General features: G+C 41.3%; 4 protein-coding genes across 6 annotated transcripts; 1 reads left to right on the top strand and 3 right to left on the bottom strand.

Annotated features, from left to right (window-relative positions):
• Positions 1 to 221: 221 nt before the first annotated feature.
• On the bottom strand, positions 222 to 45,456 carry map3k22 (mitogen-activated protein kinase kinase kinase 22). The gene is made up of 18 exons (XM_061713215.1): positions 45,102 to 45,456; positions 32,923 to 33,006; positions 32,083 to 32,127; positions 23,065 to 23,171; positions 21,046 to 21,083; positions 15,689 to 15,788; positions 14,443 to 14,559; positions 13,611 to 13,725; positions 11,705 to 11,838; positions 10,494 to 10,567; positions 9,428 to 9,489; positions 7,944 to 8,015; positions 7,238 to 7,402; positions 5,427 to 5,575; positions 5,187 to 5,318; positions 4,166 to 4,295; positions 2,778 to 2,955; positions 222 to 2,298 (listed from the first exon to the last, which is right to left on the bottom strand). The coding sequence occupies exons 2-18, from the start codon at positions 32,939 to 32,941 to the stop codon at positions 2,070 to 2,072; spliced, it is 1,866 nt and encodes a 621-aa protein (XP_061569199.1). The 5' UTR covers positions 32,942 to 33,006; positions 45,102 to 45,456; the 3' UTR covers positions 222 to 2,069.
• Positions 45,457 to 51,165: 5,709 nt separating this feature from the next.
• dlec1 (DLEC1 cilia and flagella associated protein) lies at positions 51,166 to 63,731 on the bottom strand. Its single transcript, XM_061713557.1, is given in 36 exon segments — positions 51,166 to 51,269; positions 52,301 to 52,451; positions 52,532 to 52,670; positions 53,432 to 53,454; positions 53,539 to 53,740; positions 53,820 to 53,903; positions 54,065 to 54,159; positions 54,242 to 54,352; positions 54,786 to 54,923; positions 55,077 to 55,291; positions 55,396 to 55,466; positions 55,550 to 55,665; positions 55,764 to 55,915; positions 56,011 to 56,078; positions 56,157 to 56,342; positions 56,439 to 56,554; positions 56,658 to 56,774; positions 56,983 to 57,133; positions 57,305 to 57,321; positions 57,323 to 57,439; positions 57,547 to 57,708; positions 57,792 to 57,922; positions 58,018 to 58,118; positions 58,240 to 58,389; positions 58,537 to 58,615; positions 58,754 to 58,944; positions 59,241 to 59,403; positions 59,499 to 59,594; positions 59,730 to 59,808; positions 59,923 to 60,056; positions 60,135 to 60,302; positions 60,572 to 60,605; positions 60,607 to 60,663; positions 61,181 to 61,265; positions 63,393 to 63,522; positions 63,638 to 63,731. Coding segments are annotated over 36 exon segments (4,227 nt in total).
• A 4,525-nt stretch (positions 63,732 to 68,256) lies between these two features.
• plcd1a (phospholipase C, delta 1a) lies at positions 68,257 to 89,912 on the top strand. Of its 2 annotated transcripts, none has more exons than XM_061713856.1 (15): positions 68,257 to 68,472; positions 73,402 to 73,560; positions 80,167 to 80,395; positions 81,352 to 81,481; positions 81,589 to 81,817; positions 81,910 to 82,111; positions 84,010 to 84,154; positions 84,245 to 84,397; positions 85,753 to 85,902; positions 86,001 to 86,157; positions 86,233 to 86,349; positions 86,446 to 86,624; positions 86,876 to 87,011; positions 87,091 to 87,240; positions 88,495 to 89,912. In XM_061713856.1, exons 1-15 carry the CDS (start codon positions 68,442 to 68,444, stop codon positions 88,584 to 88,586), a joined length of 2,259 nt encoding a protein of 752 aa, XP_061569840.1. In that variant the 5' UTR covers positions 68,257 to 68,441; the 3' UTR covers positions 88,587 to 89,912. The 2 variants fall into 2 exon arrangements, with proteins under 2 accessions (XP_061569840.1, XP_061569839.1); XM_061713855.1 differs by lacking the exon at positions 68,257 to 68,472 and adding an exon at positions 69,193 to 69,388.
• Positions 89,534 to 104,447, bottom strand: vill (villin-like). Of its 2 annotated transcripts, XM_061713854.1 has the most exons (21): positions 104,249 to 104,447; positions 103,139 to 103,177; positions 100,472 to 100,552; positions 100,289 to 100,363; positions 99,990 to 100,189; positions 99,326 to 99,434; positions 98,942 to 99,052; positions 97,466 to 97,674; positions 97,312 to 97,390; positions 97,102 to 97,200; positions 96,762 to 96,915; positions 95,172 to 95,272; positions 94,889 to 95,026; positions 94,619 to 94,777; positions 94,243 to 94,422; positions 94,015 to 94,160; positions 92,396 to 92,540; positions 92,105 to 92,293; positions 91,790 to 91,858; positions 91,410 to 91,673; positions 89,534 to 90,027 (listed from the first exon to the last, which is right to left on the bottom strand). In XM_061713854.1, exons 3-21 carry the CDS (start codon positions 100,541 to 100,543, stop codon positions 89,914 to 89,916), a joined length of 2,613 nt encoding a protein of 870 aa, XP_061569838.1. In that variant the 5' UTR covers positions 100,544 to 100,552; positions 103,139 to 103,177; positions 104,249 to 104,447; the 3' UTR covers positions 89,534 to 89,913. The 2 variants fall into 2 exon arrangements, with proteins under 2 accessions (XP_061569838.1, XP_061569837.1); XM_061713853.1 differs by lacking the exon at positions 104,249 to 104,447 and having other exon boundaries at positions 103,139 to 103,322.
• Positions 104,448 to 108,253: the final 3,806 nt, after the last annotated feature.

The raw sequence follows: 108,253 nt of genomic DNA, 5'->3' as shown, positions 1-108,253 counted from the left end.
TGGGGTAAATAAGTGGTTTATATGTTTTCGGCTTGATTCTTTCTACATGCGTTTTATATCCTACGTAGCTTTCATGGACATGTAATAAAAATCATATAATTTCAGCTACGTGAGGTAAAATGTGAACAGTAGTTTGTGAATGAGCTGCATGCAGAACAGAAGTGATATTACCCTCCCCCCATCACATGACTACACAAAAACATGATACAATGAGACAGAAAAACAGTCTTAGACCTTTGATTTATTAAGTTAAATGTACAAAAGATCAATGACTTGATACATTTCATGTTTCAAGGCTTTGTCATTAAGACAAAACAAACTCTGCCCCAATCGAAAGCCTCCCAGTCTTTTCATACCGCCTGCCAGCTCTCAAAGAGACAGTCATACATACTCCTGTCCAAATCACAGTACAGTCTACTGTATAGTGTAGCTATTTCATCAAATAGATTTGTATATAATGTAAAAGAAATTTCATACAAAAGTGCAGAACAATATGTATTTACAGAATAATCTTTTTTTTTGTTTGTTTTCATATAAAAGAACTTCAACAAATCCTGGATGTGCTCTGTGCTGAACAGCCGCTTGCATCACCAGGGAGCTCTCCGCTTTGGCAGTGGACATTTGTGTTTCCAAGCAGACTTAGATAAGGCACTGACAGGGGTTAAAAAGATTTGATCGTTTCCTTAAGTGCCACCTTCTTACAGCAAGTCACCACACTTCCAACATCAAAATCCCCGTTAAAGTTTTAATCTCATATCCACTTTAAATACAGTATTCAACTCCACCTTGATGCTTTGAGACGACTTGTAAAATGCTTGCGCTTAAATGGGGGCTAAATGAAGGCATGGGGTAAGTCGATTCATAAACACAGAACAAAAACTTAAAAAAAAAAAAAAAAGATGCTTCATTCAATCTGTGTTTGAAGCAACACAATGATGTCAATGCATATGATTTGGTCGACGTACACTGCGGTGCACAAAGCTGCCATAACACAGAAAATTCTGCAAGTTTCTGAAGTGACAAAGTCAGATATGACTAATACTGCACGTTTACCATGAGACTTCTGTCTCTGTTATTTTTCTTTGGCCACTTGTATATGGATCAAGGCTCACTGCAGTGGAAAGACTGAATGACGGTTATCGGCTCCGACTGCAGTGTTAGTATTGCTCGAGAGACGTTTGCACGCTAATGCAAAAGTTTGGTTTTTCTTACACTGGAACAGAATTCTTACCATGAAGTTGTACACACACATACATATACATATACATATCTATATATATATATATATATATATATATATATATATATATATATATATAAAAATGCATCAAATAGAAAAATATCTCCGCATCTGATTATCTTGCATGTGTAAATGTTTCAATGCATGATATCAAAAGTGCAATGTTAACTACAATCCTTGTGAATGGGGCTGTGAGCGCTGTGAAAGCAGGGACAGGGCAAGGAGACATTCCTACTTACAAAGTCTTATTGTAAGGCGTTGATAAAAAATACATTTCTCAAAGGTGTTGAGACGACTTTGCGTGGGGCGTATAAAAATAGTTCTTCATTTAACTTCCGCCCCCAGCTTGTTGTTACTTACAGTACTATCAGACATGAACAACCTTACTGGTCCATGTCAGTGTGCTCTCGATCCGGAGACACGGCTTCTGTGGATGAAAATGAGCGGAAAGAGAGATCCAGAAAGCTTGAGTCATCACTTCTCTCGGGAGGTTTGAGAGACCGCGAAGTGCCTTCGTGTCATTGGGTTCCTGAGGGAACACACAGCGATTCCTCGGAGGACTCTGAGCGTCTGAGAGCAGTTTACCCGGCCTCCCGTGGTCTGGGTTTGAGCTAGTTGGCAATAGATGCAGGGGTCCCGACAAGGCAGACACTGGTGACTGATGACAAGGCAGTGAGCTGGAGCTATGCTGACCCCTGGAAACCAGGTGATGGGGAGGGAGGAGGGGGCCCTGGGGGACCGGGGCGGGCCGGAGAGGAGGGGAGGTGCCAGGACCACGGACCCATTGCAGACGGGGAAGGGGAGGAGAGGAGGGGGACGCCCGCGGGCCTCAGAAGATGCCCATGACAAACGGGTGGTTGAGCAGAACGTCTGCGGTGGGCCGCCACTTCTCCTCTACAAATACTTGCCGTAAGAAGTCTCTGCAGGCGTCAGACACCCCGTCTGGGAGCAGGGGCTTCGTAGGCTGGGTGGCAATCTTAAAAATGGCCGCCATGGCCTCGTACTCGGCCCAAGGAGGCTTCTGGGTCAGCATCTCAACAACAGTGCAGGCAACGCTCCTGAAGAGACACAGCACAGAGTTTAATGGTGTGATCATGAGTTTGTACGAGGTTTTAAAAAGTGCTACAATTGAGCCCAAACTCAAACTTTTTAAACTGTTTTTGTGATATTTTAAGTTGTAAAAAGTGGGAAAACCATATTTAAACATTATGCCCTTTAGAAAATTATTCATCCTTACCTAATCCCATTAAAACTAACTTTGTTTTATCTTTACTTAAATAAACTATTTAGAGTGTTTGTTTGTGTTTTTTAATATAATACGTTTTATTTTTAATGATTACTATGGCTTTATCAATTTAAACTTTACAGAATTTAGAAATGTTGCTTTTGCACTGGATCCCAAATGTTCAAGTTAGTTTTTTTTTTTCAAATCTGTACTGTGATTAAAAAGTATCACCAGTATTTACTTACACAGTTCCTTCCCTCACCGCAGCTTTAACAATAATCAGATGAAGTTCTTTCATTTGATGTTCCTTACCACACATCAGCTTTCCGGCCGTATCCCTCCCCGTTGATGACTTCCGGGCTCATCCAGTAGGGGGTGCCAGTGACGGACTTGATGCCTGTACCAGACATGCAGATGGTCTGGATACGTTTGCTGGCCCCAAAGTCTCCAAGCTTCACGTTTCCCGAGGAATCTCTCAGGATGTTAGCACCTAGAGGAACCCAGGAAAAAAAAAAAAGAGCTCTGAGTCATTCAAGAGTCTCCTGAGAGCCTTCAATACCTTTTTGAAGGTGTGCAGAAAGTTTGGAGGCTTAGTCAACGTCTAATTCAAAGTTCCCGTCCGGCACTCCGGCTAACTTTAGGAGGGATGTCAACTTTTCCAGTGTCTTGGGAAGTCTCGGGTGGTTGACGACAGTCAGACTGAGTTTAAAGCCAAAGCAGATCTCGCAACTATATTTACATAAACGCTACACTCCCTCGGCTGTACCAATACTAAAGTTTATCTTTCATTTTCTCTAGTTAGGAGAAAACGCCTGGTTGGCTTAAACGAGTCAGAAAGTCTAACACTGAATAAACTGCTCCATGTGAGACCGATCGAACACCCTCTCTCCTTCTTGCTTAGTTATTTTCCAGCATGTAGCTGCGTCCCCGTCTCCAGCCCATTTCCTTCAGGCATGCGGCTTGTTTGATCAGTGACTAATGTGCACCACTTGCCACTCATCCTCCACACCCACATCAGACTGCAAAGAGGAGACCCAGACAGTAAAACTGTACTATACAGAGCTCAGGTATTATTATTTATACAGCACGTAGGTGAGGGTGAGAGGCATTTGCATTATTTTGGCTCATTGAAAACTAATAATTTGTGAAAAGTGGAGTAATGTCATGGTTGTGATGTTAAGATTAAGTCAAAAAAACCACCGTAAAAAGGGTAGTCTTGTGTGGTGAGGTGAGCTCACACCATATATTACACATGCAGAGCCTTTTTAAGTGGAAAATCCCACCCACCCACACACACGCGCGCACTCTCACAGAGCGTGATGGTGTCCCGTGTGACCCGCTATCTGTTTTTCCCTAGCAGACGGTATATTTCCCTCTTTCTTGGCCAGGGCTTAACGACGCAGCGAATCCCAGCGCTGCGGGCAGCAAAGCTAAAGCCTTTCCGTCCGGTGTTGAGCATTTTTAGACTGGCCAATTTCACCAGCGTGAAGCCTAATATATCACAAAGGAGAGTTGAAAATAGCACATTTTTCCAGACTCGTTCCGAATAGCCGAGCGAGGAAAAATGAATGAATGTTTAGTTTTCTCAGCTGCTCCAACAGAGGCCTTGCAGAAACCTTCTCTTCAGTTTTTACTCTTTCATCGGTTAAAATCCAATTAAGAGCCTCCTCTGACCTTTGCTGATTTGCAGTTTGGTTTACCTTTGATGTCTCTGTGTACAATCATGTTGCTGTGCAGGTAGGAGACTCCCTGCAGGATCTGCCTGGTGTATCTTCTCGTCACCTTCTCTGTCAGGGCCCCGTAGGCTTTTAGCTGGTCCTTTATTGAGCCCTGGAGGGGACGGCACAAGAGAGGAACAGAGAACTTTACGGGAATGTGTGGATGTAAGCATGGAAAAAGTATCAACGGCTGTCCCATTCACAACCAAGACGCTGGAGCTGGAGTTATTTTTGGTGTCTGGAAAAGCGTGCTCCGAGCCAATTTCAAAGTACAGAAACCAAACATATAAACACGCGACGTGCTAAAAGAAGGGTCCAAACGGCCTCAATGTGCGGCGCTTCCTTTCATTTCCCGTTTTGAGTTCCTGCCAAGGAAGTCTCGGGAGCGAAGACCTGATCCAATAACACCTGTGACGTGTTTTTCAGGGAAAACAAAAAAACGGCCCCCTCTTCACCCTGAGCTGTCACCGAGACACCGTCTCAGCCGCCCCCCCCCCGCCGGCCCTCTCCCCCCCGGGCGGCTCAAGTGTTATCGGTCAGCCGCAGCGGGACCACGCGGTCACAAAAACTCTGGCTCCATCACCTCCTCTCGTACCTACGCCAGTTCCACGGAGACAAACATTTCCCATTTCCAGACAATGTGTGACTAAGACGCTCAGCGGTGCTTAGACTAAAGAAAAAAAAAAAGAAAAAAAAACCCAGAAAGATCAGGAAATATTAAAGACGGGCTCAGGGACTGGGTGCACAGGCGACAGTCACTCATTAAAGAGCTCATTTAGCGCAAACATTATCTCATAAAATGAGCTGTTCTGCTCACATTAACCACAGAGAAAATGTAGGCTGACAGCTGGTGACATTTTCCGATTGTTTTCTAGCAGATGTGGCAGCGGGGGTTTGGTATTGTTTAAAACATCTGTGCAACTAAGATTACAACCCGAAACAACATCAATTATCACAAATTAAATATTTCATAAACTCAAATATCATGTTGGAGAATACGCACTCCGGGCATGAACTCCACAAAGATGGTGAGTTTCCTCTGCTCCAGGTCCCGCAGACACCCGAAGTACTGGACAATCCTCTCATGTCGCAGGTTCTTCAGCAGCTGGATCTCGCACTCCAGAGCGTTCACTTCCTACGGACGGGGGAAAAAACGTGCCGTCTGTAGTCATGAAAATCACTTTGTCATCGTGTCAAAACACACATGCAGACGCGAGCTCTTCCTCCCCGGCACGTCTCTCACCTTGCTCGTTTCCTGGCAGTCGGGGTCAAAGGGCACCTGCTTGGCGGCGAGCTCGCAGCCGATGTCGGCGTCGTAGCAGAGGTAGACCTCCCCGAACGCCCCGCGGCCCAGGAGCTTCCCCTGCCGCCAGTTGACCGGCGCCCGCGGGGCTGCAGAAACACAATGTTGGACGATGAAAAACCCACCAGTAATTAATCTTCTTACTAATCCCCCCCCTTACCCCCGGCCCAAAGGACAGACAGCAACATTGTGATGAACTGATTCGCGTGTGTGCCAACGCCGAGGATAAAAGCTGCAACTCTCACACTAAACCTCACAAGCTGAGACGTCAACACGTAAAATAACTCCTACCGCAGACCTTCTCAGACTACGGGGAAACCCCAGATATCGCAGTCGGGCACTCAAACCCGCCGTCCGCCGACACAAAGTGGGGGAAAAAAAGAGAAGAAAAGAAAGAAAAGCAAACCTAGAAAGATCCTCTCCACAGCTCCCTCATCCTCTCAGACCCAGACGCTGAGACTTTGTTTTTGGATTTATCGGGGGCTTGTTTGTGGCCCGGCTCGACTGTTTGGTGGTGTGTGGGTGAGAGGAACACCAGAGACTCAGACGGCGGCCACAGACTGCTGAGCCGAGGAATTGGCAGCGTGACGGCGACGGTTTCTGGGCAAAACCAGTGTGCATCACCCCCCGAACGTGGACGGATGTTACCAGATGAGACGCGGACCGATCTGGATGACGAGAGCTGTGGCTTACAGAAACCCACGCTGCATCATTCCTACGCTCCCACTCTGTCTAACGAGGAATTATAATCTGTTCGACGGCAAAAAACCCTGCTGACGGATTCAACTTAATTCGTCTCCATCCATTTAGGCATCACACGTGTAAACCTCTTCTCACTTTTGTCAGAGGTGGACAGAGGTGTCAAGTAACGAAGTACAAATACTTCGTTACCTTACTTAAGTAGAAATTTTGGTTATCTATACTTCACTGGAGTAATTATTTTTCAGACGACTTTTTACTTTTACTCCTTACATTTTCACGCAATTATCTGTACTTTTTACTCCTTACATTTTAAAAACAGCCTCGTTACTCTATTTCATTTGGGCCTTTTAAAAAAAACTATCCAGTTAAATTGCTCCATCCGGATAGAGTGAATTTGGTTGTGGTTGTTTCAGATGTTCTTGTCCAGTTTTGTTCTTACATCCGTTCCCTCAGATTCCTGCAACTAAACTTGGATGTTCATTCCAATAAAGGTTAGGATAAATGATAACACGCCTCTGAAGTTTGACTTTTTGCACCATTACAATACTTATAGGCAACTAGTCATCATATCTCCTGCTCTCTGAAACACATGTTAATGCTCAATAGTACACATATATGCTTCTTTAATATATTTGCATTATACTAAGATGCATTCATTTTCAATGGCTTTTGTCCTTAATGGCTTTTTCCCCCTTACATTACTTTTACTTTTATACTTTTATACTTTTACTTGAGTAAAAAACTTGAGTTGATACTTCAACTTCTACAGGAGTATTTTTAATATTTTTTAGTATTTTAGTACTTAGTATTTTTTATTTCTAAACTCTAGTATCTATACTTCTACCTGAGTAATGAATATGAATACTTTTGACACCTCTGGAGGTGGAAGCCCCTCGCTGCAGAGAACACAAGCTATCAAACAAGATGATCCCTGCAGCAAAGCAATTCCTATTATTGGATGACCCCCCCCCCCCCCTCCCAAAAGAACAAGTTATATGATCAAACCAGGTGTCAGCAAGGGGAGTAAAAGTTTGCAGCGGTAAACTTACACTTGGTTGTACCACGCTGGCAGCTCTTGTCAGCGGTGCGGCCCAGAGAGCGCAGGTCGCTGTACTGCATCATACCGTCTCCGTTGTAACTGCGCGTACGGCTGGAGGGAACCAGCTGAAACAGGTTCTCCTGCGGCATGAAGCTGCGCGGAAGCGTCCTGCGACCTGAAAAAAAATGCACATTTGTGAACAAATTTAATTTTTTTTCCTGACATGAAGCACATAAGCCAAAAGCATCTTTGTCACGTTCAGCTGCTTCAATGCGGTGACTTTACAGAGGCCGGGCGTTCAGCGGCTCAGGCTCGAGGCCCGGCCGGGAGCCTCTCGCCACTCCGGCCCATTTCCCCTCAGACAGGAAGCAGGGCGCTGTGTTTTTATACGAGTTCAGGTTCACCGCAGGGAAGCGTAAATCACTGCTAGCCAAGGTTAGCCTCTGAGTAAGCAATTACTAGCAGCTGCCCGGGAGTGCAAGCCTGCACTTTATGTACCGAACGTACACGAGAAGTGCTAAATGTTTCAGGTGGAAGTGAAAGGAAGCATGGAAAGCTTTACCAATGTGAAGTGAAACCAGGCTGAGTGGATGGTAGCATGTGGTGGTGGTTTTGGGTGTGAGTGTGTGTGTCGTCCCGTGGACACAGAAGCATATCTGTTTAATCTGTGCAATAATGGTGTTGTTGTCTTTGCTCTAGCAAAGCTGGTTTCTTACGGTTTCCGTAATCCTTGCTGCGATTGGGCAACTGGAACTGGCGTGGGAAAGTCCCCCCTTTCCCATGGCGACCTGAAAAGGGAGCAACGAGGCAAAAGCTGTGTGTCAACAAAGAAATTATCTAAGCTTGAACAATTAGCCTCACATCAACACCTCTCAGCTCTCAGTCAAGAATAACAAATTGGCTTTAATTGTTCACAAATACACCGATGCCTGACGGTTTCACGTTTCAATGGATCAGGCCTGACAGAAAACTGCACCGCTTTCGCTCGTCTCCGCGTGTCAAGCCAATGCTGAGCTCAGCAGCGGCAGCAGGACGGAGCACGTCTCTCCACACATGGAGCAGATCTGTTGTATCGCCTCGCTGCAGCTGAGGCAGACGCTGAAAAACAGCCCGCTCGTTCTCGCTCAGCCCTCTGAAGGCAGCCGAGCAGCGACCGAAGGCGTGTGGGGAGCGCTGCTGACGCACGCGAGCGCCGACACTCGGCTCAAACGCCGAGCCGGAGAGAGGACCGGAGCCACTTGCAATTGAAAGCAGCTGTTCCGTCAGATGACTGCCTCCCCTCATGCTGTTTTTGTGGCTGTATCCCATGGAGACGGGAGATATTTTCTGTGTTTGGCAGCGGCGGATTGGAAAGGAAAAATCTACTCACAGGGAATGATAAACAAACAATGTGGCCCTCAGCAGGAAGGGGCCACACAGCTTTACATCTGGGGAGGGAAGCGCATGTGTGCATGTTTGTGTGCACAAAACGCGCGCAAGCCTAAGCCTTCCTGCAGCTATACGTGCAAAAAGAAAGTGCAGTATTCCCTTTTTAATTTACGGCAAAGAGGTGGGGGTGCGGGAGAATAAGAAAGGAGCATATTGAGAGAGCTGCTCCGCTCACAAGGGTTAGCGTGGCGTTATCTGTCATCCTGCTCTATTTGATCTGCGTTCTGAAGAGAAGGGAACAGAAGGAGACCCGGGGGACAAAGAAAAGACGAGGAGGGGACTTCAAGGGGCCAGAATTGATCATGAAAGGCAAAGTCTTTAAAAAAAAAAGAGAGGCAGATAAGATGGGCTGAGAGGGACAAAAGGTAAAAAAGGCTATGAATAAAAGGGCCCACGGAGGAGAGTGTGCGAATGATAGGACAGGAAGAGTTACGATACCATCAAATTCCCACTCAAACACAAGAAATACAACCAACACATTAACTATCCGCACCATAAGCCGTTTCTCATCTTAAGTACACACTCACAAATAAAACTGTCAAATAATATAATCTCCTTTTCTCATTAGTATTCTCAACGTGGTATTTATCCTGGAGAGATTTACTTTTTCTGTAAAAATGAATTTGTGGCTATAATTACAACAGGAAGAAAAAAAAAAACAGGTTTCTGGATAACGAACATCTCTCTTTGATGCTCATTATTATGTTTGCAGTGTTTTAGCAAGAGAATTAACTCAACAGCAAAGAAACTGGAGACATTTGTCTTCTCTTACCTTTGTATTCATAGTTGAGGTTCAGGTAATTATTGTCACGGTTGTTCTGTGAGAAAGGAGGGCTGAAATGACAAAAGAGAAGAGAGGAAGGAGGGAGGGAAGGGGGGGGGGGTGCAGGAGTTGTAAAATCATTTGCTATTTCAGTCAGCTATTCCCCTTATCTCCACCGCGGAGCCTGGCTCCGGCTGCTGGCCTTCACTCCAGAATGGGCTCCACTCTAAAAACACCTCAAATTGACTTTTGCATTCAAAGTACTTTCTCCGGCAGTCACGCTTGACGTTTAACGGCTGTATGCTGAATTTAAAAAAAAAAAAAAAAAAAAAATAGGACATGAGCTGGAAGCAGAAAACCTCGCTGTACCAGCACTGAGAATGTGGCGTTTGTGTTGCCGCATTAATGAACTAGAAGTGAAACTAAAACTAATCGTATGTCATGTGTGCATGTGCAACAACCCCCCCACCTCAAACCTCTCACTCTCCCTGGCAGCCAGTAGCCAGTCACGCCGACCCGCCAGAGAATGACGTCTCTGTTGACCGTAGGGCGGCGTGGGGCCACGAGACCCTGGATAAGGGGCACGCATGCCCGTTTGCGAGGAAAAGTTCCATGCATTCGTTTCCTGCCATTGTTCTGCAGCCCGGGGCCCTGATAAGCCTTGTGCAGGTAGAGCCGTTTCCTGCTCTCTCAACCTCACTCTTGCTCACTTTTATTTTCCCTTTGATTCAGATTCAGCCTTCTCTCTGGCCGGCCTCTCCGTTCGCACTCATGCTTCTCTCCCCCCCCTCGCCCAGCATGTTCTTGCTCACTCTGTCACATCTCCCACTCAGTCACCGTTCATGATAACAGAGGAATCCAGGCGTCCAGATAAGAGTCCGGTCGCTATGGCAACAGCAAAATGACCCGCTTCCTTTTCCACACGGTCATCCCAGGAAGGGCAACAGAGCCGTGCAAGCCTATAAGACTATTTGCAAACTTCACCGAGGTCCTCACATGTCTGAAAGTCGGCGCTGCTCTGCAGCAGCAAATACATACTGTTCACAGACGCAAACGCAAACCCACACGCTCTCACCTGTCCAGTGCTTGATCTATGGACTGACAGCTGCTCGACAGCGAGTTGTCTGCACTCCCAAAGGGATCCAGCATCTGACAGACACAAAAACACAAGGGGATCGAGGGTCAGGGAGCATGCAGTCACGTACAGTAGGGGTGAAATATCGAGCGGAGCAGGTGCAGAAATATCTGGACTCATGCCCAAAATCTTTACACAGAAACTATATTCTGTTTTATTTAAAAAAAAAACTATTCCAATAATGCATACAGTATAAAATATATATGATCAGAGTAAATACTGAAGAAGGCCTGATGTATCCGGTTTTATACGCATGAAAATGAGATGAGTTTAACAACTTCATCTATTCAAATCTAAAAGAATAAGTCGTTGTTGAAGAGAAGCACACTCCCAAGCTTTCTGCTCAAAACAAAATGCTATTATTTTGGGTCATTGGACAAAAAACCTTTAAATATAGTCAAATTAGAAGCTTCCCATGCCAATGTTTGGTATTCTTTCACAATAAATGAAACATTGACAGTCTCAGAATGCTGATAACCAATCAGTGAGGACTAATAATAATGACCTTCAATAAAAGACATTTAATCAAAGATGCTTTAGGTGTAACATTAAGAGGAAATAACACTGGTCAGTTTTGAGATTTTGGACTTTCAAGTATTGCATTGTGACTTTTTGATATGTTAATTTCTTATTTATGCATGAAATTTCAGAGCACCTGTAAAACGATATTATCATGCATCACCATCTAGAGTAGTTTCATAACTATTTCTCTCCACTGTCGTCTCGTGCTTGCTCAGTATGGAGCTTTGCATCAAAGTTAAGATTCAACACAAGATAATAGAGGAAATCTATATTATGGAAAAACTGACACATCGTTTAAGACTGCAAGAAACGCAGCTGGAGGACAAATGGCTAAAATGGACATTTTTCAAGACCTGGAACAGCGACAAAGTCTGTTGAAGGATCATTAGATACAGAGGATGAAACAGAGAACTAACAAATGACCAAGTAGGAATGCAACTCCCAACAGGACTTTAATTTGTTTTTTTGTTTTTCTTGTGTGGCTGTTTGGTTTTTGGATTGTGAAGTGATGTTTGCAAAATGTGAAAAATCAATAAAAAACAAAGATTCAACACAATCTTTTGGGTTCCTTGTACGGGTCGGGGCATCATACACATTTTGAGTTGTTGGTCATGTGAGCCGGCTCTTACATTGGGGTCCTGGGTCTCTGGGATGAACTCGCCCTCACTGTGGATGCTGGTGTAGGAGCCCTGACGGGCGATCTGCTGCTGCTCCTCGGGGACGCTGCCCGGAGGAGGGGACGTCCGGCCCGTGTGGAGGGAACCTGCCGTGCATGGGAAAGTGGTAAAGAAGGAGAAGAAGTAAAGCGAACAGAAAGTGGAAGAATAGAAAAGAAAATGGAGTGGTAAAAGTGAAGAAAGGAAAGATAATGAAGCGATGGAAACAGGGAGAAGGAGGAGAGAATAACGTCACTGTTATTCACGGGTACGGGCCCAACAGTGTTGGGACGGCGAGGAATGATTTGCTAAAGCGTACTGGAGCCACCTCTCACCTCAATTACCGTGACGAACGCTCCCCTGGCTGAGCTGCAGCCGAGGCTGAGCGCTCGTCCTTGTCACGGAGGAGAGACCTACTGAAACTACCGCTGGCCGAGCTCAAACAGATACAGAGAGAGTGCACCGGGGGCCAAACGCTACCCAGATGTAGAGGAGTATTCAAAACGCTGGTGTCACCAACGGTCACAAACACTAACAACTGTTTCTCACTCCATCCTCCGTGCAGCCGGCCTGCTGTCACATGTCCTTGAGGTACCGGGCTCACATCACGTCTTCACTCAGCCGTACACTGTGACGGTTCCCCTGTCACTTCTTATCTGCCACCACTCCTTCTGCTTCTGCTTCTGCTTCTGCTTCTGCCTCCTCCTCCCCTCCTCCTCCTCCTCCTCTCAGACATGACATGGCTCTGTCTACGAGGGGCACTTTCACATTTTGGGTAAAGGTTTTCGAGCAGAGAGACAGTTAAAAACATTCAAACTGCAATAAGCTTCCGTGTGGATCCTGAAACGTCCAATGTCTGCCAAAGCGTCTAGAGCAGGGGTCGGCAACCCGCGGCTCTAGAGCCGCATGCGGCTCTTTAGCGCCGCCCTAGTGGCTCCTGGAGCTTTTTCAAAAATGTTTGACCTTTTTTTTTCTTCCTTTTTTTCTTCATTTTTTCTTTTTTTTTCTTTTTTTCCTTTTTTCTTCTTTTTTTCCTTATTTCTCTTTTTTTCTTTTTTCTTTTGTTTCTTCTTTTTAATCTCGACATTTCGACTTTTTAACTTTTTTCTCGAAATTTTGACTTTTTTCTCAACATTTTGACTTTTTTCTTGACATTCCAGCTTTTTTCTCAACATTTTGACTTTTTTCTCGACATTTCGACTTTTTTCTTGACATTCCAGCTTTTTTCTCAACATTTTAACTTTTTTCTTGACATTTCGACTTTTTTCCCAAAATTTTGACTTTTTTCTCAACATTTCGACTTTTTTCTCAAGATTGTACTTCAAAATTAATCTTGACATTTCGCCTTTTTTCTCGACATTTCGACTTTTTTCTCGAAGTGCATAATGAAAAAAAAAATCTTCCCCAAGTTCTAACTAATATAGAAAAATGCAGCATGTGTTGTCTTCATTCTAAGGCTGATACAAGACTTTTCATTTTTCATTCATTGCGGCTCCAGACATATTCGTTTTTTGTGTTTTTGGTCCAATATGGCTCTTTCAACATTTTGGGTTGCCGACCCCTGGTCTAGAGAGTCACCTAGACGACGGAAGTACAGGATGAAGGTTTCCTCTTATTGCTTTCCCCCTCCCGTTCGCCTTTTGCGCGTCCTTCATTTACTCATGAACATTCATGTGACCAGCGGATGTCTCAGCTTTGACGTGACTCGGCAGGTAAACGAGAAATCCCGGCAGAGGCAGCGTTTTATTGTAATCCTTTTGATTTTTTTTGCCTCGTTTAAGGGACAAAGATTAGTAGAAATCTACATCTATCTTGATAAAGCTGTAGAGCTCATCCTAGTACCCCCCCCAAAACGTTTCCCGTCTGCGTTAAAGCTCACCTGTCGAGTGCTTGCGGACCCTCTCCGAGCTCTTGAGCAAAGAGCCCTTCAAGTCTCCTAGTGACCGGGACGACTTCATCTCACTTTGTTTGTCCCTGCTGTTCACCTGTAGGTACTGCAAAAGATACACACAGGAAGTCGGAGAAAGACTATTGTTAGGAAGTTGAACCAAAGATCCTCTATACACAAGATAGCGCATTGCCGTTACTGGCAATGGTATGGAATGGTATACACTTCCGGTCTCCTAAGTAGACGTGGCCGCCCCTCTCCCTACATCGTTTTGGAACATACAACACTAGATAGAGTACAACTTTCTTCCAAAAATACTTAAATAATAAAAATAACAGTATTATTAAGCAAAGAAGCAAGTTTTATTTTAGTTTTAAACTTAATTTTATCCGATGGGAAAACGATGAGAGCCAAATCTCGTGAGAGTGTGTTGCTCAGACAGAGACAGGTCTCAAACAAAGTTCATTTTCTCCTAATCTGTCGGTCTGAAAATTTCCATTTTGGTGTCAGAATGTTCAGAAGGTTTGTGGCTTTTGAAAAATGGGTCCCATATTTACTTAGGTTACTATGGGGCGAAGGAATTGGTAATAATCTGTGCTCACGTTCACTTTTCCCATAGGACTCAATAGACTCAGGACCTACTTCCGGTCTCCTAAGGGGGCGTGGCAGTCACGTGACACAGATACAGGAACTCGACCCTTAGTGGGCTGTCTCGTTTATTGAACGTCTCTGGTTGAACTCCCTTTTTATTTTGTTAACACTATTTCCATGGTTACAAGCGGTGTTGTGATTTGCATGCAAACACTGGTTGTTAGGGACTCACATGGTTGTTTTTGGGGGTCTTAAGCAGTATCCTGAGCAGCCCGTTGGTCACAGAACTGCAGCCCAGCGTCAACACCGCCTGATCCAGGTCCTCCTGGGTCTTTAGGGGCAGCACCAGCTGAAAGGACACAAACACATAAAAGTACGTGACCTTTCATGCTCCAGCGTCCCGTAATGATGGCCTGCAGGGTAACTTAACCGATGCAGAATCACTTCAAAGCAATGCAACGTATTGTCTTTTGATTGTTTAAAAAATATATTTTAAATAGGGCACAAAATGTTCAACTGTTGTTTCTGAGAGGGGAAATGTTGAACTTGCAGCCCCGTGATGCGTTCTTGTGCATCCACACGGCCATCAAGCTTGACATGTCCCGCTGATCGTCAGTGTGGCAGACTGGGCTCGCTCAGGCAGGATTACACATTAGTTTGACTGGGAGACGAGATACAGGCGCTCAGGCCCTCTCAGCGCTTACGGCTTCATGAACAGAGTCAGTCTGCTTACAGTGGCAGCTTCCCGTCATCCAATCCTGGATGAAACTGTACGATGAGTGAAAGTTTTGCTCTAACAAAATGCAAAAAAAAGTTTGCAAAGACAATGCTGCAATGTTGCTGCTACACTTTTCAATGTTCTTGATGACGTTTTTGTTGAAGAAGAGGACAGAGTTCTGTCTTTGTTTGCCAACAACGGCACACTGAAATCTCTCATTGAAAAAGGGAGGATCAAACACATGATCAGGAAAATTTGATTCATCTTGTTTGGAATTTATAAGTCAAATCCATAAAGTGTCTCGTGGGCATCATGGTGATAACGAGGACGAAGCAGCCGAAAAAGTCAGCTGGCCGTCGTCATTTCGCTAAGAGCACAAGGGCAGTAGAAAATCGATAGGAGACATTTGATTCAATTGGAAGCCAAAGATATAATATTTTATTATGGAAGCAAAAACAAAAATAGGCTAAAAGTTGTCAACTAAGTATGCAGATAAGGAAACACCACATTCCTGAGATTAAGTTTGCTAAATGTCGCTCATCTTTTATTCAATTTCAGATCGAATTCAAGAATTCAAATGATTGATCATTTATTTATTTACTTTTCACAATATATGACTAATGATAAAATAGAAATTCTATTGATATCTGTAATAACCTGCCTCTTGAATGTTTCTTCAGATGCCTTCATGTTCAATGTGTCACTGTAATTTGTGTTTCACTACAGGATGGATATATTTCTCTCCGTTCCAGCCTTTTACCTCTTTCTCCATAAAGAACATGTCCATCTGCTGGCCGAAGGCCTCGGTCACCTTCTGCAGCAGCTCCTTGATCTTCAGCGGCCTCTGAAATGGGATGATCCTAGAAAAGAGAGAGAGAGAGAAGGGCGCCGAGGTCAGAGATCAGAGCGAGAGGTTCACGTTGTGTCTGGCTGCAGCTCTAACTGCCTTCAGACGCAGCGGGGAAAGAAAAAAAGAAATCACATGCTATTTGCATTTCTAGCATTTGTTTGGATTGTCTCATTCTTCTGGCATTTTGTGAGTGCGTTTCTATGGCAACAAGAGGGAAAAATGCACGGGTCAGCTAGGTCAAGGAGAGGAGCGAGTCGAGCTAGCGGGATGCTAGAAGAAGATTTATCAATGAGAAAACAGAAGGCACAGGAGGGAGCCCGCTGATGTAGAGTATGTCAGTTTTTATCTACTGTAGGCCTCCGTGTACGACTGAGCGCTCACACTCCGTCTGTTTGAGTCCGAGCTTATCAGCTAGTGTTGCATGGACATGGACTTGTGTGTTGGTAAAACTCTAATGCCCAATCAGTGTGTGCATCGGCCACTGTTTCAACACCGCTGGGCCCCTCCACTAAGCCAGCACAAAGGCAGATGGGAAACTTCCTGAGAGGAAAGGGGAAAAAAAATAAAAAAATCTGGAGCGGCAGCAAAAGCAGCAGGATGTGTGTCTTTCCCTCCTCCTCTAAAGAGCGACAGAGTGACAGATACAGAGACGCAGAGATATTTACAGACTGTGAGAGAGAGAAAATAAAGGAAGATGGCTTGAGAAAATAAAGGAAGAGATTCTCCCCAGCGTTTCTTCTCCTCTTTTTTTTTCTTTAACAACCTCCCTCCACTCCGCTTTTGAAGAATCTGCAATCTCTTTATAGTATACCGATAAAAAGGGCTTGTTTTCATCCCATCACTTCCTCATCAGAGGATGGAGCTCTGCCTATCTTAATGACTGCTCATTGGTTCCCTCATTTGTAGGAGAGGATTCTGGGAAGAGGGAGGCCTGCAGATCAGAGGCGAGCAGCGACGCAGCTAAAGCGCTCTGTCTGTGTTTAGATTCACCGATGATGTGTGTGATAAAGAGCTGGAGGGATGTGGAGGAAGGGTGAAGGGGGGGGTGGGGGTGGCGGGAGGTTTACGAGGATGCTGCTCCAAAAGATTTGGCTTTCCTTCCTCTGCATGCAAGCAAGTATGTGGACAAACATCCAGTCACAGAAGAAGAAGGAAAAAAAACACCTAGATCTGCAGATTTCTAAGAATGTCTTTACCGTTTCTGGCCATTTGTCCTTCTCTTTTCATATAACATGAATTATGTTGCATTCTCTTTCCACTTTCTCTTGTGAACAAAATAACAATCATGCACACAAAACCAAAAAAAAAAAAAAAGAAAAAAGCTTTGGCTCTGTTCCTCAACTCTCTGGCAGGAGACGGAGAGGCAGGAGAAGCGAGACCCGCTGCAGCTCTCATTTCCTGTCTCAAACCTTCGCTGCTTTTCAATGACTAGAGACAACTTCCAGTTTTATTCCACTGTGGACAGATAACGCGATTACCCTGATTTAGGGAATCCTAATGCCCCAGTGCTCTGGACGCGGCTCGGACTTAATGTGTTGTTCATGCCGGGTCTGCGCCATCACAGAGGCTTGACAGAAAGCCAATAAGTATGAACAACGTTGTTTCAAGAATAAGAGGAAGTTTCGCTCATGAATTGTTTTTTTAATCTATGAATGCCTACACAAGCAGGCTCTTGAGATCTGGCCTGCTGAAAAAAACAACTACGTTATACTACAGCCCAAGCTGAAACAGCTTAAAGGAAGTTTGAAAAAAAAAAAAAAAGAAAAAGTTGTGCAAAAATTAGTATAATCCCTTACTCCTATTTTTTTTTGTGTGTGTGTGCAAGAACAGTTAGAGGTAATCTGTTTATAGCAGGTCTCAGTATCAGGCAAATACAACATCAGACAATGATGTGTATTTTTCCTATTATGCCATTATTTACTCAACAAAAACGAGGCCAAAAAGGGAGAAAAAAAAAAAAAAAAAAAATCACGTGGGCATTACGGAGTACCTCCATGAATCCAACAGCTTCTAGATCAACATTTAACAGTCATAGCTAGAAGAAGTTGTTCCTTGTTTGACGTCTCTTACGTTGTTGTGGAGGAATTTGAGCATTTTTTACAAGTTAACTTCAGTTCTTTGAGGATTTTGGACACCGACTTCAAGCAGCTCTGTAAAGGTCCCAGCGCAGCATGTTAGATGTACTGAGGTATGGACTTAGATTTTAAATATGAAGAAAAAAAACTTGATTCTTTTATCTTCAGCCATTCTGATGTAGATTTGCTGCTGTGTCTGGGATCATTGACAAATTTTGACCTGGCTTCAGCTGTTGGACAGGTGGCCTCAGGTGGCCTCAGACCGGCCTCTAAAACACTCATGGACTGGAAGATGCTCAGGTCCCGCGGCTTCAGAAACATGCTGTGTTTGGTTTTTGCCAAACATGGCGGTGGGGTTTATGGCCAAACAAGTCCATTCTGGTAATAAACCTGCTCAGTGAAGACTGCAGAGTTTGAGATGGAGCTCTTGGGTTTTTTTTTTGTATTTCTCTTGCACATTCTGCCCTGGGGGTTTATTTACTGACATATATCGTCCTGGGAAAACTGCCAACTGTCTTCAGTGCTTCTTTCTTCTGAATAAGTTTGCTCACTGTAGAACCTTAAAGTTCAAATTGCCTGGAAGAAGTTTAAAAACACTTGGCATTGTGTTAAGACTCACATAAATGCTCCAAATCAACTAGCTGGTAAAAACGTCTGCATTTATAGGGTGATCTTACGATCAAGGATTGATGATCAACAGCACCTGGCTGAAACTTATCCTTTATGTTCCTGTGGAATTAGTAAGGGGGTATTTTTTCTTCTTCTTTGTCTTAATTTGTTTTGCTAAATATATAAAAGCATGTTGAGTTATGTGTTGCATTACATCTGATGCTGTACTGCCTCTCTACAAAGCCACATTATGATCAAAAAACCTTTATTATGTTTTTGCACACGACTGATGTTTGCGAGTGCTGTTTGGAGATTACTTTTCACTGAGTTTTACTGGATTTTTAATTTGCTGGGTCAGTAAAAACAGCCAGGGTAGAAGTAGGAACTACAAAAGCAAACTATAAATGTTCTTTTATACAAGTTTGATGAAAGTGCTTCCACTCATTCTGATGATTATAAACTCTCTCATTAATAGCCAAAATGCTAGCAAACGTTGGCTTATATGACACATCCATTAGACAGGACACATCCTAAACATTCATCTGGAGTTGCATCTCTGCACACTTGATGAGCGTCCATCTCTTCTGCCATCAAACGATCGAATATAATCAGGACAGTTTTGCACATTGATTTGGAGCAGGGTGTGGGAGAATATGATATGATTATCTGGTGCTTTTCACTGAAAATTACTGCGTTTAAAGATAAGTAAAACCAAAAATGATGACTCATTTAACCAATAAAGTCAGAACTCATCATTTAACAAAAACAATGAACTGATGGATGGTAAAATGCTCCGTACAGCTGTTAGGACTGTCAATGCCAGGTGTCGATTTTTGTTAGGTTAATTTTTAAACCGGAGACTCACATACTTGTACTAACATTATCAATTGTTAACCTAGAGAAATATTTATTCTAAGTCCTTTAAATAAATATTGATCTGAAGCTGGTGCTACAGTATGATATTAATATTCAGCCAGAGAGCTGATAAGTGAAATCAAAGCAGCTGGAATAACAATATAACAAGGGAGGAATGAGTGCAAACTAAAAAAAGGAGCCATCTCCTCGAGTCTGTGAATGGTCTCTTCTAAAGTGAGCTGCCTTTTCCTTGAGTGTTGGGAGTAGAGCCCGTGAGAAAGAGAGGAGAGTCGTGAGACGAAGAAAACAGAGCGAGGCAGAAACACACAGGAACATGAAAAACTTGTCTTTCCCTCAGCAGTAGCCAATTAGGACTGTGAAGGAGTGGAGAGGCTCGGTGTGAAGCTGTTTTCTGATGGAGAAACATGCTGTTTCCACTCTTTTCTTGCTCCTCTGAGCCTGCGGCTTTCTAATCACCCAACCAATGCCAGTTTCTTTGGTCCGTAGTCTGGTGAATCAAGGCAATTATTCTCATAGGTTCTGGTCAGTTTCCCTTCAGCGTTTCACCACTTGTAACTGAAACGCGCTGCATCTCTCGCTCGCCGTCTTTGTTTGGAGTTAGGACTCTCTAGGTTGGAAAAAAAAGCTCTTCATTTGCTCTTTATCTAAAAAACTCTCTACTAAATATGTAGTGGGGTAATCGGGCTCCAAACTAACTGAAACTAATTCAACTTTTAACTTTTCTAACCTAAATTTTGGGCTCATGCAATTTGACTTATTGGTTGTAAAAGTGCATCATGCGTTCTTTGCAGAAAATGCAATTACCCTCGACTCTCTTTCAGATTTTCTGTTGATTCTGACTCACATGATGCTTTTACCTACAGGAAGTTGAATGTATCAGTACTGATATGACCCAATCACTGGTCAGAACAGACTGGCCCATCAATTGGCACATCTATCGATTGATTAAAACAGTTGCTTCAGTTGTAGTTAGTGTTACTTAAAAATCCTGACAGATTGACAACAATAATCTGAACTTTTTCAATAACTAACAATAACTTTAAAGTGCGAATAAAAAGCAGTTTGGCGCGTTAACTCGTCCCTGAACACGGATCTAAAACCCAGACCTGCAAGCCTCTCCACGTGTCCATACATGGGAGTAAAAGATCTCCAGAACCAGTCTCAACAAAAAGAAGCCGAGCACCAAATAAAGTCTCTTCCATTGAGAAGATATATTATTTATACGGCATGCTTCTCTTGTGAGAGGAAAAAAAAGAAAAAAGAAACACTCCAGTGTGTTAAACAAACTGCAAAGCACCTTGCAGGACCATCTCCAGGCAGAGTTTGAAGCTCGTGGTGTGAGAGGATGTGAGAGGATGAATGATGTGGCGGACGGGGAGAAAGCACCAGGAATCGCACAAGATGAAATATTAATTTGGGGTGTGCCTGGAGGACTGGACACTGAACGAAACGCTCCCTTTCTCCAGCCTTCTCTGCCCCCCCCCAGCCCCCCCACCCGTCACCCCTCTCTCTAAAAACACAAGGCCTCGGCTAAATGTCAAAGTCTGAATTTTCCCTCTCCTTATGCCACTCTGGCATGTAAGTGTGATTTCCTCCCTCAGACACAAAATCCCAGGCATGGCAAAGCATAACAAAAAAGATCCGAGGCAACAGAGTTGAGGCTCGGACAGAAGAGTTGAGAAAACAACACAGAGGTTTCCAACGTACCGTTTTTCTCTCTCATGCTCCAGCTTGACTCTTAAATCCTGTTGAGAGGAACAATAACAACAGAGGGGAGTTATGGAAGTGGAAAGTTAAAATGATTCATGGTTGTATGTGGGATTTGATAAGCTGGAGGAGCAACTTTAGTGACAAAAATCTTTGTAAACGCTACATGGTTTATATCGCTGTTAAACACAAAGATGACATTATCCTTCAAGCTGACTCCAAGCATGGCATGAAGCTATGTATTCTCTTCAAAGCCATTACCAAAGTGAGCAGGAATCTGGAGGAGCCTGTAAGTCTGCGAGAGGTCACTGTGATAAACTAACACTGTCATCATATCAGTGCAGCAGATTGGCTGAAAAGTAGGGGCTTTACCCCAGCTCACAGAGGAAAGCAGCGATCTGAGCGGAAACTCTCCCTGCTTTTTCACTGTTTGTTTATGCATCATCATAAACATCGCTGCTTTAGGAGGATTAGCCAATTATCATTCCACGGACGGGGAACAAATGCATGAGGAAACAACTTCTGAGAGTGACGCGAGGTGGTTGAGAGGAATTAATGTCTCTCAAGCACAGAGATTCCTCCACGAAGCAGAATCGTACGGTGTGCCAAATGTGATTTAATCAAGTTCGTTTTGTCCATGGCTTTACAATTTAACTTGCTGATTCTTTTCATCGGACAAGAATATTTAGGAAGTTGGTGACTCTGATGAAGGCGGAAATAATCGCCGAAAAAGGTCAGGTATCTAAAAACCTAAATATTATTGCCCCATGAAAAGAATCAATTGAGGTGCCAAATGTGTCTAAAATGTAAAAGCACGAGCGTTATCTTCACTTACTGGGTGCGTTTTGTAACTGGTAGTGAATGCAACTTCCTCTCACGCTGGTGGGAAGATTTTTAACACATCTGAATTAGAATAAGCTGCTTCCTGTCCCGTCGTCTCCAACACTGCAGCATAACCTTCGCCTGACTTTGGCCGCCCACAAACTGTTAGAACAGCGAAATGATCAAGAAGAAACTGGGGCTGCGGCGTTGTGTGCGAACCAAGAATGAGTGTTGTGGTTTCGCAGGACCAGGAAATGCACTGGAACTGAGAAGGATCCATGACGGCTTTAAATTGGAGACATATTTTAATACCGAGTTATGCTCCAAGCTTGCAGAGGGGCCGTAAAAGTTCACAGATTTCTTAAATCTGTGGTTACATTTTATTCACAGGTGACTATACAGGTGTGCATTTTGAAAGGAGATAAAGTTTCAAAATGACCCCAAAACTTCTTTAACTTCTTATTTTATGTACTTTATGGTAATGGTACCTCAGTTCTTATTTGATCTGTCAAAACAAGCCAATTAGAAAAGGTCAAAGTTATTATAGAGTGTTTAAAGGAATAAAAAGTTGAAAACAGTGCTTTACAATCAAATAAAAAATGTACTATTAAAAACACCAAGGCAATAAAAGAGGGTAAAATATAAAACGCAATAAATAGAATGAGATGAACAGTAAACTGAAAAACATTGCGACCCAATTCAAATGGTCTGGTTGGGTTTGGTACTGGTGTTGGTGGGAGAGTCTTGTTTTTAATACGTCTGCAGTCTGAGCAGAGCGGATTTTCCGCCGCATAGGCCGATTTTCAGAAAACCCGTCAAATAAAAACACAAATATGCACTTTTTTCTATTATGTGAAAAAAAAAATAATAATTTCTGGTTTATTGAAACAATGAGAGGGTTGCACCGAGGGGCGACATCCGGTTTGTGAGGCCGACTTTATCCTAGCAGTACCGAGAAGCTGCAGTTCCTTGGCTAACCACATGGGGCAGGCTCCTTAAGCCAGTCAATCTTTATTGTTTAAATGCCCAAATTTTAACTTTTAACTCCAGAAATGACTGGACGTGCAAGAAGTCCTTTATTTAAACATATGTTAACAAACACACAACCTTTTTTACGGACAATTTTTTGGAGAGTTTGCAAGTGATTCATATTAGCACCTGAATAAGACAGAAAAAGCACCAGGATGCCACGTTTACCTGTTTGTAGAGCAAAGTCCTGCTCTTGGGCTTGGGGCTGTTGTGCTGGTAGCAGCGGCCCAAGGCGGCCAAGTCCTTCATGATGGAGTTAAGCGCCTCCTCGTCGTCTGAATGAAGAACACAAACAAGCTCCGTGAATAAACAAACAAAGACCGAGACCTCTTAACAGACATAATGACTGTTAGCTCACTTAGCTGAGCACAGTCTGGTGCTAATATGAACTTAACTTGACATTTTGAGTGCTGTGGATGAGTTAGATTTTATCTTTTGTGACGTGGTTTTGTACTGGAGCTTGTTTTGGCTCCGACCAGGCAGTGAGGCAACACCTGGTTGGCCATTTCCTGTTCTACCATCTGTGGAGTTTCCACTAATGGAAATAATCCAGAGGACTCGCGCTCACCTAATAAGAACAATTTAGTCTTTGTGAAGGAAGAAAAAAAAAATTGACGTTTCTGTGCATTTTATACATTTTACATGCAGAGGAAACATGTCAGACACCAACTGAATTAAATCACTCTTCGCACATGATTTTTCGCTAAGAATTTGGACCTAAAAATGCTGACAACTCCCAAACTCTGCATTCTGCGTGCAAAAGCTGTGAAGGAGCAAAGATGTTTAATAATGCAAGAGGTGTATCTACTGCATGAGGGCTTGTCGCACGGAGCAATGTGGTTGCCTGGAGCTTGGTTATTAAGCACATCAATATTTCATCTCATATCACTGTAGATACTTCAGGAACAGAATTCAGACTAAAAAGAAAAGGAAAAAAAAAAGCCTTTCTTCCTTCAAATAGTGACTGATTCAGAATCAAAGTGACTGCAGGCTGAAATACAAGTGCAAGTCAATGACATTTCTTCACACATACCATGTTCTTTAATACCTTAAAACCCATTTTGCAGTCAGGTACAAAGAGATTTAAGTACATGTATTCTTAACTTCTCTACTCTCTGTGCACGGCGTTTCTACCACACACACAAACACACACTGGTGTGCGTAACATGTAAACATGTAAATCACGCAGATAAGCATGTCAGAAATTACCATATCAAGAGACCTTAATGGGACTAATTATCTGAGCACGGTGCTTACAATCTAAAGAAGGTTGTTGACCTCGGCCCCAGCTCCGCTCGCAGACTGAGCGATGAGTCTGTTCATAATAAAAACACACACACTCACACGCTTGTCACTGGGAATGCATGCCAGGTGTCTGCAACACAAAGCGCCTGCAGGAAATGCCACGGTCTTTAGAATAAAATAGACTGGTGTATGTGCGTCTGCGGGGAAGACCACTGGGAATGTCTGGAGCATAGTTGGCGTGACTGCAACACAGGGAGCAGACGGGGTTGGAGATGCCGTTTGATCTCGCTCCCACCGTACGGCCAGTTGTTTGCCGTCCATAGCCAAGACCCCCGGGTTCACCAAGAGGTTGCAGGACACATGCTCAGGAAGATCAGTTTACAGATCCCCCAACCTGATTTTTTACATACTTTAAAAACAAAAAATAAATAAATCTAACATCAGCGCTCTCCTTTGCTCAGACCTGTATACCTTACAGTGTAGAATTCATGGTCATCATCTTTGTCGAGACACCAGGAGGTTAGAGGTCACAAATGGATTAGAAATTGCCATTTAAATGATAACATATACTTTAAGTGTCATAAAAAATAGAACTTTTAAATGTGGACAATAAATAGTATGTTATAAGAGGCATTTTTAACAGTGTCATCTGTTCCTGTCGAGGCTTGAGATTTTCAATATTTCTCCACAAACAAAAGCAGCTCATAGGATCATTTACAGTAAATTACAAACAGCTATTTTTAATTCACAGGGCAAACCTTTTCGAACAGAATGCTGGCAGCTATAAATGCAACTCTTATACTGCATTAGATTGGCAGCAGAAATCCTAAAATGTTCTGCTAAGTGAAACTATGTACCTTAAGAGTTGTGTTGTGTATCTAGTGTCCCCAAGTGCCAACCTGAGACATGAATGTTATGACTCAGTCTCCAAAGGAAATACCTGGCTTATTTTTACAAAAGCTAAGCATTCTCTGAGTCATCCGACAGCTAAATTAGGACATTTTGGATCAGCAGGCTAGAAGAATATTAAATTATTTGAGGTGGATCTTTATCTCGGCAGGGGATTCTTGTGAATTTGGCCACAACTGTCGCTTAGCAAAGAAAAACATGAATAAATAACTCTGATGTAACTGGAGACATCTAAGCTGACTTGCTGTCCTTACAAAAAAAACATAATTTTATCCATCTACAGAGTGTCCTCGATATTTAGGTCTTGTTCTGACCTGGTATTAACATTTGTCCTGAATGATCCGAGTGGACAGGTCTAAGTGCATCTCTTTACACCTGGCGTTAACATGCGTCCACATGGGTCTTGAGTAAAAACTTGTGACCGGATCTGACTACCCTGCCCTACATGCAGTTGAGTAAGTGTGTAACTTTCTCTTTCCTATTTTTTTTATTTTTTTTTAACCTGTGGAAGGCAACAACGGACCAAACCGTGCAAAGTAACCCAGACAAAGAAGAACAACTCTGGTGTGTTTTTCTTTCACTTTTTATGGCTTCTGTTTGTTGTTTTCCTGCTTTAATGAGACGCTGTTGTCGTGAGTACATTGTTCCGCTGACATTGAACATGTCATTTATGTAAGCAGTCCTTCATGGCCGAATATCCATTGTGTTTACTTTACATTAAAAAAAAATACAAAAAGAATAAAATAAAAAAGTAGCCACACATGGCCCAGACCAGCTCCAGGTGTAAATTTGAACTCAAATGTATCCTGGTGTGTTCACACCTGCGCCTAACTTTATTGATTTGGGACTGGATTACTCAGGACGGATGTTAATACCAGGTATAAACAGGGCCTGAAAACTGGAAGTCTATTGGTATCATTAGCTACACTTGAAATGCAATCTTATAAGTGCATTGTGGATCTCTAACAGATGCCAGCAGTTATGGGCTAATGGGAGATATAGCAGGCGAAAAGGGAGACTTCATACATCACAAAATATGAACCTCAATTCTAGTTAGAAACAGCTTGCTATAATTAGCTAATTGAAGATAATTGTCTGAACTTTATTGACATTCTGCTTTCCACTAAAAGCTACAGTACATTCCTCTGGAAAACATCTCTGACCCGCTCTCTCTGCAACCACCAACTATCAACTGTACCCCACAAAGCTCTGGCAAGACCTGGCATCGTCATGTGTTCTTGGCTATCAAGAAACAAACTGAAAGCTGTAAAAACGTGTGCTCACACGTGTCTTCTCACTTATCTGCTCCGGATGCAAATAAACAGTTATCCTGTGTCGCAGTCGGCTCTCAGTGGAGCATCATAGAGGAATGAGGAGTCGCTAAAAACTCTCAATACATTCAAAGACCTCAACATTATTATTCTGTCGGTTATAAGAACAGAAATAATATGGCAAAAAAAGGAGCATACAAACGTGGTTTGTGATGTAGCACTTCAATGCTTCTGACTAAAGATGAACCAGTTACTGAAGAAAAACCTGAAAACCAATGACTTCTCACCATAAACAACAACTTTACTGCCTAAAATGGAAAACACTCTTCCCCGCTCGCTTGACCTCAGTTCAGTTTTGCCTGAATAGTGGGAAAGGGGCTCATAAGTTCTGCTATCTTAAACTCTGTTTTTTTCCCGTAAATAAACATGTGAATTAGATCATTTTCACATGTAATAACTGAGGTGGCTCCAAGTGCAAGAATGACGTTCTACTGTAATAAAGCATGAAACGTGAAAGGACGACACAGTGAACAAATCGGACAGATTTGGAGCCTCAATGCCAAACTGTTGTTCTTGGAATTAATACATCCTGTGACTTTTAACGCTGGATTTTCTTGCTTGTTTGGAGCACGTCAGGTCAGCATGTGGTCCTTTAATGTGGTCCAGGACACATTTGCACTCGCACTGTTGTAAGAATGTGGTTTGACAATCCCAGTAAAACAGCATGAGTGAAGAGCAGCTCTGCTCGGCTGAAAGGCCCACTCCCTTCACTCACAAAGAAGCTAAATAATGCAGAGTGGTAAGAAAAGCTACACCCACCGTATCAGAGCCCCCCCGGTGCAAATAGTGGAAACAGAGCGAGAGCAAGGGGGGACTGATATTCTGAGAATGATAAAATGATAATTCAGGAAAGAATTCTGGCTGTTTTTTTAAGTCAAAGCATTTCCTGTCATGTTTAGGACTTTTCTTTCTGCAGAAACTAAAAGTAATGTTCTTCAGGCTTGTTAAATATATAAGACGGATGAAAGAAAAGTAAAAAGGGACACGATCAAACCTACTTGTGTAAACAACACACATACCTCCACAGCCGAAAAAAGCGACAGTGTTCATTTGCGCGACCACACAGCAGTTAGATACTTGAAACTCGGTGTTGCAACTCACCGAGGAGGCCCGGCCGGTTATTATGAACGCCGTCAGTGAGTCACCGCTCGGCCAGGCCTGTCCTCGCCGAAGAGGAAGGAACTGAATCACTCTCTCTGTTCTCAATACGGAGATGGGCAACCCACGCTATTACTCCACATAAGGAAATTAATGGATTTTTGATTGACTCAGGGCACTGGGGGAAACAGTGGTTTGTTTTTTTCCACAGCAGAGCTCTGATTACTTGTTTAAAAGAAGAAAAGAAAAAAAACTAAAAAAGCAAGAAAAATTTTCCTTCCTTTTTTTAATTTCTTTTGAAAAAAAATAGCCTCTCAAGAGACGAGGACCACAAACGTTTAATCATTATTATTTTCATCTGTGACTCAGTCGTTTATTTTAGGTATAAAATCTGTCATCGGGGAAAAAAAAAAAAAAAAAAAGGCATTGTTGTTGAGTTGCAACTTTCAGCTCAAACTATTCTATAAAACCTACTTTAATATCAACACTGATTATTGGCCAGAAAGATAATTAATCCTGCAAAAAGTGATCAGACACAACATTAACTGATGCGTTTAGTTTCGGTTGTGTGTCTGCAGGTTTCGGAGCTGCCTCCAGACGAGCCTGCACACCCGCAGTCAAGGATACAAAACAAACAGAGCTCTGCACGTGTACATCTGTGTCTGTGTGTGTGTGCGTGTGTGTGTGTGTGTGGCTGGGCCCTGCTCTGTAGTGCACGGATAATAGCAGTGAGGGGAGAGCTTGGAGGGTTTGCTGGTAAAATGGGAGCAAGGGAGAGTGTGAGAAATGCGTGGTGGTGAACAGAGCTGGCCTAAAAATGAGCTATTACATCACTTCGGCCTGGTCCGCTGCCGCTGCCAGGCCCGGCCCAGGCCCAGGCTAACCAGCACCACAGTGGAAAGCCACCAGCAACCGGCTGACACACACCAGTGGTCCATCACTGCTAGAAGCGGCCTCAAAACAACGAAAAACAAAAAGAACCAAAAGCAAAAAATAGCATCAGAAAAAAGAGACACAATGTCAAAGTGGCCCAGAACTGTTTCTGGTATGTCCCCTGGTTCTGATACCTGCAGTCCATTTCCTGAGCTTCGCATTGTGTCTCCGGGTAAAGTGTGACCAACACAAGAAAAGGGGGAATTCCAGGAAGCTGGACACAGAGAGCAGCATTACACAATGGAGGCAGATTGCGGGGCCGTTGCATCATGATTCAACATCTTTTTCTTTTTTTTCTTGCAGGCTCAAGCTGTGAACTGCAAAAGTGGAAGTGGATGAAATGGAAGGCTAACCTCAATCCAAAGCAGATGACAACAACAGCAACTGTAACTGCAGCTCAAGCGAATCCAGAGCAGCTAGGATAATTGGAGCTGCAGGCAACGCAGTCCTGCCTCCAGAATCGCCCCGGCTCTAAGAGGACAGAGCTGAAAGCCCGCAGGCGAACAGCACGTAAGGACCAGCAGATCAACGAATGTGAGAGAGGCGGACTGCCTGAATGAAGACATTGAGGGGATTTCCTGATGCTGAGAGACGCATCATGGCAAAGGCATCCAGCGGGATCAGCAGCTGCAGCCAAATGTTTCCTCACTCTTCAGCGGCAGAGCGCTCCAATCTCTGACGCACGACACACAGAGCTGCACAGGCACCAGCCCTAATAAGTAATGTAAATGTAAATGTATGTTTCTGCAGGACCTGCTGTTTGTCGAAACCGCAGCGCAGCCCATTTCATACCCAGCGTCCAAACCCTCGGGGCTAATCTTTGACCGGGAGTAATAACGCTGATGTAATGCAGGGTATTGTAGGTGTGTTACAATAGTTGTGCAATTTATGTTTGCACAAGAAATGTGCTGAAAGTCTTGCCATTGGGGAATGTTTCCATTTAGCACCTGACAGCTGGCACATTTCTCGTGTTGGCCCGAAGCTGCTCAATAACACTGTAATGGAAAAGTTAAAAGCTCTGTGTTTATGGAAAATGTTTTCGCTGTGGTGAATTAGTTGTTATTTGCTTTTTCTGTGTGTGGGAGAGAGAGCTAATAATAATAACAATAATAATGACATTTGTATCTCTTGTAAAAGTGTATTTGTTGGAAAAAAGCTCCACTCAAAACAGAAAAACAACTTTCAAAATGTTGCTTCACTTTCTAATCCGTTAATGCAGAAACAGGAAAAACTCATTTTTGGTTAATTTTACAGAAACTTGAACATATATTGCATATGAGTTTCATTGCTTTAGTTTAACTTGACAATAAGCAGATTTAAATGTGCCTTAAAAGAGTGACCTAGATTCTTTCAAACCTCAGACAAACCAGATCCTTGTGTTTAATGTTTTTACACGTCATGAATCTGAGCTTTGAGCATCAGCTGATACCAAGTACGGAGACGATACCCGTCAGGCGCCGTGCTGGAGGTCCAGTTGTTCGTCATGAAGCTGAAGCCTGCACTTCTTTTATCTGCCACAGGCTCAGTCAAAGTCTCATTCGTGTCAGGGGAAGTGGTTTCCGACCTCGTAAACTCCACCACGACTGCTCATGCTGAAGAGTGTTGCTCATTGTACATTCACCAACACTTGTCCCGCCTCTGGAAACCGCAGCCCTGGTTAATGAACATTCCAGCGCAAAATAAGGCCGACACGACGCTTCAAGAGGAATGAAGACGAACTGGGATTCTGTTTGTAAAAAGCTACATGAGATCAGAAGGTGCATAAATACTGGTGGATCCTCACATCCTGAGATTCGCCATAATCTGGGAATATTTCCTTTGCCAGCACCAGAATCTGAACAACTGTAGCTGCAATGGGTGAAAGGTCATGAAGGCTCTCGAATCAGAAATGTATTCCAGCGCTCCGTACAACTCCCAACACCATTATTTGTAGCTACTGACATACTAGTTTTGGTTACGAACAATCACGCTTGTCAACGACTTCTCGTGGAACAAAGCTAAGGTCTGCTAACAGCTGCTGGATGATGTCACAGGCTAATAAGCAGGTTCATTAGATCGCTGCGCCGCGCTGACATCCTGCTTTGACCCAGCTCTGTGCAGGTGTTTGCTTCCCTCCTACGCTTTGTAGCCACATATACAGTTTATTATTTTATCATATGGAAAACACAAATGTCATTTATGAAGGTGATGGTAATTTTGGAATTTTCTATTTTGTTGCACAACCTGAAGCCGAAATCTGTACAAACAAATAATCTCTGATCGTCTGCATCTGCCGACATTAACTGTGCTGCATGAGATTGATTCACGCCTCGGCAACATCATCTTTCCAGGGATGTTCAACATCACTAACATCAGCCTCTCTGTGCTTTCAGATGAGCGTTTTGGGCCGTTATCCTGTCGGAGGACCTGTGACCTGCGACTGCGGCCGAGCTTTCTGACGCTGGGCTGCATGTTTTGCTTCACATGCCTTGATAGCCTTGAGAACAGATTCCAGCCCTAGATGAAGCTAAGCAGCTACAAAACTCAGTTTCACTGCAGGCATGGTGCTCTTTCCTAAGCTTCATTTTTCCATCTGAGAACATAGAGTTGATATAGCTTGCTAAAAAGCTCCAGTGTAGTCTCATCAGTCCCGGGGACGGTCTCCCAGGAACCCTGGGGCTTTTCAGCATGCATTTTAACACTCTCAAGTCTGCTGTTTTACTGTTTGTTTTTTAAAATAACGTACCATCTTCCATGGAGTCTGCTGTTCAAAAGGCGACTGATGTGGCCATCAGACAGTGACGCAAACTGACTTACGTACTAGCCTTCTGACCAACCTGGGGAGGCATTTCCTCTGAAAAACCATGCCCTGGGAGGTTGGCTTCAGACGTCACGGACTTCATAACTCCAAATAATGTCCTCCTTGGGGATGGTTAAAAACTTTAGCTTTCATATTCTTATCTAAAACGTTCTCTCTGTTGGTTCATGTTCAGACACTGAACTACACAGTGGCGGGTTTTCCTCCATTTAAAATGGGCCCATAAACATCTTAACACCCCTGCAGCACTAATCAAGGTTAAACAATTAGTCTGAAACCCAATGACATGATTTATGCTTTTTAAAGTTACCAACAAACCGGTCCAGATCCATCCAAGCTAGTTTATCAAGTCTTTGTAAAATAAACAATAATCCTTCCTTTCCATTCATTACATGTCAAAAAAAACAACAAGTCCCCACCTGGATTTAACCAAGCAAATAGGTGAGAGTCTCACATTGGATAATTACTGCATGGTTGATTTTGTTTCTATGGCAACGCCTTGTTTAGCCCAGCTGATGCAGTGAGTAGCTTATCGTTTCTTAAAAAAAACCATCCTAATCCTTACAGAACATCTGGGAATTGCTGAAACAGCTAAATGACTGTACTGTACATGCATTATTAAAAGTGAAAGGACAGTGGGGAACCATCGTTTTTGAGGAAGAAATGTGGTGAGAAATGAAATCTTGAAGGATCGTAAACTTTTGAAAAAACCTCCACACCTAAAAACTGCAAGAGCGCCTTCAGACTGCTTTAAGACATACTGGACTTAGCGCCGTCCAAACCCTAAACAGCAGCATCACAACGCCACAAAATCATAAAAAAAATAAATAAATGAAAAAAGTTAAATAACTTTCACATGTTTTGATAGTTTACCTTGTGCATTTCTGTTCTGTCCAGGTCCATTTTGGAGGCCATCATCTGCGGGATAAACAAAACGAAAAAAATCAAAAGTGGTTTTAGATCACAGTGGAAACAGGCCCAAAATAAGCAGCGTGTTATGAAGCATGGTTGGTTCGGTGTGGAAAGAATGGTTAAAAAGATATTGATCTGATATCTGGGGCTTTGTTTACGGAGCCCCGGGCCGAGACTGTCGGGCCGGCACAGGAGTGCACTGCAACGCAGGAGTGGATCTATTGTTTGGCAGGAATTGTAGGCTACGTGACTGTTTTCTGTTTTCCATAGATGCAAGGGTGCATGTGCATGTTGTTTTTTCATATTTGCATCTGAGTAGATATTCACAACCTACGGTAAAATGTCTCGCTGGGATATATGCTGCGCTGCAATAACTCTTTTCTCAGAAAGTTTTTTTTTTTTTTTTTTTTTTAAAGCCTTGTTTCAAGAAAGTTAGTCACATTTCCATCTTTTTTGCTGTTTTAAGAATTCTAGTCAAGAAAATATTTTTGAATTTTTTTTTGCTAGATGTAAGACTAAATTAAGGAATATTAGGCTTATTTCTAGAGGTTCTGTTTTTGCAGCGTAACAAAACCCACAAGTGTCAGAATGGGATTCAGTTTCAAATGATGTCAAAGGATATTTCCACAAATGAAAACATGCAAGATGATCCACATGAGGAGCCTTTTTATGCTTGTCCTTGCTCATACAATAATTATTTCTCTCTACATTGTTCTCGCAAGAGGAAGTGCGACAGGTGTGTGTGTGTGTGTTTCTGCAGGTTTCTGTATATACAGCTACATGCATTCAAACGCCACTCACCCATGTTTACTGTCATCATCAGGAAGTGGCCTTGTTGAACTTGAGCACAGGGCTCAACTTCTCTCTGAAAGCCAAGACTTCACCCTGAGAAAAACACACACACAAAAAAACAACAAGTTTTCAACATCCAGAACTGAGCCATTTTCCTTCAGCATGCAGCTCATAATATTTCTGTGAATGCACAAAAACAATGACTAAACAGGATGCAGGTGGTAGTATCAACACAAAGCTTTTATTTCCACATCGTGTGTACCCCCGCTCGTGGTATTTATTTAATCTTTCTTAAACCTGCTCTCCTGAGATTGGCATATCCTTTTTTTTTTTTAAATAACAAGGCAAGAGCTGCATTAGATGCCTATCAGACATGTAACTGATCCTATAAATGCCCTCATGCATCTTTAATGCAACTCTGAAAACTGCAAGACTGCACTAGTGGGAGAATTCCTCGTGTTTGATGATGGAGGAGTCACACGTCTTATAGATCCTTCACTCCAGCAGTGGAGCAGGTGCAGATGTTTGCTGTGCAGTCTGCTCCAGCAAGAAGCTACTGCTTTCTTTGTGCATTAACTTTGAGAGCAGCTCTGAAATCCCATAATAAAAGAAGCCTTTACCTCTCACATGAAAAAAAGAGACAATCTGACAAGAAAATGCAGCCGGCTGTACACGTCCTCCCTCAGTCCACGTGGACTCTTCCTAAAGATGCTTAAATTCTGTATTAGGCTACTAGTAAATATTTCTCAAACAAAAACTGTGGGGAAAATTTGTTTCTTCTTTGAATAAATTATTAGAAAAAGGGGAACAGGAACTAAAGAAAACAGCTGCGCTACTACCGTATGTGTGATACCGCGGTCGTGAGCTGGTATATTCCACAACGGCATCAAATGCTCATACAAGGCTCTCTGCAAGCCTCAGAAGGCCAAAAAAGGTTACACGTAGGCTGTAATTTGAGACGTGAGGTCATACAGTAAATGCTATAACATAATCTTATTTAAACTGCAGCTTAACCACCAAAAAAACTGCATCTCAAAGAGCAAATACGAACTTTGGAAGAGTGAAGCCGGGGTACTGAACAAAGTGTATGTTCATGTGCTCGTTGCAGACCAGTGGTCTGAGAAGGAGCTGAAAAAAGGCTGCTATAGCAATGTGTGTTGCTATGGCAGATTACATACAGTCCACGGTTGCTAAAGACACACACAGCTATTGTTGTGAGAAATACAGTCAAAGCATCAATGACAAGAGTCAAAGACGGATGTCGACACTGCAGTCTGACGCCTGGGCTCTGCTGCTATGACAATATTCTGTGATTCATTTCAACAGTGAAGTAAACACTCCTCCACATGATTAATCGCACAGTCCCATTCAAAGGCAGAGCACAGCAGTGACAAGCAGACGCAGAAAAGAGAGACAAAAAACAAACAAACCCAAAACAACATTTAAGAAACATTTTCTACTTCACCAAACACTAAAACATTTTACAACACATGGCATGAAATCAGATGTAGCAGTCGCTCACAAGACCCAACATTTCAGAAAACACGTCACACGGACAAAAGAAAAAAAGGAAAAAGGACAAAGGACAAACTTTCTTTTCATAAAAAGTTATTGTTTTTACTGATGTGTTGTTTTATGAAAACTGCTGAATGTTCATGTTGTTTTTGCTCGTGTTATATGAAATGTTGGTTTCTCTGTTTTGCAAAAGGAGACATCTTCTGCCCGTCTTCAAAAGTTGACTCAATTTCCTGAAGTCTTGATGAAATGTCTGTGACACTCCATCAAAAACGACATAGGTTCCTTTTCCCTCTGCGTTTAAAGCTCTCTTCATAGCGTAGACGGTATGAAACGAACTACGACAACCCTCCTGCCACGTCATCCGAGGATCTCCTGGAGAGAGCTTTCAAGGCCCGGTTTTTCTTTGTTCTGGGTGAGTTAATCTAAAACTGGACAAATGAGATGAACAAACCCGCCCACCTGACCTAAGACACCACAATCCATCCATTTCAGCGGAGCTCACGCTGAGCTACGATGCTGATTAATGTCACGTAGTAGTTAGACAGACTCAACGAGACTCCAACCCTCTTCTCTTCTCTGGAAATCAGCGCTATGGGTTTGGGCCACTCACTTCTGGGAAACGGCAAAATGCAGCAGGATGAGAAGTTAGTTTGAGTAAAAGATGGGGAGGCTGCGTAATTCTACTCCTACTCATGTTTTACCTGTGAAGTCATAGCAATCTGTAAATCTGAACGGCTTACAGAGTGACATATTTTCAGAGTCAGGCTGTGCATAACTAAGCGACAACATCCTGTTGTGTTTAAGTTTTTGATTCGTTAGTTACACTGTAACTTGCAACCCACGACTCCAGACAAAACACAACACAGCGAAAGAAGATGTAAAGGAAATAGTAGCATGAATAAGGATGAGGATGTATTTCAACACGTACTGCCACATTTGGCTATCTCCATGACACAACGCTGTGGACGGCAGCTCGTTTCTTCCTGAAGAATTCAGCGACTGATAAAGACACCGGCTTGTCCCAAGAGACAGAAATACTTTGGCTCTTCGTGCCAGCTGGAGAAGATTTCATAAAAGCAATGAGGACAGCCACTGGGAGGATTTCCAGCCTGAAGGGCAGAGTGGCAGGGTGCTGGAAGAGTTTAAAGGTGGGAGGACACAGTGTGAGTGCACACAAATCACAAACAGCGAGACGATTATAAAAACCAAAACTTAAAAGTATCCATATGGCAGAAATGATTCAACGTACTGTCTGAGAGCAGCGTTGAATAATGATGTGACTGTAATAAAGTAAATTATACACCTCATAAAAGGTAATATGGTCAGATAATGAAAGGGAAACATGATCGGTCACTGAAAAGCTCGGTATGAGGCCGTGCTTGTCGGCCGCTGCCATCGACTGCACATGAAAGAGATGAGGAACGGCCCAAGACAGGTGGTCCTCCAGCACCACACCAGTCCAGTCTGTTGTTTCCACACACACAAACGCACTCAGACACGAGCCTCCATCCTGTGCCAGGAAGTCACCAGATGGCCCATCTGCTTTGCCCCTCTGCGCAGCGTGACGCCGGGCTAGCGGTGCCTACTGATCGCCCGCCCAGTTCTCCACACACTCCTTGGCAAGCAGCAGGGCCCGCTTGTCGAAGATCAAATGCTAAATCGCCGCCCGCTCTTGTTGATCAGCAGCCACGCGTCCTCAGAGGAGACCGTCTGTCTGCGTAAAAAACTAACCTGCAAATGCTACGCGCATCCAGAAGTGCTTTAAACATAGGGCTGGGCGATATGGACCAAAAGTCATATCTCGATATTTTCTAGCTGAATGGCGATACTCGATATATAATCGATATTTTTTCTGTGACATAATTGGGGTTTCCCCCAAAGCATTATAGCATAGCATCTCTGTTAGCTTCATTTTAAAAAAACAGTCAGTTTTAATACAAAGCCTCGTGCCAAATGTCACACAGGTTCCTTTATTAACAGAGGTCTGCACAATATCAAAATGTATGAAACAAATGAAATAAAAATAAACTGCCTGCATATATAGAATAAAAATGCTTTTTGAATAAAACAAATATCCCTTTCCTGCATAACAATTCAATTAAAATACACTGTGCAATTAATACAATGTAGACAGTAACAGGCAGACTTTTCCACTGAGGTTGACAGTTGTGCAAATAACAAAACATTTGTGCAAATCTCAAATAAAACATTCAAATCAATTTGTCACAAAATAAGCTATAGCAAAATCATAAAAAAAAATTTAAAAAATTAAATCGATATAAACGATATTGTCTCGTGCCATATCGCATTTGAAAATGTATCGATATATATTAAAATCTCGATATATCGCCCAGCCCTATTTAAACACTGTGACGCACTTCCCCAAAACAGGCTTGCGTTACCCCGACGGAGACCTCTAACTTCTGTCACAACAAGAAATGACCAGCAGAAGTTGATTAAAAAGGAAAAAGAAAACTGAAAAGGTAAGCACGGGATGAGGTTTCAGACGTGTCAGACGAATCCGAGCCAAACCCCACACTGCTGTTTTATTTTTGTGGAAATGATTGAAAGGCGACGGCAGCCAAGACTTCCCAAGTCAGCGCATACATGCTGCTTACATCACTCGCTAACCGCGTAAACAATGACGCTGCTGCTGGTCTCTAAAGGAAACATGCCCCTATCGCACCGGAGAGGCGGCGGGTCTGCCCCGCAGCTGGCCCGACGCATGACCTCATGCCTGACATCACTCTCGCGGAGTCCCAGAGAAATCACCGTTTCAGGGCTCGAGCTGCGAGCGTTGTTGAGGGGTTCACCGGGTTTCCATTGAGGAGCGAATTGCCAAAAGCAGAGAGATCCACAGAGAACTGGAGCTCTTGCTGGGTGTTGGTCTGTGGAAGATATGCGGAGGATCTGAGGAGGCCCCTCGCAGGCCAAGAGCTCTGATTTTCATTGGAGCCAACTGTGGAAAATGTATGTTGACAGTTAACTTCTTCCCTGACGGCTTTAAAGGAGAACCTGCTTCTCATCACAGCACGACTGGCTCTGGCCCAGAGTTCAATGAGAAAATTAATAGCACTCATTTCTTTACAGTAAATATGAAACTCGAGTAAATTTAAATTAGTATGAAGATTAAAAAGATCTTCCAAAGGTCACATCGGTTTAATCTGCAAACTCCAGTTGTTTTACATTTATTTTTCTGAAGTTTTGTTTATGCACGCTGTAAAAATGATTTAACAAATCATCACTGCAAGCAGCAAGAATGACTATAAACCACACGGCTAATGCAGGTTTCAGGAGACTGCTAATGATTTCGTTTACTGGCTTCTGCTCTTATAAGATCTGGGGGGGGGGGGTCATTACAATGAACACACAAATCAATCCTGTTTGGCCGGCCTCGCATAAAGCATCACGGGCCTGACATCATCAACACCGGGTCCAGGAAGTGAGGGGGTGATTAGTGAGCCGGTGCTATTTAGGTGACTTCGTCTTTTTAAAAAGGTCAGCGGTGGGGCTGTCCTGTCCTCTGGACGCGAGTCAAGACTGCGCCGTGGTCACCCCACATGAGTCAGAGCTCTTAAGCCGGCTGATTCTGGGAAGTTGGACAATGCAGTCTGTCCTCTCGCTCACTAATAACGTCTGACGAGTTTCTATGTGCGATTGGAGAAGCGTTGGCGTTGTTAGGAGAGCGTGGGCTGGATAACGGCACTCCTTGCGGGGGCCCTCAAAACTTATTTATCTTAGCTTTGGCTCCCTTTGCGGTGTCTTAGAAAAGATATTGCTGAGAGGAGATCCAAGTTGCAAGATGTAATTCCTCCAGCACATCGCAGGGCTCCATCCTGTCGCTTGGTGTAATACTCATGCTTTATTCCAAATAAAAGGAGTCCACCGTCTGATGTGAAGCCATTATTTATACTTTTGTCCCTTTTGTCACAACTGTAAATAAGCAGTCTTGTGAGCGCATGAGCGGTTAAAGAGACCGCGGGGAAGACTGAGTATAAATAGATCTCTCTATGTGACGGAGCCCTTCAGAGATTCATTAAGGGCTTTAAAGCTTTTACCACATGAGAAGATGATTTTTGGTGTTTTAATGCAAAATCATCTCCAGGATTTACAGAAAAGAGTCTGACGGACAAAAAAAGAAAACATAAAGTAAACAGCAACACTTTGACAAAAATCTTTCTTGATGTGAGAGCAACCAGACTGATTCAAAGGGACGAAGACGGCTAAAATATATCAATGAAATCAATAAGAGGGCACAATCCATCTTATTTTGAGAAAAGAGATCTGTATCATGAAGGTCATTTCTACGTAATGTTAGCAGGACAATGTGGATCAAAATCTCTCAGGAAGGAAAAAAATATACAAATGTGCACATTTGCTTGGTTAGAAAAAAAATGGATTTGCATCTCAGTTGAACTATTGGCAACGAAGAATAGCTGGGCTGCCAGCCGGTTTGCCACTTTCATGTACACCAGACTGAGACGTCTCTGCCAGTACCAATGGACTGCCATCTCATTTGGTGCAGAAATGAATGAGGACAAACAACTCTACTCATCCTTTCATGACTTGAGCAATCTCTCCACGTGCCCCTAAACTAACTAGCTTGCTTTACAGAACTTGGAAACCTTTGATGGAAATTAACAACAATATATTTGCAATTAATGGGAACATATGGGAGTTACTGGGAATAAACCCGCTAAATCTTGTATAAATTGCAGGTTAGCCTTCCTCCATCACAGATATTTTCTACAAGCCAGCCCACAACATCAGGACGACTGAAGCCTCACTATTACCTCCAGGATTATACGCAGTCAAGTCAGTCTGGACATTATTACTAATACATCTGATGTCTATTATTAAATGAACTATTCATATTTATAATAATAATAATATTTCCCTTTTTTTTTCAATGCAAAGTACAGTACACCAAGTTCAGGGCTGCTGGGTGGCGTTGTGGTCGGAGCCAGCGGCCCCCTTACTGAGGCTTCAGTCCTCCTGCAGTGGCCGCAGGTTTGAGTCCCGACCTGCGGCCCTTTGCTGCATGTCCTTATCATTTTCTCTCTCTACCCCCTTCCTGTCTGTACACTTTGAATAAAGGCCATAAAATCCTTTTTAAAAAGTACACCAAGTTCAGACTTGTGTACTTGGTTCATACTGGGCCAGTTCAACTTGCCAGGGAGGACGAGTATCGAACTTTCAGCTTGGAAAGAGGGCGTACTTGACTGCTTCACAACTAAGTTAGCAGGCTAACACATATTCTAACACGTCTAGTTACAGTGAACCTTAAAAAAAAAACTAGCTCAGTTCAGAGTCCAGTTCATCCAACCTATTTCTATATTTGTACAGAACTAGTTGTAAACTGTTTCAACCAGTCCAGAATATTCTAGTTATTTAGCCAACTATCCTAAATAGCAGACACATTTGGACCTTGTTTTTTGTTTTTTTGGTTCTTGCTATTATTTCAATACAATGTATTTTTCCTGGTGAGAACTTTGAATAAGCCCATTTAGGGCTTCCTTTCTCACCTGCACATATTTTCATGCTTTTTATGTTCATTTAAACTTTTGTACCGTTTTTTTTATGTTGTGCAAATAAACAAATCAAATCAAACCTAATGGGCTATTTGGGCACTTATAGCTCAGTTACAGCACTGCTTCCCAGATGTGTCCCAAAGCTGATAAACTGAGCCAAACTCAGGTTTTGGGATGTGTTGAACAAGCTGGATGTGGCCCAAATTTCATAAGCTTTTTTTGAAACGGGTCATGTTAAGTGATCTGAGGGGCAGGCTTGGTATGAAGGCCCAAAGAAAATGATGGACTGGGACATGTCTGGTGGATACGTGGCCGAGTTCAGGCTGCCGCGCTCACCTCGAGGTAATGCCGTCAATCAAAGCCAATTGTGACCTAAAGAAAACTGCAGATATGATCCAAGTTTAGGCCAAACATTATTTGCCATCTTGAACAAATCTGTAAGTGGGGCGAGTCAAGATATCTGTATGAAGCCGAGATATGCAGAAGCATGCACTCTGGCCCCACAAAAATGAGAAATGCATATTCTTAGGTGAAGAGTAATTTACACTACTCTTACTGCCGCACCTCAACAGCAAACTGGAGAAGCACAATATCAAGCAAGACCTTTGTGTATGCACACATGTTTGCTTATAGATTTTCTATATTCACGTTTTTAAATTCGAAATTACAATACATTTCCAATTCATTACCTTAAATTCTCATTAATTCCCATGGAAAGTTTCCCAAAATAAATCTTCTGGCTTTTCCCAAAATCATCATGATTTCCCAAAATTGACTGAAAACATTTCTGAGCCATCCCCAACCCTGTTGTAGAGCCAATACAATATCTCATTATTCATCAAAGACCTGAAGGATACATCTATTTCAAAGCTAAACTAAGTTTTGAAGTAATGCCATCATCAGATCAATTGGTTTCTAACTGGTCCAACACTTTGGTTTGTGCCTAGAAAACAGTTGCCATCATCTTCAGATGGTCCCAGACAGCGAAAGGAACATGATCCAGGAGCATCATGTTGGCAGTCCATTAGACCAGTGTCCAGTTGTTAAAAGTTGGGTAAAGCAATAGTATCATGTAAGATATAAGGATGGGGTTCATCTTTCTCTTTCTATACCAATGTTACTCCAAGGAGGAGCAAAGTGGCATATTTAGAACCCAAATAGAGGATCTGGATACATTATCCTGACTTTACCCAGCCGGTCCGAACAGACTCCAGCGTAAGACGATCCCTCTCTGTGAAACCAACTGCTCTATTAGCTCAAAGATAAGCTGATCTGCCTGCAATCATCTTTAACCACACAACACTGGCTAAAAGTAGCCAAATGAAAATGATTCTCTTACTGCCCATAAGTCAAACCCCTCCCTGGATCACCAGGACCACATTCCCCAACCGAGAGGAATCTATGCTATCTGAAAAATAAGCTGTTTTTCCCATTACCAGGCGACGTCCTCTTACAAGCACATTCACTCATTGTGTTTCTCCACCCTAATGCAACCATGCTGAGACACGGCTCGTAGACTTAAACCTCTTTAATGAGACAAGAGCGTCAAAAACAGCTGAGGGTGAAGGAGAAGAAGCAAGAAACTCTTTTTAGCTGCTTATCCATGCAGACTGTCAAAAATCTGGGTATTTTTAACTCAACAGACTGAACAAGTGTGGCAATGAAAACTCAGATTTAGGCATTTAATGAATTAACGTCCCCTCAGTACTATAAATCTAACTACACATCTCGGCAACAAACCGTAAACTAACCTGGGTTCTTTTGTTATACATTCATAGAAAAAAAAACGCCAAAGCATGGCTTTGGCCTTTAATGGCTGTGTAAACACACTTGTGACCAAGTCCGGCCTGTATGTTGTCTATCCGGCTTTGCCTGCAGCCTCGGGCTCCACTTCTGCCGATGGCTTTGTCCTTGCGGTCAGACGGGCCATGCAGACAAAGCTCAATCGGGACAACTTCCTCTGAGCTTCTATGGCGACGGGGGCCGGGCCTGGCAGCACTTTCTCAGATAAAGAAAGGTGACCCACACATCCTCCAGCAGGGAGCACTTACACCCTTTCACTTCGCCTAAAATCCATCCTGTTGTAGGCTTATGTCATATTTGATGAAAGCTTTTCTTTTTTTACTTTGTGGGACTTTACATTTGTTGCAAGTTGATAAAATGTTATGCAAACAACAACAAATACCAGTAATCAAGCTATAAATAAGCTACACAGGAAAGTCTGGGGGGCTTTCCTGATTTGTTTACAAAAGAGCAGCTTATTTCTTACCAGATCACCAAAGCAACACGAGCGTGGATGAAGAAGTGCAGAGCGGATTGCCCCCCTGACTGCCTCTGCAATCCTCTGGTCCTCCGGCAACCAACAAAGAACCACTTTGTCCAACATTTCTAAGGGAATCAACAAACCAGTCGCCAATAAAGCAAACTGAGTCATTTTGACCAGATCAGAGGGCCCAGACTCCAGGCAGGTAGTTTGCTTGTGGTTTACTGGTTTGGCACACACCCACTTGTGAAGACGTCAATCATTATGAATGATTCTGTCTGAGCTATTTTTGGACAGAGACCAGTTCTCTGTTGAGTCTACCTTTGGTGGGAGTCATGTTGGTACCAATAACACTTCCTCACTTGAGATCTGAATGTGTACTTGGAAAAAAAGGGAACACATTTTTGTCCAAGTCTGGGTTTTAGTTTTGACAAAGCACTGGAAAAAAAATGTATCAAAAGGATTCAAGTAAAGTTTTAGGTGTGAATGAATAGGGGTGGGCAAAAATATTGATACGGCAATATATCGCGATACATAGTCACCCGATACGATATCGATATTCAATGTATGTATCGCGATATATTGCCATATCAATATTTTTGCCCACCCCTAGCTGCACTTTATTTTTGTTATTTCAATTTCAGTGTGGGTGAGACACTGCATTTTATTTTGAGTATTTTGTATCTAAGAATAATGCACACTGCACTTTTTATTGTGTTTCAGTGTGTTTTTTCATGCAAATATGTTGCATATTAAAATGGAAAGTTTGAATTACATTGTTTTGACTCAGTCTGTCCAATGAATTATCACTATCATCTGATGTACATATATACAACTTGGATTTTAAGATGTGTAATGCATTTTTAAATTTTTCGGTGAACTATGTAGAATATCGTGATATATCGTGATATATCGGGATATATCGCATAATCGGGATATCGCATATTGTATCGTATCGTGGCTCAAGTATCGTGATGCGTATCATATCGTGAGGTCCTTCCCAATACCCACCCCTAATAATGAAAATATTATGAAATCAGCTGCCTGATATGCAAATACAGAGGAAAAAGAAGCACAATGCTGACTTTTCAAAAATGCAACTAATGGTTAATTAGCTCCCCATCCAGCACATTCATGGAGGCCAAATGTGGATTAAATGTGGGCTAACTGGGTACAGAATGGGCTTGAAACAGGTAAATGCTATGGGTCTCTCATGGTTTTATTAATGAAACCCGGTTAGACTTCTTTCTCCCACCTAAAATGGTGCCAACGGTGTTAACCAGAGTCAAATTCCCTTTCTGACATGTTCTAACTTGGCCAATAAAGCTGATTCTAATTGCAAATGATTGTCTTTTAACCCCAGAGAACATTAGCTTTCTCTCCATATCATTCATTGTAACCTGTGACCAGAAGCTCGCCGGTCTGTGGGCATCTGGCTAGAGGTCAAGCGTCTGTGAGACGGGCGTATGATGGCAAAACCTCACGGTCCTCACAGAGCAGACAGCGTGAAGGAGCTGAGGTCATGATCCCTTTCATTATGACACTTAGTTCATGATCCGTAAAGAAGCCGGTAGTGAAACCTGACAGCAGGGCGTCAGAGACAGTTATCACTAAAGTAATCTGTTGGAGAGTAACAATGTGGCTGCCATGGGAGTCACCTGCAGCGTGTGGCACATTACCAGGTGCTTCCTTCACAGCAATACAGCCCACACTGATTTGGATGCATTCAAACTTTCCTGTTAGCCCACTTCTGCTCTCCTCTTGCAGATTGCTTTCTCCACTCATTAAAACAGACTTAATTACTCATTATATCTGTCCTTGGTGGCATCTATTGTGGGATCCAATCCTGGAATCAGCGCAGCTAGAGGTCCACCGACCACATCTGTGGGTGGATTCCACTTAACATATCATCTCTTGCTTTAAGGCTGTTTCTGAGAGGGAAGGCCTGCAAAAGTGCTGACAAACTTATCCACCAGTCCGCTGCTTCGGCTTCGGCTCCGTCTCGTGACTGCTTCCCATATTGATTTGATTAGCTGGAGAAGATGGACTGATTAAATTAATTTGGCACATTTTGCCAGAGATGTGCCACCTCAGGAATACGTGTGACGTGCTGCATCCTCGTGTTTTGTTTTTACTTTACAGTCTCAGCATGAGCCTGAAATCCTTTTTAAGAATGCAAGAATGGGATTAAATACAGACTGAGAAGATGATTGCAAAGGGGGAAAAAAAAATAAAAAATCGTGACATTTTTCACCATTTCTCCTTTTACAAAAATAATCAGCTTAATGGACCACTATGCATCAGAAAAGATTACCAGCAAGTAAAAAAAAAAAAAAATCAGCATAAATGCTTCCTTAATTCTTTTTGGCATTGTTAAAACAGCACTTTTCCTTAGAAAAAACTCTGAACTTTTATTCTACCATGAAATATTAACAAATCAACCCAATTCACAGCAAAAAAAAACAACAAAAAAGACTGTTGTTTGTAAAGGTTGATTGTAAGCTTGTGGAAATTCAAACACACCACAAAAACAATTGCATTGAAGTCCACTGGAGGCTGTCCAAGTAAAGGCTGATTTATGGTTCCGCGTTACACCAACGCAGACGTACGGCGTACGGTGCGCGTCGCCGCGTACCCTACGCCGTCGATTTAACGCAGCACCATAAATGAGGCTTAACAGTCACTACTTGCAAGGCCTGTCCACAAAATAAAGTCTGCTGTCAGTATGTACGCCGTACTGCACTTGCCTTTGTTTTGTGAGCACCTCTACCACAAAGTGATTACATATTTAACATTTACTTCAATCTTATCGGTTACAAGCATAAAACAACATAACTGAATCAGAGAAAGGTAAAAAAAAAAAAAAAAGAATATACCTTGTTGTCTCAGTGTGAGCATGGTCTGGTCGAGGCTGCAGGATTGCCGAAGTTGACCAGATTTTTCAAGCTGTATTTTTTTTGAATAGACTGAAAAAATCCCCAAAGATGCAGCGTTAAGTGTTCCCAAAACAGTCGGGTGAGATCCGGAAACTGCGCTCAGCGCTGAAGCGCAGAAACAAAAACAAATGTACACTTTGGCAGGAAGAGCTTCGCTTCTCAAAGGTGCATATAATCCATAAACTGGAGGTCGTTGCTCGAGGAGGAGACTCGACCTCGGCGGCCGGTTGGGATGCAGGATAAAGTTTGTCGGAGCTGCGCGTCGCTTGTCTCTACACACAGACTCCACGCAAGTGTGGATGACTTTCCCCCGGAGCAGCCCGCGACGTCAGCAGCGACGTCGGCACCAGGAAGCGGTGACGCTCTCCAGTGGTGTGTTACCATGGCAGCGGCGGCCAACTGGGGGGAATGCCGCCCTCTGGTGGACAATAGGGGTAAGCGCAACTGTGATGAGCGTCCTGTTTTAACCCTTGTGCTGTCTTTGGGTCAAAATGACCCAATTCTTCTATCCTTCTTTCCTCCTGCCGTGCTCTCTCCTTCCTTCTTCCTTTCCTCTTTTCCTCCTTTTTTACCCCTCCTTTCCTCCTTTTTCTTCCTACCTCCCTTTCGTTATTCGTTCCTTTATTACCTTCTTTGCTTTTCCTTCCTTCTTTCCTTATTTTCTCCATTCCTTCCTTCTTCCCTTCTTTCCCTTTCTCCCTTCTTTCCTTCCTTTCTCCCTTCCTTCCATCTTTTCTCCTTTCCTCACTCCCTTTCCTACTTCCTTCCTTCTTTCCTTCTTTTCTCCTCTCCCTTCTTTCCTTCCTTTCTCTCTTCTTTCCATCTTTTCTCCCTTACTTACTCCCTTTCCTACTTCCTTCCTTCTTTCCTTCTTTTCTCCTTTCTCCCTCCCTTCCATCTTCCCTCCCTTCCATCTTTTTTTCCCTTCCTTACACCCTTTCCTACTTCCTTCTTTCCTCCATTCCTTCCTTCTTCCCTCTCTTCTTTCTTTCCTTTTCTCCATTCCTTCCTCCCTCCCTTCTTTCCTTTTCTCCCTTCATTCCATCTTTTCTCCCTTCCTTACTCCCTTTCCTACTTCCTTCATTCTTTCCTTTTTTTCTCCTTTCTTCCTTACTTCCTTCTCCCTCCCTTCCATCTTTTCTCCCTTCCTTACTCCCTTTCCTACTTCCTTCCTTCATTCCTTCTTTTCTCCCTTCACCCTCCCTTGACCCAAAGACAGCACAAGGGTTAAAAGATTGAAACACACATTTTAAGATACTGAAATCTACGGAAGAGTATTAGGGCCATGCAAGAGAAAGAAAATTTGAGAGTGGAAGATTTTTTTTATTGTGCACTTCGAGAAAAAAGTCGAAATGTCGAGATTAATGTTGAAATACAATTTCGAGAAAAAAAAGTCGAAATTTCGTGAATAAAGTCGAAAAATTAAATAAAATTTTTCCTTTTTCCTCAACATTTCAACTTTATTCACGAAATTTTGACCTTTTTCTCAACATTTCGACTTTTTTCTCTCGACATTTCGACTTTTTTCTTGAAATTATACTTCAACATTAATCTCGACTTTTCGACTTTTTTCTCAACATTTCGACTTTTTTCTCAAAATTCTACTTCAACATTAATCTCGACTTTTCAACTTTTTTCTCAACATTTCGACTTTTTTCTCAAAATTCTACTTCAACATTAATCTCGACTTTTCAACTTTTTTCTCGACATTTCGACTTTTTTCTCGACATTTCGACTTTTTTCTCAAAGTACATAATGAAAAAAAATCTTCCATCCATCCATCCATTATCTATACCCGCTTTGTCCTTTTCAGGGTCACAGGGGTCTGCAGGAGCCTATCCCAGCTCATTTCAGGTGAGAGGCAGGGGTTACAAAAAAAATCTTCCTCCTCTAAAATATTATTTTTATTTTTCTCCTGCCTGGGCCTAGTACTCTTCCATAGAAATCACAGGTTTCTTATAATCTAATAAAAGTTGATTTCAGTCTTCACTGAAATGCTGCTTTGTTCTTTTAAAAAAGCAGCTTGACACCAAAAACTTCATCACTGCGAACTCATACTGTGACACAACACAATCACTGCTGGCACTGTTTGCTGTGAATTTCACACATCCATCCATCCATCCATCTTGGTTTATGTTTATATTTATTGTTCATATCTATTATATGAACAGTCTTTTCAAGAGGGTGATATTGACTACATATTATTATTATTATATTCTATTTTATTTCATTGTATTATTATTTTTATTTCTATTTCCCTTTTTAATTGACTTGTTACTGTTTAATTGTGTCTTGCTGCTTTTAATGTTGATGTAAAGCACTTTGAATTACCTTGTGTTAAAATTTGCTAAACAAATAAACTTGCCTTCCCTTATTTTTAATCCTTCATTAGATCCCACAGTCCCCACTTATGAAAACCCTGCCTGTTAAGTGTGTTAACTGCTGAGCTGACTGTTTAAGGTAATATCAAGGATTCATGGTCATACTTCACCTTCATTCTTCCATTCCCTTTCTACAATGTACAACCCGCCCCAGAGCATGACGCTCCCACCACCATGATTAACAGCTGGTGCAGTTTTCTTAAAAGAGCCATAATGTACGCCTCCTTGTTTTCTGACTTATCTACAGTGTTATGAGGATCAACTATTATCTTGAGTGACCAGAGACTCAAAAAATTGAGGTGTCCACATGTTACAACAGACCCTGTTCCCAGAATAGACCAGAAACAGGATTTGTGAAGTTTCATGTCTTATCTCGGTTCTGTCTTACGTAAGGCAGAGCAGATTTTGTGTGCGTGTGTGTGTTCCTATGGGAGTTCGACTGGGTTCCTCCTGTGACCCAATACCCTTGTTTTCCCAGAAGCGTCTCTTTGTAATCATCTGTTATTGTCAGTCTGAAGTAATCACAGTGTTTTGGAGTTTTGCTGGGTGCAGAGATCAACTGCAGAGGTGCCAAAGATTGATATAAATGGAGAAATTGGAATTGGAAATTAGAGAAATGTGTCCACACAGTCATCATTATTTTGCCACACACGTCTGGCCGTTGAGCCAAACAACATAATCTTTGTGTCATAAAACCATGAACGTTTGCTTCAGATTTTCTTGAGCTCTTTCAGCGTCCATGAGACCAATTGCAAACCCAAGTGGAGCATGAAAGTGTTGATTTTGGAGCAGCAACAGCACACCCTCACACCAGGTCTGTTTTGAAACTCTCTTGGCTCTGGACACCAGCCTGTAGGTCGTAGCGGGCCTCTTCCTGCGGGGTTCTGAACCTTCTCTACCAACATGCTCTGCAGTGATTGTGACGGTTTAGCTCTTCTTGTGTATTTATCTACGATTCAGCCTTCTCAGATCCCATCACTGTGTGCTGTATGCGTTTTGTTAAAACCACCAAGTGCTTTTAAACAGTTGTTGGAACATTCAGTACCTCTGAATCAAATCTGTGCAAGTTTATCTAAAACAATGGCGTCAGAAAATCAAATAATAATTCAAATTTATGCACTATGTCCATGTGAATGTGTTTATACTTAATGAGGATGTGTGTAGCAAATCTACTCTGTCCCAGGCTGAAAAAAGAGCAACAAGAAACCATTTTTACATAATTTATGTAACATTCATGCTCAGGTTGTTGATGGCTTGTAGACAGGCACATTAAGAGATATGACTGGACTCTAAAGTCGATTGACCGAAGAAATCCCCACATTTCCTCATTGTTTGATCTGTAATTCTCAACATTCAATTCGTGAGCTTAGTGAGAAACTACACTCACATCAAAAATGATTCACAATGGGTCTACAAATACAACTCGGAGCAACAGTTTCTCCTTTTTTCAGCAATCGGGACCGAGTGATCGGAATAACAAATGCTTCACTGAGCCTGGTCCCAGAATCACTCATTTAACATTAGTTCCACGCAGCACTGTGTTATTACGATCGGAAATGCCCTTGTTCTGTGCAGGACTGCTTCAGCGCAATGAATATCAATTGGACATTTGCATCCCTCTGTGGATTTGCGGTGCTTGCAGATATCTGTTCTGCTAAAAAATGCCAAAGATGAGCACCGCATGCAGCTCTCATGAACAATACCAGTCGCCGCTGCATGTGCGTGATGTAACCGTCAGTGGTTTCAGCAGTATAAGGCCGTCTTCAACATTCAGGTTTGAGGTCTAAAGAGAGAAACAGGATGTTTGTCTTGGGCCTTCGCAATGTGAAAATCAAAACCACATGATCCATGTTTGTCCCTCTCACTTTCTACAGAAAACTGGAAAAAGCCACATAAACACAAATAGTGACTAGTTATAGGATCACATTAATACATGCAAGCCAATATTTATATCGGTAGCATCTTCTAGTTCCACAAAATTAATTCTTGATGTCCATCCAGTTGATCTTGAGTGAGCTTTGTGGGCTCTGTGCAGTAGGAGGTACTGTACATGTTTTGTTCAATAAGTGTTTGCTTTCCTTCGAGTGATAGAATAAGCTGGTGTGATTACTACATGGTGGTTAGCATTTGCATATTTGAGCTTGTCCTTCTAGCTTGTTTTCTATCTTTATGCTCTGCTAAAAGAGTCTTCTTGTAAAATCCGTTCATCCTTCAGAGGCAAAGTGCAGCAGGTATTGACTTTTTAAAAATCGATGGGGCTTTTAGCGGGCTGGCAATCACTGAGAAATGATCTAAAAAATTGTTGGAAGTATTGCAAGGGATTTTTTTGTTTGTTTTGATTTCTCAAAGTTTAAAAGTTTTACAATAATGATGGATTTCCTTTCCTGGTACAAGTGTGACTGCCAGTTCAGAATCCCAGCAGAGAAGACTGCTTTGGGGCGAAACTCCTGACTGCTGTTCAGGTGACGACTCCTGAGTACGAAGCAAGGCAGCGATTCTGGTAAACAATTTGAGAACTGCAGTTAATTCCTTAGAGACTCATTCAAAAACAAAAATTTAAATCCACTAAATGATGTGTAGCAGATGGTATGTCTAAACACATTTTCCTCATTTCCATCTTATGTGGTTTTGCTTTCTGAAAGATGTCTCTCGGGTACATCACATGGTGTCCATGTGGAAAAATGTGGGTTACTGTTGTCCTTCGTTTCCTAGAATCATACTGACAAATATTGGGCAAAATATTCTCAGAAATAAAAACCAAAGATTAGGAGTGATTTACACAATGAGAGAAAGGAGAGTGGCCAGTTTTATAAAAAGGCTCTTCCTTTGTGCATCCAGCTGCTCCTCCTATCTTTCATTTTCTTCATTATACTTCCTCTTCTACTCTGATTTCTTTTGTACCCTTATCCTTGAACTCATTTCCCAATTTGTGCATTAGTGACTCCTTTCCTCACGTCTCCGTCCCTCCCAACAGAGACATGTTGAGGCAAAAGCAAACATAAAGAGAGGAGCCAAGGTGACGTGGATTGATCATATTCAGACGGTTTCTCTTCAAAGTCGTGTACACTGATTTCTAGATCAGGATACAATGTGGGATTTACATGTTGCACCCTTTAGACGCAGAGGAAGATGAAAAAAAACATGAATAAAAAGATGCATCGGTGTTCCTTTGCTTACAGCTCCTCCAGCGAGCCTCCTCTCTGACGAGTGCATTGTAGAAATTGAGACACCTTTCAAAATATTTTGGCTGGGATTGATTTCCAGGTCACAGGGGGGACGGGTCAGACGGGAGTGACAGGAGACAAGGAAGCAGAGACCAGATGAATTACATGAGCCTGTAGTGTTGCCAGGTTTTTATTCTTTTCTTTGAACCATTGAGCTTTTTATACACATAACAATTTCCCTCCATCTTATCAACTTATGGTTGACTACTGTCTGCATAAAAAACTCTGGCTTTTGGATTGAAGACATAAGCCAGGATTGAACTAAAATATTTGAAAACACTGGCTTGCTTATACAATAGCCGAAATTTGTTCCTATACTCAGACAATTTTATTAAATACTTTGGAAACCCTTTACCACTTTCTTATGAAATTACTATAAAACATGTGGTGACTGTGGCGTCACACGGACGTGTACAACTCATCCAAGGATCCTGTTCCCTGGAGCTGCAGAGTGACGGGAGTCTTCACCGACGGAGACGTGATGACCATGACGGCCTTGAACTCTGTCCTCGCGAACAAAACGAGAAAACACCTGAAACTGAAGTATTATTGACATATGTCAACTGGATGTATGTTTTCTGTCTTGTGCTTACGACTTCAGCAATGATAAATACCTGGGAGTGAAGCTGAGCTGTAGACTCTGGCTGCAGATGGTCGCATGGGGCTTGTTGGATTTGAGAAGCCCAAAATCAGGTGTAACTCTAAACTAGGAATGGGCGATATTTTACCGTTCACGATATCCCGTCAAAAAAATTCCCCACGGTAAGAATTTGTCATCTCGCAGTAAAAACGATAAATTCCCGTTGATGACGTTTTTGTGTAACAAACATGGCGGAAGGCGGATCTGAGAGCTCGTTGTTAAACGAGGCTCCAGCTCCAGCTCTGGAACTGGTTTGGATTTAAAAAGAGTGACGAGGAGCAAGCATCTATTATATGCGGAGTCTGCAAAAACACAGTGAGTGCAAAGGATGACAATACTGTTTCTTTATTTATCAGGTTGTATTTTTTTCTACTTTGTGATTTTATAAGCTGAGAAAACTTGAAGGACAATGGTACTTTTGCTGTTTGCACTGTTATCCCACTGTTTAAGCCATACAGTTTGAATAAATGTTGAACTTTCATTTGAGTCATTGCAGTTTTGTAGTACAGGTGTACTAATGTAATTGGTTTTTATTAATTCAATTTAATTGGTGTAGTTTAGTAGCATTTAGTATTCTTTTAGAGTAGTGTTTTGGGGGCTCCAAAGATGAAGTGGTGATAGATTTATAGTCAAAAAGGTGGAGTTGAATTGGTATTTTTTTTATCGTCATTTTTATCGTTATCGGGATAAATGCCAGTAATTATCGTGATACATTTTTTAGGCCATACCGCCCATCCCTACTCTAAACACATGCGATTCTCCTTCGCCAGACTCTAAAAGTGAGAGACCCAATTCAGGCCGACAAGCAAAACAACATGCAGAAAAGCAGAACTAATGCTTCTTGGCTATCAAGCTATGATTGATGGTTGTATGAATGGTTGCCTGCCGGGTTACTTATAAGTGACTTCCAGTAGACGTGGGCTCCTGCGATGTTTAGGTTCACGTCTTTAGTCTGTGTCTGCCCAACGTAGCAAAACCCGAAGCTGAGGGAGTCGGAGGACAGACTCAGTGTAGGGAGACACAGATGGGCTCGGAGAGGCACCGTCTGCACAGAGGAAATAGATTTTGTGAAATCATAGGCTACATTTTGCATTTACATATAAACCAAATATATTTGTGTCTGACCTGCTGGGTGTTGTTGCTGAAGGTGATCTGGAGGTTTTGTTCAAACCGAAGCTTCTTCTGACCACTTTCACTGTGGATCAGCATCACTGTGGGGAGGAGTTCCTCTCCTTGCTGATCCACAGTGTCCAGAAGTGGCAAGTAGGGCTGTTCGATTTTGCTCAAAAATAAAATCTAAATTTTTTTCTCTCAAAATCCGATTTTCGATTACGATTATTTTGTGAATTGACAAAAGGCAAAGAAATGATTTCAAATATGCTGTTTTTTTATTGAACATTTGCCCCATTGGGCATTAAGTGCAAACTTTGCTCTTATTAAACCAAAAATGAATGAATAAAGTGCAAAACTCTGTAAAATAAGTTGAAAAAAAGTTTTAAAAAATATAATAAAATATAAAGTTTTATCTCTGAAAACAAAATCAGCAAATCAGCACTTGCAAACATACAGTAAGTTATATTTCCAATTAAATAAAACAAGACATTTTCTAATTAAACTAAACTTGGTATTTGCATGCTAAATAATAATGCAACCCATGAAGGAGGTAGAGGTGTGTAATGTCAGTCATTACATTTGCTATTCACATTTGCAAGTTTTTTGCAAGGAACACGAGCCGGTCTACCGCATCTGGCTTGAGGGATGCCCGGTGGCATGTTACAACGCCCCCTCCTACACTAAAGAGCCTCTCCAATGGGGCACTTGTCGCAGGTATTGAGAGGTATTTCCATCAATCATTAATATGGTATCAATCATTAATATGTGTGCAGACAAGGTGTAAAAAAAAAAAAAAAAAAAAAAAAAAAAAGTGAAAAATCGATTTTACGAGTTTCACGTTTTAACATCGTTCTAATTACATAATCGCGATTACGATTTAAAATCGATTAATCGAACAGCCCTAGTGGCAAGGAACAGTGAAAGGCCACTTTCACCTGGAATTTGCAGAAAAGAAAAGTGTTTTTCTGTTAATAACAGCAAACATCCCTCAGATCAACAGTTGCCTCTCCTAATCTCACCCCGATGCATTCTTCAGGTTGCAGCACAAGAGGGTAACTGTCATCTGTGGGAGTGCTGCTGGAGATGCTGGTCTGAGCTCGAGACTGAGACTTGAAAACTGAAAATGGAGGCTGAGTCTCCAGTCTGAAGTGTAAGGGCATCTTCAAGGGGTTCTTAAGCTGAAATCTCTGTTTAACATCAAATTCGCAAACACCAACCTGCAGAATAAAACAACAAAATAACCAAAGACTGATTAAAACCCTGTCCTTACTTGAGATCAATACCTCGATGAATCCCCCACCTCTTTGTCAGATTCTTCAGTAAATCACCGGCAGAGGCGGTGAACTGCAGCACCCCGCCGTCCTCCTCCATCTGCACTAACAGCCTGCAGCAGCGGGGATCCACACGAGAAGATATGCAACTTAATCAGACCACCTCTAGGTTCCTTTTTGCATAACCTCAGCTTATTTTAATTTAGGAAACATAAATTGAGTTGGATGTGTGGAGGGTCTGTGGGACATAAATAGCAAGAACGTAATTGCTTACGCTGCAGGCCTAACGGCTGCCACTAGATCCAGTCGGATAGGCTCTAAATCCAAACCCTGTACCCTTCTAACTTTACCTGGGACATAAGCTCTAATCTGCAACACATAAATCAACATAGGCATAAATGACATGTGGTTTAATATTGAAATGTGCTGCTTTGCACGTGAAAAGACTTACCTGTGAGTCTAGGCTCATGAAACCCACACATGTGGACTCACAGGCCATCCCAGAGAGAGTCACGGGCGTGAAGGAGGCATGAAAGGTTGCAGTGCACTTCGCTGGAATCACCTTTTAATACAAACGGCAAAGATATACTTCACTTTTCTGATCAAGTAATGAAAGTGTTTAATCAGTGTAATATATCAAACATTACATTCAAAAGAACAATTAAAGCCTGTATGTTAAGGAAATATAACAAAAAATGTTGAGTTTGATTGACATACCCTTTGGCGGTGGTAATTTTATTTTAATGTTATTTTAATTTTATTTTATTTTAGTTGTTTTTATTCACTTAGTTGTTGTTTTTTTATTATTATTTGTAATTTATGTTATTTGTGAAAGGGGCAGATCAGATAAGATTCTTCTTCTTTCTGCTCCCTTTTCATTCACAAGTTAGGAACATTTGTATTTGTGTTTGTATTGAATTGTTTTGTTTTTTTGAATGAAATAAAGAATAAAATGAAAATGAAAATAATATAGGAGTGTGGTAATAATCCTTAACTATTTGTTGTGGTATGATGCAGTAAGGGTAATCTGAGGTTGCCCAGATGTGGTCTGATGTGGATGGAGCAGAAGGATGAAGGCAAGTCTTCTCTTCTGCCAAGTCACCCTCAGATATAACGTTCTCCTCTTCCACATCCTGAAATCGATATAGGAAAGCTTCGTTTGAGCGAGTGGGAGAATAAAATGTGCTTTTATGTGAGTCAGCTCTGGTATTCTAACTATTTCCCAGAGGCCATGTGATAAAAGACTTCTGTTAATATATCTGTGGGGTGATGCTTGATACACTCACAGTTTGGAGGGAAGTGCTTGCGCCCTCAGAGTCGGGTCTGTTAACCTCCTCCTCTGCTGATAGAATGTCTCCATCAAAAAGTCCTAAAGGCCTTCTCTGTATCTCATTCCCGTCGGCATGTTTAAGTGGGAAGTGGTCTCCACATGTCACCACAACATCCACCAGTTTACGGTCACTCTGATCTATGTTGTAAGTCCCCCAGTCCACACGGATATCTGTCGCACAATAAATGTACATACTCAGCCGGAAATAATTCTTATTTTACAAACAGGAAATGTGTGAGTCAAATAGAATTGCTCCAGTTTTAATAAAATCGTACCAAACATGGTGGAATTTTTGATGCAGAGAGCTCGAGAAACTGTGTCCCCTCCAGACAGGTGAGTGCCAAAGCTGCCAATGCAAACACGGACGTCAAACAACCATAATTAAAAATTCACAGAAACCTAACTTGACACAAGGAGTATGTAACAGACTATAGAGTTGGTCCCCGGTGCTGGTCGTCTGCCCGTGGTCATGTCATCTGGAAGTAGAGCGGACAGCCTTTTACAGTCATCTGCACAGGAATAAGGGCGGGTTCAAGTTCCCCAACCTGCAGCGGAAAAACACACACAATGACCCTGAAAATTCAGTAGCCCTGAAATACACTGTACATCAGCTCTGATATTATAGAACATAAGAAAAACACACTTTGCATTCGAGCTGATCTCTGTATTCCCCCCACATGTCTGTGTAGGCAGTCACGTCCACAGTTTGAGTCTGAAACGGTCCTAGCAGCCCTGAGTCTGGGTCCACATGGAAAGCAGCACCTTTTCCATGAGCGAGAAGACTGCTCACAAACTCTGATGAACCAAACAAATGATCAAAGCCACTGTAATCAATAGATCAGCGTTGCTTGAGCTAAAAACTCACACATTTATAAAAGGTAAAATCATACCTTCATGTGCTTTTGCTTCCTCTTTCTTAGCCTGCAAAGAGTGGAGTGGATTCTTGACACGCATGAATCTGGGATTAAGATGCAGTTTATGTTACGTTGCTATCAGGAAAAAAATAAGGTTGCACTCAGTAAACTGACTCCTTTACCTTTTCTGTGGTTGGCTATCAGTCTTGGAGGCATGGCAGGTGAAATACTCTGTCTCGATGGTAAAAGTCGCAGGGGTGGCAGTTTGATTGGTTATCAGCAGCTGCTTGGTCACAGCTTTCTTCAAAATAACATCTTCCCCAAAGTCAAGCACCAGTGCTGGAGGGCAAGGATCATCCAGTGGACGACTAGAAGGAAGGTAAAGACAATGTTCCAAAGGGAAGCACTTCTAGTCTGCCTGATTGATAAGTCAGTGGTTAGTTCTTAAGCCTGCTACCAGACACGGGGGAACCAAGTAGGTCACACTGAGTTTCTTGCTTGGGGAAGCTACGATAGCGAGAACAAGAGGTGAGTTCATTCCCTCCACCTCACAGAGAGCCGTCACCTCAGTCAGCTCCAGCTAAAAACACAGAGACAAGCAGGAGGATACAGTATCCATTATCAATAGAAAGCATCTCTCACACTTTAATATGTTTATGATCTTAACCGATACCGGCACTTACGTCTGCGTGAGAGGTGAAATTAACTAGAATATCTATGCTTGCATTAGGCCCTAAAATACCAGAGGAGGGGTCGAAAGTGGCTGTACACAGTGAAGCCTGTTTGCCCTGGAGCTGGCCCTGTTCAGTAAAAAAAAAAAAAAAACAAGGTTAGTTTTAGTCATTTCTACTTTGAAATGAAAAAGTGAGGTCCAATTTCTGCTGATTGTGCTAAACACTGATAAAGTAATGCACAAATTATAAATGACAAGCATCCATAATTGAGACACCGTCTTCTAGAGGATGTAATGGGATCGTTGAGTAAACCATTAAAAGTAATGTAACGTACCATCCAGCTGAAGTGTGACGGCAGCAGGGTCTGATTGAAAAGAGTCACGCCGGCTGTGGTGGGAACTCCAAGGTAAAGTTCAGAGAGGACAAGCCTGCAGTTTAACAGGCACGTCTGAGGAGAGTGAACATCTGCTCGCACCCTCAGGTGACTGGTAAAAACATCGAGGAAACAATTATCAACAGGAGAGAGTCACTGCCATCACAGCTGGTGGTCTGGGAACGACGTGCATCTGTGAATTATTCTACAAGCGCTTCAATAAAGAGGTAACAACCCTCTTTAGGAAAATAACCATGGGTTTTATGTTTCAGTGCATACTCACCATCCTTCTCCGTTCGTTCTCCACCGTCAGCTCCAGCTCAGTTTCAAACTGCTGGCAGGATCGTGGCCTGAAGAGCACATCCACACTGCAGGAAGCCGAAGGTGGCAGCGTAACTCTGCAGGGCTTCACTGTCATCTAAAGACCAGCACAGACGAGTGACATAAAGATGTAAAAAACACTAAAACAATAAAATGCTGCAAGCACAGCTCTCCCACGTGGGTTGGTGTGTTAGTGAGCAGCACCTGTGTGTCTTAGTGGTCTTGAAAACTATTGAGACTCTCCTCCAGCTTCCAGGTGGCCTTCAATGGGGTGGGATTGGTGAGGAGAAAGGTAGCGTGAGTCTCCTCCCCAAGTCTCTGCAGACCAAAGTCAATGCTGGGAACACTGATGGTCACTGTGGGACCCTTTTGAAGACATAATACTCAACAACACCAGAGCAATAACACGCATTGGTGAAGTTTGTTTTGACCACAAGGTTAAATCTTACTTTGAAAGAGACTTCTACAGGCAAAGTGATGGGCTTGTGGTGGTGTTGTATGTTGCAAATCAAGCTGGTCATAACCTTCTCTGGTTTCCCTCCAGTCACAACAAGCTTGAAATCAAAGCAGTTGTTCTCCTCTGGAGGCAATCAATCAAACAGTAAACAAAAAGAGGCAAAGCATTAAAAAAAACACTAAAATATGAACATAATACCCAATCGTTGTGGAACACACCTATTCTACCAGCAGATGGCTCTACTTCTATCACATGGCCACTCCTGTTGAGCGTCTCCCATTGAAACAAAATGAAGGTTTTACTATGATTCCACATCTGAGGACACAGATAAGACGAAAAACACTATTAATAACTCCAAAACAGGGACAATATGACTTCATAGAAAAGTAGTAAATATCCACTATGGAGACGTTGAAGTAAAAAGTGGCTTAAATAACCTTAAATAGCCTGCAAGTGTGGTGTGTATAAAGAAGTCTCCAGGGATTACAACAGCAAAGGGGTCCAGGAGGATCAGGTACGGCTCTGTACATCCCTGGACCTTTACTTCCATGGTGATGATGTCACTCACCTTGGGGCCAGGCTGAGAAACACTACATTTTCCACAAAAGTAGACACTATTTGGAGTTTCATTAGAGGAAAGTTATGTCACAGAGGCTTCAACCTTGTTCGTAAGCGATGACTTTTGATTTTACATATGCAACATGAACATTATCCAGCTCACATGAAAAGAAATGTACCTGTGCTCACTGGGCTCTGGGGGCAGCTGGGGGACATCCCTTACAACTAAGTGACAGACACAGTGGTAATCCTTCAACTGAAGAACACGGAAATGAACAGTCTTAATTTGTAGAAAAGCTTTTGAAAATTAAAATACATTTTAAAAAATACAACATTGTTCAAGCATATCAAGGACTAAAGTCCTGGTTCATGCTATTTTTTGTAAGTCTTCTTCTTCCTTCGGACAGAAACTGATGCAAAACTCTTGGTCCTGGCATGGAGCCAATACGCCTGTTAAGGGGCTGATCTGGAATACATCGTCTGTGGCCGGGGGGAACTGAACATGTGCGGACTTGGGGGTTTCCTCTGGAAGCAGATGATACAGATTGGGCTTCATTGTTCCCCATTTGAAAGGCATCTCCAAGTTGCTTCACCCCCAAGATGATAAGATAGAAGGAGAAACAGGCTTTTAATGTGGTATTTAAGGATCCCAGATGAAAAATTCTTTCTCTGCTGTTTTTTCTATTAAAGAACAGCAAATAGTTATGATCAGAACAGTTGCTTTGAGTATTGAAGGTAATCAGAATTTTATGCAAGAAAATTTCAACTGTGTAATTATTGCCATCAGTGGAGCTTGAATCCAGATGCTTTATTTTAGACTTAGATCTCCTGGCCAAAAATGAAAATTGATCATGTTATTCAAAGGTGGCTTATTGAGGCTTACATGTTGTTTCTGATGACAAGCGACTTGTGTTGCACAGAGTGAGGGTTGCATGGGCTGAAACGGACACAGTGCTCTGCAGTGTTGTCGGGCGCCTCTCCCAACACAGGAGGGTCCTTCTCCCCAGATAAGGAGACGAGCTCGAGTGCGATCACTTGACCTTCACCTGGGAGACACGCACACAGCATTCAAAGCGGTAGCACTTTTTATATGGTTTTATCAAAGAGAAAACACTGCTTATTGTCTACTGCGAAGAATCACCTTTAATGGAAACGTCTTGCACCTGGCAGTTGTCACAGACGACCTGATGGCTCTTTTCTGCAGTGGTGGGAAAGAAAACAACCTGCCAACACACACGTATAAATGTAAAACAGAGCCTGTATGTGATGTAAAAAACACAATAAAACAAGTTTAGGTATTGCAGAAACAAATTATGCTTCCATTAGAGTTTAAATTGAGAAGACTTACCGGTAACTTATTTGTACACATTAGCCTCGCCAGGCTGCAGCACGAACAGCGATGGAGCCACTGCAAAGGATGGCGGCTCAGTGAAGTATGTTCCAACTACAGACTATATGTGAAGAAAGGTAAAAAGAAAACTGTCATCACAACTGATTTGATTTCCGTTTTTAATTTCATTGAATGAATCTGTAAATTTTTGACAAAGGAGAAAGTGGATTTCTACTCTAAGATTTGAGACTGGCCACTGGCTCTTTGGGATGATGCAAAAAGTCCCAGTGCTGAGGCTGACATTTTGGCAAGAGAACTCAAACTTTTCTCCACCGACCAGGCAAAAAACACAGTCCAGGACTCTTGACACTGCAGTGGTTAAGGGGAGGTGTGTTATCAACAATGCATAAACAAAGTACAATAAAGAGAAGTAGATTTTTACAAGACTCACAGGTGAGTATAAGAGGGCTTCAATGGGTACCACAAGTACGCTCTCAGCCTGCGTCTCTACCTGTATAAAATCCTTGTAGTCACCCAGGCTGTCTGGAGTGAAACTGAGCGTGTACTTAACACTCATTCCTGCAGCAACAATGCCACCTTCACTGGGGAATCTCCCTGCCAACAGACACCATCAAGATAAGCTCCTAACAAATACAAGTCAGCTCAGCTTCTGTAAAGATCATTTCATGTTTGTTACAGCAGGTGGTGCTAGTGTTAACCATGACCAAAACTTAACTAAAAACAATGAATCATGTTCCAGAAAAATGTGACTTGATTTGTTGCGATGCATGCATTCCTTTTTGATCTGGTTACAAGATTTCCACACCTCTTTGGGTGTAACCATGCTTCTATATATAATCAAATAAGAGCCACAATGAACTCACCCAGGCCAACCGAGAAGAAAGGAGTGGTGGGGTGGGGGGGTGATTCTGACGTGGTGGCTTGAGGAAGTCATGTGTCTCAGCTCGAGTGTGGTCTGACAAAGCAGGATGTGTTACTATTGCATCATTTCATAGGAGTATTTCTTGTGTCAGGTTAGGCTATGTGTGTCACGGCTCAAAAGACAGAGAACCCAAATGCACAACACCAAACAGAATCAGAGCCCAAGAGGCTTTAATCGGGTCAAAGGCAGGCAGGGGTCAAACCGGGCAGACAGGCAGATCAGGCAAACAAATCCAAAGGGGCAGGCAAAAATCCAAGAACCGGGAATCAGGCAAGTCGCAAGTCGCAGGCAGGCACAGACAGAATGAGTGGCGCTGGAAAGCTAGGAAAGAACTCTAGACAATCTGGCAACTGGCATGAGGAACAGGGCCGGTAAATGAAGTGGAACTGATGATCATGGGAACCAGGTGTGGAGCTGGGCGGGGAAGCACAGGTGAAGGGAATGAGTGGATTTCTGGCTGATGAGGGTGGCAGGATCTGGAATGATAGGAGAGTCAGTTAAACAGTAAAAAAAACCTATCCTACACTGTGAAACCGTGACCGAGATAAACCTTATACAAATGCCCCACGTTGTAGTCAGTAAAAATCACCACTGGGGGATTTGGTGTGAAGACTGGGGCAGGATCATCAGTGGCCCTTTCAAGGGAGAGAAAAATAAAAAAAATGAAAACAAAAGCAACGCACTAGGAACAGGGGTTTCTGATCTAGTCAGATGACCATCTCCTGTCAGTGTTAGCGTTTCTCAGCTCTGAAAAAATGTATTTGAGAAGTCCAATCTTTCAAATGCAAGGTTACAGTTACTGTATAAAGGTAAATGCCAGGGTCTGATCAGGAGGGGTCCCAGTTTGTGACAGCAGTGAGATTGTCAAAATATATAAGAAAGGGCAACCAAAACTTTTTAAATTTGTCCTTATTACCCCTCAGAGTGAATTTGATCTTCTCCAATTTTAGGTGAAACATAATGTCTCTCACCCACCCGACATGTGCGGGAGGTTTTGAGCTCTTCCAGTTCAACAGTATTTGGCGTCGGGCCAGCAAAGTAGTAAAGGCCACCACATTATACATGTTTAATGGCCAGTCTCAGGTTTTACTCCAAATACAGCTATCAGAGGATGTGGATCAATTATCATATTGAAAACATCGCTCAAGGAGTTAAATATTGCAAGCCAGAATGTGCGAAGAGTGGGCCATGTCCACAACATGTGTATTACAGTTTTTCTCAGTCGCTTTGGTACATTTCTCAGATCATCCTCGACATTTGCCAAACAGTAAGTGCATTTCTCAAAACAGTTCGTACAAATAGCAAAACACCATGGATTACCTGCAAAAGCCAGTCTCTTGCTCAAAATCCTTAGTTCATCTCTCAAAATTAAATATCTGTGTCAATGAACGTGTCAGTGCATCAGAATCACAAGTGCTTGTGTCATTGTGTACGGATAAGACAGTCAAATTGCTTAGTCTTTATCTTCCTTAGTCTTATGGCATTGTTCTGTACAACCATGGTGCAAATAGCCTCCTCCTGTTCAGGTGTGAAAAGGGCCCTCTGCCACCCCTGTGAAGTTGTCTTGCAGTCCTATGTGGAAAAAATATAGTAATGCAAAACACAAAATTGAGTAAGATAAAATGTCACTGTACAGTATATAGTATACTTACTGTATATTGTAAAATGAAAGTAGAATACTGTCATATTGTATGAAGCATTACAGAAAGTATACAGTATTACAGTACAGTGCCTATTGTTAGATTACATACCTGTTCTGTCGACGAAAAGTCTGAATGATTGAGGACACAGTTGTTCTCCCAACATTTGGCTGCACCCTTTGACCAGCCTCGGCCATTGTAAGCCCATGATTGAGAACATGGTCTACAAGTGTAGCTCTTATCTCATCAGGAACGCGCATATGTCCTCGGCCTCTTCTGCCTCTTCCTCTGTTTTGCCTCCCAACTCCTCCGCCACGCAGCCTCACTCCTCTTCCTCTTCTTCTTCTCTCTGGCTGTTGACCCCGTCCAATTCCTTGTCCTTCCATTGTCAGACATTGTAACATTGTGTTGTGCTCCGGCTATACATGTATGTATACTTGCCAGCTGATAGTTCATGAGATGCACCTTTGAGCTATTTCAGAAAACTGGTTGATCATTGGTTGATCTAATGCTTGACATATTTCCCTTCATTACAGAAAGTCAAGATTCACATGGGATCAATTTACCAATTCAGGCCAGATTTAGAAACAAAGTCTAATGGAAATGTATAGAAATATGCTGACATATTATGACAACTTGTTCAACCATTTTGCATGTAAAGACTTATGCGATGAACTAATGCCTAAATGTTGTGGGGGGTGAGACTATTCAACAGAGACAGAGATAATACATTTTGATCAACATGACATAAACAACTGATAATGTAGGAAACAGCAGAAAATTGTACATTATCATTTGCATGGATGACAAATGCATTTGCAACTTGTTCAAAGAAATGAGAAACTGCTTTTCTGATGTGCACAAGTGACACAATGATGTGAAGATTGAACAAGTAGTTTTGAGAATTTCAAATTCTGATCTGAGAAATGTACCAAAGCGACTGAGAAAAACTGTAAAGTAGCTGGAGCATGCTTGCACCGATCACATGTGGGATCAATATTATATACTTTGGTATAGTGGATGCGAAGAACAATTTTAAATTGAGGCCATATCTGGAGCATGGAGAGGATGAGTGTACTTACTCTAAAACTGCTTTCCACAACTCATCAGAAAGAGGTGTACCAAGATCGTCCTCTCAGAGTTCTAATGTTGATGGTGGGCTGAGGATTTATATTAGTTAGAGTGTCATAGATCCTTGAGATGACACCTCTACGATTTAACCTTGTGGCCAGAAGAGTATCTAAGGGTGTCTCTAGGGGCAGTTCGGGAAAGGGATGGTAACCTTTTCGCACAAAGTCCCTGATTCGAAAAAAACGGAAGTGATACGTCCGGGGGAACACTAGCACTCAGAACCATTTTGATCTCACCTGTAAACTCTGAAAAGTCTAGTAGACTGTCCTCCATGCTCTGCTCCATCCTCTCATAGGACTGAGCTCTGGCCTGGTTTATCTTCTCCAGCATGGCAGCTTCTTTTATGGGTTGTTCACATTCAAAATTAGCCTGCTTTGTTGAAAACAAATTTAAATAAAATACAACTTTTGTTCTTATCTTTTTTTTAATCACTTTCACCAATCAATTCCCAGCCAACAGTTTAACTACCGTAGTGTTACCTGCTGGATCTCTTCAGCATGGCTGCTTCGTTCATTTGTCTTGACAAGTTTAGACACAGAGTGTTGGCAGTTAATGTCGTTTGTATTAATGTCCTGGTACAAATTGCTTGCAGACACATGACAAGTGTCCTGGAGTTCAAAGATGGGGAGAAAACACGTGATGGCAGGCAGCTGTTAGTCTGACGAAATGAAATGAAATGAAAATGTGCCATAAATCTTACCTCTGAAGACCCAACGCACACCTGTTGTTTCGTATCTGGTTCTTCCAGCATAACTGAATTTATTGTAGGTGAAATATCTATTTCTGACCGCCTTAATCTAGGTTAATTTAATGTAAAAGTTAACGTAATGATGTTGAGAATAGTGTGGCTGTCGGCCGTGTTTGCGGTTGCATAGCGACAGCTGAGGTTCTCTTCCCGGTGACGGTTGAAAATGTACTACAGACGTTTTAATTTTACACATATTCACAAAACATTCATTGTCTAATTATGTTGAATATGTCGTTCAAGGTTCTGAACCGGTATGTATGGACCACAAAATCCATCACAGCGGTGATAGGATTAAAACACAATATTTGTAAATATGTGTTTTGATGTCCATTTGATCAGTTCTGGCCGTGGAAAAAGTTGCTTGTGTCTAATATAGCCTACAGTATGAGCACACGTTAAAGTTTATTTTTCGCCACCAAGTTTAAAAAAAATATTATTATTATTAGGGCCAGAGCACTTACAGTGCGAAGGCCCTATTGTATCTGTAGGATTTTTTTATTTCTTTCTTTCTTCTTCTGACGAAAGGAGGGCTTTTTTGCCCCCTTAAACGTGCCCAAAAAGTCACCAAATTTTGCACGCAAGCCAGGCCTGGAGAAAATGTTGATATTTAATGGATTGCATTATTGGGCGTGGCAAAATGGCTCAACAGCGCCCCCTAGAAAACTTTGTGCCTCAAGCCCCACAATACGGTTTGACATACATGAACGAAAATCGGTACACACCTGTATCATGTCGCAACTTAAAGAAAAGTCTCTTGGCGCCATGGCCGAAACCGAACAGGAAGTCGGCCATTTTGAATTAATCGCGTAATTTTGGCGCAATTTATGGCATTCCTTCGGCAGTTAATACGGCCCGAACCGTAATGTGCACCCAGGTGTGTTATACATCAAAATATGTGTCTCCATCCTGCGACTACGCGCATTACTTTTGTCTTTCAAAAGTGTTACCGTGGCAACGCTAGACGCCAAAAAGAGCGCACCCCCTTCATCTGATTGGTCCATATTTGATAGTTCCCCAAAAGTCACCAAATTTGGCAGGCAAGCCAGGCCTGGCGATAAATTTGATATTTCATGGTTTGCATTAATGGGCGTGGCAAAATGGCTCAACAGCGCCCCCTAGAATACTTTTCTCTGCCATAACTTTTGAATGGTTTGACATAAAGAGTCGTGGGTGGTGTCATCTGACTCGGTATTGAGTCCTTGACCATAATTGGTGAAAATTAGCCCCACCCCTTCTTCTGATTGGTTGTCCCTATTTTCTGACTATAACTTTTGAATGTTTTGACATAGAGAGTCGTGGGTGGTGTCATCGGACTCTGTATTGAGTCCTTGAGCTTCATTGGCCTGAATTAGCCCCGCCCCTTCTTCTGATTGGTTGTCCCTATTTTCTGCTATAACTTTTGAATGTTTTGACATAGAGAGTCGTGGGTGGTGTCATCGGACTCGGTATTGAGTCCTTGACCTTCATTGGCCTGAATTAGCCCCGCCCCTTCCTCTGATTGGTTCTCCCTATTTTCGGTTATAACTTTTGAATGGTTTGACATTGGAAGTCGTGGGTGGTGTAATTTCTGATATGCTTATGGGGGGCGGTGGCCATGAGTGCGAGGGCCCGTTCATCGCTGCTTGCAGCTTTAATTATTATTATTATTGTAACAATAACAATGAATAATAATAATAACAATAATAATGAATAATAATAATAATAATAATGATAATATTAATAATAATACATTCAAGCTACGGTGTCATCACCAAATGTCTATCCTCATAGCATTTACACACCGTTTACAGACGGCTATTTATGCTGCTAAGACCAAGGTTTCTGACCAACTTTTTCATTCCTCTTCTTTTAGTTAATTAACTCCTATTAATGTTCCTATTCCTATTAATGATGCTGAAAAAATAATGGTCAAATCTAAATATTTCCTTAGCATCCACCCTTGTACTATCAAGAGCCATTGTCTTAGTTTTACGTAGAGTAAGTGGTTTATTATTTAAAATAGATGTGTATATTTACATAACACAGAATCACAAACAGGTCAGACTTGCCCATGTCTTTAAAAAAGGTTATATAGGCATAAAAGTCAGCAGCTGTTGTTGCAGAGGCCAAGACTCTAATGATATCCAAAGCAACATATTTGACTATGTTGATCAGCTCGTATGGTGTTCAAGTAGAAACTCTCAAGAGGGCTGTTGTTGAACTTACTTAATACCAGTTCATGGTTTGCCAGGCATTTCTCATAAGACCTTCAAATAAGTGAGTTAAAAAAAAAAAGAAACAAACCTCCAGGCACTGATAACATGGAGTAACAAAGAGGGATCTGTCAAAGCGCTTACAGGTACATATTTCAGATTTAGTCCATGAACCGGGGTCAGTATCTCCATAAATGCAGTACAGGTTATCACAAAGTGTCCTGCCACTCCTTTTTACATTCGTAAGACTGTACATTTGACAAGTAAACCTATATTTTATTCACAGTACACCGAAGAATACATATTAAATGCTAAAAGTAAATCATTGTACGATTTCAGCCCACTTTCAGCATTTAATATGTTTTCTTTGTGAATAAGATATACCGGTAGGTTTAATGGCAGCAACATATGCTCAAAATACAGGAAAGTAAGTGGTATCAAAAATAAACAACTGCAGAAACATCTGGTTACAAATGAGATTAAATAGCAACATGTAGGTGAAGACATTGAGTTTAAAATAAACATCTTAGACACAGTCTCTCAGATGTAAAGATGGCCATGAGTTCACTGTGAATCAAAATAATCATCGAAAGATTCAGAGGATCTGGAGAAATTTGCGCAGGCTAAAAAGAAAATATATTGGAGGTTCTGTTGACTCAGGAATGTTGAGCGGCTCAAATCCTAAATCAAACAAGAATGGCACAATTCCTTCCCCAAAACTCCAGCAACTGGTCTCCTCATTCTTTGGACTTATATGGACTGTAGTCGGATGAAGAGGAGATACACGGTGGTGAACATCTCCCCGCTTCAACTTTTCTGAGGTGTTTTACTGCCATCATATTCAAAATGACCTCCTTTTTTTTATTATTATTCAGTGTAGCTGCCTTAATACTGTCTACATACATACAAATATTTGGTAATATTTGGTTAAATAGCAATAGATAATAAATGACAGATGGTTACAATTTTTATTTGTTCATGAAAATCAAAATTCATAGCCAGAATGTACACATTGATGTATAATGTATATGTCCACATGAGCATGATTTCATGTTTGGTTGTAAATGCATTAAATGTAAGTATATTTTATATAAACAGATTTTTGTCAATGTTAAACTGTAATATTTGGCTTGTTGCTTAGCAACAGTGCCATGACCTTTGGAGACTGGTGTGGGAGGGGTGTGTAGGACTCTCACCTAAACCAGCTAGAAACACAAGAAGGAGCTGACGCACACAGTTTATGAAACTTCTCTTTTACTATATTTTGATTCTCTTTTTGGATTAATACTTCCTTAGTCTTCTGGTACTTTCTCAAGTGTGTAATTGAATCCTAATGAACTCTGTGGAGTCTTTTTCATGGACTAGAGGAATTGTTAAAAGAGTGTCAAGTTCACTCATTTACAAAGCTCAGTTTAAACTTTAAAAAAAGTTTTCCAATTTATATTGTGAATAAAATTTGGATTTCTGATTATATTATGAACAATGTCCCATTTTTGGGATCTGCAGACCTCTGTTATAACAAATAAGATGACTACACAGATGTTGTAATGCCTGATCATGGTACTGGGCTTGTGTTGTTGAGACTGGAACTGGCAATACTTGAATGAGACAACACCCTTCTCATATCTGAGTTGTCAAAGTTACATAAAGTCTTGAAATAAAAACAAAAAAATAGACACATAAAGTCAAACAATACCATCATTTGTATGTACAAGAGCTTCAATACAGCATTAATTGATCAGTTTTAACATTTACTTGGCTCAAGTGGTTATTTTTAGAATGTGTTGGCAAAAAAAAAAAAAAAAAATCCTTTCAAAGGTGTAACTTCCACCAACCGCAGGACGCTGACTAGGTGAAGGAAACACATCAACACAGTGGTATACTTGTCAAACCTGTGTTACTCTGGGTGTGGACTCAGTAGCAGCAGGGGTTGGGGCTGGTATTACGCTTGCACTCAGTGGTGTGACTCGAAGGGAGACACGAGGAAATCAGCCCCAAGCGGGAGAAAAGCAGGGAAGTTATTTGGGATAAATCCATCCACACATCTGTCAACATTGGAGAAGGAGAAACGCACTTAAACAGGAGCTCCTTGGTTTCAGGATGGAAGCAAATGGTTCAGCAGAGAGACATGGTGAGTGGTGGTTCAGATTTACGTCAGTAGCTACTTGAATAGAAAAACCTTTTTTTTGTAGCCACTTTCATTTGGACAATATGTAGGCTATATGGGATTAAACTGACTTTAAATAGGGCAGTTTGCAGTTGTCTCAAAAACGTGCTTTCTCAAATCTTCATCCGTATGATGTTTTATTGTTTACCTTTTCCATGAACGGAAAAATACCTTAAATGACTAAATGCAGTCGCGATACTGTTTTTGTGGATGCTGAAGCGCTCAACTTGTCCAAATCAAACTAAAACGCTTCAACATAGGCAAATTGAATTACTTGCATTTCCTCTTACGTCCACATGTCGGCGCCATTGTACAGATTTTGAGTTTCGTGCCCACTGAACATCATCTTGCTTGAATACTGATTTTAACAGTATTTGATCACATTAAGAGCAGCAACTGAGTTCAAGCGGAAAATAAAACAAATACTCGTTTTTAATTCGTTGATGACTTAAAAATCCTGCTCGGAGGGAGATTGGTCGTGGTTGACAAGATTAAAGATTATGAATGTTTAGATTAGTCAGAAGGTTCTGTTTGAAGGTCAACCACTCAAATATTAAGATTTGCACATATTTGTACTTTATAATGCTCAAACTCCCTCCATTCATCCATTCAACAGTCGGCGCAGGGAATACAGCTGCTATAATGGAGCAATACATGCGTTAAGACCCGCCCATGAGGGTTGAAAAACCATGGGGTGCCGCTTCTTGTCCACACGGATCCCAGATTAGGCTAAACACCGTCGGGTTATTTGTCTGTGGAGGGAATAACATTTAGTCCGTAATGTCTTGTTTGCACAAAAGCCCCAAAAGGACAACCTCCGAGGAACAAGCTTTTCAGGAGCGCCTGGAAAAAGTGGCGCAGGAAAATGGAAAGCGTCTAGGTGAGTCCGCTCCAAAGGTGCGTGAGGCGTGGACTGAAGGCTGATGTATGGTTCCGCGTTAAATCGACGGCGTAGCCTACGGCGTATGGTGCGTGTCGCCGCGCACCCTACGCTGTAGGCTCTGCGTTGGTGTAACGCAGAACCATAAATCAACCTTGACGCGCGCCGCGTTTATTTTGCAAACGTAACATAACGGGGGGCCCACGCGCACACAAGGGCTGTGTTTGGAAATCTTGGCTTTGAGAATGATTACAAGTCATTAATCACACTTTACCTCGCAGGATTTCCCGTGTTTGTGTGTGTTTTTGGGACTGAGGCTTCTTCATCACCCGAGGCTGTGGATTCTGTTAGGACAATAGTTAACCAGCCGCTGCTCGAGTGCACAGAGTTGTCATGGTGTTATTAATATATTGCCCCTGCTTGGTTTTTCAGACAGGATGCGGGTTTCCCCTCTTGGAAAAACTTTACTAGTTTTTGTCTCGCGATTTTTCCACTTTTAAGAGCATGAATTCTAGGTTTGCAGTAATATATGCATACCAGACACATTACAATGTGGCAATGTATTAAAATAGCTCCCTATTCATACATCATTTTATATAGAAACACTATTTTGAAGTATATCTGCACAGTTATTATTTGTCATAGCAGCTTGAAACTTGAAAAAGTTTAAGCATGTCTACAATCCACATTTTTGCAACAACTGGACACAACAAGCATTCAACATTTTACATGCCCTTCTTTTAGGATTGTAAATTATAATGTATTTAAGAGTTATGTGCTACTTTCTCGGGTGTGGTTAGTTTTCGGACTTAAACAACCCCATCTCTGTTTTTAAGGATCAAAGTGGTGTTTCAAGTTTTTTTTCTCATTCCTTAGAATTAACTTTCCACATAATTTCACCAGGAATTTTCCTGCCCTAGCATGTCTCATACGGTAAACTCACTCATCTCTTATACGGGAAACTGTGGGTTAAAGAATTTCCCGACCTTTCAATCTGAAACTGATTATTCAGCTTATAAATGACTCACTTATGATTTAAAGTGTGTTACAAATAAGGAACATACTCAATCTGTGGCTGTTTCCAAATTACAGGGCTGTTTGTTGACTGAAGAAAAATCCACACCTTCATAGCTAACTAGATTTCAAACAAATAGAAGTCGGCCTTTCACGGGGAGGGAGTTGAGTCCAGCCATCTGAAAGACGTGCAGAGAAGAGGCGTTGATCAAGCCCTCGTGCTCGGTCCCCCTCCCTGTCTGCAAAGAAGCAAGACGGCCTCTGAAGCCGCCTCTGTGAGCTTGTGGTACAAGCTGTGGAAAAAATGTTTGTAATGTTGTGATCCTGCCTACTAGTGGGACACACTCATAACGGCCTCGCAGTCAGCACGTTCTCCTCAAGTGCCCTCAGCTCTCTTACTGATTCCCATTCTTTGTGATGGAGTATTTGATAATTAGTTATTGTTCTTTGTTCTTTTGCAAAGTGCAGTCCCTCCCCACAAACACTTATTGGGTGGAAAACAATTGCCAATCCTTCTGTCGTCAATATAATTATGGTTTGCTGCAGTCTGTTAGCATTATGAGTCACTCTTTCTGCTGATATTAGTCACCCTTCCTAAAAAAAAGTCATGATGGCATGTTGCTCCATGAAAATGATTACTCAACAAAGCGGAAAACAATAAGCTTTAATAGGATTTCAGAATTTGCTTAAAATCTTAAGCAATAATCGATTGTAAATCATGTATGTTTATGTGCATGCGCAAAATCCTCTAATTGTTTTTTTATTTTATTTTTTTAAGAATCTTCATTTGCCCATACGTATATCTCACAAGAAACACACTGGAATTAGTCATCTGCTTTGAACCCTTCCCTAGTTACACTAGTAGCAGTGGGCTGCCATTTTTCTGGCAACAGTTGGGGGGTTAAGGGCCTTGCTCAGGGGCACAGCGGTTCACCTCTGTTGCCAACCCGGGGACTTGAACCTGGGGCCAACCCCACCTCTGTAACCACTAGGTCACCACTACCAGTGTTGCTATAATAGAAGAATAATCTGATCATAGGTTTTATCATGAGGTAAAAGTACAACTTCAGACAAACAGCCAAATGAAACTTTTCTCACAGTGAAATTATTGATAAAACAAACAAACAAATAACTAATAAATGGGCAATACTAAGTACCCACATCCTGCTTCCTGGGGATTTGTGAGGGCATGTTGCAGCCAGGTGCTTCTATCCATCAGCCCTTGGATCTGCAGGAAAACTACAATATTGTGCAATATTGTTTTATACCAGTCACTTTACCAATACACTTATTACATTATATATTATTACTTATTACATTATATATATTTGTATATATATATATATATATATATATATATATATATATATATATATATATTTGTATATATATATATATATATATATATATATATATATATATATATATATATATATATATATATATATATATATATATATATATATATATATATATATGTAAATATACTCCACTGTTGCAAATGCATCCTTGGTACCCATTTCAAACTTTGAACTTGACCTGGATGAATTGATCATTAGTAGTTGTGTTGACCTTTCAGTTCAGGGCATTCAGGCGTGTGTTGCACAATGTCAAGAGGAAAAGACATTACTAATGGCCTTAGAGAACTGACTGTTGCTTCACGTCATTCTGGAAAGGGTTATAAGACCATTTCCAAGCCCTTTGGAGTTCAGCATCCACAGTGGGAAAGATTATTCAACAGTGGCGGGGATTCAAGACAGCTGCCAATCTCTTCAGGGGTGGACATGCCAGCAAGTCTGTCCCAAGGTCCGACCAAGCAATGCTCAGAGAAACGCATACAAAAAAAGAGGTAGATGCCTTATTGAGCATGATACAGGTTCAAGTCCATGACATGACATATCTTGCAAATATGCTTTACTAGTACTTTCAAAGATTTTTTTAAGACCAATTCACAAATTCATAACTATAATACCAGACAATTTGAGGATCTCCATTCTTCATCCAGTCGTACCAATAGCAGTCAGTTCTCCATCAAAGACAGAGGTGCCTCACTCTGGAACTCTCATATACTTATCGCAAAATCTTCACTGTCTATTAATAGTTTTAAACAGAGATTGAAGACCAGCCTTATTGACCAAGCGTCTAGAAGTGCTTCCACTTAATGTGGACTCACTTCTTCACGTGCACACCGAGAAATTGTCTGTTTATATCCATCTTTTTGGAACGCTGTTTTTTTTTGTTTTTTGTTTTTTGTTCTTGCTATTATTTCAATACAATGCATTTTCTTGGTGAGAACTTTGAATAAGCCCATTTAGGGCTTCCTTTCTCACCTGCACATATTTTCATGCTTTTATGTTCATTTAAACTTTTGTACGGTTTTTTAAGTTGTGCAAATAAACAAATCAAATCAAACAGTACAATTTTGAAGAAGACTGAAAACATATTTATTTCATTTTAGAAAAGCTAGGAGAAAAAATCTTCATAAGCACGAATGAAGTTCAGAAAACACAAGATTTCTGGAAAAACATAATTAAGACAGATGAGACCAAAATGAGGTTTTATGACCTTAATGTCCAGTCCCAAGTTTGGTGAAAACTTGGGACTTGGGACTGCACATGTCATAAAATAAAATGATCAAGGGTTTAGAGTGAACAAAGTCAAGACTTTAAACCAATTAAAATACTTTTGTTGGCCCTATGACAGCTGTGCATAATTGAATGCCTTGTTTATACTTAAATATACCTGGAATTTAAATGTGGCTACTAACTTTTGCACATGACTGCATTTAATATGATATCATTTACTTGTTAGATTTGGTCTTTTATAGTTTAAAAGTAACAAAAGCATAAGTCATCCAAGCACGAATGACCCTCACATATTCTCTTCTACAATATCAGAACTAGTTATTTAGCCATTTTTTTGTGTGTCTTAGAGAGTCAGGGGGACTCAGGAGATTCATAAATCTTTCTCGACTGTCCCGTTTTTCCCCTCTCCTTCAGGCTTGGAGGGGGATGCAGATCTTCAGTTCCTGTTGGTCGGCGGGGAGCTGGTTAAAATTCGTTCAAACTCCTGGAAGAAGAGCCGCATTTACCGACTGGAGGAAGACTGCCGGACCCTGTGGCACGAGTCTAAGAAAATATTCAGAAAAACACAGACACGTGAGTGTCCTCCCCTCATGGTCAACATTTCCTCTGATATTTTGATTCATAAGATGTATATACGTTGGAGAAGTCATAGGACTTGTACATCTTAGAGCCTAAATGACCTGCTCAGCCTTTTGCTATTATTCTGTCAACTTAGGGATCTCCTTTCAGATCTGAGCAAAGGCTTTTTGTCTTACAGCACACACACAAACGCTCCCCTCAAGCCTCCTGGGAGGGAACAGTATATGAGATTATGTGCTTTTGACTAGAACCAGCTCACACGTATGCTGTGGTGTGGTCAAATTTGAGCCGAAATAATCTCGGCTATATTCTGATTTGTCCGTGTGTATGAGATTATTTTCTTTTGATTCTTCGTTCAGCGGTGTCTGAAAGTATGTACGCCCTTTGCATCTCTGGTAAACTGAACTGATAACCCCTGCCCCTGGTTTGAGTTGTGAGCAAACACAGAAAAGCGGTCTTGAATGTGGCCACATGTACTTAAAGATGGGCCTGAGGCTCACAGGCATTTCCTTGTTTACGGAAATAAGCTGCATGTTTTATAGCTTTCCTGTGCGTGACAGCGAGCCACATTTACCAATCAGTTTCACTAGGCTTAAGAAGAGAGAGTGGGAGCATGCATTGTTTTTGAAATGAAGTGGTTATGACACATCTGGTGTACACTGTCCACTTGAAAAGTATAAAGTTCATCCCGGATATTATAAACAACTTGATGTCATATTGTCACTTTATTTATCCTCACAGTAATTGCTTGGTTCGTTTTTGTTTGTGTATATCAGAGAGAGAAATGCAGCCTCAAACTTGCAAGGAACCTCCCCATGCCTCAGTGTTGCAGACACCCATCATCGTGCCGCTCCCCTGCCCTTTCCCAAACAGATTTCATCAGATAGTGGACATTTTGACTCATCAATCCATTGCCCCAGCACCAAAAAAAATATATATGCACAGTTAAGTTGCTCGGCTTTGTTTCCACATTGTGACTGATCCCATGATGACCACTTCTGGCCAAACCTCTCCAGACAGTAGAGTGTATTTTTGTACCGCTGGTTTCTGCTACTGTAGTTCTGGGCTATGATACTGCTAGACATCTTCAGATTTCAAAGGGAAGTAAGTGTGATGTGTTTTTCATCACCTCAATTAAGCTTCACAGGCCGACCACTGCGTCTGCGGCCCTCAACATATCCCATTTTTGTCCTACTTCAAAAGAACTTGAACAGCACATTCAAATTCTGGTCAGCTTTCACATTTTTTCCTGGGAGGGACATTGTTGATGCAGTGAAGCCTTGCTGCTGTGTTTAGTCTTGCCATGGTGTATGACATTTAACTGTCTCTGACAACCTAACAGAGTTAGCGTTAGCAACAACTATTGATTAAATTTAGATTTGTATCCAAATTCCCTCACTTTGCATTTTGAAAATTGATGAAAATAAACAATTACATTTGGAAGTATATTCTACAGCATTTCTACACAGCAGTCTTAAACATACTTCCACGTTATAGTTATTGTTTTATATTAGGTGTTTAAAATATTTGCATATGCTCTAAACATCTATATCAAATCAAATAAATATGCGGTTATAAATAAACACTATCAAAATAATGCTAACTCTCTGCCTTTTGCTGGTATTTTATACAGCTTGAAACATGTTACTCGTTTCAAAGCCCAGTTCAGAGCAGCTTTGTTTATATGCACTTCTTTCCCATGCGTTACCTTACAAAGAAGCTGGATTCTTGTCCAGACGGACAGCAGGAAAGCAAGATGGACAGATGCTTCATCCATCTGAACCCTGGAAGATTCTCAGTCATCAAGGTCATGTTGATCCCATGATCAGAATAAAAAGCGTTTTCATACTTGAAGATGTTTCAACTCTGACATCACATCATGTCATCTTGAAAGCTGAACAAGTAAATGTGGGTTCTTGACCCACCTGATCAATATGTATGAAGTAGCACAGACTCTTCAAAAAGCAGGTGCCATTGATCATCCAGGAAAGCGCAGTCTTTCTTCAAAGCTGACTTTGTAGGGGTCATTCAGATTTGTTTAAGCTCACGCATGCCATCTTGCCTCATACTTTAGCAAGGCCTCAGATCTCATTCTTGTTTTTTATACTAATTATTATATACTAGATGAAGAAGAAAGTAAGATTCAGATTTAATAAAACAAGAATAAAATATTTACACAAACGTGTTTTCATCATTAAACTTCTGCTGCTTGTGATTAAAAAACAAAAAATGCTGTAATTTAGACTTTTTTTAACACAGCATCAACCTGTGGCTCAGAGATCAGCTGTATTGTCATTTTAAGTGCCCAGATATTTATACTGACTGACAAATTCCCCTGACTGATCATCAATAACGACAGAGGGGATGATTTCAAGATTCTTCCCAAAATCTACCATCATCTTCTTAGTTTGGCCACGTTGACGATTAAAAAGAAGACTTGCACCCCCTAAAAGGGCTGTCAGACTCATGGCTCGCTAGAGATCGGAGCTAACTTGATGATGTGATGCCCTGCAGGTCGGCTCTGGTGAACATTTGTATATGAAACATATCTGGATAATGAAATGATTGACCTTCACACACTCACCTTTTTAACCTTTCAGTAAGAGAATCCAACAGACTGCATCTGATAACATGACACTGAATATAATGATGAGTGGAAAGAAAATAAATAAAAAAACAACTGCACTAATGATTTAACACCCTCCACACGTGACAAAATGTAATAGTGCCGATGACATCACCCTCATCCCTACTGGACCTGCTAGTAGGTCCATGTCTGCGGCTTAGATCATTCAGTCTTGTGTTTCTCATTAATATCTCATTAACAGATAGTTTGCAGCCTGACATGATGGATTATCTTGTAGACGTGTCCATGCCAAATTCCAGCCTGAAGCGCCTCTATAGATCAATAGAGATTAAGAATTTACAGTCTCTAACGAGAAAAAATTAAATTAGACACCAGCACATGACAGATTTTTTTTGCTGCCAAGTAGAGTTGGCTTGTCCAGCTTAGCTTCCAGCATATTGTGCCATTTACTAAAAGGCCAGTTTACAGAGTACACGCTAAATTTGTCTCTTTTCTCAACCTACTAATACTAAGAAAAGACAAAATCTTAGCTAAATGTATTATAAGCAAAAAAGGGTGGGAAAAAATCTTCGAAAAGAGCAAAAATAATCAAATGTATATCAAAAGTGAAGATTCTAGAAAGACACGAGGAACACGAGGAATCCAACACAGGTGTTCTTTTATTGCTGTTTTAAATCTTTTATGTGCAAAATATGCAAGTTGTTTGAAGCCTTATTAAATTAGTGCTCTTTTAATTGTTTGACGTCATAAAGATATTTTGAAGGCCTCCCTATGCACCACTTTCAGGGCTGGTTTTTTGAAACCTAACCACACTGTAAATGCATCCATCCATAATTTACAACTGAGTGAAAGAAAAGCCTGTCAGAAAAGAAGAGCGCTTCATGCCTGACCATTTCCCTCTTTGAATGCTTATCATTCACACTTAACGCACCTATTCTGACAATCGGACTGTGTCTGCAATCAGATACAATCAGACACTTTCCAGGTTATCTAAGAAAGATGTAATCTGCTTTAATTTCCTCTATAATAAACCTTTCGAGACACACCTACACTCATGCTATTGTCACTCAGCTCTTTTTAACAAATTAAACTTATCAGGGTATAGTGGGACTTAACATATTTCTGGACTCGTAGATTAAGGTAATATTAGAGGTTTGCTAAGTAGAGGGTTTCTATTCTCACTCATTTCTTTCCTGAATGTGTATTTTCAGCTGAAATTGTGCTGTAGTCCGAGCTCACTTTCAGTCTGAAGGTCAGGTTTGTTTACACACTTGACATGGCTGACCTATAAACCAAGCCTAACTAACCCGCTAACAACTGAATCTTGTCTATTCCTTCCATTTGAAGAAAAGAGTTAGAAAAACAGCAGCATGTCTGGCAGCAACAATACCCTCTTTGTGTAATATTTCCTCTGGTATTCCAACAATGCCTGTGGGACTGTAGTGATCTGACCCTTACATTGTGGTCAGTGTCTCCAGATGGGATTCTCTTGAGACCGGTCCAGTTTCCAGCCTCTTCTGTTTCGTCGGAGCAAATGTGTGCGCACAGACTCTTCTCGCGAGCGCTTTCAAGATATTTTGTTTAGCGAGCAGTCAGCTGGCGCTGGGTTTTGGACAGCTAAGGTGTGTTTCACCACACCGTTTCACCACACCGTGATGTCCACCACACCCTTCGGTGTTTGTTTAGTCTGACCTTTAGACACACAGATTCAGACTTGCAGAGAATCAGTTGTGACTCTCCATTATCTTGGGATGAAAACTGTGATACAATATATGACACACGACCTCTTAGCTTAGCCTGTGGTGTTTGGTGTTATGATACAAGAGGCAGGAGTTGTCGTTTAGCGTGATTACGTCATGCATGGCAGCTCTTCCGTACATTAAGCTGCTGAACAATGGCGCTGGCCCCCAATGTATGGACTCAAACAGGCCGCACATTCAGACCCCAGTCGTTTACTTTGTCTCTGTGCGGGTGATAAAACATCTGTGTCTGTACAAATGTTGCTTGCCTAATTCTGGGAGTGCATATTAGGACAACAAGAGATTGCTTGAAATTGTTGTAAAGTTTAGTAATGAAATCTCTGAGGAATGTGTCTGAGTCGCCAGAGGAATCCAAGTGTTCAGCAGATAACAACAAAATCATCCTCCGTCAGCCCTCAAAGGACTCTTAAGCCTTAAGACTGTTTATGCAAAATACCTTCATTTAGTTTTTTTTATAAACAAGCTTCCATGATGTGCTTGGTAGCTGCACGTTTAGTGAGGAAGACGTCTATTTATAGCTTTCTGGCTAACTCATTTCCCTCTTCTTAAAGAGCTGACTTTATCTTCATTTATCCCCCCACAATCTTATTTCCATGTTCTGCCTTGAAGATATTTACATGCTTCTGTTTGAAAACATTTTTTTTCCTCATACTGTTTACTGCTGCAGCAGCTTTGTTGCATCCTGTCTGAGTTGATTCGTCTTTTAGCTCCTGTCTCTTTAAGACCAGCGTCTCAAAGCATCCCGTCTACTTTGCTTAGTAAACTGATTCGTTATAAGTTATTGGGATTGCTTGAGGTGTCCCAGAGCTGGCCACAAGGCTTAAATAATCACCAAAAGGGCTGTATAGAAGCAGATAATCAGCAGGAGCATCGATAATCTGGCTCCTTTGTCTCTCTGGTGTGCAACGCATCAGCTATGTTGACAGTTATTTCAGCCCATTTAATATGTTGAATTGCTGTCTGTCAGCAAGAAGGATCTCCATGAGTGGCTCCTCAGTCTAGTGCACGATGCCAGAATGCTCAATAATAAAACCATAAATGTATCACACAAGAGATATGATTAATTAGTCTAAATATGATCCAGGTTTTTGTGTATAAACACGTTAATAACTTGTGTGCTGAGTCGAGACAGGACTCCAGAGTTCCTCCAGCTGTTTTATCCTGACAGGAGGGACAGGAAATGTGGACAGCTTCTTAAAATAAACCAAATATTCCTTCCAATTAAATTGAAACTGATTTTTTTTAAAAAGGTGCTTTGTGCCGCTCCAAGTTTCAATAACTGCTCCCCTCTGCGCTGTGAATATTTTTTTGTAGTTGACAGATGGATGCCATCATTACGGCGTGTTTTTAGAGCTATATTTTTTGCCTAGACTAGTAACGTGAGGACACTAGCAGTTCTTCAGCTATTTCTCCCATTTTTACATCTTCCTCTTCATTTGTTTGGTTGCATGGCCTTTCACCTTTCAGTTGTTATTGCCTCAAATCTTCGCTTTTAGCATCCAAATGTTGTTGGTTGGTATGATAGTGTGCGTGATATCAAACTGCAAATAAAGTTGCAGACCACTTGGCCAACACGATGAAGTATGTAGTAACTAATACATTTGCCTCATGGGTCAAAGTGTGTCGTCAGAATTGAATTGCAATCATGTTTTTATTCTACTTAGTGTGTAAACAAGCAGCTATTTATTGTGCAAGAGGAGTGAAAGGGGTGAGAAGTGTGTGTTTTTGGGATGGACTCCTGTTAGTGAAGGCCACAGAACGGAGCTATCGCACAGAAACAAAGGACTTCCTTTTGATAAGATGTATAAACAGTTCCTTTTTTAACTGCTGGGACATCTGGTCTCCTGCCACAAGATATTGATATGTCTAACCAAGGACTATGGATAAGGAGATAACTGTGTCTGAAAGTTGCAGCAGGGAAAGTATAGCCAGTTTAAGGCTGAAAATGTGACAAATATTTGATATCATTGCAACAAGACTCTTGAAATAATATTCTTCCTTATATATCACAAATCACAAGAGTACTAATCCCTGAAGTAGTGTAACAATGTCAGGTGATCTGCTTGTTTTCACTATCTGTTTAAGCTGTTTACAATGAATCTAAGTAGAAACAATTTGAGTGTTGTCTTTGGCCAGGTTTGTTTAGATTTCCTTCGACTCCTCTACTTCTCTAATACTTAGTTTGAGTACCAAACCACATGATGGATATGTCCCAGAAGACTGTCTAACGAATTCCCTGCTCTCTCCAAATAGTCTCCATTGATGACATAGACTCCGTGCGCAAAGGCCGCCAGTCTGAGGGGCTTAAAAAATACACCGACCCCAGCGTTGAAGAGCAGTGCTTCTCCATCATCTTCAAAGGCCGCAAGAAGAATCTTGACCTGATGGCACCGTCTGTGGAAGAGGCAACTAAATGGTTCACCAGTCTTCAGAAGATGATCAACAACATGCGCAACCTCTGCCAGCAGCAGAAGAGTGAACAGTATCCTTTATGCAATCTTTACTTAAAGGGAAAGTTCAGTTTTTTACAACCTGGACCTTATTTCTGGCATTTTTTATGGTCGTATACTCACTCAGGCAAGTTTGGTGTCATTTGGAGTCTTTCGGAAGATATTAGGAGTTTTGTGCGAGCCGCTTTTCCATATAATGGTAGCGCATGGGGGCACAGCGGGACACAGACAATGCAGCGTCTAAATAACACATGATTGCCACGAAACTCGTTCATTTATTTTATGAATCACTAGATCTGCTTCCAGGACCTGTTGTCTACATCCGGGGTTGTGTGTAACAAATAAATCAGTTTGTAAACAAGACCTCTGAACTCATGACGTCATCTCTGTGCGCGCACTCTGTCCTCCGTTCAGTGAGCTCTTCAGCCGTATACTCTGGCTCAAAACGGTAAGGACGTCCATCATATTCCAAGTCGTCGTCCACAACCTCAGAATTTGACAAATATTCAGACATGTTTCAAATAACTAACAGTAAACTAACAGTAGCGAACTCCAGCTGTACACAGAGCTGTGTCTGCGATGCGCACACAGAGATGACGTCATGAGTTCAGAGGTCTTGTTTACAAACGGATTTATTTGTTACACACACAGCCCCGGATGTAGACAACAGGTCCTGGAAGCAGATCTAGTGATTCATAAAATAAATGAACGAGTTTCGCGGCAATCATGTGTTATTTAGACGTTGCATCGTCTGTGGCCCGCAGTGCCCCCATGCGCTACCGTTATATGGAGAAGAGGCTCGCAAAAAACTCCTAATATCTTCCGAAGGACTCCAAATGACACCAAACTTGCCTGGGTGAGTATACAACCATAAAAAATGCCAGAAATAAGGTCCAGGTTGTAAAAAACGGAACTTTCCCTTTAAGGTCCTTTCCTCAAGGGGTTTCTGTTGTTTTGTGTCAAGCAAATCCTTACATCAAAATCCCAGTTGGCTCATCAACTGCATGAGGAAAGCAGACAAGAACAATGACAACATGATGACCCTGAAGGAGCTGAAGCGCTTTCTGCAACAGATCAACATTGAGGTCGATGACACCTATGCAGAAGAAATTTTTAAGGTGAGTCCCTTATCTGCACTTCATCCATATTCATTTCATCTTCTTTCAAACTGCAAAAAAAAAAAGATAAAATGTATATTTGACAAACATCTCGTTTTGTTGGACAGAAATGTGATACATCAAATTCAGGTTCCCTGGAAGGCTCGGAGATCAAGCACTTCTATGACCTGCTGACGCAACGCGAGGAAATTGACGTGATCTATGACAAATACGCTCAAACAGATGGTGAGATGAGCGGCAGAGACTTGCTGAACTTCCTCCTGAACGAGCAAAGGGAGGAGGTGACGCTGGTGGAGGCTCACAAGCTGATCGAGAAATATGAGGTGGATGGAACAGGTAGAGTTCGCTCAGAACAGCATCATTACACTTCCTCCCGTCTTTTTCATGGTGGTTCATTGTGTGTGTTTGCCCTCTGTCCATCCTCACAGCAAAGCAGAAGAAGCACATGACCAAAGACGGCTTCCTGATGTACCTACAACACGAAGACGGATCCATTCTCAACCCGGCTCACAAAAACGTGTACCAGGACATGAGCCAGCCACTCAACCATTACTTTATCTCATCCTCTCACAACACATACCTGATGGAGGACCAGCTCAAAGGGCCCAGCAGCACAGAGGCTTATATAAAGTAAGCCCTTTTTTTAAAAATATGTCGTTAAAACTGTCTTTTTTTCCCAAGTGGGACTGTTTGAAGTACTTGGATTAGTTAGGCTAGCTCTGCATCAAAAGAAATATGTCTGTAAAAAAGTACTGAAAGTATCTTTTTACTTATACAGGTCTACATTTTTATTACATCTAAACCTTTATAGGTGCTGGAAAATTCTAGGTTTACAATCCTAATATTTATGCTTGGCGATAAGTGTGCCTTTTTTCAGTTGGCCCCAAGTATGCTAACAAGTTGTATCAGTTTGTCAGCTTGTTTCAGCCCAACTAAACAGATCTTGACACGACTTTGATGACTGATGTGAATTGACACGATACAAGTCAATGTGCCTCTTAAACTTTCCAATGAAATCGTCCACGCCATGAACTACAGTGACAGTTAAGGTTGCTCTCACCTTTGTGCACACTCCGACCGCATAGTAGCCTTTTTCAGAGGAGACAAGTCTAGGTTCTTCTTGGTAGCCAGCGTCTAAGCTCTCTAAAACATTTTCATCAGCAATTTCAAACTTGTCATTTAGGGTTTACACAATAAACAGCAACATAGCAGCCTTTTATTTTGGTTTGTTCCAATTATCTCCGTCTCGGTCGCCACTGTAAATGGGAGAATCCGTTTGAGAATTCCAGTTTTGCTGTGTTGTTTATCTCTTTGTCCACGTACTGACTCAGTGACCCATGACTAAAGTACCACAACCAAGTCCCTTCTCAGATTACGGTTACTGTATCTCTGTGAGATCTTATGTGCTATTGTTATTTTGCATTACCTGCCATCTACTGGCCCGCATTAGATCAGTTTTTTAACAGCATGAATCAGCACACACATTTGTCTAATCTCTGCAGGTGATTTTAAGAAAAACAAAACAGAACCAGCTCTTGTAAAGGAATGTTTATGTAGTAGTACCAGAAAGTACTGAGGAATGAATTAACAAATTATGGTGCGTGTTAGTCTGTAGAGTCAGTATAAAAGCATATTTTGCACCTAGGGTTGCCAACTTTCAGAAATAGAAATAAAGGACGCCCCGATTTCAGCAGTGCAGGAGCCAAAAAAAAGCCCTAAAACTTCTAAACTGCATAAAATTGTTTATTTTATATGAAAAAACGTGTTCTTTAATAGCATTGAACTTGCATGACTGTACAGACAGCCAACCATATAGCAGCTGAAATAGCCTCCTATGCTATGTATGTCCACATCAGCCAAGATGTAGATAGAATATTGCTACAGGTGAAGAATATGGCGTAAACGTTAACTTATTTCAATAATTCAACTAGAATATGGTGTAAAAGTTAACTTATTTCAATAATTCTACTAGAATTTGGTGTAAAAGTTAACTTATTTCAATAATTCAACTAGAATATGGTGTAAAAGTTAATTTATTTCAATAATTCAACTAGAATATGATGTAAAAGTTAATTTATTTCAATAATTCAACTAGAATATGGTGTAAAAGTTAATTTATTTCAATAATTCAACTAGAATTTGGTGTAAAAGTTAACTTATTTCAATAATTCAACTAGAATATGGTGTAAAAGTTAATTTATTTCAATAATTCAACTAGAATATGGTGTAAAAGTTAATTTATTTCAATAATTCAACTAGAATATGGTGTAAAAGTTAATCTATTTCAATAATTCAACTTAAAAGGTGAAACTAATATATTACCTAGTCTTATTACATGCAAAGCAAGATATGTTGAACCTTTATTTGTTATAATTTTGATGATGGAATTGTTTATTGATTTCTGGCGGCCCACTTATGTGCAGCCCTGACAATAAAGTTCTAGTTCAGGAAGAGGGACCTTTTGGTGGTCAGAAGTTATGGCCCATTATCTTCAAAAAGAAGGTTTCAAATGTTTTCTTGCTTTGCAGAGCGCTGATGAAGAGTTGCCGCTGCGTGGAGCTCGACTGTTGGGACGGAGCCAATGGAGAGCCAGTTATTTATCATGGCTACACGCTCACATCCAAAATCCTCTTCAAAGATGTCATCAAAATCATCAAAGATTACGCCTTCAAAGTGTGTTGGATCACATCTTACCTGAGGGGTGGGATGTGTCAGGTTACCATTTTTGGACATTTTGGTTCAAATGTTTTCTGTGTTTCTCAGACATCTGACTACCCAGTGATCCTCTCCTTGGAGAATCACTGCTCGGTGGACCAACAGAAGCTCATGGCCCATCACCTGATCTCCATCCTGGGAGATGCTTTGGTCACAAAGCCGATTGGTGACACCGTGCCCACCAACTTCCCCTCACCTAAGGTGTGACATCTTTAATCCAACCTCAATGACATGCATTGCATTACAAATATCCCTTAAAATAATCTTCAAAGGAGGACCACTCCTTCAGTTGAGATGTTACTCACTTTCTTGTTTACTTGACAGGAAAGTTAGCTAGACATCCATAAAGGAAACTACTGGTACCAAAGCAGCACTACAGCTGATGCAGAGCTGGGTCTTTCCTTTTAGTTTTTTGTCTTAGTAATCTGAAGATCTTGAGTTTTACATTTGCTGCTACTTCACTAAAACGAGATAATAGTTTAAGGTTTGGCTCAGTTTTGTTTTTCCAAAATGCCTTAGGAGATATTTGGCAAGTGGAATTTGATTTATATGTGAACAGGGGTTAGTTTTTGTGCACAAGAATGCAAGCAATGCTCGCTGGATCTCGCATGCATTTAGTCTCCTTTTTCTGCTATGTAGGGGTGTTTCTCTCATTTCACTGTTACTTAACTATTACTTAACACATTTTTAACATTCCTCTTTCTTTTCTTCTTCTAATTTATGCACTGAGTGCTTCTTATTCTGGTTCTGTGAAGTTTTTTTTTTTGCTTCCCCAAGGCAATAGCCGATACAGAGGAATGAGACCAAAACTACTCTCATGAAACTTGGTGGCGAGTGCAGGCGTTGCTATGTGGTTGGAAAGTGTGTGTGTGTCTTTTCAAAATGCGAGATGAGGTGAATGATTGAGATGTGTTTGAGAGAGTTGAAGTTCAGTAGTTTCATTTACGTAACGGATGTAAATTATCATGAGAAAAAGACATTTCTGCTGCTCTCAGATTTAAAAAGATTAAACTGAGTATTTCTGATCAAAGTTGAGTTTTCCTAAGCAGCCTTTTCCAGACTGTTCATGTAAGGACTTGTCCTTAATTGTGCTTCAGCTGAACAAGTTCTGTTTTTCTTAAAGGGACAGTGACTCAGATTTCCCTTTCAAAAGATATCCTACGTAGTGTTGCATGTTTTGGAATCACATCCTCAAATATTCATTCAAATATAATGTGCTATCTGTTAACACTCCTAGTTATTGTATAAAAGTATAAAATATCTTTAGTCCCACAGAGGGAATATAAAATAGTTTTATTGCTTGTGGTATTGTCGTCCTCAAGGGAATTTTTTATTATACATGACAGAACTTTTTCTCTTCTCTTATTGGCTGTTGAATAGCAGTAACCGCTAACACATGCTCGTCACCGTTACAAAACAGGAAAATCAGCTTTCCTCCACTTTGCAGCGCCCTCTTGTATTACGTCACAGTTCTGTGGTGCATTGGCAGCAATCTAACAATTTTTTACAAATAGCATGATAAATCATGAAAACATATTTTCCATGTGCCTGTGCAGGAGCTGAAGGGCAAGTTCCTCATCAAGGGAAAACGAATGAACAAACTGGATGCAATCTTCACCAATAACAACACCATAGAGGAAGACACAGTGTCTGAGGAGGACGAGGCTGCAGACTGCAAGGAGAACGATCAAAAAGCAAAACCAAAGGTCTGCCAAAGGATTTTTACTCTTTTGGAAGAAACTTGAATAATTGTTTTTGACTTTTTGACTGATGTCATGTGTGTCTGTATTTCCTCTCCTTTCAGAAATCAAAGATCAAACTTGCCAAAGCGCTCTCAGACATTGTCATCTACTGTAAGAGTGTCCACTTTAATGGCTTTGAACATGCCAGAGACAACCTGAACTTCTATGAAATGTCATCCTACAAAGAGAGTAAAGCACTCAACCTTGCTGAGACTTCAGGTAAACACTGCTCTAACTGCCCTTACAACATTTTGAAAAGCAGCCTAAGCAAAGTGTTTTAATGTATTCTTACAGCCACGTCCTTCATCCATCACAACATGGACAAACTCAGCAGGATCTACCCCGCAGGCTCCAGAACAGACTCCTCCAACTACAACCCCGTACCCATGTGGAATGTGGGCTGCCAGATTGGTAAGATCCCATATACTCGATGGAGAAATCCAGTCTTTATCCAATAAAACAGAGAGTAACACTTACGCATACTCTTCTGTCTGACTTGGTTTTCAGTGGCGCTGAACTTCCAAACGGCCTCCAAGGAGATGCAGCTAAACCAGGGACGATTTCTGTCAAATGGCTTTTGTGGGTACGTCCTGAAGCCGGAATTCCAGAGAAGCCTGTCCTCTCAGTTTAACCCCAACACACTCACCAGTGGACCCTGGCTCAAGCGCAAGACCTTCCACGTCATGGTGAGGCTTTGTTGGGCTAAATCTGTATAATATGCTTTAGTAAGTTTACACTGGGTCTGCACAGTATCTTTTGCTTCGCTAGATAAATGGAGAAGTTAAAGTGCTCCTGCCTCCAGTGGTCAGAATTTACCAAAACGTGGTGCTTCAAACCGACGATTCATCTTTCCTATGTTCTGTGTATTTAGAAATAAGTGCAACAGTCGCGTGATGACGTCTGGTAGCGTCACCATGGGTTTTCATTGTGTCCCCAGGTGATCTCGGCTCAGCAGTTACCTAAACTCAACAAGGACAAACACAAGTCCATCGTTGACCCACTGGTCAGAGTGGAGATCTACGGGGTCCCAGCAGACATCGCCAGCAATGAGACGCACTACATCGAGAACAACGGTGAGCATGCGCAAGCGCCGGTAAATTCAAGTCTTTTCAGTGGAAGTGTTGCAAATAACACAAAAATCCTTTCTTGCAGGCTTCAACCCGATGTGGAACGAACGCTTCCAGTTCACCATCAACGTCCCAGAGCTGGCAATGTTGCACTTTACAGTGGAGGACCATGACAAAGCATCCCAGAATGATCTCATTGGGCAGTACTGTCTGCCGGTCACCAGCGTTCAGAACGGTAAGAAAGTCTGAGCTGAAAAATCCAGATGAAACTTCATAAAAAACACATAAACCATGCTTACACATGCATGAGTACATGTTTTCCTGCACACCAGCTGGTATTTAGGAAGAAAGAATGTTCAGTGAGAATAGATGCAGCTCTCACCCGCTTTAGACTGTGTTTTTGGATCTCCATAAACCTGATACGGTGAATGTAAAACAGAAAAAAAGAAGAAAAAACAGGCAAATTTAAAAACAAGCAGATTTTGTGTGCATGTCAGGTGGGTTGGTGATTTTACTGTAGGAATGTGAGTGAGTGTCATATGGTTGTTGTGCCCTGTGATGGCCTAACCCTCAGTGCAGGGTGTACTGCTGGGTTAGCCCCCCCCGTGAGACTTATCAGGAGGAGTAGGAGAAATAGAAAGCACATGACGAATAATTAAATGTGGGAGTTTTGTAAGAACATCCTACGACTGCAATTTTAAGAAGAGAACAAGTATGAACAAGCGTATGTGCTGCTTTTGGTTTCCAGGGTTTGTCTAAAACATAGTCAACAAAACTCCATCTGAACATGTATGTCTCCCTCCTGATTATTAGTGTTGCTGTATAATTTAAAGTACTTGCCTTCCATGCATTTTTTGCAGTTAGAGCTGGGGTTTTTGGTCTTTCTGTGCTGCTGGTGCCCGGTTTTAGCCTCTTTTTGATAATACAACTTTTTTTTTTGATAACTTTGACGCCCCTTTGCCCTGAACTTACACAGCTGATTTTGTTTCTCATCTTAATCAGCTGCTCGTGTTCATTTTCTGTCTGTGATCAGTTTATGAGACGGAAGACTGTCACTCTCATCAATATCATGCTTCTTTGGTTTTTTAAATTTCATCCTTATATTTATTTAGTTGTGGAACAAATAGTTTTTTATATGTAAAAGCATATGTAGGTGAGTGTCCATGCATTCAGGCCCATAAACGTGCATACACATTCACAATGATTGAGGTAAATAAAAGGTTAATTATGTAAGGTTTAATTTATCTGGTGAACAGAATGCTAATTCACATTTCTGTTTCAATGCATGTTTTACACATGAAACTCATGCATTCTCACTTGGATATAATGGTATGAAACTGCTCTATCAGGTTATTTTATACCATTAAACATATGATATGTTCATCCTTAAGTGTCCTGGACAGCACAGTTTTCTGTAACGTGATTTGAGCTGTACGTTACTACAACTTTCATTTGCTGATGAGGCAAAAACATACTTCCTATCTTCCAGGATATCGCCATGTCCCACTGCTCACCAAGAGAAATGACGTCATCTCCTCTGCTGGACTCTTTGTGCATCTCATGCTCGTGGACGATCAGTAGGCTCATGTCCTTTAATGTCTGTAGCATCTTTTTTTTTTTTTTTTTACAAACTCTAACTGATTTTGTCCAGTTTTTAAAGCTCAGTAGCGTGACCTTAATCAAGTGTTGCAAGTGCATCTTCATTTAGGAGATAATTAATAATAGACATGAGCCAAGCATCACCTGCCGACTCGCAGTGGCCTTTGACTCCTCAGGTCATTGTTTAATTTTCTTTTCTTTTCTTTTTAAACAACTAATTTGACAGCTCCTGTAGTACAGTGACACAACGATGAATGAAAATGTGTGTGACAGAGCAATGAATGAAAAGTGTGGGAAGCTATTTAAAGACAATTAAACTGTATACTGGGCGAAGTGAGATAATTAATGTGACTTTTATGTGACTAGCAGCTTCAGATGTACTGCCTATGAGGTCTGAATAGTTTTGCATAATTTTTTTTTTAAGATTCCTTAAAGTAAAATGTTATTTCCCTTCATGGTAATATAGAGTTAGTTTAAATCATATTCATGAAGGTGTTTGTAAAGAAACAACATAGACACTTTTTTCTGAACCGAACAAGCCTTGACTTTTATTTTCTTAGCATAATGCCATAGTGATATTGATCACAGGGGTGACTGTATGTTTTTTAGGTGTTGAAAGTTTGTTTGTCTATTTACAGTGTTATGTGTTTATATATATATGTCTGTTATTCATTATGAATGTTCCTCAGAGATGACTGCTCTGCTGTGTACATATATGATGGTCATTGCTTTCAAACACACTATAAATACTATATATCCTCCACTTGTGACTGTTGGAAAAAGCAAAGAAGCTAATGGACCTTTTCTAGCCTTATTAAACCGCAATTCACCAGCATGTTATTATTTGTAACAACATTAAGCCTCAGTGCCTTCAGATTGTCACATCTCTAGTCTGCAATTGCACTAGTTGTTCAATAAAAAACAGTCTCTTTGTGTCTGAAAGTTTTCTGTGTTTATTCCATGAGTGATTTATTGCAAGAGATAATAAAATGAAGAAAAATGTGATCATCAGTTGATCACTATGAAACATTAACAAGCATTGCAAAATACAAAGCATCTATTGAAGAAAAAACATCAATTACAAGTGTCAATCATGTCCTGGAATTCAAGTAATAATAATAATAATAATAATAATGATACTAATAAACGATAACAGTCCTATTAATAGGAATTTTCTCTTGCAATCACCAGTACTTGGCTTAAATTATTAAATAAAATGAAAAAAAAAAACCTCCTGTTTTCTCAGCAACAGATTTGGTTTCTTCACCGATTTCTCAGTACAACATAGAAACAGGTTTGGCAGGTCTCCTCAGAAAAGCCCAGCTTTCTTCTTCAAGGCAGTCTGCCGCCAGGCGGGCAGGCGCTGGAAGTCTGCACGGGTCGTGCCGAGCAGCGCCTCGAAATCCCCGTTGGACAGGTACTCCTGCAGAGAGGAGAGGTTAGGCTGACCCCTGCCGGCCACAGGGTGGTACTGCAACAGCACTACACCACAATCAGCTTAAATAAGTATCTCTTTCTGGTTCATATAGTTTGGTATTTCACTGTGCTGCATGTAAATACATGTTTATGTCTAAATTGTTTTCACTCCCTGCACTCTTCATGTTTATCTGTCATTTAAATAGACTGATTTGTTACTGCTTATGCCATTATTCTTTCCTGCATTCTGGATCTGGTTTGTTGTGGTTCCCAAGAACCAGAACCAAGCAAGGTGAGGCAGCGTTCAGTTATTCTGCTCCTCACCGGTGGAACAAACTTCCTGTAGACCTGAGGTCTGCTCCAACTGTAGATCCTTTAAATCAGGCCTAAAAACATTACTGTTTACTGAACCATACTCCTAAATTAAATACTTACCTGCTGTATTCTACTGCCCTTATTTTTAACAACTTGTGCTTTTTATTATTTTACCTCTTTTCTTATAATTTTATTTCATTTATTTGGTATTTAAGCGTACTCTTAAATTAAATACTTTCTGAAAACCGCGAATGAGATGTGCGGTACTCTACTGCCCTTAGTTTTCAGCAACTTGTGCTTTTTATTATTTTACCTTCTTTTCTCATAATTTTATTTCATTTTATTTGTTATTTACTGTCTAATTATGTCTGCCGCTTTTAATGTTGATGTAAAGCACTTTGAATTACCTTGTGTTGAATTGTGCTATATAAATAAACGTGCCTTGACTTGCATTCCCCTGTTAGTCCCTTAGGGTAATATTGTCCAGTAGAGTGATTCTACATTGTGTTTTTTTGTTCTAAATGTATTTTCTGTCATTATGGTCATTTTTGTCCCTTGTGTAATCATTTTGAATGTTCTTGTAGTTGCTTATTGCTGCAGCAGTAACACAGTTCTATTACACAAGACTTTCTCTCTGCTTTTTGCTTATTTTTTTGAGCCTTTTTGTAATTTTTGTTTTCTTTTTTCTCTTCCATGGTCACCATACATGGCACAAAAGACACAAAAACCCTTGTGTCTGTTTGGTGCATGTCTTGTGTGTCCTTTCATTACATTTTAAGGGTTTTTGAGGTTTCCCGGCATAGTAGACACATCGCTCTCAGTGCTCACTATAAGAAATATCCTATGATACCTTTAACATTACTCTTATACTCTTGCTGGTGAAATAAGCAGAAGTGTTGTTGCAAGGAGCTGGTTGGATAAGACACATACTAAATGTTTAAGAATGCTGACCAACAAATTATAATAGTCACTTCAGCAGGAACCATTCATGTTTGCATTTTTTTCCCCTATAAATAACTATAATTACATAACCACTGTTTCTCATTTCCTCTAAATGTGGAACTCCACCCTCACCTCGCGCTGACTCGGGTCCACTCCCTCTGGGAGATCGTCGGGAGTCTTGCTGACGAGGAGCTCAGGATCCAGAGTCATCCCACTGCCCCCGGCGGAGGAGGATGGGGTTCTCTGGTTGAACGGGCTGGTTGGAGCGGAGGATCGGGGGGACATATCGTCTCCGTGAGTCCTGTACACTGGAGAAGTCATGGGGCCCCCTGGAGCCCTGTACCCACCGCCGCCTCTCCCAGCAGGAGCCTTGTTCACGTTAACGTTGCTCAGGTCCTTCACACATAAGACATTCACGGTCACATATTAGTGTCATAGTTATTATTTGTTGTTAGAGCGATAATAGTACATTTATTCAACATGATCAGAATTAGAGTCAGTCAGGGACTTACTACAGTGACCTGAGAGATGGATGCAGCATCACTCAGGTTTTTTTTCATCTCCTCGTAAGACTTTCCTCCCTGGGTGAGAAGATCAAAGAAGATGGGATTGAAAAATTACTTATTTTATTCTTATTATTCCAAATCATCCAGATTTCATAGTGCTTCATCTGCGCAAGATAAGTTGTACTTTTCCTATTTGTGGCTCCTTCTCGTAATCAGGCATGTTGGGTGATGTTGAAATTGTTAATGTGTTGTTTATGCTGCTAGATGATTAGTAATACTCCGCTCTCTGAGCTCCCACACGGAGGCATGCATGAAACTCACACTCCACTTATGAGGGTCCCACGCGTTGAACCAGCCGGTGAAAGTGGGGGGCTCGTATCCCTGTTTGACGACGATGACGGGCGTGTCGGGGTCGCGGCCCGCCGGGTGTGTCCTCAGGTACTCTTTCGCGCTGGTCCACGCCTCTCTGCCCTCTTTCTCGTTGGATGATTTTCCCACCCAAAAGAAAAGCTGAGTTCATGCAGAGAGAGGCGAAGCAGCAAAGAGAAGAATACATTACACCAAAGATGCACATGTGTCTGCATATTTGAACAGAAATCCACATTCTCTCACCTCCTCCCAAGTGTCCAGGAGCATGATGTCATCTTCGTCCAGGTCATTCTGGGCAAAGTCGTACACCTCGGTCATCCTGAACACACCCGTCTGGTTGGAGCACTCGAACAGCCGGGGACTGTGAGGCGGCTCCTCCACCTGCAGTCTGAAATAACAGAGAGCTTTCTTTCAGGACAGCTGCGTAATCTGTTCTTTTTTTGGTGAATGCTACATTTTATTGGCTTCACATGGGCATATTTCACTGATCTGACATGAAAATAATCATTATAATTAAACGTTTAGCTTATTACTGGTTAAAAATAGCATTACAGTTTTTCTCGATCGTTTTGGCCCATTTTCCCATTCACAGTTTACTTTTTCAAAACAGCTCACACAAAGCTCTTAACAGAAGCTGAAATAACCAAAACACTTCATGATGTTTGCAGAATGACACCACTTTCTCAAAACTTGTCACACATCCATCAAAACCAAACTTCCATCAAAACCTACAATTTTTTCTCAATTGAACATGTATGTTTTCTCATTTATTTAACAATGGATAACAAAATTGAAACTACAGCTATCAATATCAACCTTTGTTCAACACCCTCATAGTATTGACTATTTTACAACTGACAACATACTACAATTTGGGTTTTGTATTGAGCACTCTAACTTAGTTATATAACTTAGAAATATACTGTCACAGAGTATTTACAGTAAAATCAGAAAATGTGTATACAGTAAAATATTGTAGATCTGTCTTTGTATTGCTGAAGTTCCTGTCAACACCATTGATTTACATTTGTTCTACTGTGTACAAAATGGCAAGACTCTGACAGAAAAATATTTATTGCAGTACTTGTCACATGCACATACTGTAAGCAATCAAAATGACAGGGTTCAATATGCAGTACAACAAAGGTCAATTCTCAAAGAAAGTACTGTAAATGAAACACAATGAAATGAAACCCTGTAAATATGAAAAAAATAAAAATACAGGAAAATTACGCATTGTCGACACGGGCCTGACGATCAGGCCACATGTTCTAATCCACATGTTCTCATCCACGTCCTCCTCGATCCATGCTTGGTGTCGACTTCAAGCTATTGACCTCTTTGATAGGTTGAGGACTACTGGCTTTGTTTTGCAAAGAGAGTTCACACAGGTGCTGATAATTTTTAGAATTGAGAGAGCAGTTCCAATTGGCTGCTACAAAGTGTCTGCAATGTGTTGCCATGGTAAATCAGTTATGTTTTGTGTCTCTTTGTGAGAAGTGTGTTAACTGTTTTGAAAAGTGTATTAAAAGTCAAAGAAAATTGTGTGAAAGCAATGAGAAACAAGTTAACTGATTCGCCAGAGAGGACTCTTGCTGCGCAAAGAAGGTGTGAGCATTAGATAAAGTTGACCCATGATGTGCAAAATGTGTCAAAGCAATCGAGAAAAACTGTAATAGGCCTATTTGAGGATTGCATAATTCTTAATTAATTAGATTTTATAAAGCACATGCTTTACCTCCTTAAAAAAAGGAGCGAGATTAATTATGGTGCAAGAAGTAAAACGTCTCTTGAAATTTTGTTCACAATATCTCCCCTTAAAATATATATCTCAACAGAAAGACAAATATGTTTGGGTTTACCTCCTGTCATTGGCATAGGGAGCCTTTCCGCCTAAAGCTACCCAGAATGCAGCGGGCTCCTGGCCCTCCATCACCACCTGCTTGTCCTGCCTGAACAGCGCATCAGACACTTCTTTCGCCATCACCCTCTCATCTCCGCTGCAGCCCTGGAGCCGAGCAGAAGTCCATTAACCACGTACGTATACGGATTCACACTGTTACTCACTAATTATAAAGAGGGGTTCATACCTTTCCGTACCACAGGTAGCATACTTTGCTTGTCTTCAACAAGAACACGTCATTGGAGTTGAGAAAGGATGCGGTGGCCTGCACTTCGGTGGCCTTGGTGTTGAACTCGCAGGTCCCCCTCACCTGGAAGAGTCTAGAGCTGCTCTCAGGGTTGACCACACCGGGCCGGCCCGTGCCTCCCTGTAGTTACATGTAGAGACACGTCATAAAAGCTTGGATACATTTTAACACCTAGGCCTAAATCTGAATCGTATCAAGACATTTTCATGCACTTTATTTTTCGGTCATGGCTGCACACATGTGAGAAATATCACTTCAATTTGCCCTTGAGCATTTCTAAGCCAGGAAAGGAAAAAAATCTGTCTGAAAATCGCACCTCAAAGACGATGAATTTGCCTTTAAACATAGCCAGGAAGTGGCGGGGCTCCTTTCCCATGACCAATCTGACCTGGACTGGGGCTCCATTGTACTTGTTATCAATACCTACAGCCTGGTAGGCGCACGCCGTTATCTCATCCTGAGTGGCATGGCGTCCCTGATGCAGAGCAGAGGGGAGGAAAAAAGAAATCGTCAGTACAAAGAAAGTGCCAGTTTTTCCAGAGACAGAGAAGTGAGGGAAAGAAATCATAATAGCGACGACACGAACCTGCCACATGTAGAGTATGTGCTGTCGCTGGTTTGACCTTTGATACGTGTACAGCACCAAGTAGCAGTCTCCCCCGTAGAACTGTCCGTGTGTACTTGAGTGGACTTCAGCCAGCTCCAAGTTTTCAATGCGCCACACCTTAAAAAAAAGTACTTTATTTCATGTTTTCTTATGTGGGAAACACAAAATATTGTTTATATTACTGTACACCCATGAGAATAGGCTCTGGTTTTTGTATTTATTCTTGCAGGATTGCATCCGTGTTGCGTTTATTTTAAATTACCACGACTTCTCCGGAGCCGTCATCCACCATACGCTGCTCAGCTGCAACTTCAGGATGGGCGTGAAGCTCCATCACATCAAACTTCACCTGCTCCACCTTAGCTGTTTGGAGACCCAAAGAGTTGAGTAAATGAGTGAGAATTACAGTTTTTCTCAATCGCTTTGGTACATTTCTCAGATCAGAATTGAAATTCTCAATACTACTTGTTCAATCTTCACATCATTGTGTCACTTGTGCACATCAGAAAAGCAGTTTCTCATTTATTTGTTGTTTATGTCATGTTGATCAAAATGTATTATAATGGGTCTCTGTTGAATAGTCTCACCCCCCACAACATTTAGGCATTAGTTCATCGCATAAGTCTTTGAACAAGTTGTCATAATATGTCAGCATATTTCTATACATTTCCATTAGAACAAAGTCCATTAGACTTTGTTTCTAAATCTGGCCTGAATTGGTAAATTGATCCCAGGTGAATCTTGACTTTCTGTAATGAAGGGAAATATGTCAAGCATTAGATCAACCAATGATCAACCAGTTTTCTGAAATAGCTCAACGGTGCATCTCATGAACTATCAGCTGGCAAGTATACACATAGCCGGAGCACAAAACAATGTTACAATGTCTGACAATGGACGGACAAGCAATTGGACGGGGTCAACAGCCAGAGAGAAGAAGAAGAGGAAGAGGAGTGAGGCTGCGTGGCGGAGGAGTTGGGAGGCAAAACAGAGGAAGAGGCAGAAGAGGCCGAGGACATATGCGCGTTCCTGATGAGATAAGAACTACACTTGTAGACCATGTTCTCAATCATGGGCTTACAATGGTCGAGGCTGGTCGAAGGGTGCAGCCAAATGTTGGGGGAACAACTGTGTCCTCAATCGTTCAGACTTTTCGTCGACAGAACAGGTATGTAATCTAACAATAGGCACTGTACTGTAATACTGTATACTTTCTGTAATGCTTCATACAATATGAAAGTATTCTACTTTCATTTTACAATATACAGTAAGTATACTATATACAGTGACATTTTATCTTACTCAATTTTGTGTTTTGCATTACTATATTTTTTCCACATAGGACTGCAAGACAACTTCACAGGGGTGGCAGAGGAACCCTTTTCACACCTGAACAGGAGGAGGCTATTTGCACCATGGTTGTACAAAACAATGCCATAAGACTAAGGGAGATAAAGACTAAGCAATTTGACTGTCTTATCCGTACACAATGACACAAGCACTTGTGATTCTGATGCACTGACACGTTTATTGACACAGATATTTAATTTTGAGAGATGAACTAAGGATTTTGAGCAAGAGACTGGCTTTTGCAGGTAATCCATGGTGTTTTGCTATTTGTACGAACTGTTTTGAGAAATGCACTTACTGTTTGGCAAATGTCGAGGATGATCTGAGAAATGTACCAAAGCGACTGAGAAAAACTGTAATAAACACTAATACATTAAACTAAATAATATGGATAATAAGCAAAATATATGTATCAATTAGCAATAAAACCTTCCAACTGATTTCTGAAACGTTGTTTGACCTACAGTAGATGTGTCATGAACAATCATTCTGAAGAGATTACCTATCTTCCCAACGGTGTGAGTGGTGCCCAGACCCTTCGTTTGTCCCTTCTCTGTCCAGGACTTGAACATGTGCTTGAACATCGCAGACTCTCCTCCCTCAGCCATCACGTCCACCTGGGTGCCTGGTGGGTATTTTTTGGCTTTTATATAACCCTACAAGAAAAAAATGTCCTTGATTATGTCTGTCAAGGTTGTTCTCCTGAACTTTGTTTTTCATTTTTGAAATTCTTCAGGAAGCATTTTTAAACCTGTAAAACCTCAGACGTCAGAGAGAGGTATATTAGAAGGACGTTTATGCCTGATTTTACTTTATTTTTCCTCTTAACTCGCTAAACTCACCAGAGCTCTGTTCAGAGCTCCCTGACGCTCGTCCTTTGAGGCTTGTTTGCCTTTCCAAACCATCACACTCGAACCTTTGTTGTCCAAAATGTAACAGTCCTGTCAGTCACCCCCCAAAAAAGAGAAGAAAAAAACACTTGACATTTAGAAAGGACTGGTTTTCTTCTAAATCAGCATTTACAACGGGTTGGGAGGATATAAGCCGGTTACCGAGGAGCGCAGCAGGTCTTGTGTCAGAGGCTGAGTGGCTACCTCTTGAACCACTAGATTACCACTGCTGTCATAAACACTGGGGAGAGAAGTGAGAACATCTGAGTATGGAGGAGTGTTTTGCAGCAAGGTTGAGCAGCAGGGGAGTCCTTACTGGTAGAGTCTGACGCTGTTGCTCTGCTGCTGGTCATGCTTGTCATCAGGGATGGCATCCTTCAGCTGTTTGGGCTTTGGGCCGAGCACAGTTGTCATGAGTTCCAACAGCTCTGGTGAATCCTTCTCTCCTCCTCCTCCCTCGATGACACCGATCTGAGCACGGCCTCCTCGCTCCCGGTCCCGGATGTCCTGAGCCAACAGGACCGCCTGAACACAGAAAAGTCAAAGATACAGAGTTGGACAAATGATTTCTAGCCTATTTAGCTTACTATTTACTTTGGTGTAAAGAAATCGCCACTGTCTATTGTGTACCCTAACAAGTCTACATGACAGTAACTGCTCGTTCACGTTTGATATTTAAAAACAGTTTTAAAGAGGAAAAGTTATACTGGCCTTTAGCATTCACATTAACAGTTATGGGGATAAACCCCTACTTAAGGTCTCCAACTTCCATCCATCCATCCATCCATCCATCCATCCATCCATCCATCCATCCATCCATCCATCCATCCATCCATCCATCCATCCATCCATCCATCCATCCATCCATCCATCCATCCATCCATCCATCCATCCATCTAAAGCTAGCTAGATAAATCGATCCCTTGTCAACTTTGAAGTTAGCTTTAAAACTATTAGCCTACTACCTTTATCTTTTCACAAAGCATTGACCATTTGATTAACTTTTAGGACTAAACAAGGCATTTCCTTCCTTGTTTTAAAACCAGATAGACTTTAGACATATAGAAAGATAGATAGATAGTAACAATAATAAAAGTTTTCTCTTTTAGAAGGTTTGTTCGAGGCAGTTTATGATAGAAATATGTATGATATCCATTTACTTGAAGGTTGTAGAAATGCACGAAACTGCCCAAATTTTGTCACTAAATCATTGGTTTTGAATATAAATTCAGAAGCAAATTTAAAACTTTGATAGCTGGAACGGGGAAGGCGCAGAAAGTCAAACTGTTAGTACTGTAAGTAAATAGTAAGTTATGTATTATGCCTTAAAATCCAGTGTATAAAAATCCCAGTGACATGGCAGAGTTGAAAAACTCAAAGAGTGTCACTGAATTCCTTATTATTGAACATTAAATGTGTTCACCTTGATATCACTGACACTTGTCTGGCCTTGTCAGTATGATTTCCTTCGTTCTCTGCTTTTTTTTCTCCTTTGGACTTTTAGGCCTAATTTCCCATTGAGTTTAATACCCTACAGAGAGGCCTTGAATTTGAAAGGTTAAAAAAAATCCCTGTGAATTCATACAATTATACTTAATCATTATCCTCGAAAAACTAAAAAAAAAAAAAGAAGAACTCTGGGGTGAGCATCCTGTCTTTAATTAAAAACCCCTTTAATACTTGCATAATGTTATGATCGGCTTTCAATGTTAAAATATGAATGAACTTGTAATAGTTTTATTTCAAATGCACTTATCTCTTATCTCTTGCATCAGTCTCAGTAAAAGATTACCTTGAGCTTTTCTTTCCTGTTGCTCTTTGGGCCGTTCCACTGCACTATGGCTTTCCCGGTGTCCAAAAGAAATATATCTCCATTGTTAAAGCTGCTCCATGACACGTCAACCTTTGAGTAAACACAAAAACATAACATAATACGTTTTTTCATCTATTTCTTGTATTTGAATGAGTGCTTTATGGTGTTAACAGGTTAAAAACCACACAATCACGACACTCCTCAGGCAATTACAGTGACAGATATGATAACAAGCAGGCCATAATTTGTTGAGGAGCAGTGTTTACACCTGCAGCGTGACGGTAAGAAGCTTGTGATAGCAGCAGTGGGAGGTGCTGAGAAGACTAAACTCTGTAATAAGCAGATACATTCTAGTCTACAAACCTCTGCAGCTGACACATGCTTCTTCCCTTTGACGTGAAGCAATCGCAGGACGTCGTAGGCGTTCGTTTCAACCTGGTTAAAACCCGAGGCCACTCCACCCTTCTTGTAGCTGTGGAGAGATCAGTGTACTTTACCAAAGTTCAAGTGTTATAAATCATTAAGGCTGCAGACGTTAAGCAGGAAGAAAAGAAAGAGCTTAGAGATTAACTTGAAAATTCAGTTAATTTTGACTAAATAAACACAACAATAGACTTAAGCTTGATAAACAGGGTTAGAGAATGAAGGCAAGGCAAGTTTATTTGTGGAGCACAATTCATACACAAGGTAATTCAAAGTGCTTTACAGCTACATAAAATCACAAGAAGGACAATAAAACAATTCTAAAAAACATAAAAATAACAATTAGTGCAAATTAAATCCTTTCAGTTGTGATATGCACATCTAAATACTGTTATAAACTGTTTTCAGCCTGGATTTAAACATTGTCAGAGCTGAGGCCTGTCTGACATGATATGAATTATGTTCTTCCTGTTGCTTATCCTTGAAAACACAATTGCGTTTTGTGTCGTAATCATTTCAGACAGAGGGATTAGGGTTGGGAAGCCACGCCTCGTGCTCTTTGAGGTGACCACCATCCTCCTCAACCTTTGTCTATGTGACTCACATCAGGCCGTTTTTAAAGTAGCTCCTGAACTGTGCTGATTCGTGGCCCTGCACCTCCCGGTGCTGCAGCGGACTCTTGCCCAGGTGCTCGTCCAGCATGGTGACGTAGATGGCCGCAGAGCCTTGCTCATCCTGAGAGGAGGAGTTTCCTATCCAGTAGTGGATGTCAGTGGACTCACCAGAGCCCTTTTTCTGGCTTATCTGGTGAAAGACAGTAAATCATAAAGTTATTCAACCTTTTACATGCATCCAATCAGGGAGTCAATAATCTCCCAGGATATCAGTCGGTATCGTACTCACATTTAGGACTATATAACAGTCTCCCTCAAAGAAGTTACCAAAGGCCTTGGATGGAACGGGAACCATTTCCATTTTCTAAATAGAGAAAACAACCTTCAACCTCTCAAGTGCACATAAAGCACAGCAATGTGTCCAATAATGGTGATGTGGGATGCAGGGCATTTGTTTTTAGGGCTGACTCACGTTGATGGTCCATATCTGCAGGCCTGGCTTTCGCACGACTTTCCTATAGGCATCAGGATTGTCATTCATCATTTTGCTGACCTAAAAGTAGAAGTACAGAAGATATAAAAGATCATAAACTCTTCAGCTTATCATTTCACTGTACAGTATAATTCTATCTGATGTGGGTTTCAAATTTAAAGCATTTATGAACTTGTACAGGACAGAGGAAAGTAAAGTTCAAATGAAAATATAAGAGGCTGACTTAATTTTCTTGGCACTTTAATGCATAACTTTTCATAAACACAAGATGTTCTTTTATCCATGATCATACTGATTTCAAAGCTATGCTACCAGGGAATTAATATTGCATAATTTATGCATTCAATAATTACAGAAAGCTGTCTAAATCATTGCTTTAGATAAAACACTATAGAGATCCGTGTTACTTGTATGCCAGCATCTATTATGAATGAAGCATTGCAATAACAATCTATAAAGCCTGTCTGAAGGTGTTTTTCCTGCTCAACAGTTGCTTTTATTTATAGAGATTTCTTTTCTTTCTTTTATCTTCACTTGGACCAGTTTATATTGTGTATATATATATATATATATATATATATATATATATATATATATATATATATATATATATATATATATATATATATATATATATATATATATATATATATATCCCCAGTGCAAAGTGGGGGTTTAGACCTTTGGCCATAGTCCATTGTGATGCATTAATCTGTGACTCTTTGAAATGAAAATAGGCTACATTTATAATCTAAAGTTCAAATTCAAGTCAACCAAGCAAAATTAAGCGAGATAGCTGACTAGTTAACATGCACTCTTGCTGAGGCTTGCTGAGCTATACAACAGTGTATGATGACCAAAAAAATGTGCGTTGTGGGGAGTAAAACATAATTTGTAACTTTCTAAATGTAACACTTTACAAAAGAAAACAATGACTCTGCTAGAAGCTATCAGAAGATCATTATAGCAAAATTTGATTGGTGCTGTGCTGTTCTGCCATACAGTAGAACAAATTACAACAAAGATACATTTAAAAAATATATTCAATATGGCAGTTTTTGGACTAAAATCGATCCATATTTTTGTAATCCTAGCTATGCGGAATAAGACGTGACTCTGCACAGAGCCCTTTTTGAACAAATACGTCTCGAGTGTCAAAAGAACTAAACTATAAGATGAAATAAAAAAGTGGTAAGCTCATTAATCACACCGACTGCAGTATGTTAGAAAACACCTGCTTAGTTACAACTCCTCTAAAGTACCCAAAGACGGTAAATAAAAAGATGTTTCCCTTTCTCTCTCATCCATCAGTTTCCTTTCACAGGAAAGAAATATCTCCATGGTGACAATTGAACCATTTCAAAGGCTTGCATGTGTGACAGGCAGGAACCTCTAATCCCGCTAATGAGAGTCAGCCTGGCGCCATGGCAACAAACAAGTTTTGCAATCAGCACTGCTTCAACTGGCTCTTGACTCAGATATGAGAAACAACAGCCCTGATAAGCAAACATGGCTCACAGGTGCAGTTTCTGCTGTAGGTATAAAGCTACAAGCGTGGACGTTATCTGCTGGGAGGAACTGATGTCTAGAGTTGGTCTCCACAGATATATCTTAGATATAGTTTGTGGCTCTTATAACACACACTGAATTTTATCTCTTTCACAGATAAATCTGGCTACTCTGAGATTGATGAGTTGAAATAGATGAGGTCAGCTGTACTCTGAGATCTTAACCGCTCCTTTTTTAATATCAGGAGGTCTCAGCTGTTCTAATCAGATAGAAAAGTGACACTCCTTGGGTTGGGCTGAAAAAAAAGAGCATATTGAATCGATTGTGCGTCATTCTGCATCATATAACACTTATCTTAATGCTACATTTAAAAGTCTGATAACGGTATGATGGTGTTACCCGTTCAGTGTAGGTATGGCTTTAAGCTTAAGTAATCATATTTAATAATATGCCTATTCTGTTTAGATACTCATTTAGATGATTCAGATGACGTTTTGGAAATGAAATTATACCGAAAATCCCTTTTTTTTTGTATTTTTGTATGGTCAGAGGAGAAGCCACACCTTGTACTGTAGGTGTGTCCAATCTAGATATCTAATAGAGACCAGGATAATATGGGAACAATCTGGGTAAAATATTAGTGTTTTATTAGGCATTGCTAAGTAGAGTTGACTTTTGGTGTTACTAATAGGCCTATAACAAAATTGAAATAAAAGGAATAAGCGAGTAAAGACAATGGAAAGATAGATGGAAGAAGACTTTGCAGTGTTAACTCCCTGCCGCTCACGTTCATTGTGCTTTGACATCCGATGCCTTTCAAAATAATTGAAAACCTGAGCAAATAACTGATGAACAAGTGGCGTGAATAGCAATGTTGCATCCATTACAGGGACAGGTAGGACTGGTTCCCTCCATTAATCTGCAGTGTCCGTTCCCTCAGCAAACACAATGACCTTTATCTTTCCCTCAGTTCTGTAAATGCATACTCTGATTTCTGTTTTTAAAATGATGCTGGTGTAAAAAGCTATCTTCTCTCTAATCTTCTTCATGCCACAATTTCCAAATCTGAATCATTTTGCGAAAAGAAACATAGAAATAAGTTCAGGGAAGTAACACAAATTTAAGTATTGTTCTTACCTTGTGTTTTGTCTGAAGAAGTGAAGACCTCAATGTCGCCTAGACGTAGCAAAGATATAATAATGTAATAATGTAAAGTAAATGATGATATGTGTATTAATAATGTATTTTGGCCCCTTCCAGCACGTCCAAGCCGGAGTGTGTGAGGCAGAGAAGGTTGGATATATTTGTCTCCACACCCAGGTTTGAACACACCTGCAATTTCCTGCCATGATATTTACAATAGCAGCGCTGTAAACACGCCCCCTCCCAGCCTCCCGGATGCAGTGCTCATGCGTGGTTTCTGGCCTGGATGAAGATAGCCAGACATGGCAAACACAAGCTTTTCTGAGAAAATTCGGCCTCCCTCATCCCATGAACCCCAGCTTGTGCTTTAACTGGCCCCCCGGAGCAGCCCCTTCAACACCACAGGGGCCACGACACCAATTATTCATTTCACAACTGTTACATCAAGCAGATGGGGGGACATGGACTCACGGAGCTCTGAGTGGTGTTTAAAAGGATTTTGAGGCTTTCTATAAAAATGAAGGAGAAAAAAAATGCAATGCCACTACTGAGCGTTTACGCCTCTGGGCCTTGATGTCTCAGAGACTGTTTGTGTTTGCATTGGTTTGCTGTGAGGATGACGACGTATTAACACACTGTATCTAAAGTGATTAGGACCATTTTTCAAGTCACACAAATGATTTCTCTGCAGGGTGTAGATGTTGATCCTTAGCCAAACAGTGACTTGAATGTAAAGATACAAAAGGGATTAAAACGGGGTTGGTCGCTTTTACAGCCGACGATCGAATCTTGAGCTTCAAACAAACTTCATAACTCCTTTCTGCTTGCTTTCACACACTCATGAATCTGCCAGCATCTCCAGCTACTTTCAAAGTCTGTGACCGATCTGTCAGGTTGTGTGATGGTGCTTGTTTGTCAGTGCATGAATCATGCAGGCTCTCTCCTGATGCTCTCTGTTCAGGGATACAACTATTAGACTCGTCATTGTCTTATGCTGTACACCGCAGATCATACAGCCGCTGGCAAGAAATCTGAGGAACCCACTGTTACATAACTGACCCACTTTCCCTGTGCTTCAAGTGAACTAAGTGAAGTTTCTCCTACCTTCAAGCACGTCTCTCCATTTGTATAATTCTGCCCTGGACTCCTTTGCAAAAAAAAGACATGAATCCCAGAGTGTAATGACCTACAGCCCCTTCATATTTGAGGGAACAAGAAAAGAGTTCAACAAAAAGACAGAAGACTAAACGTCCTTTAACGAAACGTTCTGCAATGCCTAATCCTCAGATGTACTTCAGGTGTGGCTGCAGAAGAGTCCATATCTAGATATCACGTGTAGCTAAGCTCCTCTTGGTTGCACATTAACCAGTTTATGAACATACGATTAAGGCATCAGCAGATAAGTCAACCCTGCCGACAGCAAAGTCCTTCTTTAGGTGCCCTGTTCGTTTTTTAGGAGGACTTTAAATGCAAATCATGATAATGTGATTCAGTTGTTGGCCTGCAGTTGTTAAAGCCTGTAAAACATTGTGGCAGTTAAAGCTGCTGATGTAACTGGTTAATTGAATACTAAAACAAACAGAGATAGAAGAAAGGAAACTGAAGACTTATGAAACACAACTTCTATTATTTCAGTTATATCTTATATATACAGTATGTTTGCCCTTTCAATTGAAAAAGGAGATATTCATTTGTATGTCGCTCATCTCCAGATTGTCTTAAAATTATGTGCAGCTCCTAGAGAGATAATAACAAACAGTTTCTGGCCTCTAGAGGAGCCGTTTCCCACTGTGACATTGATTTGTGCTGTACTTTTACATCAAAACCAGCGTTCACCTTCCTTCCGACTCCAAGCCAGCTCCGTCCCGGTTACATTTGCAGTGTCATTCCGTTTTAGGACAAGGATTACAAATACAATTTATGCAACTTTAAGAAGATCTGCAGTAGGTTTTTTTTTTGTGTTTTAGCCACTTTCACAAAATAACGTCAGACAGCATCCAATTCGTCTGGACAGACACTGAGGATGTTAGAAGAGCATCAGAAAAGTATCGACAGTAGTTTAGACCAGTGGTTCCCAACCTTTTTTCCTTGGAGCCCCGAAATTAACATTAATTATGTTTTTGTGATACATTTCTCTTTGATTTACCCTGTATACATATGACTTTGTCTTTCTCACCTTCATTTTGTGTCACCAATGTATAAAATACGCACAGAAAATAATTGCAAGGACATAAAATTATTACTGAAAAATGTCTCTTTTAAGAGAGCAAAAAATGTTAACATTTTTCCTTTAACAACCTGTCGGAATAGTAGTATGATTAAATGTTGAATAATGATATAATAATAATTTATTACATTTTTATCCTGCTAAATCACTTAGAAATATATTTTGGTCATTTTAAAATACTACGTGGGTTTATACAGACTTGGATTACAGTGTTCCATTAGGTGTGTTATTATGATTTTTTATTTATTTAACATGCGCAAATATAATTTGTACAACTGCATATCCTCAAAGCAGACAAAGTTTTGCGCCCCCGCCAGAGATCTCTGGTGCCCCCCCAGGGGGGGCCCGGACCTCAGGTTGGGAGACACTGGTTTAGACGATGCCTGGCTGTGTTTACATGCGGGCTCAATAGGACTCGGTGTGCGTTTAGTATTAAGCGGCTGGCTGGGCAAAGTCCGGGAACCAAGTACCATAAAATAGAGTATTAATTACATAGATAATCAAGTCACGTGCTCATAAACCAACTTTTCTTTTGTTTTTTTTTACCTTTGGAAAGTTGTTCCACATCTCAGAGTCTTGAGGATCAAGATCAAGCTGTGATCTTAAACCTGATAATAATCTAAGGTTGTAAAAGGGAATGATAGAGGGCTAAAATGAATTAACATGACACACAAAATATGCATGAATTGAGATGTGTGCTCTGTCCTGGGCTGGACTCTGTGGGGGAGGATGTTACCAAGCTGACATTCAGGGATAATCCCTCTCACCCGCTGCATCGGGCAGCCAAGGCTCTACTGTTTCTACTTTTTTCTTCTTTTCACTTTGAAATGTTTGTTCAATATCTTACACACATAATCCCCACCCACCCTCATGCCACCAATTCTGATGTTAATATGAAAATAGCCTGCACAATTTTATTTTGTTTTTGATTTTACTATTTCTATTGCTAAATTGACAATTTATTTTCTATTTTATCTTTCTTTGCACTTTATATTCATCTTTATATTCATCCTTTAACAAGTGAATTTCCCCGCTGTGGGATCGGTAAAGTTTTATCTTGACCTGAAAGTGGCTTGTAGTAATGTTTTGGGCCCTCCATCAGTGTAAAATATGGAAGCACTGGCGTCGAGCAGACCAATACGACATTCTTCCTGAATGGGATGGAGGTTGCTCATGCTAATGATGTTCATGTTGCTGCGACCAACGCTTTACTGCCGTATCCACCACATCGTCACACAACTGAAAGGAGTTTGTTTTTCAAAGGCCTAGTGGTATGTTGCAGTACAGTAGCTTGCTCTGGCTGCTATCACAGCGTACAGTTCTCTCCAAAATCCTCAGCACAAGTCAACCATTTTTTAATGTATGAGTGGAACGAGGCAAATAAACTCCCATTCCCACTTGTTTCTATGCCTTCATGTGATAACATCCAGAAGACCATTCCTTGTTGTTGTTTTTTAACGCCTGGAAGCTAATTTACGACTCCTATTATGGCCATGCCAAGACACATCCTCCTCTGTTACTGGTCCACTGTGAGGTTAGGATAGAGGAGGGGTGGGGTGTACAACACAACCAGCATGGCCCCCAATTAGAGACAGAGTAAGGCAGGTCTTGGCATCGCCAATATAGGATTTGTAACTTCACACCCTGGAAGCCTCCATGTACATCTTGGCATGTAGACTTCCATAAGACCAAACCGGATTCCAGTTGAATCCCATTTGGTCTTAAAGGGGACCTATTATGAAAAACAAGTTTTTTCTTGCTTTAACATATATAAAGTGGTCTCCCCTCAGCCTGCCAACTCAGAGAAGGAGGAAAGCAACCAAATTCTGCAGTGTCTGTACAGCCGCCCGGATGAGCCGTCCAGTGTGATGTGGATCTACGAGCCAATAAGATTCTGCTCCCTTTCGTTACATAACCAAAATGCAATTTGCATCGGTTGGCCTCCGATGCGTGAAACCACGCGCACAACTAACTCCGCCGGCCGGAGCTTCCGCCATTTTTTCGTAGCAGTGTATCGCATTATTCAGGCAGCCTATCAGCACAGAGCCTCATTATCATAGCCCCGCCCACTCAGAATCCTGCATAGATAATGAGGTTAGAGAATGGGAAGATAAAGACATGGCTCAGAGGCTGAATTTCTAATTTATTTAGCAAAAACAATCAAAAGCTTGTTTTTAAGACATTCAAGGCCTGTTTAAAATAGGTATTAGATGCCATAATAGGTCCCCTGGAAACCTCCCTCCAGTCTTGCTATTTGGTTCACATGCATCGGAAAAAAAATCCTTTAGTGGATTTCGGAGAGAACTTTGCCTCGACACTTTGGTAGAGTCAAAAGCTAGCTAGCACATTATGAATAACTATCTATCGATCCATCTATCCATTTTCTATAGCCGTTTTATCCTCTGCAGGGTCACGGGGGTCTGCTGGAGCCTATCCCAGCTCATTGCAGACGAGAGGCAGGGGTTACACCCTGGACACGGTGCCAGTCTATCGCACGGCCACATATGAATAACTAGCAGGCTTTAAAAAAAAACAACTACAAAAAAACATGAGTGCGCAGAGCGAAGTGGAAAAGAGATAAGAGGAAAAAAACTGCTGTCAATGAACAGATAATCTCTAAGCTTTCTAAATCCCACTAAAAACAGATGCAAAGCGTAATGTTTTCACCATGATTTTCCTGCTCAGATTTAGCTGCTGCTTATACAGCATTCCCTCCGTATTGAAAGCGTTTTCAAGACTGATGCAGGAGTGTTAACTTGTGCTACCCTGTGCATGTGCTGTTACGTGGCCTTGAAGCAGACAGGGTGCTGCTTTTGGACAAGAAAGAATATAAGAAAACCAACAATCACCTACTGGTAGTAAGTAACTGAGCAAGTACTTTC

The sequence above is a fragment of the Cololabis saira genome, chromosome 22 (assembly GCF_033807715.1).
Source record: "Cololabis saira isolate AMF1-May2022 chromosome 22, fColSai1.1, whole genome shotgun sequence".
Classification (NCBI taxonomy): Eukaryota; Metazoa; Chordata; class Actinopteri; order Beloniformes; family Belonidae; genus Cololabis; species Cololabis saira.
Note: the sequence above shows the minus strand (reverse complement) of the source record. Positions and strands in the feature narration are given on the sequence as shown.

Bases quoted from the DNA above. Each gene is read 5' to 3' on its own strand.
- map3k22 (XM_061713215.1), bottom strand. The intron at 21,084-23,064 runs GTAAACGTGGCA...TCCTCTCAACAG, and splicing joins GGACTTTGCTCTACAAACAG to GATTTAAGAGTCAAGCTGGA. The intron at 15,789-21,045 runs GTACGTTGGAAA...TCTCTTTTCTAG, and splicing joins GAGCATGAGAGAGAAAAACG to GATCATCCCATTTCAGAGGC.
- plcd1a (XM_061713855.1), top strand. From the start codon at position 69,289: ATGTCTTGTTTGCACAAAAGCCCCAAAAGGACAACCTCCGAGGAACAA. The intron at 81,482-81,588 runs GTGAGTCCCTTA...TTTGTTGGACAG, and splicing joins ATGCAGAAGAAATTTTTAAG to AAATGTGATACATCAAATTC. The intron at 87,012-87,090 runs GTGAGCATGCGC...CCTTTCTTGCAG, and splicing joins GCACTACATCGAGAACAACG to GCTTCAACCCGATGTGGAAC.
- vill (XM_061713854.1), bottom strand. From the start codon at position 100,543: ATGATGAATGACAATCCTGATGCCTATAGGAAAGTCGTGCGAAAGCCA. The intron at 99,053-99,325 runs GTTTGTAGACTA...GTTTACTCAAAG, and splicing joins AGCATGTGTCAGCTGCAGAG to GTTGACGTGTCATGGAGCAG. The intron at 95,273-96,761 runs GTAATCTCTTCA...GTCTCCAAACAG, and splicing joins TCACACCGTTGGGAAGATAG to CTAAGGTGGAGCAGGTGAAG.